This window comes from Lepisosteus platostomus, chromosome 11 (genome assembly GCF_059453375.1).
Source record: "Lepisosteus platostomus isolate fLepPlt1 chromosome 11, fLepPlt1.hap1, whole genome shotgun sequence".
Classification (NCBI taxonomy): Eukaryota; Metazoa; Chordata; class Actinopteri; order Semionotiformes; family Lepisosteidae; genus Lepisosteus; species Lepisosteus platostomus.
The window spans coordinates 37,540,256-37,665,141 of record NC_142621.1 but is presented as its reverse complement, the minus strand read 5'-3'; the positions used below and the strand labels follow the sequence as shown (position 1 = coordinate 37,665,141).

The following is a 124,886-nucleotide window of genomic DNA, read 5'->3' as shown; positions in this document are numbered from 1 at the left end:
CCTGGTGTTTGTAGCAAAGTGATCTGAGGCTCTCATAAGACAACATGACTGTAAAACCTCTAGCAGAGGACAGACTTTGATCCATTGGCCCCTGGTTTATAGGGTCAGTATGTGCAATTCTACTTTACATCAAAATGCAGAAATGTAGAGTTTTGTAAAAAGAACAATTCACCAGCAGGCTGTTCAAGGGTTCATTTAGCTAGACTGCAAACCATAAGGTGTTTCATCACCTGATAATACAAAGATTCAAACATCACTTGATAATACAAGGATTCAAACATCACTCGATAATACAAGGATTTAAACATCACCCATGACCCAGAAGAAGCTTATTAGCAAAAAATATATTTTATTTTCTTCTACAAAAAAGTCCAAGCATTTCTGAACAAGTTCTGCTCTTGGAGCCCATTTTGTTTCTAGCACTGCTCAGCAAAGAGTTTTCAAACTCCCTGCATAAAGAGGAAATATGTGTGTCTAATGAACATCTGGACAAACACACAGATTAGAAAAAGATCACAGATAAGCATGTACTGTATAAAGGTTTGGGGATAAATAAAAATAGACATAGACTGATAGGTCTTCTTAACAACAGAGTGTTTAGCTAAAGTAAAGTAAAGCAGAGTATCTCATACATAGCTACATAACCTCATGCTCAGTAATGAAAAGAATGCCTCTGGTTCTTCTAGGTTCAAGTGGAGTATCTTGTCTCCTCCAGACAGTGTTAAGGGCACTTCCTACTGATTTTCTGATTTGTGTCTTTCAATAGAAGACGAGCCATCTTGCAAACTGCAGCACAATTGCAGTAAAGAACAAAGACATCTGATTACATGCTTAGTGCACCCTCCTATGACTGATTAAATCAAGTTAAACCTACCGCCAACTACCTGTAAATCCCACTACCCATACCAGATGGCAGCTTTCAGTTATACTGGAGTCAGAAGGCATTGGGTAACAGAAAATGGTCATTTGTGGGGTGGATAAAGTTGTGAAAATCCTAGGCCTGGAGCTACATAGGAAAAAATATGGATTTGGTCTACAAAGTGGAGCTGTAAATAATCAACTGCTGAGGCCAGTCCTAGAACTTGTACATTGATGTGTAAATGTTGGCTGTCTAATGAGAAGACCATTACTATTTTAATTAAATGCACTTTTGCATTTAATTAGAACCAGCAAATTAAGACCTGAGAGCAAAAAGCACGTTTTCAAATGTCCCTTCCTCCTTCGCCATTTTTTAATTAAGTGCTTCTGCATTACATATTCATCCAGGTGCAAATTCCATAGTTGCTTACACCCTTCTCAGAAAACTCACAATTACCAATCAGTGCAGCTTTGCATATGAGCATCACACCATATGGGTGTGACCATATGATTCAAATGGATACTTGAATACTGAGATAGGACAGGATTTTAAAATTACTTATTCAATTGAAATTAACTTTTATATTAAGCTTTATACCTCTTAAATGAGCCCTATTGCTTAATTACCAGCAGATAATTAATGATAAAAAACATTCCTAAAGTATATTTTATGTTTCACTATTTTTCGCAGTTAAAAGGTTATTTACTATAAATACATTTTATAAAAAAAGCAAATGTATAATGCCTCTCAAAAACAGATCTCTAACTTTGCAGATCTGCTCACTCTGTCCTATCCATGGCACAAAAAAGTCAACAATCAGTTACAATTTTGCTGCAATAATTCAGCACCGATTTTCATTTCATTGAATGTGTAAAGGTTAATTTTTAACTTGAATTAAACTTTTAAGTTTAATTTTTTTTTCAGTTTAAAGAAAATTTAAAATCCTATCCTTTTTCAAAACGTCCTGACGAATCAAGTCATACACTCATCCTAGCAAAGGTGGACACATATAACAAGTATAACTAGGACTGAAAGTTACAGCTCTTTTAATTCTAGATCTTGAAGTGTTTACATAGGGCTTAAATGTCCCTATTTTATCTCCCTGTAAAGACCTGTCTACAAAATGACATTCACATACAGGCACATTCACAATCCAGACAGGCAAATCTGCCATACAAAGTAAGCATAAAAACATGTAAGGAGATGTAAATATGCAGATCTGTCTTGAGAGCTACAATCTAGAGGTCAAGTTCAGCTCTGGGCTGCACTGTCAGGAAACGTGCCAGAAGAGAACCTCTGAAACAGTACTGAATGAAATGATTCAAGCATAATGGTTTTAAGTGGAGCTGGTAACAATATCAATTTTCTAAGAGATCCTTCTAAAACTAATTATTCTTAGCCACACAGGAGAGAAGCCTGCTGTCTGCCTCACTCTGTAAAGGCCACAACTCAGACTGGAATGCAGTCTTGTTGCTCTGAGACCTCAGAGATGTTTGTTAGAAATCTGCCACACCTTCAGAAGTCTGGATGGACTACAGTCAGTCTTCACTTCAGCACCCCTGTTGCTGCAGCTGTTGGATGGGCTCCCTAAACTCCTTTCAGTGCTTCACTGTTGCAATGTCACACAAATATATGAATGAATATATGCTATCTGTCTTCTTGAAGCAGGTGGGTTTGAATGTGCCGTTATGGTGTACGTTTGCTGGAATACAGGAATATGCCTGTGCTTTGAACAAGATTCATTCACCCACGCCTTTTCCAGAATAAATGTTCAATTAAAGGGTTCAATTATCCTAACCACTTCAGGCAGAACAAAACTCAGGCAGCCACAAGAATCTGAACAAGAACTATAGATTCCAGTATTGAGGATGGAGGAAGAAAAAAAAGTAATTCTAAAAAACAGTAAAAGTAATCAAATCAATGAGAAATGTCCCTATGGACAAAAGGATGAACACCAACTGATCTCCATAAGTGTGAACTTCAATAAATTCAAACCTTTAAGTTACCAGAAAAAAAATATTTACAAAGTTTTTAACAAGTTCATCTAGAAATCTTGTTCTCATGCTCAGATCTTTTCACAAAATATGAAACATAACAAAATGCAACAATGCATTACACAGAAAAATGATTGACCGAATGGATCCAGATTACTACCAGTTCAATACTGTGGATATGTTAAGATTGAATGATTTTGAGATAAAGCACAATTCTTCTCATGCAATCTCCTTTCAATGAATCTGGTGATATTATGTGTCTGCTTTTAGACCCATTAAAAATTCTGAAAAAAGAATACAAAGACGAAAATGTTTGTTGGTTCTGCAGTGAGAAAGGGAATGCTGGCCGCTGCTTGTGACAGGATGTGCCACTCCACAGCTGGAATCTGCGCCGGTCGGAGTATGACAGGACAGTCACGCTCCGGCCCGGCATGGAGCCGGCCGTCGCAGGAGCAGTCAGGACTGCAGGCTCAGAGTTCGGGGAGGGGCACACACCGGGCATTCCTGAGTGCAGGAGCAAGCCTCACACAATGCCCCATGCTGGCACGGCAATGTCACCCGTCCCCCCTCCTGGCACCGCAGACATTTCATCTTCTGTTGCTGGAATACAGCCTGCAAGGCAAATATAAATACACACTAGGACAGAGGCACCACAATAACCCAGTGTTGTAATCCCAGCTCGGTGCTGTACTGAATAGCGCATGCAGTGTCCTAAAAAAGGTTGGTTCATGATCCATTTATGTTCTAGTACAACAGAACTGAATGAGCTGCTGAATAACATGACACAGCTCATGAACTGTCCAATGATGCCAGCTAGTGTATACTATACAACATGACCACAGCAAAATGTACAGAACATGGCAATGCAGTAATCAGGCTGACATTACCTGCTCCACTCGTTCCAAAGCGCTGAGCAGCTGTGCCTGCAGGCTGTAGAGCGCGGCCAGGGGCAGGCTGTTGAGTCCCGAGTAGCCATGCAGCGCCAGGGGCTCTTGCCCACCTGCTATCCGCCCCAGTTCCTCCTCCAGCTGCTGGGACTGCCGCTCGGCAGCCTCCCTCTGCTCCTGCGCCAGGACCCCCTCCTGTCCCAGTCGAAGGGCTGCTTCCCGAGCCTCCCCCACCTCGCTCTTCCACATCTCACACGCCTGAAGCAGAGGGACAGAGGGACAGAGGGACAGAGGGAAAGAGGGACAGAGGGACAGAGGGACAGAGGGACAGAGGGAGGCAGATGTTGGAACAGGCAGAAAGGCCAGGAGGAAGGGCGTGGCAGAAAAACGTTTGGGGAAAAGTGGAAGGAGTGGAATAATGGAGGCAATTTAAGAAAATTCTCATTTATCTATTATCTAAAAGCATGTGCAATACTTTTGCCCGTTGCAAAGAAACAGGGTAGATGGTGAACACACCAACAGCTGAAACAGAAATGTCATTCTTGCAGCTTCTTTTAAGAAGACTTATTGGAGCTCTTCAGCAATGCAGAAGTATGTAACCCTGCACTAGCAAGACTGTAAAAACATTAGTGAGTCACATCAGGAGGTTACGCCACATCAGAAGCATGTGTGTCTGAAAGTTGACTTCCCTTCTGAAGGACAGAAGAAGGCAAAAAGAAACTGAACTGCAAGATGATTGAAAATAATGCAGCACTCGGGGAGATACCCTTTGATTCAAGTGAAGCAGCATGCCCACACTTCCACACTGGAAAGTCGGTGCCTACCTGGGTGGCCTGCCTCCATGATTCCTGCCACTGTTTGAGGGCACCATGGGCCTCGTCCAGCTCATGCCGCAGGCGGGCCAGCTCTCCCCCTCCCGAAAGCAAGGCTGGGGGGGTGCCAGGCGAGCCCTGCCCTGGTGGGAAGTGCTCCCAGATACTGCTGCTCATCCCATTCAGCCCTGCAGGGAGAGCGACATCCTGAGTGGGTTGCTGCTTCACTGCGAGTGTGGGGATGACAACAACCAGAGCAGGCCCCTCTCACTCACACAAGCAATGGACCTCTAGGCCAGTCAACAAAATAATCCTAACTGAACTGTCCAGGAGACACAACAATGTTAGTAGTTCCCTTAATCAGTTTCTCTGAAAGATTTATTCTCATGTTTATGATGATAAAAAAATGGATTCCATCAGATTAAACTATACACCCTGTTTTTATGCTGTACACCGTGCCTGCATAAAAATATTTCTAAAATGTTAAAGATGTGAACCACATTTCTTCAAAAAGCATGGTCTGAAGACACGGAAACTAAGAAGCATTTGGACCCGCAAAAAAGAAGACTGTTGTTGCACACTGTTACATACTGGGTGCATGGGCTACCCAGATATTTAGTTGAAGCTGATATCACTTGTTTTTCAAGAAATGTCTGATTGAGGGCCTCAGGTCAATGGATCAGGCAGTTTATCTATAGCCTGTGTGGATATTTTTACAACCAAAGTTCAGGAAATCAAAAAACACCTCTTGGCACCTCAAAACGGTCCATGGATTATCCAGACACTGAATTAATTTAACTTTTTTAAGACCCTTATAATGAATTAATATGGACCTAATATGGAAAATGAGCACAATGGAGCAGTTAAATTTATAAAATCACTGAAAACATAGAGAACACAGAACTTGCACAACAGCAGGGAGTATTAACATCAGTCCTATCCACAAGAGAGAAAATTATCATGAACGCAAATCCTGATCCTACTGGGCCAAGTTAGCACACCTAAGTGAATCCTGTTGTTATCAATTGGTCTCAGTTATCCATCCATTTTTAATACCCACTTAGACCAATACACTTTGTGGTGAGCTGGAGCCCAGATTGACAGGCAACAGCCACAGGACCAACCCTGGACAGGGCGTCAGGCCATCACAGACCAAACACACGTGCAAATGCAGACAGAGAATAATTTAGAAATCAGTGGATTAAAAGGAAACCCACACGGCCATGTGGAGTACATGGAACTGCAAATAAAAACCCAGGACTCATGAGCTGTGAATGGGTCAGTGCTAACAACCATGTCACCATGCCTCCCAGGACTCAGTTTGGCATGTTTTTTTAGAAAAAATTAGACACAAATGCTCCTGACACATGTGAAAACAATATCAGATGCATGCTTAGGAATTGGAACCAATACCATTTGTTAAATTTGTAATGTCTCATTATATAAATGCATTTTTACTGTCACTCTGTATGTACTTTATTGCCCCAAAGTCCACAATTTTAATACATGTTTGCTTAGCACACGCTCTTATTCATTTTACACTTTTAAATGGCAAAAGTTTAAAAAATCTTATTATTTTGTATAATAATATTATTTTGTCAATAAACTATTTCATAACAGTTCAGAATTAGCCTGAAGTTGTTGTCTTCTAGGGAAGTGTGTAAGCATCCTGTTTTCCCCGACTACCCTTTAATGATGGCAGGAATTCACCACAGTGGGGTGCAGGCCAATCGATCCAATCACACCTCTGCATCTGAACAGAACACTTACCCAGAGAGCTGTGTGACGCTCCCAGGAAGGTGCTCTCTGATTGGCCTGGCTGTGGGAGGTGGGAAGACAGGAAGTGGGAAGAAAGCGCTCCGATTGGTGGTGATGGAGAGGTGGAGTGGAAAGAGGCAGAGCTGCTGAGGGAGCCCGGTATGTTGACCGGCGCTGAGCTCTGCAGCAGGCTGCCTCCTGCAGGACAGAAATGGCAGAATGTGTTACTCAGGAATCGGAAAAGATAGAAAAAAGGCTGCAGCGATTATACTGAATATAGTTTACAACAATGTCTACAGTAGATTATCTGTTCCTTGTCCTAGTTCCCCTACACTCTTTTAATAACTGATACAGTTAACAGCTTTAGAAATCTTCATAAAAATTGATTTTGCATGGCTTTCTTTATACAAATATTTTGAAATTGGGTCTAATAAAAAACATTTGGAAAGAAAAACTGATTCACAAACTGATAAGCGCCTATTAGGAGGCCGGCCACAGAGCGAAGATGAATATTACAAATTCCCCAGGATGCAACCTTACCGAGCATGATGCCTGCGCTTGGCACTGCAGTACCGCTGTCCAGGCTCTTCTCCAGTGCTGCCATGCCAAAGTCATTCAGGTCCAGGTCATCCAGAGCTGACTCTGCAACAGGAAGAGGACATACCTTACACCCTTAGGAAAGCACTGCTTTTTAGACATCAGCAGTTTTCCAAATTTTTACTGCCAAGTGTTCTGTGAATTTATGGTCAATTTTCCTAATGAAGTTACGAGGGTTTGCTTGATAAGGAAGCTTTCCTTGGCTCTGACGCACATAGCTTTTAATGAAATGTTGAAATCTATTGCCACCTCAATTGATGTATCCTACAAAAGAAGCAGCTTCATGGGAGAGCAAGAAACATTGGGAGAATAAAACATACAGTAGAACACATGGGGAATTTTACAAAATCCTCTTAACAGTTCAGAGCATCATCATAAAATAAGGACTACATTTCAGTTATTTTACAAAGCGTGACATAAAAAAACAACATCTGGACACTACAGTTATAAAGTAAACTACAGCTAGTTAGCAAACTGAACAAGCAATACAATATTTGAGTGTAGCAGGCAGGTCTATTAAGGTACTGTAATAGCAGCCGAATTACAGTAGAGGCCGCCAAAAGGCCTCTTACAGTTGTAGTTCGGCACACAGTGCGATCATTTTTAAATTACTGAAGGGTTAATGTCCACATTTTGGCAAGGATATAATTAATTGTGCATTGTGTGAATTGCGTTCTATAAAGGGCTAGCACAGTATTAATTCTGGCTGGGTTGTGATGGCTGGCTTAATAAGCAATCAAGGCACACTGATAGAGCTAATGCATATAGAAAGAAAGGGATTCTATGGAGTCTTTCAAATACGATTACTCTGCAATAAAGTCTCCTGCACCTCACCTGTCTACCATTGTGAGCTTTTGGGTGAACAGGACCACCCAAGTCGGCACTCCTCTATTTGTGTAGTTCAGTCACAATCCACTAATTGAGGAGTGAATCTTTCACATGGTAAGCATGAAACGGCTTTCTTTTTGTTCAGTTGGTGAATAAAGTTAGACCAGTCTGCAACAGCTTAGCAAAGTAGTATGATGCAGGAACTTCTAAAGGAAAAAGTTTTGTTTCGCTCATCTTAGTTTAGTTTTAATCTTTTAAAGTAATGCCTGCCTAGCTGTATATAGGAGTTAAATCAATAAGTGGATCTGAGAATGAAATGAAAGCTTGAAGCAGCGTGACAAACCTCACTGTAACACCTGAAATATGGCGATGATGAAGGGAAAATTGGGGGAGTGGAAACAGCAAAACCCAAACCAGACACCCCACACCCTGCCTCTCCTCCTGCTCTCTGCCCCCAGGACAAGCTTGCTGTAGTCAGGTTCATGCCCACCCTATCAAACATGCTCCTCCCATGAGAACGTGCTGCTCACCCACGACCGACTCCACAGTATCGCTGGTGGGGTAGAAGGGCAAGGCATTGGCGTTCATGCCTGAGGAGATGCCTGGGGGAGCGGGGCTGGGCGGGGTGGTGGCCAGACTGGACGTCATGCTGGAGGAGATACTAGAAGTGAGGGGGCTGCCCACAGGGAGGAGCCCCATGAAGTCCTGGGTAGGGAGAGAGACAACACACATTACTACAGTATGCTCTTTCTCATACTTGACATTGAACCATGTTGTGTTCAAACACAACTGTCCACTTCAACTACAGTGGAAAGGCAGGGCTGTGCTGTGCTTAAAGAAAAAGGAAGAGGCTTTGATCTGAAACACTGATCCCACATTCTACTGCCGTCTTCTAGCATGGAATATGGTTAGGCCAATTTGTTGGAAACCAATTTAATAACCAGTGAAAAACAACAAATGACATTTTCCTGTGTCAAATAGTGTAAGAGTACATCTCTGGTTTGGAGCCAGTTTGTCCAAACCTCGTAAAGGGTGCTCTTAGTGCTCAGTTCTTGAAGAGCAAGTTAAAACTGGCCAACCCAAGTTGCTTCTGTTGCACTGACAGGGGCGCCTTGTGAGACAATTATTAAATCACTCTCCTCATTTCCCTGTCTTATAGGTGATGGGTTCAGAGTTGTCTAGGAAAATGATCTTGAATGTTCAGCTTTAAACTGCCTTGAGGATCTGTAAGATCTCTACAGCTTTTACAGTGCTCCTGTTCATGTGTACTTGACCCACTCACCACAACTACTGTAAATTAGCTGAAGACTAAGAACACTGAATGATGGGAATGAATCCACACCAGGATGCACTAGACAGCAACAATTTAATCTACCGACTTGGTATATTACAGTACTTAGAACAGCTAACTAGGAAACAGCATCATTCTGCCTTTGAAACTGTTTCACTCAAGACAAATGCATGAATTTAGCTGTAGGTGAAGGCGAACACCAGGAAAAGAGAGAGAGGGTGATCAGTACCTGTTTGCCTTGTGCCTGTATTGACTCCCTGCTGCGCTGTTCCAGCAAATGAGGTTTCTGCTTTGCCTGCAGGGAAACACATGAGACACTGCCAGAGCAACCCGGATGACTGAGGACATTTCAAAAACTAAGGAAAGGCATATAACTACCTGTGTAGCTTTGATACTTTTCTAGTTTGGAATTCTTATCGAATGCTCTTTAAATCTTCTATAGTAGACTCTGCTTACAACAATACTGCAGTGCTAAAATATAAAGAGCTAGAATTGCAAGGCTCTTCAGCTTTGCACAGTAAATCCTAGGTGTTTTTTACACTTAGTAATTTAGTAATAAATATACTAAGAGGCATTAAACAAATTCAACAAATGAGTACTAGAAGTAATAACACTGGTTATTAATGCCACTTAGTATACAAAATCCCTTTCACTTCTTCCTTGAGGTAGTCAATTACTAAACTCATGTTTCTGCATGCTGCCAGTTTATCTTGGAGCAACAGTTCACTGGAATGCCATAAATAAATAAGCATAAATAGTATAATAAATAAGTTTGGGGATTGCAAGCATTTTTTACACATCAGTCTTTTCTGACCTGGTCTTCGCGCTCGAACCCTGGTGCTCTGCCATATCCGCTGCCCATCCAGCAGGACAGAGGGGCCTCCAGGCTACTAGACTCCGGGTACAGCACTCTTCCCAGCATACTGTGCTCTGAGGCAGAAAGTACAGAGGAGCTCATGGTGCCACAGCTACTGGATAGGACCTGAAAGAAAAAATCCAACAGGCTTTCATCTCCACGGGCCCTACAGCACACGTTTCACATTTTTCAAGATGCCTCTCATTCAATCAAAGCAGTCTCAAATCAGATCTGAAACACCTATCTCTATATTACATTCAGTGGACAAAAGGAAACAGTATCTGCAGAAAACAAGGACATCCCTTTTCCTAAAGAAGCACAAGTACTGAGTCTGAAGTGTGAAAGTGGACTAGTAGCTTTTTACATGTTAAGTATTTATAATTATATCAAATGTCTTCCAAAGGCTGTGTGGAACTAGATTCAGACTATATTCACACAATGAACAGCCTGCGAATGTGTTCTCCTCAGGACACTGCCATCTTATCCCCAACAGCCAGTGTGAACACCACAATGACAAAGTGACAGCTCTTACAGCGTGGAGCTCTGTGCTGTGGGCGCTGCTGGGACTGCCCGGGCCTGACTCCTCCACTGCCCCAGTGGGGAAGAGGGGCACAGAGCCCGGCATGGAGCTGGGCGATGGGCAAGACAGCTGGGCCTCCTCGCTGCAGCTAGGCTCTGTGGGATACACCAGCACAGCAGTTCTCAACAGCAACAAAGTTATGCAACAGCAGCAGTTCTGACTGACAAATATCTTGGAAACATTATAATTAATGCAGAGTTTCTAAAAACATGGACAACAGAAAAAGAATATAAAATTAAATTTAGAGAACAGCTCAATCGAGGTTTTCAAAAGCCAGATCAAAAGCATGGAGTTCAGATGGAACGAACTGCAGAGGAAACAACGTCCCGAGTCCCGGGAATGTGGAGCCCAGCATTATGTTACGGGACTCGGGTCTGCATCCCAGCGACAAGCTGAAACCAGAGTGATGGTAGTTCATGGAGCTACAACTCTGCAAACTGTAACATGTGGCAGTGGGGGAAGAGGGCAGAGAACCACCTACGGTCAACATGGGCAAAGGCACAGAAGGGCCCACGAGGACAGCTGCCAGACTGCTGGATGTCGTTGCACTTAGTGGACTTGTAGATCTGTGGAGAGACAAGACTGTTATCCCCTCCTCGGCAAGGACACTGCTGCTGCAGCTGGGACGTCACAATCATCACCACTGCACTTGCCCTGTGTCAAAATACTTGATTGTCTGAATTCACTAAAACATTTAAAATTGCATTACAAAAATATACAAAAGAAAACATTCTCACAAATGGTGACCTGAGTGTTTTATCAACGTTGCCGGTAGTTTAATTATGTTACAAAGATGGAGTACCTGATCAGAATAAATACGTTATATTAATTTGTCATGCTGTTCCATTACGAAACAAAATTTTATGTTGCAAGAAGATACCAAACCCAATGGCACTTGCATGAAAATGTGAATCTGTCTTCAGTTAGTTTAATGGAACGACTTTGAAAAAAAAACAAGTTTCAATATCAATTCACGTCCCTGAGAGTTCTTGTGTTCCCATCTGCATGGAAAAACCAGGTTAGTCCGATGTGATGTGAAAAAGAGATCCATATTACTTGGTCATTAAATTCCCCATGACACTGTCTGCAAGAGCAGTGCCGTTAACCACAGTGTCTTGCCTAAATTCCCATGTGGGTTTGCGCAACCTGGTTTTCATGTAATTCCCCCTTGAAAAATCTCTCACTTCTCCACCTGATCGGCTGCATAATGGGGCTGGTGGGTACTGTACTTCAGTGGTAGATGAAGTGGTTCCACTCCGACATGTAAGGCATTTTGAGATCCTCTGGGATAAAAAGCACTACACAACCGCAAAAGGAATCTTTAGGGACAGACGAACAGATTGGACTAAAGAGAGGACTCCCAACTTAACACAAAGACGTGTAAGTACATATAACACACACATATGCGTGTATGTAAATGTTTTGCATTTTCTTCAGTGGTAGCCCCGATAAGTCACGCCTGACAAAGGCCCCAGCCACATGAATAAACAGGAAGTGGGAGGGAAACCACAGCTGCTGTGGGTGTCTCTGGGGCTGCCCTCCCTCCCGTGATGCCCCCTGTCCAGATGGCATGCCGTTACCTCGGGGTGGAACTGCTGCTCGGTGCGCGTGTGGCAGTACTGGCAGCCGTCGCCGCTCTCGCACTTGCTGGGGTCGCCCCACTCGTCACTGTGCTTCACAGAAGGGCAGGGCAAGGACCTGGGAGAAAACAAAGAGCTCTCTCAGCACTCTGAAACACACCACGACACCAGCACAATTACCACCGCAGGCACTCATGGCTTGATTTTTATCCTTCTTAGTCAGGGAAGCCAGTGGGTATAGCAGTCTATTCCAGAATAAACCCTTCTTATGTGCAGGCCTGGGGTCTGCCAGCTCAGTCTTACACAATCACAGTACTGCAGGTTTAACAAGAGAGATAGCAGGAAATTAATGAGTGAGTAAAGGCACGCTAAATACACTCTATTAGTCTACATGAGTTAACAAACACACTGCCATTCAGTCATTAGGAGCTCAGCAGGAGCTGGAGCTGGAGACACTGTGGCTGTCTGGTAGCCTGGCTGCAGATCTTGCGATACACAGGGCTAGAGAGTTCTGAAAGGACCCCCCTGTGCAGTACCTGTACTTGTGCTTGCGGGGACTGCGGCGGCGGTCCTTGCTGTTGTGGTAGTAGGGGCAGGCGTAACCTTGGCGACAGAGGCGGGGGGGCTTCTTGCACAGCTCCGTCTTGTAATGGGAGAGGACGTAGGTGTTCTCTGTGGAGAAAGACAACCTGTCTGCCCCTTTGTTATAACACTGCTTCGAAACTCTCTGCAGTTTAGATTTCTAATATGAGGCAATTATGGACACAAAGATAGTTCTTATCTAGTAGCTTTGACAGTAAGAAGTGATCAGAAATATAACCTAGACGGTCATGACGGACTATAATGGTTTTTATGCCTGAACTTAGGTGCCAGGCACAGCTCTTCTGGGCTCCTCAACTTTTCCAGTTGGCAGCAGTCTTACCCTGCCACCGAGGCTCCTCGCTCAGGATCTTCTCGATGAGGGCGTAACTGGTAGCGATGCCAGGCTGTCCCTCCCCGCCCCCTTCAGAGGTGCCCTGCCCGTTCTGCACTGCCTCCATAGCTTGCAGCTCTCTGAGGGAACAACAAGAGAACGAGTAGCAGCATGGGAAAGAGCAGAGACAGAAGGTCGTTCAGCCCTATTCATCTGTTCCAGAACCTCACATGGCCTTTTCTGGGAGGCTACTAAGGGTATAAGTTCCAGCAATATGCCTCAACACACTGTCTAAAGTACTGTGTTCACTTTTCAGTCCCTAAATGGACCTGCACTCTGAACACAAGAGTCCCTGCAGTCTAGGTGATTGTGGACACGATGGCTAACCAAGATTTTGACAGCTTGTGCTCACTAAAGCCCAGTAAGTCCATAAAGATAGCAGGTACTATTCCTAGGTGCATCCAGCTGCCAATTAAATTCAAGTGTTCTGAAGGGAGCACGCATAATAAAAAAGAGCCAGCACAACCTGGAAAAGCTGGAGAGGTTCTGCGTAAAAGAGATGCCAAGAGATAAGCCCTTCTGTGCTTTAGCTATTTAATTTTGTATAACTTTCAGTCTAAATGTCTTCACGTACAGCACTGATACTATAATTTAAAGAAACTCTGGTCCACGAGGACTGCAAGGTATGTTTTTTTTTTTAAAGATTTGCAATCTAAATGATCTCTACATCATTTAAGTTTAATGGATCAAAAATCTTTCTACAAGAAATTATTGACATCATGGTTACCTATGAAACCAGTTGGACTGGCGGTCTCCAGATCTGAGGCTGAAAACCTCCGATTTACAATCCTAATTTAGTTTCTGTGTTTTTATGTTATAATCCTATTTGGGGCAGTTAAGAGATGCTGAAACTTGACATGGACAAAAGTTTTATACTGGTGTGCACACACAAGGCTTTTTGTCTATGGCTATAGGGGGGTGCTGAATGTGTGAAAGAGTAAGGGTCCAGTGTGACACTGAATCTGGCAGTGAAGTTTCAGAGCTGCACGCAGTGCTGGATCTGCTGTACGCTGTACCTGATATCATAGACAGGAGTGCGCAGGTCCTGCGGCCCGTGAGCGAAGGCACAGTGGGGGCCGTTCTTGCTGCAGTGACCCTTGGCGTCGGTCTCGTGGATGCAGGTGCCAGTCTTGTAGTAGCGCAGGTGGTAGCGCCTCTCCGTGTCGCCCGCTGTGCGGTGCAGGAAGGGGCAACTAAGACCCAAGGGAGAGCAGGAACATAAATCCTGTTTATTGTTTTAAATACATGACTTTCTATATTCAGTTCATAAAAAAAAAACATTTTTCCAAACATGCAATCTTCTGCAGCTATATAAACAACCAATTTAGCAAGGGGGAATGTTTCTACGCAGCACAAGTTTCAGAGAACAGTGCTGACTTGTGGCATTTCTGAGCCAAGCGTGAGGGTCACTTAAGTCTTTCCTCTTTGGGATTTACACCAATCATCATCTGGGATGATAACAACTGATGATTCTTAACTTAAGAACAGAAATACTGCATGGATGAACCCGCTCCTAAGTCCCCTCCCACTGAAACACCAAGACTAGAGGCAAATTTGCTGCATCCAGATTCTAAAAAAATGTGTCTCCAGGGGCTAAGCAGCTTGAAACTGATTGCGCTGCACTGATCACTTAAGACACGTTTAACGGCTCCTCCTGACGGGAGCACTAAAGACAAAACTCACAGGCGTGCTACTCAACTCGACATGAGGACCTCATGCACGAGAGAACGTGAGAATCTGAGCCCACAGCCGCACGGAGACTTACTCGTCCCCCTCGGGGCAGGTCCCCGAGCTCTCCTCGTACTTGGTGCAGTAGATGTCGGGGCTGTAGCTGAAGGTGCCGTCGCGGCGGCGCACCGGCCGGCGCCGGCGCTGGTTGACAAAGTGCCAGTTGAAGCAGGTGAAGGGCCGGTGCTGAGAGCACTTGTGCTGCACAAACAGGGGGCACTGCTCTGTCCGAAACTCCTTCAGGTACCTGAGAGAGAGGGACAGAGGGGTGGACAGAGTGGGACAGGCAGAGAAGGGGAGAAATAGCAAGGAGGGCAAAGATGGGAGGAGGGAAACGGCAACAGCAATGTGCCCGTGAAATCAGGATCTAGAAGTTCAGTGGTGCACACACAAAACTTGTTTGGACAAATTCAAGCTGGATTATTGCAATGCAGTTATCCAGTACAGTGAAGTGGGGGAGCCAGAGTCTATCCTGGCAAGCAACGGGCACAAGGCAGGATACACCCTGGACAGGATGCCAGTCCATCACAGGACAGACACTCACATCAGGGCCAATTTTACCTGAAGGCAGTTAAACTACCAGTATGTCTAGTGTATCCAAATGTGCTTAAAATGTTGATGCATGTTCAGAATTCAGATTCTTGAGTTTTTAAGGCCTATAATATTTGAACATCTATTAGCATCTATTTTGTGTTTTTTGCATTGGCTCCCTATGGATTTCAGAATATGATTCCTAAATGTTGCTGCTCCCCTTTAAGGGTATGAATACTGTAGTCTGGCTACTGACTGCATTGGTGAACTGCTCTATTTTATGATCCAGCTTTTAAATCTTGAATTTACTGTAATGTTATGTGTTTATATCTCTTTTAAATGTTGAATTGCCCTGCACTTTAAAATGATGTTCCAAGAAAGACTTTATATATAATAATGTTTTTTTATTGTTGTTATCATTATACTGTGTTTATTTAACTATATAATTCGGCAGGACAATTTTACAAAATATCAGCATTTCCATCGATACTGGAAACTAACTAAAGACAATCTTTTTTGGAAAGGACGATATTTTTTTTAAAAGAGCTGTAGAAATGGCATCAATACATATTTAGCATGGAGACACAAAAACATAATCACACCTGATAATATAGACGATTACAGTAATCAAGTATTAACAAAGACGCTAGCAATAGTAGCTCAAAATCAAATCAAGCCACAAACACGGCTCTGCATTTGAGCCCTTTTGAAATTAATGCCACTGTGTTAGACCAGACCACGTACAAAAACGCGTACAAACTTCTCTCCAGTGGCACAGTAAGTGAGGCATAGGTCTTCTTTTTTTGAAAAGAAAATGCCACGATGGATACAAACGTCGAGCCGAAACTGATACCTTCGCTCAAAAGGCCTGCTTCGGTAAGGTGCCACCTTAAGCAAAATCACCTCTCTGGGTTCAGGTCAGGCTGTGAAACCCGGATGCACCCTGGTAGCCCGGGGCTCTCGCGACTGATATGGGCAAGCGGGAAGAGGGAGGGGGCGCGCGCGCACCTGTACCCAGGTGTGAGCGTGCCGCAGGAACTGGTCACCCGGCTGTAACAAACTAATACTAACACCTGAAGAAGGCCCCACGGCCGAAACGTTGTGTTTTTTTCTTTTTTTCAGCATGGAATAAACCTATTACTTGTTCCTTAATACTAACTAATACGATGGAAGCCATCTCCACAAGTTAAAGAAAATCAGAGACGTTAAATACGGAGCATGATGAAAGTGCTTTGATTGCTTTACCCGGAGATTGGGGTACAAGAGAATGAAACTAAATTCCTATATATACCCTTAAGTGTGAACATCATTTCTTCTGAAATATTTAACATTTCCTCTCGTATAAGGCACGTCGAGAGAAAACAAAACAAACTTCAAATAATGGGCACCAAAAAACTAACTATAAGTGATTACGGGTGTACAGGTGTACAGAACTATGTTGTATCTTTGGGCTTGAAAAAAAAGCAGCATTTTACATAAAGACTCAGTATTATTATGCTATATATTATAGGTAATTCACGGTAAACGTTTTATTGTAATAAGCATACGCTTGTTTTAAATCAATACATTTCTGCAACTGCTCCCACTAAAGAATACCGATTAAAAACAGAATAGCACCGAAACAAATCGGCAAATATGTTAGCGGTGTTGACTAGGTATAAGCACAACCTTCAGCTAAAAAAGACCTAGACGGGCACAAAGATTACAACAATGTCGAATTCAAGGAAGACGACTTGATGAGATTCGTTTTAAGATCGTTTCCCCGCCCATTCCCGAACCACACCGGCTGGAACTGGTACCTCCGGGAACTCAGAACAAATCGGTTCTAGTCGGGTTCGGTCCGGACCGGTTCGAACCGGATAGAACCGCCCGCGCGAGCCCTCCCACCCCGCGCCACGTCAGGTGCGAGAGGCCTGCGCGTGTCCGTGCACGTGAGGGTGTGTTACGTACGTGTAGTGCTGCGGTTTCTCGGGTTGTGCGTGCAGCACGCTGGCGGGAGACGCCGAGCCTGCGGCTGCAGAGGAGGCGGAGGTCGTGGGTGCGGCGGATCCAGCTGCGGCGATAGCCCCCGAGGAGGAGCTCGCTGGCGCGGGGCCTTTCGACATATTCCCTTCTCTCTCAGCGCCACTCTTCCTTTATTATTGTTGTCTACACGTCGAGGTCCGCATTCTTACTCGAAGTGCGCTTGCGCCTGGCACGGGGAACGGGAAACAGACCGGGGGGCTACCGCTGGGGACCTTGGGAGATGTAGTGTCCGGGTCCAAGCGTTCGCTCGTATGGACTACAGGAAGAATATTTGTTAATAACTGAAATCAATCGATAAAAAAAACGAAGGCTGCTTTAATTTAGTGCGCGACTATTGCATTTTACAACTGTATATGTTTGGTAATATCTAAATCAGGCTTTATTTTACTGTATTTATACAGCGGGAATGTCTGAGAAGGAAAACGTAATGTTTTTTAAGCTGTTTTAGCTGTTTGTTACTCCTGTACACGTATTGAAAACATCTTCCCCTCACCTCACGATGTTGAGACATACACAGCCAAACTAAACCCACCTTATTTTAGCAGTCAGCAGACAGTCGCTCCCCCCAAGTTAACGTTTTAACATCTGTAAAGTAATTCTCAAGACCTCTATTAGTTCTATACTGGAGTAAAATACGGAAGGAGACCCCAGGTGCAGCTTTAACACTGACAGGATTGTCTTGCGATGAGGGTAATGTGTGTACCGGGCAAAACTAAAGCACAGCAGGCGCAAACAACCCATCCGCTGCTCCACAGTTCGTTTTGTTATACGAGTTTTGTGCTTTTAATGTAAAATGCATTTGCATAACTTTCGTTGTGTTTTTTAAATATTTAAATGCATTTAAAAATAGAAAACATGTCATTTGTAAAGCTTTTGTCTTTTAACGTGACATATAAAGCTATTTTCGTTTAATAATGAATGGCGGTCAGTCTGGTGCTGTGTAAGCTTTAGTCTGGAAGCCATGTTTATTGTTCACGTTTTAGAAACATTGTGGTTTTGTTCTCAAAACCAGAAGTCTGGTTTCTTTTAGGAGAATCTTTCCAATTTACCACGCACAGTGTATTAACTTCACGTGTAACGATATAAAGCAGCAAATATTAAAGCTGCATCGCTCAGGAACAGGGGCACTATGTTTAGAGGACAAAACATTAAAACTGGCCATTTTGTTTCAGTCGTTTTGAATAGGTAAAAAACTAGTTGTGCCATAAGTGAAACCATCTTGGTGAGCATGTTAAAAACTGCATCCCAAAATTACAAATCTAAGATGCTGGAATTCGTATTGATAAGTGTGGAGCAGTCTATTTTTTACAGATGGAACGAAATTAACTAAAATGTTTATGTTTAGCTTAGCCACATGGGAGAGGAATAAAATTAACCAAATGACAACTGTGAGGCTCCAGCAGCGAACGTTCTTATTGGTCACAGTTCCTCATTCAGGAAGCCAATGGGACATTAGCGTGAACAACCAATCAGGTGTCATCATTTCATCCAATCTGCTTGTGAGTCTCCACACCTTCATCCAATCGGCGTAAGACTAATGCGAATAAAAAAACTTTTGATACGACGTCATTGGAGCTATAAATGGCAAAAGTGAAGGAGGGGGGTAGGATAGTGTTGTGAACCGTGGGGTGGGAGGTTTCGGTGGAGCTTTTGGAGTAATTCCCCAGCACAGACGACGCGGATCGTACAGCGAAAAGGTACAGTTTTTCAGTATTTTTTTAAAAGCTATTTTGATATCGATATGTTGCTGTCGAGAAGGTCGTTGTTCCCCGTAGTTAATATTGGGGTGATATTATCTCCATTACCTGGCTGTACCCCGGTCCCTCGATCTCTTTCGGCCTCCACAAGGTGGTAAGGAGCGAGGCTTTGACCAACGGTCTTTGGCCTCATAACGCAGGAGGAGGGACGGTGGTCTATGCCCGGAGCCTGAAGTGTATCGCCGCTTGCTGGCTCAAGGTCTGCACGATAACGAGGAGTTACCGTGGGGGAGAGATCGATGTTTTAAGCGAGTCGGTTAGGGAGACTTGCAGGAAGAAAACTCTTCAGGCGAGGATGGGGAGAGACAAAAGACCGCAGTACGATTATGTAAGCGGGCGGTCTCGGCAGCTAGGCCTGGCGGGGATGTGGGCTGTTCGAGCGCGTTGCCTCCCAGCGGTCACGACCGCCTGCCGGGGCCGCAGCCCGCTCCGCCGTGGGGGGGGGGGGGACGACTTCACGTTTTACAGCTGTTGCGATTCGAGCTCATGTTGCCCTCGTTTGAAAGAATCCATTTTAGAATAGCCAGTTCCGCGCCGAGCTCTCCCTGGGGAGACGGGGGAGCTAACCGTCTTTGTATGCCGAGTTCCCCCCCGGTTCGGTGGCTTTGAAAACTGCTGCTCGTTTTTGTTTTTTAAATCGTCAAACCGGGGATGCCTGCATGGGTCGCGGGAGACTCTGTTGTGACCTGTTGTAACGTTCGCGTTTCCAGGTGAGTGAAGATGGCCCGTACTAAGCAGACCGCCCGTAAATCCACCGGAGGGAAGGCGCCGAGGAAACAGTTGGCCACCAAGGCCGCTAGGAAGAGTGCGCCCTCTACTGGCGGAGTGAAGAAACCCCATCGTTACAGGTAAAACTTCCACACACCCCTGTTCAGTATTATTAAAGTGGTTATACGGGTTTTTTTTACTTTACCTCAGGTTTTGTGAACTGAGGTTTGTTTGAAATGGGAGGTAAATATCTGTTATGCTGCCTGTCAGCCATATCGAGATTAGTGGTTGCGCTCTGTTTGTTATATTTCATCTTTTAAAAACACCACTACTGCTAAGTCAGTAATTGCCAGCCCCGAAGGAATTGCTAAACACTTTTTAAAGGGAACCAAAAATTTGCCCTCCAGGACAGTCCCTCTGAATGTAATTCAGGCAGATGCTGAAACTACCAGGCATGTGGGTTGGCTTTGTGCCTGACTGAGGAAGAGTTAATTCTAGGATTTGATTTTTGACTTGGACTGACTGCCATTTCTGTGGAAGCCCAGCTTCTGTGCCAATTTTTTCCCCCCTTTCTGCCCAGGCCAGGAACCGTGGCTCTGAGAGAGATCCGCCGTTACCAGAAATCCACTGAGCTGCTGATCCGCAAACTGCCTTTCCAGCGTCTGGTGAGAGAAATTGCTCAGGACTTCAAGACTGACCTGCGCTTCCAAAGTGCTGCCATTGGTGCCCTGCAGGTAGGGTTTGTGACTAGATTTGGTAGTGATGGGGGGGGGGGCTTCAGAAGTTTAGGGTGCATTGTTGCCATCTTTTAAAGGCCAGTTTATCGATACTGACAACAGTTGCCAGTTATTTTATTGAGGAGCAGGTTTAAGATGCTGGTGTATTCACATTTTAACTAGTAGCAAGGAGACCTCTGCTTGTCAATAAGTGTGCTTTGAGATATTGTTAACCCTGCCCTTGGGTAGTCCTCTTTTAAAAGGTTCCCCTTGTTGTAGCTGTTAATTGGCATTAACTTCTTGTTTTTTGCAGGAGGCCAGTGAGGCATACCTGGTGGGTCTGTTTGAGGATACCAACCTGTGTGCCATCCATGCCAAGAGGGTCACCATCATGCCCAAAGACATCCAGCTGGCCCGCAGGATAAGGGGCGAGAGGGCTTAGAGAAGAGCCTCATGCCTAGCCTCTGAAACATGTATCATACCTTATTTACCACTTTTTGTGGACACTTATTTTATCCTTCCAGTTTTTAAGGTGTAATTTAAGATTTTTACTAATTGTCAAGTCATTCCACAAATCTAACTCAGGATGAGAGCGTACAGCCTGTGGCTCTGGCACTAGTGGGGATATCTTGGAGTGGGGAGTATGCTGCATTCTCGCCTAAGACCAGTGAGATGACTTTCCACATCTGCCTTCTGGGCAGATTGGTTCCTGTGATGTTTAGGTCAGTGTGGCAGCATATCCTGCTCACTTAAAGAGAATATGGCAGCTACAGTTGGTTACATAAGTTCCAACATGTAACACTAATTGGCATGTAAATGTTTCAGTTGACTGGGTATTTGTATTACAGAACCATGCTATTATTTTTGTAGTTCAGTTATTTTCCTATGAAACTGCTTTGATTGTGAAGCAGAGGGCTTGGTTTTTCTTTTGGGTTTTCCTTGTAAGCTGTAGTATTGCAGTTATCCTGGCTCAGGAGTGCCACTGTGTTAACTGCTCAAGAACCAGCAGTTCTAGCCCCACAACTCATGAGCCCACTTGTGCCCTGAGCTCTATTGGGTTCTTGGTGTTCTGATCTTGGTAACAGGCTGGAAGTCTTCATATGCAATACAGACAGCATTGATGTCATGGAGGGGCTCCCAGATCTGGGGATTGACCCCCAGCTGTTTTTTTTTGTTGCAGCTGAGCTGTTGGATCATGTCGAGCCTACAGCAAAATTGGCAGAATTTGTATTTTTGGTATTAAAGAAGTTTTGGCTGTTGCCTTTTTTTCATCTGTTGAGTTTGATATGCAACTCCAAAGTTATGTTGATTTTAAAACATTGCAAAGTTTCCAATGTGGCAACTTCCTCTATCTTAAGAGCTTGGTAGGAATTGAGTACTGCTGGTGTGTGGTGGGTGCTGTCGGCACATGCTGGATCTTCTAATCCCCGATGGCTGAGCTCCTTTCACTTGCAATAATCCCACTCTGACCAGTTAGTTCCTCCCTGTACAGAATGGGAGGCTGGTTACTTGTGTCACTGAGATGGTTATTGTGTGCAAGCAGGCACCTTGAATAGTCCAGCCTGCTTTTTGTATTCTTTTTTTTTTATGTAAACCTTGGCAGCTACAGTTTAACACTATTTATGATGTTCTGTTGTCACATTGTAGTAGTCTTTGTATTAAATGACTTTGCGAATTTTGGTGTCTTTCTGCTTTTTCTTGGAGTAACACCTAACTAGTTTGTAAGGCAAACATGGTGTTTGAAGTCAAACTGTGGTTTCACAATTGCAGTTGATGTTGCTGGCATTTGGACCATTTTCTGGGAATTGCTCTGGTCTTGTTTCCTTGTACCAATATGGCTTCCCTTGCCATCTTTGCCTTGCAGCCATTTCTCTGGTATACATGGTTTGCAGTATAGTAGTATTAATATTATAAACTTCAGGTGGGTAGCTGCGTCAGCATGCGTAGGCTGCAAAGGAACAAGTAATAAGTTTATTCCATGCTGGGGAAAAAACAAAGAGAACACAACGTTTCGGCCGTGGAGCCTTCTTCGGGTGTCCACCTTCTTCTCACCTGAAGAAGGCTCCACGGCTGAAACGTTGTGTTCTTTCTTCTTTTTTTTTTTTTTTTTAGCATGGAATAAACCTATTACTTGTTCCTTAATATTATAAAGCACTGTTATGGTTATCTGAAATATTCTAGAGAACTTTTTTTTTAACTACTTCATCCAGTTCATGGTCACAGGGAGCTGGAACTTCACCCAGAAGGGTGAGTAAGACCTAGACATGGTGCCAGCCCATTACAGGGCATACACTGAGAGATGGCGGGTCAGTTTTCCACACAAGCCAGTTCTACTGGTCTGTTTTGGAATGCGGGAGGAAGCTGATGCACTTGGATGAGACAGGCAAATGTAGGAGCTCCACACACACAGTGCCTCTGCTCTAGAATTGAACTGTGGTTTCCAGTAGTGCAAGGGAGCAAAAGTGGCCACTTCACCACAGTTCAAAGGTCCAAGATGGGCTGAGTGGTCTCTGCTGGGATGTCCCTGTGTTTTAATCTTGACCTTAACTCTACATTTAAAGTAATGGCACAATATCAGGAAGAACAACAAAGCAGGTAATGTCTGCAAAACACAAATTCTAGAATCCTTTATGCCTAGGGTGAAATTTGTCCTTAAGATCATATTCTTTTTCCAAAACCAATCTCATTTTAAATTGCAACAAGCTTTGTTTATGCTGAACGCGCAGTAGCATATTCGATAAATGACATTTTCCTACCAAACAGGCTAAAACGCAGACGCTGGCCCATTATGACGTTTAGACGTGCAGGTATTGTGACGGCAGCCTGTAAAAGTGATCACGTGTGGACAATTTCATAGTATTGACAAGAATGTAACTAAGGATACTTCTGACAGACATGGAGGGGAAGTTCAACAGAAAATCAATTTCAACTACTGGGGTAAGTAATTTTACCTTACCCATCGTTTTCCATAACGGTCTAGAATTAATCAAATACGAGGTTGTAGCATTTTGGAACGATCCCTGCATAAGCGGAGCACAATTTGGAGATGTTCATTACCCTATAAGCGGGTTTTTGAAATGGGGAAGGGAACCGGAGTACCCAACACGTCCATTGGCAGAGAATGGAAACTCCACTCTGTCTCCCGGGAAAGAAACGAAACCAGGACCGAAGAGCAAGACGCCACTTAGTGACCTTATTGTGAATCAACATCCGTATTAGTGACCAATACAAGCTGTCAAAAGTTAATAGCACATACATTTGAACAAAAGATGTATTGTATCTGGTTTTAACCTCTGGTGCGATTGCTTCAAAGTCAAAAGCGCCGCTCAATCTGTTAACTTTTTGTTTTTAATGAACACGATTTGGTTTGCGACAGTGAACTACTCGGGACATTGTGAAGTAAACCATATTATTTTTTAAAACAACAGCCAACAGTCTAACAAATACAATTAAACCAACGCACAGCTTATTCTTAATTTCTTTGTATCTTAAGCAAAACATTTTTAGAAAACGCTTATTGCAACTGATAATTAAGAAAAATGACTGTTTCCCATAGCCTGTCAATGGCACTAAACTAGATATAAATGGGAGACGTTGCATTGGAGTTCAAGGTATCAAGAAGGTATCTAACTTTGTACCGTATATTACCCACAGATATACAAAATGAACATAAATAGGCTACAAACAAAACGTCTTTTAAAAAATCTAGCTTGGTAGTGAGTTGATAAGATCCTCATTCAAGAGCCCCCATTACCTGTAAAGCGCTTTGACTGGAGTGTCCAGAAAAGCGCTATATAAGTGTAAGCAATTATTATTATTATTATTATTATTATTATTATTATTATTATTATTATTATTACATTGAATGCACACCGTATATTGAATACAGATACCGTATATTACACACATACCACAAGTGTTGCAACAAGTAAAGATGTCTGGAGTTTTGCTTTGATCGCTTGTTTTTTGAAAATTGGAGGCGTAACTTCGATATTTGTCGGACTTCGATACGTGTTTCCAGACCTGCTGTGATTTGACTTTCCAGCTAAAGTGCAGGGCGAGCTGAGCTGTTAATAGATTTTATTTCCTTGTCCTGAGTCAGAAACTGGAAACGACAGAACAGTCAGAACATTGAAAATACACGATATACGACGGTCCGTACAAATACTGATTTCCCTTACGAATCTGTATTTGGACCGCATAAAACCTGTGACTACCCTCTTGTACGGAACAGTGAAATTATCTTCCAACAATACATTTTCAGAGTAAGAAAAAAGTTTTTGCAGCACACGGAAATTTAATACTGGCCTCTGCATTAATCACTTACTAAATTGCACAGTTCTGCATCATAACTGCTACTGGACTCTTAGCACTACATTACAGTTACAGCACTACAAAGGTTGAACCATAGAGGGTGGTTCAGTGGAAATAAATGAGTAAAACCTCTGTTAAAATGCAAAGTTTAAAGAGACCCTGTGACTTTACATTTACCGGTGCTTACAATTATTATAAAATGCGCATTTCGCAGACCTAAAACTAAAATCTTCTCTGAAAGAGTACACACTGTAGATGAAGTCAATGTGCCCCATCTGCCTCACTACAGTTCTCTGCCTCACTACTTATGCATTTGAACAGTTAGAAGTGAGTTTTCTTACTGTCCAGGCTAACACTGAACACTGGGGTAGAGACGTTAGTGTGAGAGAGGAAGGGATCAGGACTCTTACCCACCGAGAGAGGAAAAAGACACAGACCTGGGCAGAGGATGAGAAATTCCTTGCGGATATGGAGCAGCTATTGGAAGAGGTGAGAGGACTCTCTCTTCCTGGTGAGCACACTGCAGCCATTGTACTGTTACTATTGTGAAGACATGCCACACTATTTGCATTATTCTTACAAAAAGCCGCAGGGCTTCACCTACGACTTGACAGAAATCCTGGTAAATGTTCTATGTTGTGTCCGGTTACCCACAAGTTGTACCATTACAATGGAAACATCTTAGCAAGCCTTCTTACTCTGTGACCTGTTTACCATCCTGGCATGAAATCAAAATGGAATTCATGGAAATGTGATTGCTCGTGACAGTGATAGCCAGAACTCAAAATTCACAAACAAATACTCATGTTTTCTTTACCTCCTTGGCTGTAGAAAACATGGAAAAATCCCCACCCCAGCCAATTAGCCTTGTCCCCACACTAACCCAGTAATCAGTTTAATTAAGGCCATGAGAGCCCAAATAAGAACATAAGAATGGTTATGAGAGGAGGCCATGTGGCCCATCTAACTTCTTTGGTAGTTAGTAGATAATCTATTTCAAGGATCTCATGCAGCTGTCTCTTAAAAGAAACTAGGGTATCATCTTCACCAACATGGCTTGTCCCCACACTAACCCAGTAATCAGTTTAATTAAGGCCATGAGAGCCCAAATAAGAACATAAGAATGGTTATGAGAGGAGGCCATGTGGCCCATCTAACTTCTTTGGTAGTTAGTAGATAATCTATTTCAAGGATCTCATGCAGCTGTCTCTTAAAAGAAACTAGGGTATCATCTTCACCAACATGGCTGAGTAGCTTTTCCCATACTCCCCAACCCTTTGAGTAAAGAAATAGTCTTGGTATTAAATGCGTGATGATGAAACCCTATGGCTCTGTAGGGATCAGATCCACAGCCCTTTTCTGACTGACCCTACAAAGCAATGGCCAGTTCCACAGAGCTTACTCAACCAAAAGGACAGTTTTCTTTCCAAGTCTTAAAGAACTATAAACATTCAGGAGACCAAGCAAAGCTGCTTGTCTGTAGGACACCACTGCTGTATAAAGGCTTAGGCTGACAGCAGACATCACTGAAAAAATGCAAGATGCATCCATCCATTTTGTAACTGCTTCATCCAATACAGGCTTGCGTTTAGCCGGAGTGTATGAAATAATGGGCACAAGGCAGGGTACACCCTGAACGGACCAGTCCATCACAGAAACGCTGACCCTCATTCTCTAAATTCAGTTGCGCCTTCTAGTTAAATATGTCACATTTCTTCTTTACACTTTTCAGGTTATTGTACTCTAAGAATGAAAAAACTCCTGTTTTTAGAAAAAGTACTAAAGTACAAATGTCTCAGCATCCGGTATTAAGAAATGCTCCCCAGTGCCATGAAGAAAACAATATTGACAGTAGACAAATTTCTGACATTGGCATCAAAGCCAAGAACAAAGAAACATTATCATGGTCATAGCATTTGAGTGTTGATGTACCTGCGTTAATAATGCGAACATACATGGATAATTTGCTCATCCCCTACAAGTGCTGGATTTTGGATTCATCTTTTTTCTCAGGGATCAGAGTAGATTGAGGAAGTGTATTTTGTCACTGTCCAGGCAGACGCTTTAGTGAAAAGAGAGCAGAGGGCCGCAGATGCCAGAGATGGTATTGCCCTGCGCAGCAAAAGGACAGCAGCACAGAGAAAGAGAGAGAACGAGGAATTCCTCAAAGAGCTGGATCAGCTGCTGGATGAGGTGAACAGCAAAACATAAGGTTACAAATGGCCCCCATCTAGGGCCATCGGGCTTTTTGTAGCTGATTCTGGCCAATTCTTGTAGGAAACCACGGCAGCAGTTTCAACAACATAACTGTGTAAAAATGTGATTCCTGATCTCAGTCTTAAAAGTGTTTTCCTTTAGTTTCCAATGGTGTCCTCTGACTTATGTTTCACTGATGATTATGAAAGGGTCGATTGATCTGATTTTGTCAAAGCCTATGAGAATTTCCAATACTTGATTCTTCAAGTCTTCTACTGGTTTTCTCAGATCAAGATTTTTTTATCCAGTATCTGTAAGGCATTCCTGTTAAGCTAGGAAATATATTAGGTGACTCTTCTTTGGAGTAGAATTCCTTGTTATTTATAGAGGATGCAAAACATAAAAAAGAAGGGTACACACTCATAGCTTCGTTAGAATTTAGTAAATCCTGTCAATGTTTAATGCACAAAAATGCCTTCTGGAAGCATGGGAAATGACCATTCTAATTAGATGCTTTCCCAAAAGTAGAGAATTAAATGTCATTTGATTTTTGCCACAAATTTAAGCAAAGCCTAGAGGTCTTGATGCTTTATTAACTGCTGACAGTTTATCAAGTGCTGCCAGAAAATATGCAGATCATACAAGTATTGGACCTCTGTTGAGGCAAGCGTTTATGTCCTGAACTAAAGTTTTTTTGTAATGAAACATTAGCAGAGCTGTTTGATTTTATAATGTAGTTGAGGTTCACATTTCAACTGTTTCAATCAACATACATTGGAGAGCACCTTATTAACCCTGTGTGTTTTTGTTCCTTTTTGAAATATTTAGTTGACTAACAATACTAATTATGTATTGGCGCCTTTAAACTAAGTCCCTTCAAAGGTTTGGATTTGATATTTTGTGGTCTAAATTAGTTTTGACATAATTAATGTGACTCACTTAGCTGAGAGAATGGCAGTCAAGCCGTGAAGATACAGTAAGCATTCCTAACCCCCCTCATTAATTTGAGGATTGAGCTAGGGAGATGCTAAAAAGGTGTAGATGGGGAAGTAAGGGGAATGCAAAAGAGATACGCAAAGGGAGACCTGGGTGTGACTTATATATGTAGGCAAGCTGACATGTGACATGTGCAAGATTAGGATTTAACCTTCCTCCCAAACATTGGTTATGAATTTAATTAAGGTACAGCACTGGTGTCGCAGAATGATGTAAAACCTCAGACGTACATGTTGCTCATGGTTAAAAAAGTGCCCCTTTATTCTTTCATCTGATTTAAATACTACATTAAACAACTGCTGTTTTTTCATTTACTATAAGCATGTACTGTCTGTATACAATCCCATTAATAATGATTAAGTGCAGGCACAGATCATTATTCTGATTTCCTGTGGTGACAGGACTTTGAGTTGTTATGTGTCAAGGATTAGATTTTGAAAATGGATTGAAATTATAGGAATGTATTTGTGTGTTTTCTCTATGCAGCTTGATGAAGACCCCTGGGATGAAGGTGGCAGCCCAAGCAAGGATGGAAGTAGGGCTGCTCCTCAGATGAAGGAAACCGCAATGACAGATGACACAGATGACACAAATGACACAGACCAAGACCTTGAGAAGCTAATGGACGAAATTGAGAGGACTTATGGCCAACCTGCCCCGCTGTCCGAACCTGACAGCAATGACCATGAGAACAGAAAGCAAGAATATCCGAGCAACTGCTCTAGACCCGAAAGCAAGGGCAACAGCACTGAGGCTGACCACATAGGAGAGGATGACACTGAAGGACTGGTCAGTGTTGAAGCTTAGCAGGAACTTCAATCCAAAGCTCAAGACCGAGAACAGAAATGGACATCTTTGAATTCTACAGCAAGGACGATCAACTTTCACAAACAATTCTCTCAATGCATACAGAAAGGGGAAAGGGAGCTTTCTCTGTATAGATAAGCATCCGAGCAGCCATTCAATACTGTGTGTGTTTGTGGAACACTTACTTTGCACAATAAGCAATTAAAATTTGGCGAAATTACTTTTCACAGTAGTTCTTTCATGATTAGTGATGTACAGGACCTTCAGGGTTCAGGTTGATCTCTAACACCCCATCTGCAGTCTAGTGCTCTGCAGTTGCTCATTTTCACTGCTGCTCGTTACTGTAATGGCTCAGGTGTATAACACAGTACAGCCATTCTAGACCCACGGGGAAAAGTTTTTCTGCTGGATCAGCATTATAACAACAACACTTTTTCATAAAGTTAATGGAGACACAACTCCTTTAGTGACAGAATCAGGTCCCTTGAAGTGCAGTAATTGGTGAAGCAAAGATGAGCGGTATCTGAAACCTTATATTGTCTGTGGATTAATTTATAAGAATCTGTTTCTAAGACCGGTGTCTCTCAAACTAGGTGCAAAGTTGTGAACTTTGTGAAAGTATGGCCGCCATGTTGTCGCAAATCATAGGTTTCACCACAGGCAAAAGTGAGAATTTGCACAAATTGTGAAATAAAAGTGGCCCTTCCTGCTCACTAGTCACTGTAAGCAGATGAAAAACAGTCTCCTCAGAAAATGAATCCTTTTTTGTCTTTTTGAATTTGCATACATTTTTTAAAGAATGTCTCACTGTCGAGCATTTGATTGTTCAGAACACAGTGGTAGCACACAAAACAGAGGATCAGCAGCAAGTCAAATGGTTTGCTTTCCAAGGGATATTAAACTAGGCAAGAGATGGGTAATAAACACTGATGTTGGTCCAGCTGACAAATTTCTGGTTGAGATTCAATAAGTACGATCAAATAAGTACAGGTTGTGCACAGACATTTCACCCCAGAAATGTTCCAACATGATCTGCATGCAGAGCTAACAACTAATTAGTATTTGTCTCCAAAACCATCTCAAAGTAAATATAATAAATTCAATTCAATTGTACTTAGTCAAATCAGCTGTTCAGGCAACGACATGGACTATGGTAAGTCCTCCAATAATATAAGCCCTGTTCAAAATTTTCTTTAAGGTATGATTTACCACAAAATAACCACCAATGTAAATGAGTGAATAGTGAATGCAAAACTTGAAAATGGATATATGAGTGTGTTTTTGTTAGTTGGCTTTTTTCCAATACTTTGATAATATCTGAAAAAACATGATGCCTTGTCTGTGTTAGTTTCATGAACATTTTAAAAATTAATATAGTAGCAAAGTTTGCTTGGTCTAAAGCATGTTTACAATGTAATGGTGCTGCTTTCGCATCACTGGTAGTTTTGTTCTGAATGACAAACAATGATGGCAATATGGCACTATGTATATATTGAAACTGTCTTTTTTTGTGATGTAAATTGAAAGTGGTACACATTCTAGTGTCCTTGGTGGATTCATTGTGGTTTGAAATGAACTCATCATTGCCGATTCATTATAAACCTGAAATGTTAAAACTGTGTTGCAGTTCACTCTAAGATGCAGAGTCAATGAACTTCAGCCAAAGAAGAATAGAGTCTGGTGTAACACAACAATGCCTCTGTATCGAGGACAGAACTCAAGTCCAATGAGAACACAGTCTGGAGTAACACTACAGTGATCCTGTATTTAAGAAGGAAATCGAGTGTGATGAGAATACAGCCTGGAGCAATACTGTGGTAAACTGTTTTTAAGAGAGAATTCCACCCCTAGCCAGAGTTCATGGGTATGCTAGACATTAAAATGGCTATTAATAGCAGACAAATCAATCCTTCAATCCTTTGAATAAAGAACATATACTGACTGGCATTAATAAGGGAAAATATTGTATTGGTTCCAATACTAATCTGTTGCTTTTTTATTGCCTCTCTGTATAGTTTAGTTTGTTCTATCTTTATTAATATGTTTGAGCTTTGCTGTTTTGGTACATGTACATTTCTATGGATGAATTAACATGTACGACTACATAATTTGAGTGCATTAAACCAATTTACTGGCTTGTTTTTGTTCCACAATTTTGTCAGCTGGAACTGCATTTTAATAAGAAACAGTTAAGACATGGCTCTGTTATAGTCCCTGGAGTTTTCTGTTTAAAAGTAACATCTTCCCTAAATGCACATGCTGTTATAAACAGAAGGACCTCTTGCACACAGTGTTACACCAACATGTTACAGAAACAGGTCAACAAAAAGGAGCTACATGGAAAATGGGCCAGATGCTTTTCTAATATTAATTACACAAACATCTTCTTATACTGTATACAGCTAGGACCTTTACTACTTTACTGGTTCTTAAGAAAATTATGGATTACTCTCCTATGAAAACGTGCTTCTATCCAATTTTGTTATATATATAACCACGCTCTGTGCAGCCTATTTGGAATCTCCTGTTAAATACCGCAATACCCATCCCAACTCAGTGTCATCATTTGTGTACATACTTAGGCAATGATGATCTCCAAATAAGTGTCAAGGTAAGCAATCATACTCCCACAAACCAAATATACTGCAAAAGGTAAACCATCAAAAGCAAGACCTAGCCAACATCTCAAAACAACACACCAGGTGAAGCAAATTATTCATTTAGGCTGAGAAAAGATACAACTGGAATTTAAAATGTCCCTTTTTTGCATCAACTTTAGTTTAAGTTTATATAGCTGGGGTTGCTGGAGTAATCTTGGTAAAGTACCTTGTTCAAGGGCACAGAAATGGTAACCCCACCTGGAATATGAATGCACAACACTTTAGGTTGAAGTCCAGACCCCAAACCACTACTCCATCCTCCCACCTGAAATTCAGCCAAGGCATGTCGGATATCACCCCTGCTTTTCTTGCTGTAATGAATTATTGAAAATAAAAAGGGGGGTTTTGAGACCAAATTTAGAAGAGATCAAGATACCTGTTTAATTTGTAGAAGCATTTATAACCAAACACTCAGTGACAGTATTTAGAAAATGCACCTTCTGCTGTGATGTAAAGTCCATATACAGCCACCACTCCCAAAATGAGATGGAACAATCCAAGGGCACCCAGGCTTTGTGTCGATCAGCTTCTCTGAGGCTGGTTGTACATTTGGTTAAAGAATTTCATGGTTTTCAGTGGATATTTCAAAACAAGAGGACAAATGAATATCTCATGTTGACTCACAGACAAGAGTTGCTGAAAGTTGCAATTTTACTGCATCTTGGCTAAAATGTCTCTGATGTTCTATACTCTGATGTTTTTAAGAACAGTACCCTGTGAAGATTAATAATAACCACCATTAATCAACACCTTAGACATTTATTTTTTAAATATAACTGACTGAGGGAAACAGTGAGGATTGTGGAAGCCTTTATCTCCTTGTGACTTTTGATGTCACTACAGTGACACGTTCTTTCCCGACAAAATCCACCTGGATAGGTTAATCTCAATCTACCACCTAAATATACATCAATCTTCTGGTAAAACCTACAGGAAAAAAACTGTAAGGGTAGATCTTGGTTCTCCACAGAATCTCATTTTCTTCAGGTGGTTCCAGCAGATCGATCCACAAAACATTATGAAAGAAGAAAGGCTAGTGATTAGACTTCACTGGCTTGTTAGCTCCTTGGTTCGCATCATATTTTTAAGATTTGGGCCACTGAACTTCATTGGGCCAACCACAGAAGCCCACAGTGAAGCCTCCTATTTCAAGTCTGCCTTCAGTCACTGGGGCTAGCGCACTGGTTCTAGGTTCAGGCTCCATTACTCAAACCTCAGCCCTGATATTTTTTCACACACACACAGATCAGGAAAGTTAATTAATCAGAGAGAACATTTGTTTTTAATTTTCCTGTCTCCATTTAGAGCTATCATGTAATAATTAATTCCCAGTTCCTACAAAACCCATAATTTTACCACAGGAACCAGTAGAGGTGAAGACAATGTTAACATTTTCCATAACACACATGGTCAGGCCATTTGGTTTCTTTTGCACAGGAAGCAAAAGACCAGAGAGAGACCAGGTTGGACTGGATTTGAGGACCCAGGGCCACTGTCATCTGGCCAATGTCATTGTCATGCCTGTCACCTGCACTGTAGTGTTCTGGACCAGCAGTGTGTTGTGATGGATTGCTCTCACACAAACCACTCTGTGTGCTTGAAACCTGCAGCTGAAAAAATAAAGAAATACAGAAAAATTTTTTAAAAGTCTGACAAAAGTGCAAAAATGCTACAGTGTCTTAGGAATGGTGATCAATAAATTCTGTGCTTACAAAAGGATGTATGTTCCAAACTCTTACAGAGGCAAAGACAAGAATCAAATGTTGCTCTCAGATGCAAATACTTAAATTCTTACGCACCAGGCGGAGTCAGAAGAGGCTAGATGCTTGTTTGTACTTTGTAGTAAGACTGTAATGAGTGATGATGGTAAATTTCGGGTTGCCAATAAGTGTGAGAGTTATCTGTGTAAAACTAAAATATTAAAATCATGCTGTGTGGTGAAGCTCAGTGATACATATTTAGTCAGTGGGGAAAACAAGTTAAATCATAGCGAAGCACTTTTTATACAGCATTTTACACAACCATAAACCTATACCGCACACAAACGGTACTCTGAATAACATTCAGATGATCAGATAAAAAGCACTTTTTATACAGCATTTTCTCCAACTATACTTACTCAAGACTGCAAACAGACTACATCCCACAATCTCTCTTTGCCTTGACAGCTTACAAAATGTTATCAGTGCATAGCCTGACCCTGTTGCCTACAGATTCTTTGTTTCTGCTACTTTCGCATTTTTAACACATATTGCTTTATAATACCACGAGCCACGCTTGTTATGGTTTACCATACTGTATCTTGTAGTTTGGTTTTTCAATGAACAAGTTTTACTATATTTTTATTATTTCTCTGAGGTTTCTTAATGCTCCACTGAATATAAGGCAAGGAAAGACATTGGGTTGAAGATACAAAGAAAAAATGCAATACCAACTTAGTTTTGTAAAAGCAATGTAAATCTGCAGTAAATGTAGTAAAACGTACAAAATAGTATGGCAGGCTTACAATGGTACACTGGTAGGAGGTTAGACTAGCACTCACCAATTCTATTTACAATCTCCTCGCACTCCTGGGCAGAGCTGGCCCGCATCACCACACAGCTGAAAGAGCAGGCCTCTGGGGTCTCTGGGCAATCTCTGCAACACAGCCAATCACAGAGCTGAGCTGCCACGGGCTGAAGCCAATTGCAACATGTGCCTGCACCTGCTTTCAACCAATCACAAATGTGTGCTACTACTGCAGCCTGCTGGCCACACTTCAGGACAACCACACAGACAGAAACAGCACTTGCATCACTGTGTGGGATTCCTTCAGATCCCCTTCTAAAGGGAGATTTGGAAAGTCAAATTCACAGTGAAGCACAGTGGAAAACTGAGGTACAATTCAGTAGTGTAGTATGTGAAATGTTCCAAATGCTTGTGTTCTAAGACCCTTTGTATCTCTGCCTGTCTGTAGACACTAATAAAGACTGATACAAATAAGAACGTATCCACGCTGCTTCAAAACAAAAGGAGTATTGGTTCCAGGAACGCACAATACACATTCCTGTAACAAAGCTGAATAGTGAAATAAAAAATGGCCAACAACTGAATTGCTAGCAGGAGGATTAAAGTTTACAATCGAAAGGTGAATTTGTGTATGTTACATATAGTTCCTCACACTTATACATTCTACATCAGGGATCCCCAATGATATGTGTCCAAGGTCACAAATCCTTGAGACACTCCAGGGGTCCCTAGATACCCAGGAAAATTGGTTACCCCAAGATTTAGTATGAATGGATGTTAGAAAGGCCAAATAAGAGAAAAGGCTGTTTGGCCACCCATCTCATCTGATTCTATTTCATTCTTATCTCATAACCAGTACTGAGTGACCTGGGAACACATCCCAAGAAGTATAATATTGCGATAGGGAAAGGAGTTTTGAGTAAACAGTCAACCTAACCCTGCATATCTCTGGGAGGGAGGAGGAAAATAGAGCAGATAGTGAAAAGCCACACAAACACAAGGAGAACATTCAAATTCCACACGGACAAGTACTCCCCAGCCTGTAATGAAACCCAGTGGAGTTTATCTTCAAACCCTGAAAAATATTAGCAGGCACTTATTTCTCTCTGATGTCTTTCACACTGGAGTTTTTTCAGGGTAGAAAAGCTTCACATATCCTCATCTATCATATAGCCTTCCTACATAATAATGATGTCTTTGCTTAATTGAAAGAGTCAGTCTATTCTCTGATCCCAAGTGACAAATGCAGTACCTCATGGAAGCTTTTCATTCGTCTCATAGCTCAGCAAATCCTTAATTCAAAGGGTGAAAAAACGCTGTCATAATTCTTTCATCCAGACTACACAACACAATAATACAATGTGTAGTGTACAAAAGCCCTATACAGTAGCAACTTAAAAAAACACACAAGAAACACTAAGCTGTATCTGTAGAAAGTCCCTGTCTGTTCTGAAGTCCTTAATCGTGTCGTCCATAATTTTCAGACTTACCTCTACCAGAGAGTTCTGCTCTTGCCTTCAGCTGAAACTGTCTCGTTATAAACTGTGATGAATAATTATAGTACTGTACATTCCTGTGATCTGCAGACATGGTTGTAAAGAAGTATTCATGTCATTATACCTTGTTCTGTAGTGCTTGTGACGGTATTTATTCGGTGTTTATAGTCTCATTCAAGAGGCATTTGTGTACCAAAGGACCTAAAACTGAGGAGCACCATTTTTTTCCCTGGCACATAACACTCTTCTTGCACTGTATAACAGTGTAAACAGGACTGCGATTTTCTTGGCAGCACATGTGCAATCCTGCTGGTTGAACAGCCGGACATTAAAGCACAGGAAGTGTTTTTTAAGACCAACAGAAGGAGCAGTGTCACTACTCACGACACGCAGAAGGCGAAGATGGTTTGGTCCGAGCGACTGTAGCGCCCCACGCAGGAGATCTCTGGGTAATGGTGCTGGAAGAGCTCCTGACAGACGTGGTGGAGGGGGTTTGGGGGGGGACAGAGAGAGGATGAAGACAGTTTGCTAAAGTAACTCACCAGGTTTTATACAGGCATAAGGATTTACTTATGTGTGTGACATTGTGACCACTGAGATGACCTTTTGTGCACCAGAACCCTGAAGAATTGTACCCCCATCTCTAATTCTAAATCAGGCCACACAGTTGAATGTATGTGTGCACATTGTACTGGTTTCTCTAAGACAAGAGGGATGTTCCAGTAAACACACCATGAGGGATATTATGTGTGCTCTAACAGCCAGCAGGTGTATTGTATTTTTAATAATTCAGCAATCCTTAAAGGTGAAATGGCTACAGAAAGGAAACCTTAACAAATAAACAGTTATCCTAACTTTGATTTCTGTGTGCTTTCATATCCTATATTCCTACTGCAAGCTATACAGTTTGAATATCAAGGGATTGAAATTGAATTTCTGGGGATTTAAAAAACTGTCTTGGAAAATATATTCAAGCATGTTACTATTGGGAGACGTCAATCCTACTTTGGCCAGCACTGGCATTGAGTGCCCAGGCCACTGGCACAATATTCTATATTGTGATTGGAAATAGGATAGGAAATTATGTGAACAAAGACTAAGGGATATAAAACATATGAGGTAATATTATAATAATAATAAACTTTATTTTATATAGTACCTTTAAAGGTGGCTTCTCAAAGTGCTTTAATAGTTAAGGTTTTTCTAAACATGCAAAAAAAATGGGGTAAATTTAGGTTAGGTTTTTTACCTAGATAAAGCTATAGATAAAATTTAACACATTTTAACACATCACAAACAGCCATAAAGCTATACTGCACACAAAAGCTATACTGCATCATCTGAATAAACTTTCAGATAATGGATAAAATAACAAAGAAATGTACCTGTTTCTGTACATTTTACTACATAGTGCAGAACAAATTAATGTTATCGAAGCATTTAGGTAGTGCAACTCATGCAGGGCCATGATCAATAGCCATCCAGTCAGATCCAAAGCTACCAAAACCAACATGACCAGGACATACAGAAGAGGCATTCTGGATAAAGAAGTGTCATTTTGATAAGCTGTAGAAAGACCATCCAATTGTACCCTGGAAATGGAATAGTACAAGGGTTTCCAGACTTGAAATATTTGATGACTTAAGTGTAGGCAAGTTTATTGAAGGATGCAGAGCATTGGGACTTATTTATAACGGCCTCTCCATAGAGCTCTTGCAAAAAAAGAGCATATGTTAGAAATGAATGGAAGCTATAGGGAGCCAATTTGTAAAATGAAGAATTGGCAGCAGGTAGCAGTGAGTTTGTTAGAGCTGGGGAGTGGGTGTGCTTGTTTGCTGACATAGATGGACATTCTGGCACTTTTTTAAATTTTGGACAGATCATATATTTATCCCCAATGTGGACATGAAACGTCTTATAGTAACTTCAAAATTAACTGCAAAACTGCAAAATATGTGGTAGAATTGTGATAGGGAAGTAAATTTAGTTTTCAATTTTTCAAAGAAAGGGAAAAGTCTGAGTCTACAATGACTGAGTGATAACCCCTTTTAACAGGCTACAAGAAACGCCAGGTATGGTAGGATACTATATCTAAAAGATGGTTTGGCACCGGCCAAATGTGTAAAAGGAACCCATACAGACTGCACTAAAATATTACTTGAGGATACCACTCCAAGAGTAGCAAAGTAAGTTAGACAACTGAGGGTTAAGTGAAACAGGCAATGGTCAGTGTACTTTTCAGCATTTTTTTCTGTTCCTTCTTCTAATCTTTGATTCTGTTTCCTACGCAAGACATTACAACAATACTGCTGTAGCTCTAAGAATGTCACACAAGACAGATTTTCTGAGCTGGGAAAGAACAATGATATGCAGAAATTACTTCTGTGCTGACCTGTGTCAGTAATATTTCTTCTGTCCTGTCTGTATCAGGAGATGGTGATTGTAGTTTGGTGTATGGTGACCAGCTGCAACGAGGAAAGCTCAGTGTGTCAGTGGACTGAAGATCAGAGAGATCACAGAGACACTCACCTGTTTGGAGGACTTCTCTATGCAGATGATGTGGGTCTCCTTCAAATCGAACAGCACGGTCTGAAAAAGGAAGGAGAGAAGACAATGACAGCTATGTCCCCCTAGGGGGCAGTGCTGGGCTATCCCAAACCCAGATCTATCCTCCTCTTCCATCACCATTCCTTCCCCCCCTAGAGGCTAGGATTCCAAAATAAATTGGGAAAATTAGCTGATGCTCTTGTGGGATTTCTTCTTTACTACCACTTTCTCACTCTCTGTTCCTGAAATTTTCCAGTGGAAACTGGGTTTAGATTTTACTTTCCATTACTTCTTACCAATTAACACCCAGAGACTCTTCTTTAATTGCGCATGAGAAAGAAAGGAAAAAAACCCACAAATGAGAACTGAAGTCCTCAGACACAGTGCCCGGTTAGCAGTGCTGTGGCCAGCTGAGGACTGAAGTGCACACCCTAAATGATGGTGCCAGGAAACACTCACACTGACAGGACGCTCCTCTGTCTTAGGGGGACAGGAGTTGTTCACCTTCCATCCCTGCTGCTCACTGTGCTGCTTTTCAAAATGCAGATGGCTCTTAAAGAGCAACAACACAAGATCTGTCTTTTCCCTGTCTTCTGATGCTTAAGGCACGCTAGGGTTTAGAGCAGGTATCTTCATAAAATACAATCACATGTCCTCCCCTATTTATCAATGGCATCTCTTGACAGCAGCATACATCAGTTTGCCATCCAGCCACACTATGTATCCACACACTGCCCCCTTTCTGCTAACCAAAATCTGATGCCCTTACCTTTCCTGGCAATTTCTGATCCAGGACCAGAGGGATTCCTTGCTGCAGAACTTCTTTCCCCCCAAACTGAAAAACAGAAGTCATGTCACACGGTCCCCATCTCACCACTCCTGTCTCCATTGTGCCTGCAAGCTAGTTAGATTTCAGATTTCAACTCTGTATCAAACCTACAGTGGCTCCAAAAAGCACCCCGTGTCAATAAACCAATCCTCATCTCTGAGCACCACCTCGAAACAAACTATCCTGACTATAAAGGAACAAGTAATAGGTTTATTCCATGCTGAAAAAAAGAAGAAAGAGAACACAACGTTTCGGCCGTGGAGCCTTCTTCAGGTGTGAGAGAGACAGGGCAGTAGGCAAAGGTAAAGTAGCGGGAGAACAAAGGTTGAGAGGGAGGAGGAGTGAGAGGCGGGAGCAGGGGACAGAAAGAGAGGCCAATCAAGAGGTGTGAAGTCAGAATGGGTGCAGAGAGGTGTGAAATGAAACTTCCAATGAATGGAGAAAATTTAAAAGAACAGTAATCTGTCGTTAAGGGAAGGGAGAATGTGTGATCCTAGCTGCAGAATAATTTTAGTTTCGGTGGTCTTTCTGATGTATGAGTTCGGAAAACCGTCTTTGAGAACACAGACGGAGAGATTAGAGTGGTCGTGGCCGTCAGAGGTGAAATGAGAAACAATGGGCTTGGAGAGATCTTTAATCTTCACAGCCCTGACGTGTTCTCTGAAGCGGTCTCCGAGTCTCCTTCCTGTTTCCCCAATGTAGATGGCTGGGCATTTACTGCAAGAGATACAGTAAATAAGGTTGCTGGAGGTACAAGATGCTGTCTGGGTGATCCGGAATTGTCCTGAGGGGCCTTGAATGAGTGTGGTGGTGGCTGTGTACTTGCAGGTGATACAGCGAGCTCTTTTGCAAGGGAAAGTGCCTGGTGTGGATGGTTGCTGAGGGCGGTCAAGGGAGCTGTGGACAAGGAGGTTACGCAGATTAGGTGGTCGGCGATATGAGATGATAGGGCGATCAGAAAAGAGGGCCCCAATGGAGGGATCATCCTGTAGGATGGAAAAGTTCTGGTTAATGGTCCTGGGGATAGGAAGTGTGTTAGGGTGGTAAGGAAGCACCAAAGGAATGCGGTTGTTACGGCGGGAGTTCCTGATCTGGTTGATGGTCCGGGGGGTGTTTTTGGCTCGGGCAAGGGCCCTGTCAATCACCCTGCTGGGGTATCCTCTGTTGATAAAAAATGAGTACATTTCGAGGGCTTGGTTTTCGAAGTCGATGTCGTCACTGCATAATCGTCGTAACCTAAGGAACTGTGAAAAAGGAAGAGAGTTTTTAGTGTGGTTGGGGTGAAATGAGCTGTACAGGAGGTAGCTGTGTGAATCCGTGGGTTTGTAATAAACTGAAGTGGACAGTCGGGGGTAGTTGATAGACAAGTGGATGTCTAGAAACGGAAGAGTGGTGGAAGAAATGTTAACCGTATATTTGAGGGACGGGTGGAAGTTGGTGAAATGGTGCAGGAAGAATTCAAGCTGATCGTTGGAGCATGTGGCGGCACCGACGCAGTCATCAATATATCGTACAGTCATCAATATATATATATATCGTACAGTCATCAATATATCAATCAATATATATATATCGTACAGTCATCAATATATCGTACAGTCAGTCATCCTGACTATATCTGCTGATTTCACTATCGACCTGTCTTGTATCCTATGAACAGCTAGCACTAACACAAGACCAGAGAACAACAAGAGCCTTCACTTGCAGTCTTTGTTTTACTGAATGTTTCTTATTATATTAAATCAAAATTCAATAACCCCTTCAAATAACAACAAATATTTGCTGTGATTTCTCAATGTTTAGTCCCATAATAACTTTATACTGTCTTGTATTTGGGCACAATTTTTTTAATGTACATCTGTGCACACCTCTTATTTTAATCAATAGCTAGGTAAACACCAACCATAATGTATTTTTCTTTATATACTGTACTATAATACAGTTGCATTATATTACTTTAAATCACCTCACTTATCTTGGATCTGCCAAGAGTTTCACAGTTAAAGGAGCCCACTCAGAGTACAAGTTGAGCCCTGTATGAGCCATTAGCTGACTGAGACCGAGATTCCCCACAAGAGCACAGCCAGGCTTGGATGGACTCAAGACAGCCTCAGGCTTCCCTGGCTTATCATATAACAGCGAGTCCTGAATCTTGAGCACCTGTGAACTTGCAGTGACATCAGTGAGTAATACACTACCCATCCAATCTGTGTGCACTCTCCTGGCACTCCAGAATTTGCAGTATGTCAACTGGTACAGTCAGTGGGCGTGTTGGAGAAGTGTAAGCATTGTTCTCGCTGCCCTTGTGTTAGTGCAGGGGCAGTTGTAATGAGTCACGAATGAATAACCATGGATCACAATAATCATGTCAAATGATGAACTACAGTACATAATTCTAAGCCACCCTCTATGTAAACCATACTACGACGCTTTGCTGAATCTCCTGGTTTATTAAAGATCCCACAATTATTTTCAGAAGGTCAGAGGGGCTAACCCAAGGCTAAATTCTACTCTGAGCTTGCACAATCTGCTCTTACTAAAGTTCCCTCTTAAATCAACCAGTGAAACAATTTCTCACTCCTCCTGATGTACTGTATAGTGGGGCTACTATTGCACAATGGCTAAGTAGTATCACCCAGGTGGGGCAGCACTTTAGTGGCAGATAATGTGTTTCCCTGGTTATAAGTAAAGTGTTATCATTTGGAATGAAAAAAATTGCTATATAAACACAATTGTTATTTATTTACACATGTGCAAAAATATGGTTTAATCCATTCTAAATAAATAAGGTGGTGATTCCCTTTAATACAGAGTGGTACTCAGAGGCTTAAAATGTTCTATTCCTATCACTTTTGCAGCTGTTTTTTGATTAAATGCTTTTTTTGATTGATTATAAAATAAACTACATAGATATTACCAAAAAAGGTAGTTACTCAAAACTCCATCAACAGATCCCCACTGACGCCAACCTTAACCTGGGGTCCTACTGCAGATGTAAAAAGCCAGTGGCACATAGCTACTTCAAAAAGAAAAAAGAAGGAAAAAAAACATAGTTACCACTCCTACATCTGCTTTTCCCAGGTACTTCACGATGTACACAATCCTGAGAATGGGGGAGAAAAATGAAAGCTGTGATTTTGTCCTTTATTCAGCTAATTTCTCCAAAACCTATCAACTGCTTTGATTAAAGTCTCCCTTTCAGCCAAGACAGTCCCTGAGCAGTCACTGAAAAACTCTTAATTTTTTTAAACCTGATCACATAACAAAGTCAAAAGAACACCCATTCCCTTACCGTCCATCCCGAAGGCACTGTGTTGCCCCCTCCTCCACTGAAGCTTGCGATTTGGGGTACAACTGGAATTTGGGGTTCTCCTGCTGCAGGGCCTTCAGCAGCTTGACCATGGGCCGGTACACTGTGCCATCGGAGTTGAGCCACCGGATCAGCTTAAGGGTTAGGGGCTTGCCTTTCAGCCTCTGTAACACAATGCCAGCCTACAGAGAGGGGGCACAACAGTCAGAGTGGTCCGGACACATGACCTGACTGAGGAAGGAGAAGTGTGCAAGTCTGTGGGGCTGCACATGTGGGCTAATGATTAGGACGGATAGACTGGGAGAAAAATGAAGGAAAGCAGAGTGTGCTGGTTTAGAGCTCAGGGACTGGAGTGTGGCTCTGTGGGTGATTGCTTAGAGCTGAAGGACTGAAAAGAGGCTCTGTGGGTTAGTAGTTAGAACTGAGGTCCTTGGAGAGACGTCCTGTGGGTTAGGAGAAAGAGAAGGGCAGGGTGAGACTGTGTTAAATATTTAAGGAATGGGAGAAAGAACATTCTAAGTGAAAGAAAAAAATGAAAAGAAACCTCTTGGTTAACACCACGCTAACTGCTGTTGCAACAATGGCAGTCTAGGAAGACTGAAGATGCTTAATTACTTATTATGTTTGAAAGATAATTTACTAAATACAGTGACATGAGATACCATACTGAATTAGCTCATTTAACATAAGTTTCCATGGAACCGCTCTTGAAGTGAGACCAGCGGTACGTGAAACACAAGGTGAGAGGCTTGCGTCAGAGGCTGCTTCTACCCTACCTGTCCATTACAGGCGTTCCGCAATGAAACCCCATTGATCTCATCAATGATGTCACCAGGCCGCACAAAATGATCCGCATGGGCCTGACTGCCCTCCACTAACTCCAGAACAAATACTCGCTTCCCCAGGTACCTGGACCACAAAGAGAGGGACAGGGACAGTACAATACTTATGTCAGCCTGCATCACACTGTGTGCTCAAGCCACCTCCATACAGTAAGACTGTCTTAATAAGAGGTTTCACATTTTAATTGTCACAGCTTAAAGAGCGGGTTCAGAATCAGGGCATTGCCCACCCCCAATGGGCTACGGATCACAGGTAACCAATTTCTTTAACAGGTTTCTTAAAGATCCATCTCTTTGATTCCCTCAGTGCTCAGCAAATTCTGTTGCAATGTCTTTGCTGCTCCTTAGGAAATTCTGAATAACTCAGAAACAAGTTCTCTATGGAAACGATTATGTTGACACCTTATCTTCATGCGAAAAGAACAATGCTCACATCTGCGCTACATAATAGAGCACACCAAGATGGGGAGTCAAGCAGCTGTGCCTGGTCTGTGCATACAGCCTTGGTGGGTTTGAGGATCCTACTCACATTGCTGCTTGTGCTACAGCTTATGTTGCTCTGCACTGTACAGCAGGTATACACCCATCTCAGTCAACCAACTAACTGTATATTGTAACAAAAGGCTAACTTTTTTGAAGGGATTTCATTTTAGAGTTGTTAAAAGCATGCTTGAAAAATAGGAAAGGAAGTTAATGCAATAAAAGGGCTAACATTTTGCAATAAGAAACTAGCCTATAGACTACAAGGTATATGTCTTTCCATAAGAATATTTTCTGCTAATGAGACCAATTGTTATGCAAGAACTCAGTTCTTGTTGAGAAGAACCATTCTGGAGCTTAAGGCACAATCACATCCTGTATAACAATCTGTCACACTCCCATAACATGTGTAGGTACAGTAAGTACCGTATACACCATGAGTGACAGAGCCGCTGCATCTGGAACCACTGGATTGCTGTTGCATACATGCTGTTGCATACAGGAAGTATTACTCCATACTAAACCCCAATCAGTGCTACACATCCACCCTCCCCAGATCTCTGTCCCATAAAAAGGCAATTGAGAAGGTACTCATTTAGAGAAGAAAGTTATGCACAAAAAGACTTCGCCCCCTGTGGAGAGAGTCCAGATGATTAGATCAGCCAAACTGTTAACTCCAATGAGAGACGGCAGTTCTCCTTGTTCCATTCCTCAAGCCTGGATACCATCTTGCCTATGGGATGGTCACCCATTAGTCTGCTTTCATAATGAATGTGTTTTTTTAAGGAGAAAACCAACCCAATAAGAATCAGTTTAGGAACAAGTAATAAGTTTATTCCATGCTGAAAAAAAGAAGAAAGAAAACACACAACGTTTCAGCCGTGGAGCCTTCTTCAGGTGTGAGCAACTAGAGCAACTAGCCACTAGAATCAGTTGAGCATGGTCACTTGTATTTGTACTTGCTACAAAAACCTATGTGTGGCTATGTGAACCACAGCCCAGAACACTTCCACATTAGAACATTAACGTTTTCAATGGACATAGTTTAAATGTAAGCTCCAGGACTTTTCTCTCCTTTAGTCCTTTATTGCTGGTTTTGTCATTCTTTCAGTTTATTTCAGGAGGGAGTCATGACATTGGCTCTGGCACACAGCTATACATGCTGTCTATCTCCCTAATAGGTTTAAAGCCTTAAATGTCACCTGTATACACCCTGTTTGTGTCCCATTAATGCCCCCTGGCAGAATCTTATTTGCTATCCAAAGTGGAGCAAGAAAGACAGGAATCAAAATTTGACTGTACTGCTTTGAGCCCCATGTGTGTCCCAGGCAAATCCCTAGGGCAGGACAGCGTTTGACTAGCTCTCTTCCTTCTTGGGTGCATCACAGAGCAAGAAAAATGCATGTTCAGCAAACTCTTGTTTGCAATTGCCTCGACATAGTACTAACAGTCAGTGCAAAACACCAAGCACAGAACAGCACAGCAAAAGCTAAGCCTTTCCTCATCGCTTCGAGTTGCCTGATTTTCCAGCTGTATGTCCACACCTTTAATATTACTATCTGCATCAGTAATCTCTCACATTCCTGGGACTCTTCATATTCCTTACTGATCAAAGAGGTGCTGATCAGCAAACAACTTTGGGTTTAACGACCTTGCAGCTGACTAAGAAGCCGACTCTGGGGGAGACATTTTGATCACTACCTAAAGTGCTAACACTAGGGCAAAGATGTTAACATCCTGAAGCTGGAGGTTAGGACACAATTGTTATTTGTGCTCCAATGTGATTTTGGGATCAGAGAAAGGGGTTGAAACAGCTAATGAGGTGGCTCATGGCTGTTGCAGGACAAGTGACTTAAGCTTTAACTCCAGAGAGCAAAGACTCACCTCAAAACCATCCCCAGCTCTCTACAGGGCACAGTCTCATACGTTTCATACACCTGCAAGGCAAAGAGACCGCAGCTCACTCTTTCGACCGCTCGCTCACACCTAACAGCATCTGTTAACAGCAACCCTACACCCCATTTTAAACAGCATTATGGAAAAGGAACAGAATGTTCTGTTTCTTGGACTCTCACTTTTCTCACTGGTCAGCAGAAGGAAGAAACAGGGCAGGTTCACTGGACAGAAATGGGCCAAGATCACTGGGCAGATACCCTGGGGCAGGTTTACTGAGCATGTTCACCATGTTCTCCTCATCAACATAGCACCACACTTTGTTTCAAAATATACCAGCTATTTAGTCACCAAGTCAAGCCAAGGACAATATAGATTCGATGCCAACATACATATTGTCTCTTATCTGCTCTTCACAAATGATATACTGTGTTTCACGGTATTTGATATGACACAGGTTAGAAGATTGGATCCATTCTTATTTACTTAAACTAGGAGAAGGAAATTCTTATACATTAGTAATTCCTTCACATTTTGTTGGACATGTAACATTGCAAAAGGAAATGACATTTTTGTAAGATATAAAACAATCAGAAATGATTAATGCCATGTAAATAGCAGAACCCAGTGATTTACAAAGCCGTTCCCTTTTATTTATTCAAGACCCCAAGCAGTGTCTGCAGAGCTTTGTGCAGAAATCTTTGTTCTTAATTCAACTTACCGGCAACATCCAGCTTTCATCTAGGAAACTGGAATTCTGTAATCACAAGAGGATACATCACTTCACACACATTAAAAACAAAAAAGGAAGATCACAGTTTCAGTAATCAACACTTACAAAGCCATGTGTGTTTTGTGAATAAAGATGCTAGTAAGAAATTCAGTCCAAGTATTTTTGAATGGTTTTAAATAGATTTTAGATTGTTGTTTTGGTCTCAGAGCAACGATGACACATTTACACATATATCTGCTGCATCCTGGACAGTGAAGAAACTTGAATCCCAGTGTGTCTAATCTCTCAGGGGCTCCTACATTTTTCAAGCCAGGAATGATCTGAAATCTTGTCTAGAAGAATTCTGATCTTGCCTACGAAGTGCATCGCTAAAATGTGTTGGTGTCAGGCATACTGCACAGGTTGGGACCTCTGAGTTTCAGTGATATGTAATGCTCTGATCAAAAAAGCGTTCTTTCCCATTTCCATTGGGTGTTGCCTGTTGACACATTTTTATCATATAACTGACATCCCGTCCTGTTTTCCCTCCTTTCCTCCTGTCCCCGTTTCGGACCTCTCCATCTCTTTTCCTCTTGAATCAATCACTCTGCCCCTTTCCTACTCTGCCAAAACCCCCTGTATCATACTACAGGTATTCCCTGTCATCCACCTGTCACTTCTTCTCAAGCAATAGTCGAAGAATTACATTTTTCCCTACCAGCCATTCCACCGTGTCTAATCCATGCCCCGGGAGTCTTCCACCTAGACTACTAGAACCAGAACTAGCTCACTTTGCCTTTTCTCTTCCTCAGTTTTCGGCTGCCACTCTATTACTGCAGCCCCTCCCCTGGCTCCCTGCTTTAACCGCACTGCTCCTGTCCATCTCCTGTCTCTTATCTCACCCTATGGGTCCTCTCGCTGCTCCTCTCTAACTAGATTTTCTGTATCCCTCTATTTCTCTGTTCACCCACAGCCAGAGCCCATGCTTTCTTTCCTCACTGCCCTCAGTGACAGGATGGCTTTCGGAATCAAATCAGAACAAGACATCTCCTGTGTCCTATCTGCTCTCACCACATTCTTCAATAACCTTCACTGGAAACATGGAACCCCAACAACCCCAACACCATGGGGTTGTCAGGATTTCTGAAAGGGGTGAGTTGTTTGACCCCTGTGCGAAGCCATGAGGAAGGGAGTTCGAGCAAAAGTAAATCCAAGATTCCAAATCCATGTCATTAGGCAAGAGCGAAGTCAAAAGTAGGAAAACCAGGTCGGGTAGTCAAAGGAGTCAGGACGAGAATAGCAGCGCGCACAAGAGAAAGCTGTGGAAGACTTCTCAATAGTGAGTATAGGTAAGCCGGTGAAGAGTGTTTAAATATTGAAGAGAGAGAGCCGAGGTTGGATAATTAGTTCCTGGATGAGCGTGTGTGGAATTTAGTACACGTGGGAATGCCAGGGCGCTTATGGGAGAATGTACGAGTCGTGACAGGGGTGCCTATTGCTTCGTACTCACACTGCCTGTATGTGCTGGTTGTTTAGTTCTAAGCATAACATTTTTTAGGATTGCATGGCATCAGGCATTTCACTCCAAACATTATTGTGGTTGCCCTGTGATTTAATTGTGACTATTCATTTTATTTTCCTTGCATGTCACTATATTTCACTTTGAGGTAAAACTTAATATACATTATATGTTGCCCTGGATAAGGGCATCTTGCTAAGCCAATAATCTTTCATTATATATGGACACAATCAAAATACTTTTGGGGCAAAAGCAAAATTCCCTCCACACTCACCTGGATGTTTAAAGAGAATTCCATCTCAGACAGGACCAGCAGCAGAGACAAGAAGGGCTCTGAGAAGACAGGTTGTAAGGTCAGACAGCCTCCCAGATTCACACAACATCCAGCTGAGAAGCTGGGGTCAGAATAATCAGGATTGGGAAGTTCTAGCTGAAATTCCTGTACTACGCAAGAGAAGGCTCCAATATGGTTAACCAGCAGATTCAGACACTAGGGTCAATGGAAAACCCTTGGAAAGTACAAACAGATTTGAAAGGTGTTTAAAAATTGCAGGACTGTAGAAGAGAAGAAGAAAAACTTACCCATAAACTCCTCATTCCTCAGGATGGATACCGCAGGATCATACCACTGTACCAAGAAGGCGAGCAAAACATCAGTCTTTGAGTAAAAACTTGTTTTAATCACGAATCACTAAACACCCAGTACAAATGGTAACTTAACTAAACAGTAAATGAGCCTTCACATTTCTTAAGAGCGTGGTTTAAAATTAAACAGATTTCTGAATTTCTGGGAGAGCTCAGCTTCACCACGGCAGGCCAAAGTCTCTTCTTTGAATCACGCCATGTTGAAGATCACTTTAATTTGACCAGTCAGGCAAATACAAAAGCTGGGGTTTTAATTTAACAGCTGGAAATGCCTGCAGACTCCCTGACACCAAGGTATTTCTGCTACAGCTGGAGAGAGGTCTGGCAAGTAACCTTGAAAGGTAAAATAGCAACAGAAGATGTTGAAGTCCAGCAATTGCAAACCCATGTCCTGGTTGTTGAAGGACCATTTTAGTGAGGGAACCAATTGAAAGCCTACATCAGGGACTGCACTACTAATTTGCAATTTCAAAGTAAGGTGAAGCTTTGATTTAATGCAAGTCAAGCGTAGGAAGACATCTCAAGGACACAAATCAAAAAAAGGGAACTTGGAATTTGACTGGCACTGTGCTATGCTCTAGAAAATTCTGTTAAAAATCTCCAAGGGAAGGAGAACACTTTGAGAGGCAAAGTAATATAATATATCTGTGAAGCTATGGTCCTGATTCAACCCCCTACTTGAAGATGCAAATCTTCTTAAAGATTCATTGAGTATGAAGGAATACAGAACTAAACAAGACCCCCGACATGGAGATTTATATGTTTGTTAACAGTCTATCCTCACACAAACTGTAGTTCTCACCTCTAAGAGCTTTGGAGTGTGTAGGAGATGCTGAACCACGTTTCCAAGAATCCTTCTGTTTAAGGCCAGACGCAGAAAATACCGACCCCTACCCTGGGAGGTTATGACCTTTCTGCAGGTGACCGTCTTCTCTATGGCCATGGAGAGTTGGCTCAGTCTAGAAACAACAGAGAGAGAGTGTGGATCTGTGGTTCTCACCACACATGCATCTCACATTCATGACTTTCTCAGGTGCTTGCTGTCGTGTTGTTGCTTGTTTGCCACTCAGGCTTGAAGTGAGAGGGAGGAAAAGAAGGATATCGGGGGAAATTAACAAAAAACTAAGACCAAAGACTCAGCATTAAGCACATCCAATGCGACAGCCTGAAGTTTAGAGCTGTGAGGAAGGAGAAAGGCAAACCTGGACCTGACAACCTGTCTCTCTTAACCAACTTAAATATTCTTCCTTTTTTACCAATTAACCATTGAAATACTTTAAACACCGGGGTGTTGTCTTTCTCTGACTCTCTTGAAAAGGTAGGTCTTAGAGATCTTCTGATATTCCAAATGCCCTAGTCTCCCTCTGATGTTTCCTGATGTTTTACAGTGGCTGTTAGCTAAAAAAGTGGCCTTATGTACAGTAGCTCAATAATATTTTAGGGCACTAAAACTTTAAACTTGTACATTACTCCATCTGGGCCTTCAAGTCTGAGGAGTTAATCCTGCTCTACACTCAGGCACTTCTTTAGCAGTTTAAGTAACTATTTGTTCTCTCACTGCTCTTCACAGAGAAAGTGATCTTCGTCTTTTTTATTTGAAATACACTAAGAAAGATTAGAAAAGAATTGGGTGGGGGGCACACCTTCTGTGTTATCTTATGCTGTAAATTCCAACAGGTAGCAGTGCTAGAGGAAGGTGGACTGTGTGCAGTTGGTCTTATTAGAACAGGGTTTACCTGCCACATGAATCTTGCTGGGGCAGTTGCTCCAACCAGTGCCAGTAGTCTTTCCTGATTAGGCCCAGCACTGTCTCTGAGGACACACCGGAAACAGCACATCACCAACAGAGCACTGGCTCTCTTAACAAACAGGGTTTCCTCTCATTTGTAACAAATATCATGTTCTTAACATAAGTCAATGAGACTTTCTTCTAGGGTGTCAGTCAGTCCATTTTATCAGTTAGGGTGTCCTTCACTATCAACCAGTAGCAGACAGTGTCAGTCTAACAGTGTTGGTCAGTCACAGTGTCAGTTAGTCATCCAGTGTCCGTCAACCAGTGTCAGTCAGTCAACAAGTGTCAGTCAGATATACTGTAGTGTCAGTCAGTTATAGTGTCAGTCAGGTATAGTGTCAGTCAGAGCCAATCAGCCAGCTAGCAGTCTTTAAGTTCATCAGCTTATCATTCCATCATGTATCCCACGAGTCAGGAGGTCAGATGGCCATACTCACGTTGCAGGCCCTTGCGCAGGATGATCTCGAGCAGCTGGCAGCAGGAAGACAGGTGGGGGCTCTCGTCTGTCACAGCTCCTCCCTCTGACTGCAGGTTCAGGATGCACACTACCAGCAACACGCACAACACACACTAAACTCACTTAACATGCTGAAAATGAATGTCAGGAATTGGTTGAAGAAGCATTATGTACATCTACAACCAGAATTCAGCCTACTCCATCGCATTCTCTGAAACACACGCAGACATATAGTACGTTCCTGTGGATTTTTACCACAGCCTGACACTAGTCTTTGACTAAATAGTCACTAACACACTGACAATACCAGACCTTTTCTTAATTCATTTCTTAATTTCTTCAGAAAAAAAAACATTTTAGAGTTTAGTTTGCAGGTTACCATTATTATTGAAACGTTTAAGATTTCCTTAGTAAAGTCTAGAATCAAAGCAATTACGGAGCAGTTTCTCTCTCTGGTTTTTCCTGTCATTCTTCCACTAGAGTTGCTAGTTAGCTAATTATTTGTTTGCAAAATCTAAATCTATACGGACGTTTTTTCTAAACTGCCTTGAAGTTAGACTTTACGTGCACATTTTTGACAGCAGTCAATAGTGTCAAGCTTGACAGTAGCTCTCAAGAGAGAAGATGTTTCATATTTATCAACCCTTTACAATGCAACCTAGAGCAATATATTTCAAGGCATTGATCCATCCATCCTCCCAATTTATAACCATTATATCCAATTCAGGGTCGCAAGGGGGTTGGAGTCTATTCTGTCCAGCAATGGGATACACCCTGGATGGGATGCCAGTCCATTTCAGAGCACAAACAAACCCAAACACAAATACACATATCCTCACAGAAGGCAATTAACGTACTGGCATGTCTTAAGACTGTGGAAGGAAACCAATAATACCTGTGGAACAGAAATTGACTCAAGCCCCGGCACTGTGAAGCAACAATGCTAACCATTGCACAACTGTCTCACCGATTCCTTATGATTTCAACTTTTTCTTGGGTCGACATTTGCTTGTAACCAAACAAGCTTAACCCTCTCCAGGTCTCGATGATTTAACAAGGTCTGGAAAAACCTGTTGGACTCATATAGAAACACATCTGGCAAGAACGTACCATTCATGTGTTTTCCCCTCACATAAAAGCTTATTATCTAAGCACTGCATGCTTAAGTAGTTGCAAGATTTTACTGTGATGCCCTTGAGGGAGGCTAAATGTCTTTTGGTGTCACAACTGCCGAGCTGTGCTGCAATTTTGTTGGATTAATCATCTTTTAGTAATGTGCATTTGTTCTGCAACAGAAAGAGGAGGGCTTTGAGGTAAAAATATATAGATTTTGATCTCTATTTTTTTATTAGACCACCAACACTTGATCTTTCAAGACCAAAGACTTGGTTAGTCATATTTCAGAAATGAATGTCAGAAATTGGATAATGTACATCCACAACCAGAATGGAGAAAGGATTCCCACTAAACAAAATTATTTTCAATTTCAGGTTTTACCAACAGCAGGCTCTGGCACAAATACCAGATTTTTCAGTCTGTAAAATACCTCGGTCTGGAGCAGGGGTTATTGATTACCCAAACATACAGTGAAGGAAAAATTCCATATTTTTTCACCCATCTTTTGTCATCATTTCCTTTACAAGGCTGAAAGAAAAAGCAACCTTTTCACATGGCAGTGTTGTTATGAAAAATGACTGGACAACAGGGGTACTGAATTGAGAGGGAAATAGAGTTTATGGTGGCACACTAGTTAGCTTTGCTGCCTTGCAGAGCTGGAGCCTTGGGTTCAATTCCTGGGGTGCTAAAAGCATGGAGTTTGCATGTTCTCCATGTTCATGTGGGTTTCCTTCAGGTGCTCTGGTTTCCTCCCACTGTCCAAAGACATACTGGAAGGTTAATTGGCTTCTAGTCAAATTGATCCTGGTGAGTTTGTCTGTGTCTGTGTATGCCCTCTGATGTACTGGTGTACCATCCAGGGTGTAACCCATCTTGCGCCAGTTGCTTGCCAGGATAGAGTCCTGCTCCCTTCAAACCTATACTGGATAAAGTGGTTAAAAATGGACAGATAGAGATGTTTGACCCCAATGTCGTGTTACATGTGAAGGTGTGCTTTTCTCCAATGTCAATTACTACTTGACATTAACTTGAATTAGATTTATTTAAAATGCCAAGCACAATGTCATAGACTGCAATATATACTGTACAAACCCAGCTCTCAAGAGAGATGACAGGAACTCAAGACAAACAGTACATTAGTACAGCACTTGATACTAAACCATTTAGTAAATGCATAATGTATTTACACCCATACCTTATTTACATGACTACTGAGCTTTGGAATTTGATAGTTAAATAGAAAATTATTGCATCACATTACACCTGCATCTCATATGCCTCATTGCCTTATGCTACTCAGGACAAACAAGTTGCCCTTTCTTTGAAAACTGAAAAGCACGGTGAAAACTATCACCCACACCAGATCTCCACTTATTGTGAAGCTATACTCCTCAAATACATAATCAAAAGAATGGCATTGCAACATTACAGTCATACTGTAGTAATAGTAACCATTTACTGTAGTACTGGCAATATTGGTGAAATGATCATGTTCAAGAAGCAATTTGGATTCGAACAGACAAGAAAGCTGTTATGTAATGTTCAGCTCAAAAACACCGTTTAGAGAAAGAGTGGAACTAGAGAAGATTTTCTTTGGTATTGTTACCAAGCCAGCCTTATTCTGCTTCCCGTATGCCTTAAAGCCTTAAAGAAAAAAAAAGTTTTAAGAATACCGACCAGCAGGAGGAAAAAGTTCTCAACAGCAAAGCGGCTACAACAGAGACACTCCATCAGTCTAATATTTGTTTCACGCCTCTCTGCATCGACACCTGGGTTCCCAGTTTGACAAACGATGCGTCATCAGGGGGTAATCAATAAGACGAGCAGAAGAAATGCTTTAAATCTTTGAACGCAGCCACTGTAGAATTGGCACCAAAGCGGTAATTACCAACATTGTAGGCATTTCAAAACGCACATCTGCGTATATTATCTCAAACACATTCGCTTGAAAATTAGTGCAATAAATGCTAGTACTTCACGGTGTTTCAGCAATAATTAATGATACTGTACCCAAGAGGTTATTACAGTACTTCATATTCTTCAGCTACAGCTGAGAGCTTGAAAATCACTAAGATAAAGAGTGTTCCGAATGTTTCGATGATATAATTGAATTGAATTTTATTATGTTCTCTATTTCTAAAGGTACTTTTTATAATGCCAGTTAAAATGCGTGCTAAACTCGCATATTAAAAATGCGGGTATTGAGCTGGGAACTGTAGGAACGCAACAGGTCCGAGAGCCGATCAGCGATACCTGGGCGGAGGGGCTGTGGTGTTCAGAGTGAATCACCAGGCGAACTGCTGCACACAAATGAGTTCCTTTTCCCCAATGTTATAAAGTCACATTGAATCAGTTAAGTTTTTTCTTCCACGCCACGTAATTGCAGGTGTATATATATATATGAAAGACTGTTTTCCCGCAACACACCACATCTGTCTATCCGTACCAGTGTTTCTTTCAACTCAACCCCCTTGAGCTACTGCTTTTACGTCTCTCTATAAACGCGCATCCTTCACACTCATCTAATACTAGTTCAACTGCAATCACGTACAATGATCCCGCATGGTGAAAAGAAAAATAAATCGAATTCTGTATTTAAGAAGTACGGAGTTACACTACCCGGACAATCGGACCCTGGAGTATGACGTCTCTCCCACCGTTCTCCGACGTCCACTGAATTCCCCACCTTTGAGAGTGCCGAGCAGGGGGTCCTTCGGCGACATCTCTACCGGTGTGCAAGGTCTCTTTCCAGATGCGCTCCAACACACAGACCGTCACTCTTGCCAACTATCCGGCGCACTTCCGCAAACTCCGTTTACATACCGGGACACACCATCTCTGTCGCACACCAGGGAGAGAGATGAACAATCCGACATGAGCGGAGAGAGCCGAGGAAACACCTTTCAAATCGAGATTGTTCCAGCAGCATCATCTCTGCTCGCTTAATATATATATATTTAAAAATTGAATCAATCGCGTTCATATTCATCCATCGCGAAAAGGTGACAATGATTGACGGACTGACTGCTTCGGAAAAGTAGACGCAGTTACAATCTCAATTTTGTGTGCTAGGAAAGGCCCCCTTGTGGCAGCGGATACGAAATAACTTGAAATCTTACCATTCTCACATGCACTGAAACGTTTAGCCCTTGATGATTGAAAAGAAAATATATAAAATTATTATTCTCTATCCACCGCTAATTCTGACATTTGAGTAAGAATTCTAGGGTGATCATAACGTTTAGCTTCCATAAAAGATGAAATACTTAATTTTAAGATGTTTTTTATAGAATATGGCAAGTCATTTTTAAGAATCCAATGTGTAGGTTAAAATGGAATGTGATTATCCAATGTTTTAGATAGATGAATGGAATAAAATGTTTTCCGCAGAGTTTTAATCTTTCCCGGTTCCACAACAGGTACGTAGGTGCTCATGTATCTGTGTCACATCACCAGTATCTACTTGAGTCATTTAAGCTACTTACAATCTTTTAGGAGTAAATATATATTCTAAGTGGTAGCTTACAATATCTGTGGTTTTGTGTAATATCTGTCAAAAATCAACACCTAAAGAACTTGAGAAGAATAATTAAATGGTTCATATGAAAATAATCGGTTTGCCTAATTGAATAACTCCCGGGCTAACTCCCCATTCCGCCACTTCGCATAGGGTCTTTTTCCTCTCTCCTGCCATTCCACGGTTCGTCCCTTCTGACATCCGTGACAATCTGAACCACACCACCTCTTTACAGTCTTGTGTCCCCTACCACCACATTGAGAACTGCTTTAGTAATTGTGGTACAGGGGGAGGAGCGCCACCTACCGGCTCACATCACCACTTCTAGCGGCACCACAACCTGCAGAAATATGATGTGGAAATGATCGCTGCTCTAACTCACATCTTGTCTCTAAGGTCAGCGAGAACAGCACCAGCCATCTCATTAGGAAAGTTACTCAACACAGATTTACTTCTGACAATTTCTCAGGTATATTTATTGAAGCAGTGAATAAGAATTTCATAGTTTAAAGACTTTAAATTACGGGTATTTACTGAGTGCTTATTATTAATTACATCAAATTTCCATATTTAATTAAATGAAAATGAGAATGAAAAAAAAACTAGTTCGTGTGTTGTGGTCTGTGAATAGTTTGGAAATTGAATGGTCCACACCAGGGGCGTAGCCTGTAAACAAATTACAAGTTTTGGAATGCATGAATAACATAATATTGACGGATAGATGCGCGTGTGCATTTTACAGATAACCATTCAGATCACCTCTAAGTGCCCTGCAGAATTTTTAAGTGAACGACGTTTACAGAGCTAAAATACATCCAAAGTATGTATTTGACGCTTTTATGACCAGACCATTCTTGCAATTAAAGGTACGATGAATTGCTTAGCACTGTAATGCGACTATAACAGTTCAGTGTTAATTCTTCTGGGAAGTCATGAATTTCCAAATTCGGTGTCTTTATATAGAATATATAAAATAATACTAATTACGTGGGTTTCATACAAGTTTAACAGCATCATGAAAGATCAAACAAGATCTTCAAACTTAATATTTTAATACCTTCGCAGTTTTTATTCTCATGGCGCCTCACTCGATTTTACCCTAGGGGCGATGCATTTACTCCAGCCTCTAAAACCCATACGTGCGTGCACGTTCTTCTGGTATGTTATGCTCAAGTCCGCGTAATATTTAAAGGCAAGGTAAAAGCTCCGTGAAGTTAGCACCCCTAAGGACAGCACAAACGATTAAACCCACCTCATTCGTAAGTGCTACGTTTGTGCTGTTGAAATTAGCGTTTGTGCTGCTTTCGTTTCCGGGGTATAGCGCCTTGTTTTTTCGGGGTCGTGAAGTCACTCAGCCCCCCTACAATGTCATAGGAAAACCAAACCGTTTTTTCCAGTGAACGCGTGACTCTGCAGTGACCCCGTCTGCCGAGTTCAAGCGATCTGTTACAGTTTAGCTTGTACCCTTAACATTTTAAAGACAATATCAAAAACATATGAGCCTCTTTACATGTGAATAATACTAAGACATGACGCATGCCAACAAGTTAACCATCTATGCAATAAACCTGTGGTTGTAATGTATGTAAATGTAATGTATCCTGTCAGGGTATTTCATAACGCGATATACGGGCTTCATGTCACAACATAGGCATGACCGGTTTTGTCATATCGCGATATATGGACTCCATGACACGACATGGGGTTTGGGAGTTTTGGCTGGTCATGTCATATCGCGATATATGACCTTTTATGTCGCGACATGGTGCGGGGGCATTTTTGCCGGGGTATGTCATATCGCGATATACGGGCTTCATGTCGCGACATGGGCGTGGCCGGTTTTGTCATATCGCGATATATGGACTCCAGGTCTCGACATGGGTCGAGGGCGGTTTTGCCGGGGTATGTCATATCGCGATATACGGGCTTCATGTCGCGACATGGGCGCGGGGCGTTTTTTCCGGGTATGTCATATCGTGATATATAAGACTTAGTGTCGCAATGGGTATCGCGACGTGATCGTGATGCGCTCACTCCAATCGTGACATGCTATCGGAGTCGTGAACGCGCTGTGGATGCCATGACATTCTTTGTCTGCTATTCAGTTTTGACCTCAGTGCGACTTCTCTTAGATTGATTAGTAATTGGAAACGAATGGATGTGTTACTGTATATCCAGTGTTCTCATACAGCACACACGATTAACCGGGGCTGCAGTATTTGGACCAATAAGAACATCTATCACATAGTAGTTCAGGTGGGTAGCTATCACATATGTATCTACATGTTCTCAGAACTTCCGCTGTGCGCTTTACCCAATCAGAGTATCGATTCTCACTCTTCACCCAATCGCGGCCCGAGCTGTTCGGGGGTTTAGCCAATCACAGGTCTGAGAGCTGTTCAAGCTAGCAGCGCCAGGTGGATCTGCTTGTTTACTGTCAATGAGAATCTATTTTTTAAATGCTTTATTTTTAACTACATCGGCTTATTTTTTAATGTCTTTTTTGATTCACAATGTCCGTTACTCTTCTAAATAAATACATTTTTATTTGGAATATAACTGTCTCCGTTGCTTTCTGTAATGAATACATGGTATTTGAACAATTTTAATCGTATATTTAAGGTAGGGGAAACACCTCCTGCTTTGTACTTAAAACATGAATAGAAATGTAAAGTCTATGATCATTATATTATTATGCTCGGGCTTTCAATTTTGTTTTTTATGTTAAATTACATCGATCTTTAAACTAATACCTAAAAACGTGAATATGGGCTCTCGTGTTGTACCAGCGGTAATTTGGAAACTGGTGTCTCTTCATCAATGAAAGGAGTACACAAGCAATACATTTTCGAGAACATGGTTAAGAATTAAAAGAAAACACCTAACCCAATGAACTAACATAGTAACTCCTCCCTAAATGTAAGTGATTATTCGCGTAAAGGCTGCAAAATCTGGGGTCAGCTGCTCAAAAGACCACAACTGAAAGGGGGGGCAACTTCACGGAGCTCAAGATAAACCCTGCATGGTATTTTAAATACAATATTTCGGACGTATTTTGAATCTTGTGTTTTGCAATAAAATATTTACTTCAGAATAAATCGTAAAACTACTGAACAATCTAAAAGCATGCATACGAAATACTTAGAACTGTTACTGTACAAGCAACAAGTGAAAATGAGCTTTTCTTTAGCTAAAGACAAATTCCTCACATGAGAGATCTTTGCAAACTAGCTGTCATTTGAACGGGAATTTGTCATATTATTGCCATATTCAATTCTGGTCTAGAAGGACAAAAACTCACAACAGAGAATTCCTGGCTACGCCCCTGGTCCATACACTCGAAAAGGATGACTTTAGAGATCTCTTACGAACCCGACCCAAAGGCTACTTAGTTTCCAAAATAAACCAACAATGTGGCAAAGCTGCAGTCATATTCTATACCATAGAGACTTATTTTTTACTGAAAGGTAATTAATTTCAATGTACTGGCCTCAAACGTAAAACAATGCTTTATAATATAAGTTCATTTAGGAAAACATAATTAAAGCTACGAAATATCCGCTTAGGTACTGACAACCATTGCCTTTCGCCGGTAGAGATATACTCTACAAAGATGGCCGCACGCCTCGACCATTTTCGCCCGTGCACGAAATTACACGAAGCTCGGCAGGTTTTCCGGCAGAGCTGCTTTGTAAACAAGGTCAGAGAGAGGAATTCTGCAGAAAGATACACACAGCGCTTGACATCGGTTGAAGGCATCTCACCAGGCTTTTTGAAACACCTGTGGACTGCAAAGTACAGGTCCAAACAGCAGTTGCTGAAGTAAGTTAAACACGGCAATTTGTCGTGCGTAAACTTGCTCCATTTTCCTTAATATAGGTATGTTCTGTGTTTTGCATGCAGTATTGGTACAGTAATTACAAGTCATTATGATGACATTTAAAATGCAGTAATTCATTTTCAGCCTTGCCCAACAAGATCAGTCGGTGACTGTAAAATATTTTGTCACCTCATATAACCACTTCACCATAGCGAGAGCAGAGCTGCCGCACATATGATAACGATTAATTTTGATTGACTTACGGATTAGAAGTCCGTTCCCGCGGTAGCATATTGTAATGATTTCAAACCGAAGTCCAAAGCTGGGTTCGAATGAGTTGAGTTTATATAGTCGTGTTAGATTCAAGGTGCGTCACAAAAAAGGTATTTATATTTTCCTGTTTTTACAGGAGACAAGCATGCTTGCTTTTGTCAGTCTAGACATTTTGGTGAGGGGTGCTATGTCGCCAAATAATACGATCTGAATTAGGAAACAGGCTGATGTATCGCTTTGCTGATTTTCTTTTGGACGCTTGCCTTCGTGCTGATATTGCTGGAAAAACGCATTCCTTCAGGTTTGTATTAACCTGGGTCTTGTCATTTTAGAAATCTGCATTATTAAAAGGAATGCGTGAACACGGTTTATCTTTGACCTAAATATAATTGTTTTATTACCCCCGGCACAATGAATAATTTTCTAATCCTTAGTACTGTGAATGTATTATGTTGACATTAACAACAGTCCTGCGCTTTATGATTTTACAGTTAAAACTGTGACACTACCGCCTTTCCCGACACATACCCACACAATTGAGCGGGTGGAGTAGGTGAAGCTTTTTTTTGCTAAAGAGAAATCGAATCATAATTCTCCATTGCACTTAATTTCGTTTCGCATGCGGGAGATTGAGTTCAGCGCACTGTTTAAAAAACAGCAGTATTGGAAGAGTGAGGGGTTATTGATTATTCTAGAGGAAGAGGTCATATTTGAACTTGACATTATAAGCTAACGCAGACTGTGCCAAAGTGTGATTGCGGACAAACGTTGAAAGACTGGCAGTTAAAGGTTGTTATTATTTTGAAATGTAACGAATGTAATGATGTTCTGTTTCAAAATAGTGCAAATAATTTAACCCATTATTTGATGAAAGAGACTCTTTCCCAAGAGCAGGGTGTTCTCACTGTTTGGACTTTTCTGACTGGAATAGTCAGTTATTTTCTCAGCTGAAGTCCTTTACTTATTCGTTACTTTTAAAGGCACCATTGCTGCAAAGTACAATATTAGAAAAACCATTTGGGAACCTTGAAAGAAATATTAAAAATCCTGCAGTTAATTAACAATTTGGACTAATTAAGATAGTGATATCCCACTTGGGTTAGGACTCTGATGACAATACAGCAATGTTCAGAGAATTGGTATTTAACACTTTTGCATCTTAGTGCATCACACGTTTGTGTTTGTGTGATTACCCAACATGGCAGTAGTGTAGGGTGTGTTGGTGGTGCAGTGGTTAGCATTGCTAACTGCAGTGCTGGGGCCCTGGGTTGGTGTTTTGTATGTTCTCCCCATGTTTACTTGGGTTTTCTCTAAGTGCTCAGGTTTCTTCCCACAGTCCAAAGACATACAGCAGAGTGGCACAGTGAGAGCTGGGCCTGTAACCCAGAGGTCAAGGAACTATCTTCTCCAAAGACATACTGGTTGGTTAATTGGCTTCTGGGAAATTTGGCCCTGGAGTGAGTCTGTGAATGTTTGTGCCTGCACTGTACTGTATGTGCCCTGTGATGGGCTGAAGTTTATCCTGCCTTCCGCCCGTTACTTGCTGGGATATGATCCAGGTCTCCCATGAACTTGAATTGGATGAAGTGGTTAGAAAATGGTGGAGGAGTGGTTGGGATTGTGGACTTCAGAGTGGAAAGTCGTGGCTTCCTGTCCCTGGTGGGACACTGCTGTACTCTTGTCTGAGGCACTTTGCTCAAGTTGTTCCGGTAAAGTCCCTGCTGTACAAGAGGCTGTCCAGGTTGACACTGTAAGTGAGAATGTGTTCTCAAGTGACTTAAATAACAAACGCAGTGTTCTTCTACATACCACCTTGCACCAGCACATCAATAATAGTTGCTTTAAAAACCCGATTTGGGGGTTGTGCCTATTTGAAATGGGGAATATTGAGCATTGCTTGCAAATCCTTTCTTGGGCTGGAGTTGGTTTCCTGAACAGGTGGAGTTTTTAAATTGGTGGTGGAAATTCTGGAAATTTTCATCTGTTGAAGATAGGCTGGGAACTAATAGGATATCTGAAGTATGCCGAGTGATTTGTTCAATTAAAAGAACTCCAGTCCTCTAAGGATATTCAGATATGTCTTCCAAGTGATCTGTAAATTACTTAACAAATGAGCCATTCGGGTGATCACAACCAAATAGTTCCAGGTTTTTAGAAATTTGTGATTTAATGGCAACCTATAATATCTGCTAGATTTTCATTCTTCTGAGCTTAGGTTGTCTGCTATGGATGGTTAAATCCGGAAAAAAAAATATTTACCTTTGTATGTGAACAGTAGAAACCTGGTAATTTTTAGCAGACCGGCTTTTATTAAATGGTTCTGGCTAAGATTGTGAATTGATTCTGGAAGGCGACTCAACACTTTGATTAAAACTGAGCTCTGATCAACAGGATTGTAGAGAGAACTGAAAATGTTATAAATATTCATTTTTCACTGTAAATCTTATTTGCTTTGTGGAAAATCTGGGAATCTATTGTTTTCACAGTTAAAAAACCCCAACTTGAATTGCCATGAAATTAGCCAGCAGCAGTGAATTGACAAGCGTATAGTTGGAAAATTGCTGGCTGTTACTTGCTAGGAATTACTGAAGGCAAGTATTGTTAAGAGTAGCTACCCAGGATTAACCTTACGACGTTTCCTTTGTTGAACTGAACGTGTTTCAGTTCTGAAAAGATCTTATCCTGCAGAGCTTTACTTTAAGGCTAATTAAATGGTTTTGTTACTTGGTGCATGTTAAGTGGCTTAAGTGTTAGTCCAGGCCAAGGGAGATTTCTGTAACACTGTACATACAGTTTGCACTCATAATGAAAATAGTTGTGACTTGTTGAGAATTTGTGTGCTTCCTACCCAGGATGGGAATTCTAATCTCCTAGTCTCATGCTTTCCAGTTGAATACCTTAAGAGGTATTTCCCTGTCAGTAGATTTTGTAGAGGTGGTCTTTCCACACAGCACCATTTGCAATCCCCAAGGGGTCTCTACTGCTTAGACAAATAGGAGAGCTATCTATGAGCTTCACAAACTGCTGCAATTCCAGCCTTGCAGGAATCCTCTACAGTATATTGGGTTGGCGGTGATTAGCCTGTGTTCCAAACTAGTCCAAGCTTGTCCCTCATAGTTACAATTGTGTCCATTTTCCTTATGTTAGAGATGTTTTCAAGTAGGAGTACCCATAAGGAATATATGGAGTAAAGGAATTTAAATATAAGGGAAGAATTGAGGATGCTCGTGGTATTGCAGTGCATTGCATCTGTGGCCTTGTAACTACCTCACCTTTCGCAAATAAGGGATATGTGTGGTTGTCACAAGGTCACAGATGCAACTTTTCTACATTATCTATACACTTGGTGTCCGAGCCCACAAAAGTCCACAACAGCCCACAGTAAAAGACTGCATCAGGAATGAAACAAATCACATCTTGTGCACCAATCCAAATTATTCTGATCACTCAAATCTCAGCAATGAGTACATCCATTTGACTCATCTGGTTGTGGTGACTAATTGATCCAAGGGTCTCATCTGGCTATTTATTGAAAGCTGCCATATTTCAAGATTTGACATCTGTCGGCCATACTGAATGTACCAGAACGCCATGAGTGTCATGACACTGGCGTGGGCTGCCTACTCATCAGAACGACAGAAAGGATCCCACCTCTACTTGATGGAAGTTGCTCACGCTGATGGTGGAGTCCAAGATTTGCAGCTTTTGTCCACACCACCTGTAAGGAAGTTGCTTCCTTGCACAAGTCCGAGGTCATGACCTTTGTTAATCACGCTGCTATTTGACCTGTGCAGTGTGTGGTTTCAGAATACTTAGGGTAAACAGAGGAACCTAACTACTAAATTCAGCACATGTTAAATATGGACATATTTTCCCTTAATTTCTTTTCTGTACGCAGTATGTTTGAGTTATTTGCATGACAGCAACAATTAAGGGAAAAACAAAGGAAATTTTCCATAAGGGCTTGTATGTAACAGGCCAAAGGTGCTTATCCAGACTTTGGTGTCTGGTTAGTTGTCCAGCCTTGAGACATAATCAGAATGTCAAGGTGATCACCCATATTTTTATTTGTTTTGCTTTGGAAAATGAGAGAGGTAAAAGATGTTGACAAAGAATTCGTATTTACTTTTTTTGCTTCCATAAGCAAGCAGTGATGCATTGAATGGTTTGATCACTGAACGGCCAGAGTCAGTCCAAGTTTCAAGGTCAGGACTCCTACGATATGAAGTCAGACCAAAGGGAAAAAGTCTTTTTAGCCTTGGTGACCAGAGGGCAGAGGGAAACACAACTAAAGGCATGAGGTTTTGAAATTTAAACTGAATGGGTAGCTTTGATACCAACACGTAGAGTGTAAGGATATAAAAGGAGATAGTGCATGAGTATAGAAAATGAATTTTTGTATGGAATAACATTACCAATACCCATTGTGTATGCTGTTAAATTGTCATCTTTCAGAGTGAAGGGTCACTCTTAGCATGTGGAGGAATGGCAGTGAGTTCTGGTGGACTTGGGGGTGTATCCTTATCATCCAATTACCCCCTCATTCATCTTTCCATGATGTGCGGGAGAGATTCTGCCTGTCCCAGGAGCTCTGTGCTGGGTGTGCTGAGTCAACTCAGTGGTGTGGAACATTAGGATGACACTGTTAAAAAAATTATGGCCTGCTGCTGTGTCAGATCCCTCGGTGCCCGTGTGTTTTCAAGAGAGTCAATTTCTCTCTAGCTTGGCTGTGGAGAAGCAAGCTGTTTGCTTTCTGGCCAAGGGGACTGAGCTGTATCAGAACATAAGAACCTGTCAGTGTTGCCAGGGCTGGTTGAATCTCTGCCACTGTGACTCAGACATCTGCATGAAACAAGACTGAGTTGTTCAGGAGTCATGCCATGCTACTATCACACAAAATGCATTATGAAATGAACAGTTTCCAAGCACATCAAAGGGGCTTGGCTGTAACTTAAAACCCAGATTTCTAAGTGGATAGATGAAGCATCCACTTATTATATTGCTATTGCTATTACCTGTTACCTAAAATCACCCCTAAATACTGTAGAATGATGGAATAATCACATAATAAAAATAGGAAATTTGAAAAATAACCCAGATTTGGGATTTATAAGAAGATTTTGGGGAGCCCTGGGTGTCTTTACAGACTGTTCATGTCCTCAATCCATGAAATTGCTGTAGACAAACAAGGACTTCAGCTGTGTGTCTGTCATGAAGGTTCCTTTGAAAATGTATGTCCATATCTTCATCTAGTGAGTTCTTTTCACTGTGAAATACATCACATTTGATATGAAGTCATTAAAAAATCATGTTTTCTATCCACTATTTGTACTGGTATGCACAGCCACTATGCTGTCAGTGTAATCATGACATTATCAAAACAGAGGGCAGAGATAACAAGATCAAAACACTTTCCCATGAACATAAACGGTTAGCTAGGGACCACAGTTTTTGGCAGAGGTTTGATACAAACTCAGGGTAAGCTATCTCAAACAGTCTTGTTTAGGTCATTGCATATTTAAGCCAGTGTTGGGGGGGCGATTTTGTTAAAGAACAACAACATTAAAAGTCTAAATAAAATGTATAAATAGATGGTATAAAGTGTGATCTAAATGGGGAATAGCTAAGGTTACGGATATTACACGCAATTATTAGTCTTTTCGTCGATACCATAATTTTGCAAGCATGGATTTGTAATAAGAATTGTACAGAAATGGATCAGTTTTCTCAAAGTGCTTCTACAGAACACTTTGGTTTAGAATGTAATCAAAATCTAAACACTGCATCAAGTTTTCCAGTGTCAGAATAACCCATGATACAGTACATGCAGCGGGGAGTTTGCTGCATGCCTGTGGAGAAGGCTCTAGGTGCCTGTTCAGCACTCGACGCCAGTGCCCTGAATTCTGTAAGGTTTGTAAAGAGAGGTTTTGCTGAGTGGTGTGTTTTCTCCTCTCTATCTCCAGGAAGCTCACGAGCCCGCAAAGATGATGAAAGAGTGCCTGCAGTTCTTCATCGAGCCCGCCAAGAACCTCAAGACCCGCTTCAAGGTATGTGATGCTGGAGTTTTGCATTGAAGTTTTCACTTCATGGCATTTCTTAAAACATCCCATTCCTAATTGTGCCCACTTCCGCTCTGCTGTGTATAAATATCTCACCTTCTGAGCCCCCCCCGCCCCCCAAACTTTCTCACATGCCTGTCCTCCACCCCATCTTCATCCTTGTGGTGGCATCCTTGGTCATTCTTCATGAAAGTGAGAGGGGAGCCTGGTCCAACTTGTCCCAGCCAGGCAACATATACCAAATGAACATCCAATACATGGCCGAGTGGTCTAAGGCACTGGATTTAGGCTTCAGTCTCTTCGGGGATGTGGGTTCGAATCCCACTGCTGCCAAATATTTTTAGTGGCTTCAGTGCATGATTCCCCTTTGGGGTGGTGCGGTGGCTCTGTTGCTAAGGATCTGCGCCTGTGGCTGGAAGGTTACCAGTTCGTATCCCGCGGCTGGCAGAGGAATCCTACTCTGTTGGGCCCCTGAGCAAAGCCCTTAACCCCAACTGCTCCAAGGGCTCCGTACTGCTCTTCATTCAGTGAAATACATGCAATACAGCACATGGGAAAACTCAGTAGGCATAGAAAGCTACAGATTCATTTCTAATATTTGAATTGGGGGAGAAAATAAATGCAGCAAGTGGTTTTACTGATGTTTTTCAATCAGCAATGATTAACATCACAGTAGTTTACTTTCAGTGGGTGGCATGGTACCCCCAGTGCTGGTGCCTTGGGTTCAAGTCTAGGGGTGCTATCTGCATGCAGTTAGTATGTTCTCATGGTTTCAGATTTTTGGGTTCGTCTGAAAAAATTAGCTTCTGGGAAATTTGGTCCTGGTATGCTTATGTGTGCGTGCTTATGTCTGTGTGAACCCTGAAGTGAACTCTTTGCTTTCCAGGATGGGAACCGGCTTTGCCACAACCCTGAATTGGATAAAGCTGTTTGTTATTTTAGAATGTTTGTCCTATTCATCATGGGTCTTTTAAGTGTCTGTATTTAGTATGTGACAATGTACCAAGATTTTATTGCAGAAATGAGCTGTTGTTACATTGCATGCATTTGCACAAAACGAACTGCTCATTGTTTAGACAGCCTCGCTCCAGGACACAAGCAGAGGTACGTACAGTATCTGGCTTGAGCAGTTGATGATGTTAATTAGGCACTCAATGAAGTGAAGCACAAACTCACTTAAGTTAATTGAAGAAGCATAGTAGCAAACCTTTTTGCACCATGGTCTACTGTCTGGGTGAGCCCATTTTGTGGATACAGGTAAGAAAATATTTCTGTTTACGGTATACACAGTACAAGTGTCTACTGTACATTACATGATTCAGCTCATCGGTTATACAGGATTGGTGAAGTTAAAAGTGCAGCTGGGTTTGGAATGTATAAAAAAAACCCATCCTTACAAGAATCTGGGGGTTCTTTATTTCTAGGGGTGTGGGATTATGTTGTTCAGATTATTTTTTATTTCTTACACAGTATTTTGAAAAATGTAGAATTAGTAAAAATGTGTTTGCTAAGAGAGAAGTAAATTTTGGATGGAGAAATCCAGGCCAGTAGTCCTTCAGGAGTAAATGAGGTGCTAAGTTAGGTTCTCCTGGACTGTAGGAGGCAAGAGAGACCCGATATCCAAAGGCACCGTCTTTTCCAGACTCTTCTTCTGGTTTGGGCACTGAGGTGTGGAACGTGTGGCCCATTTTGAACACGAGAAAACAGAACTCCTTTTCTTCTCCCCCACTTTTTCTCAGGATTCTCGAAAGAAAACGAGGCATGAGAAGAAGGAGCCGCTGGTGGAATGCCAGCTCTTCGTCATGGAGCTGGCCAGGGAGCTGAACCGAGTGTGCCAGGTAAACCCAGGGCAGCGCCAGCCGTTTTGCCACACACACACACACACACACACACACACACACACACACACACACACACACACACACACACACACACACACAGTACTCAGCAACTGCAGCCAGGCTCTTTCGCACCCTGATTCCCATGCAGGGTTGCAGTGAGGCAGAGCTCCTGTCCACAGGCCAGCACTCTTTCAAGGCCTCTTTAAGCTGGAGATGAATTAAAGTTTGCTTTCAGCTTTGCCCTGATTTCTTGCTGCACTTGTCAGGAATCAATAGCAGTGGCCTGCACACATTTTTCTAATGTACACTTGGCCATGCCAGCAATTCCACAGCAGTTCAGCTTGGGAGTGTTTTCACTTGATCTTTGTTGATCCCGCAGAAAACAGTAAGGAGAAATATAACAGTGAAAACACCAATAGCAGCTTCTCTCAGAAACAGTGCAGTTTCGTACAGGGCCACACAAGGGAATTTGTTTATTGTCACTATTGCGTTAGTACAAAACCTTCCTGTGGCCTAAGCTAAAGTGTGTTCAATTAAATAAATTATTGGCTCCCTCACATAATTAGGAGCTGAGGTGGAACAAAGAAAAAACATATGATGTTGTTCTTCAAGTCCAGAAATGTGCATTCTCCCTTGCCTTTAGGTTATTCATAGGTACATTGATTTATATGTAATCTAGGGCTAGAGCAGTTTTCTTCAATTCCAGTCCCCTGGAGTCACAGTAGTCTGTTAGCTTTTATTCTATCTTAGATCTTAATTAGATTATGTAACTACTTATTTATGTAATTGAACCAGTCTGTTTTCTCAGTTCAGCTTGGTGGGCTACTTCAGGAGAGCAGGTGCTGAGACAGGAAAGGGGCCAGAGAAAAGCCTGCTTTACGTACTGTTGGTCCTTGTCTTTGTGCATCCACTATGCAGGGCTCAGACGTGCTGAAGCACATCTGGATGAGCGAGGACATCTGGACCCCCACAGAGTGCCAGAAATTCATCCTGGACTGGGCTGCCGTACTGGAGAACAAGGTACTGTGGGACAATCGGACTGGGTAGAGGCTGATTAGGTGGGATATTGTATATTCTGTGATGTCATTCCTTTGGCCAATGTCTTTGACCAGAGAGACTTAAATTTAATATTACAAGCTACATAACTCGAGATGGGAATAACTGAAAGTTCCATAACAGTCCAATTAACAGAATAAACAAGCAGTGAATTGTAGTCTCTCAGTATTTTCAGGATGTGGGCTCCCCTGGTCTGTGCTTTTCAGACAGGAGTGTGGCATACACTCCTTCTGGAAGAACAGTAAAAACTGTGTTAGGGGCTGTGATATATTGCTACCTAAATCGTGAATGGGGTATCAGTAAAAAGTAGCAAGTCCAGTGTCTTGTTGAATCAGACAGTGATTTCAGATGGGTAAGAGGGGCCAACTGCATCTTACAGGAAGCATCTTGCATGAGAATATGTATTTAATTTGGAATGAAATGAGATTTCTTCCTGTGTTTAACAAAATAACAGTGATCTTGACGGGTTCAACGAGTAAAGGTGCTCTCTGTCAGCAGCCATGCAGGCAGAATTCTATGGACCAGACATCTTGTGTTTAAGCCTGGGTCATGTCGCTGGTCAGCTGTGGCCAGAATTCCCCTATTAGAGTGCTGCTAGGGATTAAGCAGACAGCCTTTCAGCTTTCTAGGTAAAACACAGACTTCTGTCCCATGTCACGTGCTTGCAGCCTTGCACTGATGTCAGAGAGAGACGTGCTGCTCCTCCAATCAGTGTTGCCTGTCCTTCCAGGCACTGACCAGTCTGTAGTATATGGAAGGAGTTGGCAGGTGGGCATATCTATAGAGTTTGACCCCATGCCTACTCATGTCATTCTCTCTAGAGTGGGTACGGGAGAGCTAAACTGGATTGGTAGATTTATAAAGGAATGGAGAAAAGTCAAGATGTTAAAAGTTACTAAGGAAAGAGGTGATTACAGTCTGGTTTCTGAAACACCTCCAGCAGGTACTTGGTGACAGTGTAGAGAAGCTGAGAGGGGAGTCAGTGCTGATTTGTCTCTGCGCCTGTGGAGTTGCAGCAGAGGCCAATGCAGACAGATGGCTGGCCGGAGGAGGGCGACCCCCAGCGTCAGATGTGGGAGCAGCAGGAGTGCAAGATGGAGGCGGCCAAGAGAGTCATCCTAGACTGGATGAGAGAGCTGAAGGCAAAGCCTGAGGTAGATCCCATGTTTCCGGCAACTTTTTCTTATCTTCAGCATCCCTATAAACCTCACTATCTGTGATTTTTTTTTTCCTCCCACAAATCACTGTTCTAGGAAAATAATTAAGCAAACAAAGTCTGTTAGTTTCTCTTAATAAAAATAAAATTTGCCGGATCTGAAGATGAAAAATGTAATCCTTTCAGAACGATAGTTGAAAATGTCTGTTTAGCCTTCCGTCCAAGCTGGAGGTTAAGAGGATTCTGGCAGCTGAGGGAAGCAGCTGTAGATTCAAGAAAATAATTCACAGAGTGTATTTTAAGAAATTTGTCTCATATATGAGAACAAAACTCAACTTCAAACCACCAACCTCACCGTTCATCCACAATAATATACAGAAAGTTAATCCAATTATACTTTACATCTCCCCAGCGCCAGCTGTTCTGTCTTCATGACCAGAATCTTATGTTATTATAGCCGAGGAGGTTAGTGCTAAAGGGCACCACTATTCGATCCTGCATACTTCCCAGTCAACTACTAGATAAAATTAAGTTGTCAGCAGTACCCTGGGAAGTCGTAGGATATTTTATGCTACACGAACGGCATTGAGAGATAGGAATGCGCCTATTCATATTTATGGCAGTAGTGTCATGGCTTGTATCTACAGGATGTGAGTGTCTGCTACCAAATATTTATGGCAAATGTAGTGCGTCTATTTTTGATTTCTTCTGAAATTTGTATTTTGACATGGATTGAAATAAAAAACATCTCTGTTTCTATCTGAAGCAGGGTGTACATGTCATTTACTAACAGTTGCTGAGGTTTGCTTTCAGCAGCCGTATGTGAATCTGATTAAACCTTCTTATCCCTGGCTGTTCTGTCTATGAAATGCATTGTGAAAGCCTTTGATTAAGGGTGATTGCCTGACCCACTTTCTCTGTTCTCTCTCCCTGTTGTGCAGTTTGTGTGGGAGTCTGGTATTGGAAGGGGGTGACTCACTCTCTTTCTCTTGGCACTTCACTGTTTAAAGTGACTGTCTTTATTTCTCTCAGTGGTGACAACGTGAGATGTGATCAGGGCTGAGATTTTCTCTTATACATTGTGCCTGGAGACTTTGAGATTTTGACTGCTCTGGTTTTTCTTTGCAGTACAGCGTGGGATGTGATTATAGCTAGCTCTCTCTCTGTTATCCTGCAGTGTGGTGTGTTTGTGATAGTCTGTGTAAAACTAACAGTCCTTGTGTGTCTCCCTGTCACTCTGTACCTCAGTGTGTCTGGATTGAGCCAGCTGTCTCCCTGTCTCTCCCTGCAGCGGAGCATGTGGCCAGGTGAGCCAGTGCTCCTGATTTTGGAAGACCTGGAGACTCAATGGAAACGTGGTCGCTTGCCCAGCCTGTTGTCGGCTATGGAGCTCCTGCTGTGGGCTGTGATGGGAGAGGGCATGGACAAGGTGGGATATATCCCTGGTGACTGTACCCCAAACTCATTGACAGTGAATCTGGGATTTGCGTGCAAGGGTCACTGAAATAAACTTAAGATAGTTTCTTATAAATGTTAAAAGAAGAACTTCAGGTCAAGGGATGTGACTTCAAGCTCTGTTAAAGCTGATCCACCATGTTAAGAGTGTTGATTTCTCACCCTACTAGTTTCCAGGTAGAAAGCTCCTGAGGACCTCCTGGATGGTCTTTGAGGATCCATGGGGTTCTCTGTACCCCTGATCTAAATCAAGGATGTTAATCAGTAACCAGTGGTTCTTGAGTCAGGTGTAGGCAGCTCTGACCCCTCCTGTCCTTAGCAGAACTATGAGCCACTCAGGACTATCACTGCTTCCAGCATCTTCTCCTACCCCTGGTCAAGTCCAAGTCATTTTTTGCACTTAAAGCTTCCTGTCATCCTCCTGACATATAAATCTGCTTGTATCATGTTTAATTAGTAGTATACGTCTTCTGATGTAATACTTAAAGACAAATGATAAGATCCACAATCTACATATAACAGGTGGGTAGCTGTGTCAGCATGCGCAGGTTGCAAAGGAACAAGTAATAGGTTTATTCCATGCTGAAAAGAGAAGAAAGAAAACACAAAACCTTTCAGCTGTGGAGCCTTCTTTGGATGTGAGGGTACTACTACATATAACAGTTCTAGAGTGTAACTCATACATATTCTGCTTATTTTGTAATGTATAAAAGAAGCATAAATCACACTCTGCATTGTATTGTAGGGATCAATTCCCCAGCTGTGGCTTTCTAAGAAGCAGAGATCACAAAAAATTGGTAAGTGACTAAACATCTGTGCACTGCTGATTGGTTACAAATGAGTGGAGATCGCTCTAGTTATTGCTGATGGATCAGGGATGAATGGATGTCAAAACCAAGTCTTTGATGACCAGGGAATAGGCTTTAGCAATATGTTCCAGACATCTACCATCATAATGTAAAGCAGTATAAGACCAGAAGTGTGTCTTACTGTATGTGAACAGTAGGCCATTTGAGATTCTGATGCCTGCTGTATGACACAGAGTTAATAGACCTAAGACAACACTTGTTACAGAATGATGCAGATAAGAGTAGCAGTATGGTGCTACTGCCTTGACGTTTTGCAGTTTTCCTGGGGTCTAATATTTATACTTAAATGGTTGATGCAGTATTTATATCCCTGACAAGGAAGAATTTTTGATAGTAGACCTTATTTGACAGGGCTTGGTATTAAAATGCTTTTTAATTTGTTCTCTGCAGAAGTGACTGACGCTAGATCATGTGTTCCTTCCATTCCTTTGCACTATTTCAACAGAGCTGCTAACAGCACTTTGCTGCTATACTGACCCTGTGAATGTCAGGGGAATTTCTGGAAAGGGGGTTCATGGCAAAATTCTGAAATGGGGATGGACTGTTACAGAGATAAAAAAAAATGTCCCAAAACCAGTTATACTACAGGTGCAATAATTCTGAAAAAGAGGTTTCAATAACCTTAACATTATTTTCCCCTGTGGCTGTATTAGTCTTCATGACAGTCATAAACACTGGCTTGTAATCTCCCTAATGACTGTCAAGACAGATCTGTTTAATCTCTGTTCTTTAAAATCTGAGCCCATTCATAGCTGTAAACTGACAATCCAGATCATTATCGAATTCATTTCTTGCTGGGATGCAAAACTGCTTATTTATCAAACTGCTTGTGCAATATAATTTGAGATATTCTAGTGCAAAGGTTCAGCAGTGTACTTCATCCTGCAGTAATACACTCTTTTCATGGTCAGAATTGTTTGTAAAGTTTAAGGGTGATGCAGTAGAATTCCAGCAGTCTTATTTTGTCTTATGTGCCGGCACAGATAAATGTCTGAGAAAAGACAAAAATGGAACATGAAAATTAGGAAAGGAATCAAAAGGAACTCATTTAAAATGAAGTAACTGTATGCATCTTGTCTCTTATAGATGCTGCAAGATACATTCCTCACTCAGGTATGTGGTTAACCAGTCAAAACCGACCATCCAAATTTCAGGAGGTGGTGTTGCCTAGCGCCAGACAATATCATGTTTACTAAACAAGTATTTAATTCAGACTTTGTCTTCTCTTGCAGTGTGGAACTGGATCTGTGATGCTTCAGGTACATATTTAATATCTAAATGAGTTTATTCTTAATACCCTAGGCAAGTTTATTTTAATTACCTAATACTGATGTGTCTTTAAAATTTTCAAAAGGCATAACATGGTTTACATAGATTTTCACTTAATAATTAAAGCTTAGGCTTCGTCATGTCAATTTATTGTTGTCCAAATGTCTCTGAGCACATCAGTTGCTTAATACTGCTTTTATGTTTTATACTTTGTGTTATGTTCTCCCCCCTCTTTGTATGGGTTTCCTGTGGGTTCTCTGGTTTCCTCCCACAGTCCAAAGACAAACTCGTAGTTTAATTGGCTTCTGGGAAAACTGTCCCTGTGTGCATGTCTCTCTTTATGTCTGCGTGTCTACCCTGCAATGGACTGGCGCCCATCCAGTGTGTATCTTGCCTTGTGCCCCTTGCTTGCTGGGATAGGCTCCAGCTACCCCTCAACAATGAACTGAATAAAGAGGTTAGAAAATGGACAGATGGAAGTCTTTAGTGTGCATCACTGTTGGTTTGGTACTGACATGAGCTCCCTTGATCCACCCCAGTTGAGGTGACTCTGGATCCTGATACCGCAAACCCAGACCTTGTCCTGTCGCAGGATGACAAGAGGATGAGGTGTGGCTTTGAGCGGAAGGACCTGCCCAACTACCACCAGCGCTTCGATGGCTGGTGGTGTGCCGTGGGGATGGAGGGCTTCACCTCCGGGAGGCACTACTGGGAGGTAGAGGTGGGAGAGAGCGACTGGAGGCTGGGGGTGGCCAAGGAGTCGGCCCTGAGGAAGGGCTTCAAGTCCCTCAACACTGACACGGGCTACCTCACTCTCCGCCTGGAGAGGGGCAGCGAGCTAAAAGCCCTCACGGTGCCCTTCACCCCTCTCCCTCCAAGCCTTATCCCCCGCAAGGTGGGCATGTATCTCGACTACAAGGAGGGTCAGCTTTCCTTCTACAATGTGGAGACCAGGTCTCACATCTACACCTACAGTGAGCCGTTCACAGAGAAACTCTACCCTCTCTTTGGCACTGTGGAGGTGGTAAAGGACCTGGTGATCAGGTCTGCGGGCATAAAAGAACACTGCTTCTGCCCTGGCCAGTGTCTGTGGGGCTGAGCTGTAACACCTGTTACAGATAAGAATTGAAAAAGAAAATGCATCTGTTGAGAGTAGACTGATAATCGACCACTGTAAAACCAGTATGCTTTCAGCTAACTGCCTGTACTGTTGCTGCTACTGAATGATTCTTCATTCCCGCAAGCTAGAATGTGCTATTAGCTTGTGCTGTGTATTATCTTATAATGAAATAAAATATTGTCATGTTGTTGCTGACTTGTACAATCCGGAACTTGCAATAATGATGCACATTATGTGATTAATAAATATAAGAAATTAAAGCTGTGTCCCTTTTTTCCTGTGTTTTTTTAAGATTAGTTCTCCAACCAGAATTTAACAGGAAAGTAAGTACCCTTATATCGTAAAAGTTAATGATTTTTTTTAAGGTGTTCGAAAGCTAATTTAAAGAATATTATATTCAAGGTTTGTTTTTTTAAGATTAGTTCTCCAACCAGAATTTAACAGGAAAGTAAGTGCTCTTATATCGTAAAATTTAATGATTTTTTTAAGGTGTTCGAAAGCTAATTTAAAGAATATTATATTCAAGGTTTGTTAGCTGTTAATGTTTTAGATCTGTTTGGAACTTATTATAGTTAAACAACAGAGATCAAGTACAGTTGTGAGAAAATGTTTGTGAACCCTTAGGAATTGGATTTCTGCATGAATGGCTCCTAAAATGTGATCTGATCTTCATCTAAGTCATAACAATAAATAAAGACATTCTTATTTAACAAACATCACACACAACATTTTACATTGCCATATTTTGAACAAATGGTTTAAACAATCAAGGTCATTGAAGAAAAGGTATGTGAACCCTTATATTTAAAGGTATGTGGAACCTCCTTTATTGGCAATAACCTCAACCAAACGCTTTCTGTAGCTGCTGATCAGACCTGCGCAGTGGTTAGGAGGTATTTTGGCCCATTCCTCTATACAAAACTTTCAGTTCGTGTACTGTATATTTTTGGGATGTCTTGCTTGAATGGCCTGCTTCAGATCACGCCACAGCATTTCAATGGGATTGAGGTCAGGCCTCTTGATTAAGACTCCATTCTTAATACAGAATTTCTTCTGTTTCAGCCACTCTGTGGTTGATTTCCTCCTGTGTTTGAATCATTGACATGTTGCCTGACCCAACTTCTTTTGAGTTTTAGATCACAGACAGACACCGTGACATTCTGCTGTAGAATTTCATGCTTCACAGTTGGGATGAGGTTTTGGTGTTGGTATGCTGTGTTTTTTCCCGAAACATAACACTATGTACATATACCAAAAAGTTAAACTTTTGTCTTATCTGTCAACAGAATATTGTTCCAGTAGTGCTGTGGAACATCCAGGTGGTCTTTAGGAAACTTGATATGGGCAGCAATGTTTTTTTTGGAGAGCAGTAGTTTCCTCCGTGCAAACCTCCAATGAACACCACACTTGTTCAGTGCTTTTCTTATGGTAGACTCATGAACACAGATGTTATCAAGTGCAAGAGGTGCCTGCAGATCTTTAGCCATCACCCTAGGGTTCTTTGACACCTGTTTGAGGATTGTACGGCATGCCCTTGCACTGAACTTTGTAGGACGCCCACTCCTAGGGAGAGTGGCAACGGTGCTGAATTTCTTCCATTTGTAAACTGCCTGACTGTGGACTGATGGAGGCCCAAGTCTTTAGAAATCCTTTTGTAACCCTTTCCAGTCTTATGAGCTTCAACAACTCTTCTTTTGACGTCCTCGGAAATCTTTTGATCGGGCCATATTGTACTTCAACAGAATTCTGTTGTGAAGAGCAGGTAACCAAACCTGTGAGATTTTTTTATACAGCAGGGCAGGTCAAACCCACACCTGAATTGATTGGAACACCTGACTCCAATTACCCTTGTTTCAAGATATCATTATCCTAGAGGTTCACATACTTTTTCCATCAATGACCTTGATTGTTTAAACCATTTGTTCAATAAAGATACGACAATGTAAAATGTGTGTTTGTTAAATAAGACTGTCTTTATTTATTATTATGATTTAGATTAAGCTTAGATTACTTTTTAGGAACCATTCATGCAGAAAACCAGATAATCCAGGAGACCCTGTAAGAAATTGATTAAGAAGTCCTAAGAATAGTACATTAAAAATGTAAACAAGAGACATCAGGATTTTAATCAGATCTCTGACACTGGGCTGTTGGTAGACTAAACAGGTTTTTATAGATTTTGAGAAATGTTGTCTCCCATAGACTTTCTATAATCAGACACCCACTTAATATTACTAAATATGTCACAGACGCCACTCTCAGGGGGTGTTGTGAGCAGTGGGCAGAGGAAACCTTGCCCTTCTGCCTAACCAACCAAACCCAAAAGGCACTCAGCCAGCTGTGCACCATTCTGACTGACCACATCTGTCCACAAGGTTCAGCCCAATTACCTTTACTGGTTGAGTCACTGGGAAGCCTCCTTACCTTTGTTTTCAATTGCCCTCTGTCTCATGATCAGGTAAACTCATATATTTCACGTAGAAAATAATTTGTCCTTCAACTCTGATGTGTATATATAATCATTTTTATTAAGTGCAGTACATAAGATATACTTAATGAAAACCAAAGCCAGTGTGTATCGAACTAAGGTAATAGGGTAGAATATATAAATCTTATTGTAAAAAAAAAATAGTTTTGGCACCTATAAAATGTTGGTACGGTTATAAATATTTGTCTAAATGGAAATTTAAATGAGGAGCCTGAATCCTTCCCTTGAAAACCAGAAGCTGGACTTTGCCTTATATTTGCAATGAAAGTGGTCTTCTTATTCTAAAGTTATGAATCTATACCACTGATGTCTCCACACTGTCATGCATCACTACCAAATTTTAGTGAGGTACCAAAAACCAATGTTACAAAAGCAACGAAAAAGTATACAATCTTATGTCTGAAACATGTTTGACAAAGTTATTGTTTTCAAGTACCATGCAAGCTGAATGTTACATTAGAGTCCAGGTCTTTATAAATGGCACATTTATATATTGATTGTTAATATTGGACACAACGCAACTGACAGACTACAGAATCGGAACAGCGTATAAAAGGTGTTAGTACAAAATGATGGTAAAAAATAAGTTAAATCCTACTCTATTAAGAACACAGTCCAAGCACCCAAAGATATATAAAAATAAGAAATCGGCCAAAGCAAACGTATATTACAAAAAAAGATTTTTGGCCTCCGCATTTGGCTGTACATTGGTATAGAAGCATTTGACCTTATATACAAAGGGAAACAAATGCAGGAATAATTTTATTTTGTCATTATTTTCAATTCTGGTTTTTGAAAGGCACTTTTTGAATTCTGTTTGGAAATATAAAAGTAACTCTGAAAAAAACCTGGAAGCCTAAAATAAAATCAGACTTATATAATACCACATCCTAGGAAGGATTCCCCTTTTAATAAAAAGGTTTATTCAAAGTTACAGACATTTGATGCATTGGATGTCTAAAAAAAGACATTGCTAAAAATTGTTTTGTTTGGATTATTCTTATTCTAACATCTCAGGATTAACTGTAATAAAAGATCTCTTGATCGTTATAATAACTGATCTTAGGCCTTTGCACTACAATCTTGTAATTATTAGCCCTATCAATCCTTTTATAAACAATACTGTTAAATTATTTTATGTATACAGTACAACTCTTAACTTTCATGATGTAAAATTCTCAATTTGAGAATTTGGCCTTCACGCAAAAAACCTTTGGAATGTTTGGCCATACACATGATATTTCCTAACTGTTGTCTTTTGATCGGGGTTGATGGTGAATGTTTCATTCAAGGGTATCTCAAAAGAGGATTAAGTGCTGTGCTGTACTTTTGCTTTTAATACTAAGTGCTTTAGCGTGTCTATCAAGATCAGCAATGTTTAGATATATGTGAGTTCAACATACTGGTGCTGCAATTGGCAGTGAACTGTAGCCAGGGAAGCTTGCATGTCAGAGCAAACAATTGAAAGTAGGCATTTTGTGACCAATTAGTAGAAGCCCCCAACCTGTGAGTTCATTGGCACAAAGCCTGACCGGATTCACAGGCCCACTTCCACCAAACATGAGCTCACGCTACACTCGTATGCAGCTACACTTAAAAAAACTTGGAACTTTTTCTCCGCTTCCCATGCAGGTCCAGTGCAATTCAGATAAACTGTGGCTAGACACGAGGTTGCAGATTTATTTTGGTGTAGCTCTTCCAGGCCACTGTCAAAACCATTACCTTCCTAGTTTAAAAGGAGGGGAGGAAAAAAAAGTTGGGGGACACAAATCTCCCATTGCTGAGCCGTGTCCAGAGCCATGGTAATAGCATGTAACAGATTAGGAGAATAGCTTTAAGAAGGCCGCATTACTGTAATGTCTTTAGGGCAGAGTGAATCTGTGGTTCCTCAGCTGTTTGTCCAATCTGGCTTCAAGCCTCATAGAAGTTCTCCACTCTCTTGGTCATGCTTGTCCCAGAGACCATGCTCCTGCTCACCATCTCTTTGGTCATCTGTCTGGTCACTGTGCCACTGGTCTCCATGCGCTGCGTGGTCATCATCATGCCGTCTGGACAGAAAACACAGCGGTTCATTAATTTACTGAACATCTCCGAAAATAATGCTTAAGAATTCCTGATCCACGAGGTTCCAAAGTATTAAGGTTGACATGTATAATTGTGTCAAAGTCATTTTGGTGTCAGGGCACAAAAAACTAATATAAGCGATATCTTACAGCTTGGACTTACTAGTTATGCAGGGCTTCTTACTGACAGCTTGTTATTTACACAATGGGTACAGAAATATTGGGGGAAACAAGGACTAATTACATTATTATTAATATTTCATTACTGACACTTCACAGCTGAATAAATATTCTTGACAATTTTGTACGTGTCTTTGTTAAAGGATATACAATTGTCTAATATACCCTATAAAGAGGATAACCAGGATTAGCACCTTGGCTCCAAGATAATCAAGACATTGGCATATATTCATCTAAAAGACAAGCCCAATCCCCATTATTTATTTTTTACAATTCAGGAGAACCAGCCCTATACTGTGTGGTGTGTGGACCACACTGACCACTATTCCATACTATTCCATTACCAAGACCCCAAGATCTGCCTCGGAGCACTACTGGGATTTGAGAGGTGCGCACCTGAGAAGTAGGGGTCATTGAGCATTGTGTGGGTGGTCCTGGTGGTGACTTCCCCAGGCATGTTGAAGACATCTCTCCTCATTACCTGCTGGCTGTTGAACTGAGAGAAGTTACCTGGGAGGTAGAGGGAGAGGCAGGTCAGGCACAGCACTGCAGGGCAGACTTTAATAACCACCATTTGGCAGACAATCAACCATCTATTTTGCTACAGAGATCCACTAGCTTCTCAGCTTCCTGCAGATTTCTTTCTTTAGATATACGATTACCCTTGTACCCATGTACCAAATAATAAATTTGGAAAGTACCATCAAAGCACCGTAAAATCCCAATATATCATTGAGAGCTAGGCTATAAAAAGCTGCAAAATATTCTGTAAATTTACAATAATAAATCCTTCACTAGGGTAAGGGTCAACCTTATTCAGTGTTTCTAGGCCTTAATGGTTGTCATCCTTTACACTGTGCCATTAACGGTGCTGTAAATGAATGGCTTGGTACCAATGTAAGTTAATAAACTACCAATGTTAGTTAAATACAATACCAATGTAAGTTAATAAAATACTACCAGACTGCTACATCAGCAAAGATTGGAAAGAAAAAGAATACAGTCTGTGCACAAAGAATAAAAGAAAATGTGAGAGATATGATCACTTTATTAGCCATATACAATTTCTTGCATTAGGAATTTGTCTTTTCACATACCCCAGCTTGCTCTCCATGAGACACACAGACAGGTAGAGAGAAGCCTGGGGTCAGAGTGCTGGGTCAGCCATTGTATAGCACCCCTGGAGCAGTTGGGGTTAAGGGCCTTGCTCAGGGGCCCAGCTGCAGGATTTGAACTGGCAACCTTCCAGCCACAGGCACATATCCTTAGCCATAGAGCCACCACTCCACCCCTAGGCTGTCAACTAGATTTTAATCACATCACTGGATATACCCTGAACTCAATGAATTCTGGAGTCGTTGATATTCCCAGATACTGTTCAAAACCAGAAGAGGCCTGTAGCAATGAATGACCCATCAATGCAAAATTCTGGAACCTATGAGGACTGTGTCCTGGGATGCCTGCCAGGAGCCAAGCCATGTAAAAGTATTAATGTGTTTTTTAAAGGCTCTTTTCAACAAAACCATTTGGGCTGAAAACATCTGAAAGAGATCAATCTTGAAAAAGAGAACTCGCCAATCTAATTCTGGGTATCTACTATATAGGGGGGTCTTCTAAAAGACATTGTACCTCCATCCTGCGATTCGATGGTGATGATGCCCTCTCTTTCTGGACCAAAGCCCTGCGTTGTCCTGGCCTGCACTTTGAACTTGTAGGGCACGTTCTCACTGAGGTTGGGCACCGTCAGACTGGTCTCAGCAGTGTCACCGTTCACCTGGAAAGTCCGAACGTCTCCTGGCAGAGAGGAGGAAAACAACATTTGTTAATAAACACTAAACAGCACAACCTAGAAACAGTCAAGTAGATCAAAGGGAAATAAGAGTGCTTTAGACATTAATAGAAAAAAACTTTCTTGATATGCAGCTGAGTAAATATTATCATACAAGCCTGATGACCCACAGTGGGCAAATTCATTGTTTTGTGTTGTGGAGAGATACAGTCTCTACAAATCCTTGGCAAAACGAAACTCACCCCCTCCATGCAGTTGTTCGCAGGTCACCATGTAGCCAAGGATGCTTCCATTGGGCTTGCGTGGCTTCTCCCAGCTCAGCTGCAGAGACTCGGGGCTGAGTGCTGTGAAAACCAGGGGGCCTGGGGCACTTGGGGTGCTCAACGTGAAGGGGGAGCCTGGGAAATACAGACAGCATGGGTTAACAAAAGTGTGTGTTTGGGCCTCTGAGTCCAAAAGAGACAGAGAAGAAATTAAACTGGGTTATAGGCTGCATTTACAGCCATGGTGAAACATGGAAATGAGTCTCCAAAATATTAGAGAATGGCATGTGAGTAATCCATCCTGTCCAACGCAGGGGGGACATTGCATGTCTTCACATGTCCCATGATAACAGGGAAACAGCATCATACCAGGTCTTTTTACCAGGGTTTATGTACAGTACAATAAGTGACTTCAGAGGTGGAATAACTGCATGTGCCTCTAGTGCCAGTTCTGAGAAGCATCAAGTGTCTCATCAAGCATCAGTGGCTGTTAGCACCAACCAAAAGGACAGATGGCATATGTCACATCTTGTGAGAAACCCATTGAGCAGTTTATCAATGAACATCCAGAAAAATGAATGGGGACATGTTGTTGCGGCAATCGGCACCGGAGATGGACAAGATTTTAGGGGTATTCTCTAATATTTTAATAAGGCAGTGAAGAAAACTTTAACAAGAGACTGGGGGAACTGGTGCTAGAAAGATCATATACAATTTTTGAAGACCACAGTGTCTTCGGTCTTGGGTCTCAGTTGAGGTCTTAATTCATCAACAGAACTGCTAGCAAGACGTGATTTGAAGAGACCTATACCACCTGCCACTACCAGGTGTTGAGGACTAGGGTTGGCCAATCTCAGCCTAAGGGCCTCTAAAGTCTAGGGTCACTGGACATGTGACTATGAATGCAGTAATTCCCTTGGGCAGAACTAGAAGGTTTCCACAGGGTTTGTGTCTGGTCATTACCTGGTACAGGACTTAATGGACTCTTGGGGTCGACCGCAGACTCAATGGTGATGACGCCCTCCCTCTCGGGTCCCCAGCCCTCCTCACTATGGGCCTTCACTTTGAAGATGTATGAGTGGTTGGGCAGCAGGTCTTTCACCACCACTGAGTTCTCTGCCGGGTTAGGCACGTCGATCCTCTTCACGTCCCCTGGAGCATAGACATAGACACAGTGAGGCCCAGCACCAGCTACAGCACTGCTTCAGCCACAGTGCATGGAGACAGCAGTCAGGTTGGAGAACAAGTTACTGATACCTGGAGCACTGAAGAAATGGCATAATGGATCCTGCACTAATTCACTATATGAAATTTGCACTGAATTTGCTTTTCATTTGATTTTCCCATTTCTATATTATGCTGTTTAAAAAATTATCTTTGTTAATTTTAATTAAAGAATTTATAATTTTATCATACAATAGTTTCACTACACTTTTCTATTAAATGATACACTTCTTTTATTATGATTGCAGCATCTTTCACTTCACTCTTCTATGAAATACATCCAGGAATGCATACTGAAGTACTATTAAGGTATTTACCTTGTGACTGAATAGTTCTTAGTCTGCCTTCACTGTAACACTACAAAATAAGCCACAAACAATGCATCTCCTGGATCACATGGATATGTTTTTTTGTTTGGATAGCGTCTTCTCATTTCTGTGAGTTTCTGTGATCTTACTCTTCGTGATGCATCGGTCTGTGGAGGATGATGGCTAGGTGTCTCTGTCAGTGACTTGCATATCTGAAAACACTGTCATCTGAAAGCTCTGAGGGGTGTGTCTGTAAGTAGTTGGAGAGTGAGTGTACAAGCAAGTGGCAGGAGCTGATGTGCCACTTCAAGGTGAAAATATGTGCACTTGTCTTACTTGTGTACTAGTGGGCCAGCACAATATTACTTATTTCTCATTGCTATGTTCGTTGTTATGGGTCACAGTAAGTGCTGAATTGCTGTTGTGAACACTAGTGTGCTGTCGTTCCAAGAGAGCCTTGTAAGTGTATGACACTTGATTAGTAAATCTGTATCGTATAACGGTACTCTGCCACATTATTTTAAAGTGCAGTAATTCTGGGTGTACTCTACCTGTACTGTATGTACTGAGGAGGAGACATCCTACACTTACCTCCATTAAGCAGCTGGTACAGCACGCAGTAGCCCAACACTTCCTTTTCGCAATGCGGCTCCTGCCAGCTCACCTTCAGGGCAGTGGGGCCCAGAGCTGAGAACACCAGGCGTGTGGGCGTGTCAGGAACACCAGGGGGCAGCCTAGAGTCTGTGCGGAGATAGAGTGGAGAGAGTCACATGCATTGTCCCCAGACTGACGGCCTTTATTTGAAATCATCCTCAAATGGACAAACACAACACACAACATGAATCACAGTGTTCTTCAATACAGTATGTAGCACAGTGTTTCCCTAATTATCACCATTTTGATCCAAAGAGGCCCTGATCACTTATTTCTAAACCCTATCCACTTTAGATTGCAAGGCACATTATCAAGGCCAGGATAAGTAAAACCCTGAATGGAGGTGAAGCATATGGAAAACTGGAGTACCACAGTCCTTAAAGTTCTCTGGGTATCTTCACACTAAAGATATCCTCTGTTATATTAATAAAGCCATTATGTTAAACTAATTAAGAGCTTTGGTGCAAAACAAATTTACACACACTGTGGTTCTTCAGAACTAGTCCAGGATAACAAATCTGAAAACAAAATGTATAAATAGGATTGCCAAAACCAACAAAGCTCTCCTTGCCTAGATTTCTCTTTAAGCGTACGTTTGTGTTGAAAAGCACTGGACAGTGACAGTGACTCACCTTGCAGCACCATGTCCAGATTCTGCAGGACATCATTGACATCTTCAGACTGGGTCCGACCTCTCATGCTGTGAGAGATGTTGTAGTTCACCACCTTCTTGCTGTACCCAGAAATGCCTGCACAGGAAAGGTCAAAATGTCAGATATTAAAGAGCTAACATCCAAGGGGTACCCCTCAGCCAGAAAAGCCACCATAACCCCACAGCTTGGTCAGCAGGTTCCACAGACCAGGACATCCCATGCATTTAGGAAAAGAAAAGCATGCTTGCTACAGGGTCAGAGTGGACCCTAAGCGGCCATTTCACACAGTAGAGAGAGAATACAGCAGATCTTCAACCAATAGACACCTGCTATCTTACACACAAAATTACAATACAAGAACCATTTCTCTGAAACATTGTTTAGTTATGTCTCAGTTAATTGGAAGACAATAACTTAAAGGCAATATTGTGAAAGTCTTCTTTCAGGAACAGAACGTTGGCAACAAATTTCTGTTGGCTCAGTTTGTGAAATCTTTTTGTTTTAACCTCAGTGACGTCCAGAGACTGGCTCTGCAGAGTAAAGAAAGCCTGCATGCAATCTTCCCCTTTGGGCCATTAATGGACTGGTACCTAGACTGTCTGAGAATCCGCCAGGCTCATCCACCATGACAATAGAGTCTCGCACACCATCGTTGTCATAGTAACCCTTCATCTCGGAGCGCTTCCTGAGGACCACCTCCTCTGTGCGGACCCCTCCATGGACCATCCCGTCATGTCTGCGCGTGAGCGAACCCCCTAAGAATTATGGGTAAGACGGTGAGACATGAGAGAGTGGTGGTGCCAAGCCAACTACAGTAGCATTGCACAGTGCACAGTCAAGCTTGACTGACTGCCCTGTGCAGGCTTTAAGAACAGTAGCAGACTAACGACCAGCAGAACTGTTATGGGTAAAGCCAGCAAGCAGTAGAAACACACAGCAGCTTATCAGGTGAGGTGCACACTCCTCCAAGGAGACTTCTGCAATTTCACGAGGAATGACAAACACCCAAGATGAAAGCATCCTGGAGCGAAATTGTGGCTTAACCCGCTTGGCTGAGGACTGGCCTCTCGGCCCGAGGACAAGGAGACCAGGACCCCCATGCAGGGTGACCAAGGGCTAGCTGCAGAGGTGGAGATGGGGTGGAGGTGGGATGCAAGAGATGTGCAAGAGAGAGAGATAGGGATCTCGTAGGTATTTATAGCGACTGGGAGAGGAATGGATTGTCAGGAGTGATTGCTAATTACTGACAGCTGAGTCTGACTGTGCTTGGTTGTTGTCATCCCTCCCGAACTGTTGTTATAAACTCCATTTATATAGATTCTAAGTCAAACCAAATAAAATCACATGTAATAAGTTAAGAAGTTGCTAATGAGTTTCTCAACCACTAAAGGTGTTCATTCGGGGCACAGGCTGAGCACTATGGCCTGGACTGAGCCTGGGTCATGTCAGTAGCCACACTTTGACTGAGATTTCCCAAATGGCACCATATTATTATTTGAGTGCTGTTGGGCCCAGGGTTGGACTCTCTAGGCCATTTGGCAAACAGTGACTCTACCTCCTAAGATACTGAAAAAAAATCGGAACCTCTTTGCTTATAGCTTAAATGTATGTAGTTTGTCTGATACTATATGGATACTATATGTGTCCATGGAGAAGACTTTCTTATATCTCATAAACATGGAGATTCAGTTCCTACAACACTGCCATACAGTACGAGTGAGTACAGTTAGCAGTCACAGACTTTCTCCTAAGTTTATGATTTGGGTTATCAGATGCTTTCCCTGTTATTAATGATTGGTATTTAAAAACAAAATGGAGGAAAAAGGCAGGGAATGTCATTTTAGGATTAATAGGTTAACCTCTTCCTGTTTTTAAGCAGCACTGGACAGCTTTTCTTAAGCTCACCTAAGGATCAGGTCAAACTTGCTGTCATAAACACTGATAGACACTAGACAAGCTTATGTCATTGCAAAACCCACTGGAAAAGCAGCACGTGCCAAGAAACACGTTACAACACAGTTATGAGCAAAGCACAGTATACATTCGTGATTCATGTTTATGACCCCAGTCTGAGGGTGACTGCACATACTCTTTTTGAGCAAGAGCTTCATTTAAAGTTTTTTCTTTACGTGAATTAATGCTGCATGCTAGTGTATTGTGGTTTATGCACCTATAATTCTCTCATTGCAAAGCAGGTCAAAACTGGTCACTGCAGGGATTTGTGGCTTTTTTAGACAGCATGACGATGACCAACACCCACCGGTAGGGTGTACACCACAGAGTGGGTACCAATTAACATGCCTGAAGTGTCAATTACAGATGGGTGCAAATGTATTACAAACCCACAAAATATGTCATTTATTGATATAATAACTATTCATTATCACCAAAAAATTAATACCTTTTTACTCATCCTTCTAATATAGCACTAATTCAAAGCCAAAAACAGCTGTGCCCAAAATTACTTTAAATGGTGATATTTAGTATGGCTACCTAAGGCACCTACAGTAAATATTGATTTGAGTATTTTTGTTGGACTTTCTTGATTTTTTTCTTGTCGTAATTAGACAAAATAAATAAGTTAAAGGTCAAATGGATTTTACAATTTGTATCTTTGCTTCATGTTCCTTTGCTTTCTTATATGAAATGAAACACAGAGGCAGTGGAGTGCTCAATACATTTGCACACTACTGCTAACAAAATAAGACAAACCAGTGGTACTGCTAAATTATAAGAAATTGTTCTAAAAAATGCTGCAGAGTTGTCTGTTAGGCACTATTGCTATGAAGTGCCGCAGTACTCCAGCCATACAGTCTAGGGCAGAGATGTCCAATCCTGGTCCTCTATTAAGCAGCAGCACCTGATGTGCTGTGAGACAATATTCAAGTTGTCCTGTTAAGTCAGATTATCTCATTAAGAGCTGTGTTGGAATAAAAAGCCTCAGACACCCTGGTCTAGGGACTAATTTTACTTCATCCTGTTATTACTTATTAGAAATGAGGACAAAGACTTGATGCCTCCTTCATTGTTTCAATGCAACACACTTTTAACTGGTTTTAACAGACCATTGGACTTGTGAATCTGCATGCACTGCATATAAAAGCTCTTCTCAGATCCCACGGGGTTTCATTGAAATGAATGAAATCAGTGTAGCCTTACTGTTTTTTTTTAAATTAAGGTTAGATCTATCCTTACACCTATGGAGAAAACAAAAGGTCAAAGTCATGGAGGTTTTGATTGTTGAAAGACTAGCATTATCCTGGAATTAGGGCTGCAATTCACTGGCTAATCAAGAGAGAAGTCTCCTCCCCTGAACACAGGCCTCAATCCTCCTGTGAAGTAAAAAAGACAGAACATGAAACAAAAGAGCCCTGGAGGCATGCGCACCTTGACCGGGCAGGTAGGTGGTTGTGGTCTCCATGGTCATAGTGCCGCCCGGACTGCGGAAACTGGGGCTCAGGGAGCTCTGATTGTAGCTGGTGGTGCTGATGTTGCGTGTCAGAGAGCCCGCTCCTCCAGGATAGAGGAAGCTCTGATCCCACTTCCCATTGACAAACTCTGCAGAAATCAAATAAAATACATGATCCTCTGTCTGATCAGAGGAGAACAGCCGTCGCATGACAGGCCAAAGGGAGCCCTCTTGCAGAGCACCACTACACCTGCGCTAAGCCTCACAGCTTGGGGTTGCAGGGTCTGGTGTGCTGCAGTCAGGGATTAAGCAGTAGAACCACCTTCATTCCTCTCTGGGCATTGCTGCACGGGCACACAACAGGGATGTAGGCACAGAACTGGCACGTACTGTATGCGGCTAGATCATCAACTGGATCGTCAGTTGATGTCAGAAGAGCGTCCTACAGTGGCAGGCACGAGCAGAGGGGAAGATCCCGGAAGGGCAGAGTGCAGGATCACAATGGACCTACAGTGGACCAGAGCTCTGCAAGGCTTCAGACAACAGGCCTGGTGGGGGCGAAGGTGGGCATGCGTCTAGCGTGCAGGTCTTCACCTTGCAGTGGGAGCGGGGTCCTGGCCCGGCAGGGGCGCGGAAGCTCGTCACCGGTGCTGCCCTCTGTGCCAGAGCTGTACCGCTGGGGGATGACATCAGCTGGCAGCCTCCAGGACACCTTGCGCAGGTCCAAGTCCTCGCCAACCAGCTGGACAAACTTCCACCGCGAGCCTTTCGGGACAATGCAAGCACTGCGATTGGTCGCTGAGCTCAAGAACTGGGGAAGCGGACTCCAGACTGGCAGGGGCAGTGGTTGGGGAAGGCAATGGAAGCACCTCCCTTCATCCAAAGAGGAGAATACCCTGCTCACGAGGTGGGGGGAGGGAGGGGGCTGGCCTGGTGCGACGTGATGCCCGTATTGTGCCCACAACAAGCAGTTTGCCAAGCTTTGCTGACTGTATGCTGAAAAGAGAAGCTTTTTGGGAAAGGGGGATTTTGGTATTCCAGATCCCAGAACTCTCGTAAATGCAAAGAGGGAGCGGAAAGCCCAGCCGACCCTCTCTCCTGCTCTCCTGAACTGTCAGCACCTTAATCATCCAGATCCCTGTAGATCAGGTGCAAGCTGAAGATTAGAGATAAAGGCAAAACGTGGGAGATTCCGGCAGACAGACAGGAAGTGTACCGTACTTACAGACAGGCCCAGGAAGGTGGACAATGAAAAAACACTTTGCAACCAATGTACAGGAAATCAAATGCAGCATCACAGTTTCACCACTACTTCGCTGGATTGTACGGTTGTGCATGAATGCTCATTGAGTTTACGGGTCCTTTCGCTTTCTGTGCCAATTCTGTGCCCGGTCATCTCACCATTGTTGCAGAGCCCTAAAGCAGCATGCCCACCTGACTCCCCTTGCTATTGCATCAGGTACTCCACTCTCAGACCTTTGACTTCACACCCATGCTGTGGTCTTTGGGACCCATTTTGTGATCCCCTTAATGATCATCTTAGCGATGCCCAGTAGAAAGAGGTTACCAGTCTCAATAACATGGAAAGGAAATGTCCACCGTGACAGACTGATCATACTGCCATTGTGGGACGAGACTAAAAGAAAAAGATATGTGTCCATCAATACCTATAAATAGAAGTGCATTTTCATTCTGCGGAGCAGTTGAGCACCAAAGCAAAACATTTGTTAAAAAACAGTTTCTAGCACAAACCAGAGAGAAGCTTTATATATCCCAGGGAAAAAAACACTCTCATATGGCGGTTCAGTGCCGCAAAAGCTTTTTCACGTTGGTGGAACCAGTTCTTAATGTAGCTCTTTTAATAAGGATAACTGCCTACATAAATGGACATTAACCTCTGCTACAGTAATAAAATATTGCAAACCCAGTGTAACCTGTTTTAGGCATCTCCACACTGATCAATACCAATTATGATGCAAGGAAGCTAGTATTACACAATATTACTCATGGATATTTTTTTACATTGAGGACTCTCTAACTGCCTCTAGGGATCTAAATCACTAAATGATCAAGTTTACTTCAATCATCATTTTTAAAATTAAAAAGCTCTGCTGTTCATGAAGAATCCATAACCCCTCTCACTCAATCAAAACTGCATTCATAAACATCCTGGCAGCAAATTCAGATTCACCGTCAAGAGTCTCACATGTCTATTATAAAGCTCAGAGGTCTCTGCAATTCATGAAAAAGCAGGGTAAAAAAATTCAAGGCATATTGGTAATAATCATCTGGCTTTTATGTTGTTTACTCTAGGCTCTATCTTCTGATTTTAGATGAGTAAGTCCAATGTAACAATTGGGGAGGCACTGTGGTGCAATGAATAGCAGTGCTACCTTGCAGCAATGTGGCCCTGGGTTCAATTCCAGATCTGGGATGTTAACAGTGTGGAGTTTGTATGTTCTCCCTGTGTTCTCATAAGGTCCCTCTCACTGTTCAAAAACATGCTGGTAGGTTAACTGGCCCTGGTGTGTGTGTCTGCTGTCCATCCAATGCGTACATTTTGCTTACTTCCCTGTCACCCTGATGTGGAAGATGTGGCTAACAAAAAGGGTGGATGGATTTAATAATCAGCCCCCTTCACCATGATTATGAATGAAATGATCTTGAAGACCAGGGCAGTTTCTTAAAAAACAAGCGATAACACTCTCAAGCCATGAGAAACAGGCTGGTTAGCTGAAAAAAGGTACAGTATGGAGTAAAAACCATAAGAACTGTTTACAGAAATGTTTTTAATGCTTCCAGCCTGTTTTCCAGATCATCTTCAGACTGAATGCCTTTCCCCATCACTCACCAGCGTACAGCACCCCGCCCAACCCGGCCGAGAGGAAATCTGAGGGACCCACCTTCGTCGGACACGCTGGGGCGCTTGCTGCCCCCGGGAGAGCGCATGACATCAGAGCTGTACATCAGATAGCTGTCATAACCTTCACCCGCTTCAGCGTCGACAATTGGGATGTCTGGGATGATTGGGACTGAGAGACGGAGAGAGAGGATAAGCAACAGTTTGATCAAACAACTAAGGCTGATAACCCTAAAAAACAGGGCTTCCTCAGAAAAAATGTCACTCAGTCATCATTAGTGCTTGTGTTTTTCAAGCCATTTTTATCTTTGGCATCTGCCTTTTTTTTGTTCATTTATTCATTTTAATAACAGGTGGGCCGAGGTATAGAATACTACTGTTTAATGACAACACAAGAAAACAACAAAGCCCATCCTCCTGACAGTGACCAAAAAAAAGTAGTTTTCTGTACAGCAAAAAATTCTAACTATGTTCCTTTGACAATAGATATGTGTGGTTTCACCAGAAATTAAGAGGATTTAACACTTTTTGTTCTATACAGACATATAGAAAAAAACAGAATTTAAAGTTAACAAACACAAAATCCCATTGTTGCTTCAGACTCACTGGACAGGGGTCTGGGGGGCTGCGTGGCCAGGTTAATGGTGGCCTCCCTGGTGGGGCCCCAGCCAGCCTTGTTGCGGGCCTTGACAGTGTAGCAGTAGGTCTGGCACTTCTGCAGGTTCTCAATAAGTAACATGCGCTTCTTGGGGCTGTCGATCTTCACCTTCTTTGTGGGGCCCATGGGCTCTGCAAGACAAGGCAACGAGTCACTCCGCAGTGCTTACTGTATAGGAGTCACTCCACAGTGCGAAGGTACAGGAGTCACTCTGCAGTACTGATAAACAGTGAAATTCACTCTGCAGTGCGCAGGAACAGGAGTCACCCGACAGTGCAGACATACAGGAGTTACTTTGCAGTGATGACACTGTAAAAATCACTCCACAGTTGTTCAAGAGTTACTCCACAGTTCTCAGGTGTCACACCAGACTGCTCATGTACTGTACATTAGACACTCTGCAATGCTCACAAACAGGCAACCGTGTATGTTTTTAGATATTATTGGATATTAGAATTCAATTTCACAGAATTTTTATTTTGAATTGTATAATATATCAACTGAAGCTTTGATCTTAAACTAGTCTCCTTACTACGCCACAATGTGTTTTGTTATATAAAATCCCTACTACACAGTGTTGTTTGTATATTAAATGGACCAATACCACGATTGAGATATCGAATAAGAGCAGGAAAGAAACAAAGATGAAAAGAAGAAATGTTTCTGGGCAACATTCTGCAAGATCTCCAAACACTTTTGTATGCTGTTCTCCTAAACAGCTGAATGATTCCACCACACTGGTGCCTGTGTGAGTGAGCTGGCCTAAGTGACTATGTCTTACTGGTGTCCTCATTGATGGGCGTGTAGGAGACCTCATAGGCAGTGATGTCACCATTGGTCTCAGCAGGCTCTGCCCAGCTGAGCTGGGTGACAGTCGGGTTGATGACATTGAAGGCCAGGCGACCTGGCTCACTCGGCACTGTGGGAAGAGAACAGAGAACAGAAACAGCTGTCAGTCAAATGAGAGACAGAAACTAAGACCTGTAGATCACGCTTTTGTGATCCCTTCCAATAATAAAAGGGATAAACACAACATGCATGTATACTTAAGAGGGAATGAAAGGCTATTTGTTGGCTGTGTTTCTGCATTGCAATAAACTAAGGGTCAGTGGGGAGCAACCTCATTCAAATATTTTTTCAGGGAGTGGTTTAACATTTAGCCACAGGGTCATGATTCCATCCTTATGCTCACCGTCCTCCAGTGTCTGGCACTGCACCACATCAGAGTAACGCCCCTCGCCCAGAGCGTTGTAGCCGCACACTCGCATCTCATAGTCGCAGTAGGGGTACAGGCCGGTCAGATCTGCCTGCGGGCTCTTGCAATCAATGACCTGGGCATCAGACTCTGGGTCACCCTGGATCCAGTACTTCACCTGGACAGCACACACGGACACAGTGGCACCATTACAACAACAGCCAAACTTTGCCAAAGCATTGACAACAGGAAAAACTAATAGGGCGGATCAATCCATCCAGAGAGTGAGATTACTTCCATGAAGACAGCTTGCAATCCTGAGCATCTCACCTTGTAGCCGCTGGGTTTGCCAGGAGGAGGGGTCCAGTTCAGATGGATACTCTTGGCACTAGTGGCCTTGGCAGTAACTTTGGTGGGGGCACCAAGGCGTCCTCCTGGAGACTGGAGATTCTGAGAGAAAAACTGAACCTCATTGGGCCTACCATCACCTAGAGAAACAAACAGGTCTGCATGAAAAAGAACTGACCGCAAACTCTCAGCAATTAACATACACTCACAGAACATATTCTATCACTTCCTGGATGTCTTTTTAAAACAATTAACCTGGTAAACGCAGTTATGTTCCCTCATTTCCACTTTCATTTGTGTGGTTTAAGACTAGTATCAACAGAAACACAAGGTAACACACTGCACTACACTCCGTTGGGCTCGGATTTAAAAGCTATAGCAATGTGAAATTCCAGACACTTGGTCCTGTTGGCTGAAAATCACCACTACAATGGTATTTTGTAAATTAGACCTAATTCTGAGGTGGGACTGAAACAGCTCCTGTTGACAAAGTCATGCCCCCCAATTAAAAATCCCAGTTGCTCAGAAATCCATAGACTCCAGGACTGCAGGGAATCCAATATTGAAATTGACATGTTCAATAAGCTTTACTCCAGTTTAGTTGATAAAGCATATACTGTATAGAAGATGGGTCATTCAGAGATGCCCTTTAACTGGCTGTTCACTCTGTTTTGGCTGTTTGTTTCAGTCTTTACTGATGATCACTGCCCGGTACTTCTTAATCACTTCTTAAGGTGAGCTAATAAGAAAATGGAGCTGGTCAACAGTTTGGCCTTACTCGGCTCCACGACGGACACAAGAGTGGTCTTCCTCTCCCCGATGACCGCATTGGCGCTGGGGTCAAACAGCTCTAGCTGGAAGATCTCGGGTTTAATGGGCCCGGGGTGCATACACGGGTCAATCACAATGTTCTTCTCTGTTTCTCCAGGGCTAAACTTTAAGGGGCTGGACATTTCAAAGCGTGAAGCCTTGCGGGTCCGCCAGTACACCGTGGCAGGGCCCTCTTGGTTGTGGGTTCGAATCACAGGGATAGTGTAGAGTTGGTCAGCTGTCGTGAAGCCCTGGGTGCTCTTCTTGAACATCATCACACTGGGCTCTGCAAAGGGGAAACACATTTTCAGGGCTGACCGTACCAGCCTGGGCTTCTGTGAGTTGAAAGTCAGTTTTTCGACTCAAATGGAAAAGGAATCTGGTCGCAGATCAAGATGTGGTTGAGTGATGAGTGATTCAAGGGAGGGCTTTGATTTTAGCTGTCTTTGATGAGGACTCTCCAAGAGAGGCGTAGTTTCCAAGGCAGAGTGTCTTCAGCCTGCTGTGCAATGATTGCCAGTTGCAGAGATTGCCAGGTGCAGTGCCAGACTGCCAGGAGCTTGCCAGCTTGCAATGTGTTATCTGCGAGAGCTGCGTCAGTCCTCCATCAGATGCCTTAGCTCTGGTGTTTGTTTCCGGGTTTTGCAGTGTGTGAGGAAGCCAGTGGTCAGACAGCACATGTCTCAGAGTAACAGGTCTGTAGCAGCGAGTAGAATCTAGTCAACAATTTGGGCTCCCATATTAGGTAGATATAAAATTAAAAGCAATCAGTGGTTCAAATATTTTAGAATAGACTTCAATACTAAATAAACCTTTATTATTTTTCTTCAGTGTGTTTTTATGAGCTACCTTGTATACACATAATGAAAACATATTACACTAAATAAGTATTTTCTTCCAGTTTTGGGACATCCATAAACACGTAAAGAGCAAGTTCAAACGCCTTCAACTGAAGGTTTACGATTGAGAGAACTTTGAAAATATGTACCTGATTTAACTTTGAAAAAGGTTTTTGTGCAAAAACCTAATTTTAGATTTTGTGCAGTGTGATTAAAATATCACTCTCAATTTGATAGCAGTAACTCAGCAGATAGCAGTAAGAGTTAGAAAAAGCAGATGACAACTGAATGACAATGATTACTCTCCAGCCTTTTTGGGTCTTGACCAGCTAATAAACTCTTCCCTCATTCTTTATCATGGGCTACAGACTGGAACTGCCTAGTGCAGTTTGCAGTCTTATACTGTATATTAGACTACATATTACGCTCAATAAGTATTTTAACATTATTACACTAATGAGTACTAGCAGTCTTATGATGTGTCTGGAATGTTCCCAATGTGCACTATCACTCTAAAATACAAGTGGGCTCAGGTAGTCAGGTGTACAGCAAGCCCTACCGGGATCATCGGAGATGGTGACAGTGGTACGTGGGTAGCGGCCCAGTTTGGCGCCCTGCCGGGGGTTGCTGAGGTCCATGACAAACTGCTTGATCTGCTTCTCGCCCAGGAGGGAGTCGGCCTCTGTCAGCTCCAGCAGCTTCACTGGCACAGTCTTTTGAGTCTCTCCAGGCCGGTAGGTCAGCTCGCCTTCCGTGAATACATAATCCTGGAATAACAGGTCACAGGAAGACCTTTAACACTTCACATCAGGCTGGTGTTTCCGACAGAAACATTTTACGGTTAGGCTTTGGACTATTCCCACTTCTGGGTCCATTTCCGAAGAACACAAGAGCATGAAGAGCTGCACACAAAAGAAATCATCAGCTGTTTAGTTATTGCTCCATTGAGATACCTAATTGACCATATTTGCAAACTAATTCAACACATCTGTTGAAGTGGTTGCTGAGACATACTATCCATACAGAGCTAAAACGAATACATCCCAAATGCTGTATGCAATCAGGGCTCCAAATGAATAGTTTCTACTGTACAAAGAGCTATAGATGAAAAATGTATTTAGGAGGAGAGAATTCTGATGTCATCTCAAGTGCGTTAGGGGGTGTCACTCATTCTTGGCTCTCTGGTGTAGTGGGAGGTCCTCAATCATGTTAGCAACATGAGTGAATGCTGCCAGATGGTATTCTTACATACTATTTTAACGGCAATGACAACAGTTACCGTGTTGCCAGTAGCAATGATGACAGAAAAAGTCTCTAAAACATGTTATTTCATCACAGCTGTGATCAAAATCTAATTTAATTTCAATGTGTGATTTACTGTTTTTAAATTCTTTCTTAATATCTATTTGTAAAGATTCAAACTTTTCTAAACTATGCTCCTATAAGTGGTTTCTTTTCCCCCCGTGGGGTAGCAATAGCAATGAGAACGTCACCCGAGATGGGCAAGAGATGCTAACTGAGCTCACAAGGCCCCTCACCCGCTGGTCCTTGGCGGTGAGGTCCCGGGTGCGGTAGGTGACCTGGGTGTGCCCGTCCTCAATGATCTCACGGCTCACAGGGATGTTGGCCACCTTGTCCTGACGACTGTAGGTGTAGGATGGCTGCAGGAAGGTGAAGATGCTCTTGGCTGCAGGGGAGACACGACAGCTGTGTTTGAACTTGTACCACCGCAGCACAGCTGGACTGAGAAATGACTCGCGTCGCCATTGCAACACTTTGGATGGCACAAAATCACTGATGTGTCTGCCACTTGGCTCAGGTCTTGACTGAAAACCCAAACCGTGTTCGATATCCGCCCATCAATTCTTAATCATTACGGCTATGCAAAGTTGTTCATGATTTTAAGAATGCAGTAACAGGAATTGTCCTTAACCTTTGTTTTTCTCTCATGTCAGGTTTTGTGCCCAGCTGTGGCTTCTTAGAGAGTGGGAGTCATTTAAGAAGACTTAAAATTAAGTCACACCATGATGCAGATCACAAACCATACCGATTATTGTAGGACAGAATGAAAGATGGTGGAAAGGTTGAGGGACAAGTGCAAAGAAAGAAAGTGAAACTTGGCAAAGCAAAGTAAGCTGAAAAGGGAGAGAGGAAAATAAAAAAAACAAAGAATGAAAGAAAAGAGAGAATCTGGGAAATGATGAAGAAAACTACATGACTGGAAAGTACAACACAGAAATATGCTAGGTACCCTGTTCCTTGATGATGGTGATGTTGACAAATCGGCGTCCAATCTCAGCAATTCCCAATGGCACCTCTAGCGCCTCCACCCTCAGCTGTTTCTTGTCATCGTCCTCATCCTTGACAAAGAGCGGCACGCGCACATCCACTGACTCCACCCCTTCCTGCAGCTCCACCAATCCTGTTGCGTCTGAGAATGGACACGCCCACAGAGTCATCACAAACAGCAGGCCTTAAGATTAAGAGGACTAAACTCATACACTTTATGTCAATTCATGATTTTATATACTATTTAAATTGAACAGCAACACAAAATGAAAAAACCATAAACCATTCAAAACCTAGCCCATGGCTCACAGCAACAACTTCTTTCACTTGTCTTTTTCATCACTGTCAAGTACCCAAAGAGATTCACAAGAACAGTGGGACTGACAACTGTGTGCATCCTCTCTCTCACCTCTGTCTGAAGCCACGGTGTAGTAATTGGGCACCACCTTCAAGTCGCTGAACCTGCCAGACTGCACCTGTCTCTCCGTGAGCCTGACGATTTCAGGCTGGGCAGACCGTGGTGCAGAGAGCACTGTATCCACAACAGTGTGGTCCTGCCTGGGTCAGACACAAGGCACATGACATAGTGATCGACCTCATGCTGAATTGCACACTTTTACAAACTCCTACTGTGCTGAAATTGTTTAAATTGTAGAAAGTGAAGATTATTTCTTTTTAAGTTAAAAAAACATAATAGAGGGTCTTTAATGATTTTGCTTGGGACCACTGAAACATTATATATTCAAATTGTAGAACTTCTAATGTGTTTTATTGGATTTTTCAACTATTTGATTAATTATATGTAGTAATTATGGAGCTGGTTTTAATATGTCTAATGACAATGACAGCTCTCTGTTACAATTACATACAAAATATCTAACGATCAGTCAGATCTGTATAAATCTAAAACAGCATTTAGAAGGTCGCTAATGGTACACTACCTCATCCACAACAAGTGGAAATATGTAAAATGGATAGTAGAAAAAATGGTTACCTTTTACCAGCATTTGGTTGAAGTCTGAAACATAAAACACAGAGAAAACATTAGTCCATAAAAGCCTTGTCTTGGTCAAAATGGTTGACTGGTATTTCAAAGAACTGAAAGTAATTAAAAATAATAGCTTTCATAGTGTCCTCTTCCAGGTAGATGTACCTTTGAAAGTTAGATGGGATTCTGAATAACTCTGTGATGAAAGATTAAAGTGCATGAAGTTCTTTTGTTCACCGTATATTAAGACTACACCATCAAAACAGCGTTATGTTTATAGCACAGTACAGGCCCCTTCTCCCTGAAGTAGTGGAAATGGCACCGGAAGGGATAATGATTGAACCAGACTTTAACGTAATGCTAGATCAGGTGTTTTCCTCAGGATGCCATGCAAAAGAAGATGATCGTTGGTGCTTGCGGCAGAGGCGCATCACTGAAGACAACAGCAGACTGGTTACTGTGTCAACTCGGATAACCTCAAAGTGTTGCATGCATCATTTTCAAAAATAAGAAAAACACCCCTTGGTAGCAAAACCTCTTCCATCATGACTGGCATCCTGCAGCCTTTCATGTCCCAGGTGTCAAAGAAATAGGCAAATCAAACTTCTTTTTGTCTTTTATGACTCTTATTGTAATGAAAGTGGTATTGCAACCAGCAAGACAATGGAACATATCTGATGCTATGTCCCATTCAGCCTAAACTGTTTAAATTATGGTTTATGCAGATGTAATGAGTACAGCTCTCTTTTCCCTTGCCAGTATTTAATTCCAGCTGCTTGTGCGCTCTGAGCCAACACAGCCCCCATCCCTTGTAATATTTATGCATTTTCTAAACCTACTATAATCATGTTTAGAATAGGATGAACACATACTGTACACGAACACTAATTTCTAATGCATGAGTTTGATGTCTATTTCAACCAGTTCCCCAGTCTCATAGAACAGAGGAACATGATCTGCTGAAGAGAATTTCACATGAATTTCTCATAAACCAATGTGTTGAGGTTTCCCATGTTGAGAACTTCCACTCGATGTAACTGCATGCACTATCTGCTGTACCTGAATTTTGTCTTTTGGACCCTCTGTACTCCAGGAATCTGCTTGTAGACATCATTAAGCTGTGAATGAACCGAAGTAAGATGTCAGAGGGCGGAACATCCATAGCCAGCCTCTACAAGTTCCAATAGAATTATTGGCGATTTCTGCAAACGATGGCATGGGAATCCGTCATATTTCTGATCCCCTCCCCTCTTCTCTCGTCACGATCCCAATGCCGCAGGATGATTCCCTCCAATCGCCTTTACCAAAAACATCACGTCTGCAACAGGCCAGTCTTATGTGTGTCTGAATCCAAATATCAGCATCCTAGTTAAGATGTAAATATAAAATCCAGATGGGATCCCCAAATATTAGTTTGAACTGCCAAATTGTTCCATTTTGAATAAGTGCTATTTCAAATATAGATGTTTGTGTATTGTAAGTCCACCTTTTTACAAGGGTAAATCTGGATGTAGGTCTACAACCAAAATGCATAAACTCGACATTTTTTTACAAACTGTGAAATTACAAAGCTATGCTCTTCCTTTCATGGCCTATATTCTCCTTTTCTGTCTGTGTAGCAAATGTTTCTTTTGAGTGGGAGAGGTTGGCATCCACTAAATACTCATGGACGAGTCTCACAAACCACACCCTCTGTGTCTGGGCAGTTTAACAGCATGTTAGAAACTCGAGCATCAGTGTGTGACTCCAGGATGACTTTTTTAATTGCCATTTATTTTAACAGAACGACACAGTGTTGGATTGGCTTGATTGTTAAACAAAATGTATCTATGAATTAGCTATCCATTCACTTTCTAATCACTATCTCCTGCTGAAGGCTGTGGTGGTAACAGGCCGAGCAGGGCAGACTAGACGTCCCTTTCCCTAGCAACAATCTCCAGATCCTCCTGGGAGACTCCCAGGCCCTTCCAGACCAGCTGAGAGATACAGTCCCTCCAGCATGTCCCTGGCTCTTCGAGGTGGGTCGTGCCCTGTACACCCCCAGCAGGAGGCGCCCAAGGGGCATCCTTACCAGGGGCACAACTGGCTCTTCTCTATCCAGAGGAGCAGTGACTCTACTCCGGGTGATGGGCATGAGCGGGATGGAGCCGGACGGACTAGACCTTGGCCAAGTATCAGCCATATTTATGAAAAAATGTCCAACAGTGCCAGATTTACTTATATCAGGGGTGCTACTCACATTCTCCTCCACCTCCCTACGCAACAGGTCCGTGTCTCTGGCGTCAGGCCTAGACAGGCTGTCTGTGAAGAGACGAGTCAGGCGCAGGGACAGAGGATACTGGACTGGAGAGATAAAGTAGGAGGAAGAGTGGTCAATACAGATGCAGGCTGATTAGACACTGTACCACATTAACACTGCCCTGAGCTGGCCAGAGAGTGAGGGACAGAGAAAGAGAGAGAGAGAGACAAGACTGCTGAAGAAGGACAGAGTGCCAGTTCCAGGATTACTTTGTTTCCACTCTGCTTTATTTTGTGCCACTTATTCTGTGTAATATTTGAATTGCTAATAAACTGCTGCACAAATTAATGGAACCTCCAAAAACATTTAGTGACCCCCTGGTGCTCGACCTATTTGTGCTTGTTTGTTCGATTTATTGTCATTGATGAGTCAGTATACCCCCACTGAGCCATATGGGACCACAGTCGCTGTAGGCACACAGACACTCCAGGCTGTGCAGCAGGTGAGGTGCTGAAAGAGCCGGCTCAGACTCACTGGTCTCTTTGGAGTTGAGGGTCTGTGTGAGCGCAGTGGCACTGCGGTGCACATTATCCATGATTTTCCAGCGCACCACATCAGTGCTCTTGGGGGGTCCAGTCCGCACCAGTGGGGTGTCCAGGTGGTCAGAGGTCAGGAGACTCTGTCGCAACATGTATTGGTCTTCTTTGAAGCCCACCATGCGTCCTTGATCAGAAGCAGAAGTTAAACAGTGTAATTTGCACAACGTGCAAAGATCTTTACTGGGGAAAGAAACTCACCACAATTAAGGAACATTATCCCAGTTTAATGGATAGGCATATTACATATACTGTAAACAAATCACAAATGCATCTTTAAAAAAATTAACACCTCTTAGACACTTTCCAAACAATTCACAGTGGTCAACATTGCTGCCTCGCAGCTCTGAGGCTCTGGGTTCTGGACCTGGGGCACTCTATGCGAGGAGTTTGTATGCTCCCCCTGTGTTCATGTGGGTTTCCACCAGGTACTCCAGTTACTTCCCACAGTTCCAAACATACTACAGAAGGTATGTTAACATACTAGGTAGGTTAATTGAATTCTGGGAAAGTTGACCCTGGTGTGTGTGTGTGCATCCATGTTCGTGTCTGTCTGTAATGGACTGGCTTCCCATACGCCTGTTGTTTGCCAAAATAGACTCTCGAATCCTGAATTGGGATTTTCCATAGTGTAGCACATTTCAGCAGAACAGACTCATAGACACATCAAATAGACTCACCTCGCCCACAGCATGGAAGCATAGCCAGGCATGCCTGAGAGAAAAAGAGACAAATTAGTACGAGACTAGAGGTCTTCCCATTTTTTTCAACATGAAATACATTTAATCACACTGGTAGAACTATCAGCTTAGTATATGCAGATCAGTGTGTGAAAACAAAGAAGAAACACTGTATTTGATCTGAATTAATTGATACAATTTCATGTGTATTTTAAATAATTAGTGTAATTAGCCTTAAAGAGACAAAAAACGCAAAATGTCTGAAACAATTTCTTCATTCCTTTTTGCAATTTTTAGGACTCCACTTGGCTCAGTGCTACAGCCCTGTTAGTGTGAGAAGAGGTGTGTCCGGCTACTGGCTTCCTCTCACACTGCAAGCACCAGAGCTAAGGCATCTATCTGATGGAGGACTGATGCACCTCTCAGATGTAACACATACTGTACAATCATTGCACAGCAAGCTGAAGACACTCAAAGGGGAAGGGAGGTACCCGCTCGGTGACCATTCTTTACCTTGCAGCAGGCACAGTACTTCCAGCAGCAGAGGAGCAGCAGACCCAGGAGCAGCATGAGGAACATGATGAGGGGGATGAGCCAGAGGAAGCCTCCAGGGGGACACTCTGCGCACAACAACAAGAACGAGATCCGTCAACTGGGGACATCATCAGGACAGCGTCCCAATCACCCACCCCTGTCTCAGGCCTCCCTAAAACCATCTGAAACAGGCTGGAGCTACAGCACATGGAGAGGAAGTTGGGTCTTCCCCAGAGGGGGCTGTCCTCGTTTCAGAAATCTGAAGCATTATGAAGTTTTATTTCCAAAATCCAAAGAAGTATTCCCTACAATCTGGCAGTTTAAATGATATCCAAGCAGCAACCCTGTAGACAACCTCCCCAGCCACAAGACTGTTGGATTCTTCAGGGTAAACATTGTGTCAGCACCTATAAATCCACCTGGAATATCTACCCTGGTAGATATCGTAAACAGGAGAAAAAATGTGTGCTGAATGCTTCAGTTTACCCGTTTTGTGTTGTATTGCAAAGGTCTTAATAACATTTTGGTGACACTCTCTTGGCCTCACAATTAATCTCCAATTAAAAAAGCTGACACTAGCATCCTTCTCATCTCGGAGGTGAAACATTACTCCACCATTTAATTCAATTTTGGTGTGACACAATAATGCATTTTATTTTCCATTGATTTCTGGTGTTTTTTTCAAAATAAGATCATACTGAATTTCTCTTTTCCTTTATTGAATAAATTTATTTTCTAACATCAATATGATTTTGATCATTTTGAGGAATTGAGTTTGGAGCTCCAAAGTTTTGAACAGTCCTTCATGGCTGCTGTTGTGCTCTCTGCGAGGGGCAGGATCCTCACCTTTTTTCTTCAGCACCTGGACATCGCTGAGGTTTTTTGAGTTGGGGAGATAGTCCACAGTGTATTCATAGGTACAGTCATCATCCTCATCCCGGAAACTGCAGGTCTCAATCACTTCCTCTTCTGTAAACACAGCACAGTCAGGCCTGCTCTCTCCCTCCCAGCCCCACCATGAGAACACAGCATAGTCCTCTACACTCCAGACTCGGGTTCTGGGCCACAGTAAATGACCTACAGCTGAACCATGGACCCCTGATGGCTTGCAAAATATTGAATAATCTAGGCCCAGGTGTTATTTTCAGTTTCACTGTGACACATACCGTATTTGTTAAACTAGCCTTTTCAGAGCATGGGTGTGAGACTGTCTGACCATCAGCCCTATGGTTCTCCTCAGATATCCCTAATCCTTTCCATTGAAAGAACTGAGTTTTTAAATCCAAATGACAAACATTTGACTGTTATCGCTTTTAACCACCCAGTAATTCAACACAAAGGTACACAGACACCTTGAAACCCAGTGTGCAAAAAAACCTAATGCTTGCTATGGTTCTGCTATGAAATCACAACTCATCCTCAACAGGACCAGAGAGACGGGTGCAGAGGCCTTACTTTTCTTCAGCTCGTCCACTATGGTGATCTTGTAGGGACAGCCTTCGCACTTCTTTCCCTTCAGCTCGCCGGTTTTCCAGGCCTGGCACTGGACGCAGCTCCGCTTGTTCTCACACAGCCCCAGGCGTGCCTGCGGACAGCGGCACACCCCTCAGGTTTCTCACTAACATCACGCAGCATGCCTTGATCCAGTTCAAACTATGGAACTAGGAGTATGGGTTTACCCAAAGGGTGGCGGGAGTGGGGAACAGGTTACCCAGCACTCTGGCTTCTTTCAGGAAATGGCTGCATGAGATACTTGTATCTCTAGTAACTACTAACTACTGAAAGTGCTAGAAGGGCAGATTGGCCCACTGTCATTTGAAACCCTTCTTATGTTCTTATAATATGGTATTTCAATAAATCTGATGTATACCACATCTGAAATGTCTCTTTTGATTCTGTTCTTCACAGAGCTGTACCTACACAGTACAAATATATATAGCTTTCTATTGTTTACACATTTCAACTTTGTGGTAGTTTTTGTTTGTGTTATGGAAAAATAGCTTAATATACATCTTCCAAGTCCCGTACAACAAAGCCCTGTGATGGAAGAAGCTCCTTTGTTAGAGCAGTAAGTGAAATGGTCATCTTGCTCAGAATTCCAAAATTCTGAGAGAATAAGGCATGTTTTGCTGATTTTTTGCACAGATAAAAATGATGACCTGTCTGTTATGCCCACTACTCGTGCAAGGCCTGCCTGAGTCACGCCAACCAAGACCAACCAAGATAAGTGTCAAAATATGGTTTAACTGCTTCTGGCTATGTGGTGAACAGGACAGGCGCGATAGACCCCATCATTTCTTCACTTTGCAAGTAATTTTCAAACACTTACCTGAAAGTTGGCCTCACATGTAGCACCAGGGAATGTCTCTGGATCGTCACATATGCAGCGGCCACACTGACACGTTCCTCTGCCATTACAGATCCCCTGGTACAGAGAGAGGTGAGAGTGCAAGACATGCGATCACTCCCTGCCCTGGATATCTGGGCAGAGCCCAAAGACCTTTTGGACAGAGCCTTTGTAGAAGTATAATAGTGGGACAAAAAAGGGTGAATTCATCAGCCCACTGTCGAACCACTTCTTTCAATTCAGGGCTGCAGGGGAGCCAGAGCATATTTTGGCAAGCAATGATCGATCCACGTCCCTAACCTCACCTGCGGTCATACACTTTTGGTAGGAACCAAAACAATGAGATAGTGGGTACAAGTGGCAAAACTGAGGTTTCACTGCATGGTAGCTGGCTTACTCTTTGTGACAGAGTTAGGAGCTTAGTATTCCGGGGGGACCTTGGAGTAGAGCAACTGTTCCTCCAGATCAAGAGGAGACAGTTTGAAATTCATTGGGGATCTGGTGAGGATCTCCCATGGGCACCTCCCGCTGGAGGTGTACTGGGTACGGGCCAGCAGGAAGAGAACCTGGTGCAGACCCAAGACAGGCTGGAGGGATTATATCTCTCTTTTGCCCAGGAGCTCCTGAGAATCCCTCAGGAGGAGCTGAAGACTGTAGCTGGACAAAGGGAAGTCCGGTCTGCTCTGCTCAGTCTGTTACCACCGTGACCCTCACCAGGAGTAAACGATGATAAAACGGGGTGGGGACTAGTAATATAACGGTTATGTAACTGAAGGGAAAGCACACCAGAATGCAGTGCTCATATATTCCCAAGTTACTGATTTTGTTCAATATCATTCACTCTTAGTCAAACATAAGCAGCCACTTATTATAAAGTGTTGGGCCTATTTATGCAAAACTCAGTAAACAAACAGTTCTGAGGCGTGACAAGAACGATATTGTAATGATTCTGCATGCTGCAGTAACGCAGTGGGACAGAGCTCTTACTCCTTTGCTGTCAATGCAGGTTTCATTGCTCTTGGGACACTCGCAGGCCGAGCCTTCCCAGCCCTCATCACAGGCACACTGACCCATGAAACAGCGTCCAAGGCCTGCAGGAAAAAGGAGGGAAAATGAGCCTTGCGCTGCCGAAAAGCACAGCCCACAAGATAGCATCAGCATTCAGGATCCTGAGCACAGGAAAATGAGTGATAACTGAAAACCCAAAACAAAAAAGTGCTTAATCAAAAATAAACAAAGACTGCACTCTGACATCTGAAATCTACATAATTAGACATGTAAGTGTCCTGACATCACTCTGTTGATATAATCTAGATATATTTTAACATTTATAGAATAAACCTTATGGAAAGACTTCCTTGCTAAGGCATCAATATTTTCTGTATTTGTTGTGTTGACCAGAACTATATACGATAAAGAAATTCCATGTGTATGAAGCCAATAATTTTTAAGAGTTAACCCAGCAGTAAAAAAACGTTTTTGTTTCCTTCTTTGACAGTGGAAGCAAATCTGTGATTTGAGTTTTGAAAAAAAAAAGCTTGTTTTTTCAGGTTTACAAAAACAAAAGTATCCCCAGGCTAGAAGGGGTATAAGGGAGAAGGCAGTAACTTCACTGAGGTAGCAATTTTGCACTACTGCCCATCTCGCAGCCTGGCACACGCACCGTTGCAGAGGAACCCTCCAAACCGTGGGCACTGGGAGCTGTCAAACTCGCAGAAGTTGCCCTCGTAGGTCTCCAGGGGGTTTTTCTCAGAGTTGAAGCATATGCAGACACCGCACACACATGTCCCACGGTCAGAACACGTCCTGTTGGTCTTGGGATTGATGCAGCTGCTGGCGTCTGAGGTGCTGCTCTCAGAGCAGTTACAGTACGGGCCCTTCCTGTCGGGGACATGCCAGACAAGCGGCCAATCAGGACACGGCAGAGAACGAGCAGCGTGGGATTGCAAAAGCACAACGTAATGTGAGCTCTTACCAGCCCGGGTTACATGTGCACACTCCACACACCAGATCCCCATTCCTGTTGCACCGCACTGCTTTTTTTATAGGAGTCTGGAAAGAGGAAACGACGCCAGTGTTAAATTTCACAGCAGATGTTTTATCACCCTGCTCTGTTGTGTCACCATCCCCAACCCCAGCCTCATACCAAAATCCTCTGTTTACAGTGTCCCCGTCCCCATTACCTCTTCACAGTTGCATTTCTTGCACACGATGCCTGCATTGATGTTGAGAGCAGTGTTGAAGGTGGTGGGTTTGACACGCAGGCTGCCCTCCCTCTCTTGCTGGGAAAGCTGACACACGTGGGTACCCTCCACCTCCTGCTGTGCCCTCACACGGACCTTGAAGATGCCCTGTGGATAACACATAGCAGAAATGCCCACTGAAAAGCTGAACTTCAGCAGTCCTGCTGGAGGGAGTGATCCAGGCAGATCTCACTTGCAGCTTGACTCAATATTAGCAGGACCATTAACACCGAGAGATACTTGTTTACTCTTTGTTATTGCATATTGGGTGACCTCAGTTAAATGTTATGCATGGTGTCCCCAGAACCATTGTATGATCTTTCCAACCTACCTCTTCCCCGGGTGTGATCCTGAAGGTGCCAGTTTCTGTGATTTGAGCCTTCTGGGACAGGATTTCTGTGCTCAAGGCTCTAGGCACATCTTCTGCTCGGATGCTGATCTTGGAACGGATATTCTAGGGAGCAGCACAGAGGTGTAACAAAGTTATTGCACAAGAATTGTAAGCAAGGCAGGCAAGCAAGAATGTCACTGCACTTTGAAAACATCTGTCATGGGCAGCAATCCATGGCATGGTAAATCCAAAACTTTTCATCTTATGTACTAGAGAAATGGTTCAGCTGTGTGTGCAAATGCCGTACACAGCATCTGTCAGCAAAAGACTGAATCATTACCTGAAAGGCATTCCGTAACAGATCAAGGATATTACTGGAATCCTCCTTGAGCTCCCCAATTTCTGACACAGGAAAGTAGCGATGTAACTTCTGTGTAAGGCAAACAACAAAGACAGCAATCGACATGTTAAAGAGGCCAGTCCAGTCTAGGAGGGTGAAAAGTCATGAACAACTGTGCTAGTGTCTGAGCTAAAAGCCATCACCTGAGAGATTAACTAATGTACAGGTGTGTCCAGACATGTGCCCGTTTAGGGTACTGTGTGTACAAAGCTTTTTGACACGGCAGCAGCCCATATGCACAAACATGACCCATGTGAGTGCACAAACACATACTCAGCTGCAGAGCTCAAAAGACCATTAAAACTAGCAAGCAGGGGAGGAGAGATTAATCCTGAGGTGTCTGGAGTTCTACTTGCACAGTGCACAGTCTGCAAAGTCAGGGTGTAGCGACATGGCCATCTCCTGACTGTTGTCTATGCACATTTATTCTGAATAAGATAAGAATCATGAACTGCCCAATCCACTCCTCTTTTATAGGAGTGTTGGCTCTTATGCAAGGGTCTAGATCTCACAGACCATCTAGTAGCTAGGGAGTGGAATTCCTAGGAGCATCCCTATAGGTCCTGACTCTGTTCTAATGTGGATCACACACATGGTCCCACTTACATCATAATAGGAGTATGAGTAGTTGGTGACAGCGAAGATGGGGATGATGTTGTGCTTTCCCAGCAGGCGCACCAGCGTGGGCACAGAAGGGTAGTCCTGCAGGGTGTCGTGGGTGTAGGAGCCAAAGCGATCAAGGTGGCAGGCCTCATCATTCCGCGGAAGGATGCCAGCCAAGACATTGCCACCATCCGCCTCGTAGTGGAAGGCTGACTCAGTGGAGAAGACCAGCAAGTGGGTACTGTTGTCACGCCAGCCAATCTGGTTCTGAGGGGTTAGAGGGGTATAGTTTACTAGAAGCTACCTAATCTTGCAAAGCAGTGCTATGTAAGCAGAGGAAGGGGTTATGACTGACGTGTCTGTCTCAGCTTACATCAGTATCTCTCATCTCTCCATCTGTGGACCAAGTATCAATCCAGCTTTTATATCTATCGACCTGTAATTAAGACTTGCATTGCAGCTAAAGCACAAAGTCTGGAATCTGAGAATTCTCCTTTGGGCACCTCCTGTTTGCAAAACAAATGTCTTTTGTTTTCCTAATAACATGGAAAATGTTCAAAGCTCATGGTTCTATGAGAGGTAAGATATCATCATTACTGGGCTTTCTGAGTTTTTCCCATTATTGCATTCTTGATGCTGTTAATAAGCGTCTATCATTTTAAGTTTCTTGTTAAATGCTGTTTCCAAGAAGAACAGCTTCTGAAGAGCTGCACATGGGACACTAATAAGTGGGCAGGCAGCCAGGCAGACATGAAATAAACAGAGAATTAAATCTCAGCTCGATTTAAGAGGTCAAACAGATTAACCTCACTTTTCCCAGCTCTTCCTTTGAAACCTGTCTGTGAACTGAGAATTGAAGTGCTCTGATAATATCTGATCATCTAATCATTGGAAGATTGTTTTCAGACAAAAAAGTAAGACCCAAATCATTATAAGCAAATGAGGTCTGAGAGGCCCTATAATTTCACCACAATTATTAAAACCAAATTATCACTCGGTATAAAGCCTTTTCCATTTCTAGCCCTTAAGCAGTTTGGAAGGGGCTCACTCTCACTATAATGATAGGATTGCCCAGCCTGGTGAGTGTACCTTGCAGACAGCAGTTTGCAGAATGGCATCAAAGCCACCCTCTGGAGCATCCAGATTGCCAGAGATGCGCTCCTTCTGCAGCTCTTTCCTGAACGTTTCGGAAGAACCCGTCAGGCGAATGACATTCTTGAAAGAGAAGGGAGGGTCGCTGTTCGGCCAAGGCTCCTTCAGTCTGGAGAGCACAGGCAGACATTTGCATCAAATAATGTGTGATACAATTTTGCCCATTGCAAATAATGTGAAAACTGCAAAATCTCAACATCCCAAAACTGAAACAATCTAACGTTTCTGATCAAAACTTGTGTCTGAAAATCATGTGATAATTCCTTTGTGATGGCTGTCATTGGTTTTGAATTCATCTCAAAATCTTTCGATTAATTGCTGGCATTCAAATGTGAACCATACAGTATGTCCTCATTGCAAACTGTACAGAGTTGTACTTACTTTTGGGGTCTCATGTCAGTCTGGGGCTCTGTGACTTTGTCTACAAACTTCCCAAAGCCAATGGTAAAGTCTTCAGACAAGTTCCTCACCACGTTAGCTGAGAAAGAAAATGTCCGCCATTAGGTAACCATTAAAAATGTTAAGGACGCAGTGAAGCAAGACTACCAGGATTTTAAAGCTCATTCTCATACGTAATGAGGACAGTCAAAATTACAGTATACATACAAATCACAAACCCCTTTCACAAACTATTACTTTGCCATGGAAAAGAACAGGTATGAAATGTTATCATCTTTAATTAAAGCATTTTCCTATCCAATGTTATAATTTTTTTATTGTTGGTGACACCAACAATGGAGCTGATGGCATTACAGCTGCTGTTGATCAAATGAAAGCCATAAATGAGATGTATTGCTATACGGATTGTTGTTACACTCCAGAGAATTCCTGGGGCTCTCTGGGCCTTCCCTGACAGTCTCACTCACCCAGGCTGTCTCCCATTTTCTTCAGGTTGTCCAGATCATCCGACATGGAGTTGGAGAAGTCCATGAGGATGTAGAGGTCCAGGGGGGCCTGCAGGGGCTCGAAGACGTGCAGCTCCACCTCCTGCTCCTCGCCAGGTTGCAGCCGCATTGACATGAGCTGGGGGGCCACCTGGGACTGCTTCAGGCTGGTCTGGATCTTCATGTTCTGCCAGGAGACAGGCAGGGCCAGAGCCCAGGCTCCTTAGCTAGAACTCTGACAAATCTAAGAGCTATGGCTTAATCCCATTCACATTCGGACTCCACAAGAACTCCACAGGATACAGTTCAATGACTTGAATAATGTTGACTACAGCTGAAACCAAGGTCAAATGGAATTTGAATAAAACCTCAGTATATAAAAAGACAGAAAATGGGCAACAGCTGTAGGCAAGCACACATATATCCTTTTGTCTGGAGAGCAATCAATCTGGTAATATGATATTGAAGGCTATGAAGTGAAGTGTGAATGATGTAGACATCTTGTGTTAGATGCACAGACTGAATGACAGAAAGAGTATGCACTTACTCTCTGGACGGATATCTCACTCTCAGCTCTCATAATCATCTGGCATCTTGCTGCATCCAGGTTATTGTAAAGATCACATCTTGGCTGTTTAAATTCCTAGACACACAGAAGGACAGTCAGTAACAAGCAAGTGCACAAGCATGCACTAGCCTATTGGTTCCAGTACTGAATTACCTGTAGGTACTCTAGACCCACTCAAGACAGGCCAAAAAAAGTCTCAAGTGAGTAATCATTACAATCAAATCAAATTACATTAAACCATTAACATCAAATCATTGAAGGGCCTTTGGTAACTATGAAGCAAGGCTACGGAATGCCCTTTTGAAAAGAATCTGCACAATTGACAAGATGGTTTATGTTTAATTTGTTTTTGTTTTAATCTCTTGCCTTTGCTTTTATGCTCATTTGCACAAAAGCTTTAAGATATATTTAAAATCAAAGGTCCTTTCAATATTGTGTGGACTGTGAGAATTTCTGTCCTTTTTAGATGGCAATTTGAAAACAACAAATGTTAATGAACCCTTCCCTAGTACGAGTCTGAGCACAGGGTGAGGATGAGCTTGCTTCACACTGCCTGCAGGCCCACAGGGCAAAAATAGCATTAAGGTATCAGGTATAGGACCTTTTGAAGCTCCTGTTCACAACGCCATGGACTCGCTGGGGTCACTGTTGAGGTGTGAGTCACAGAATCATGTGAGTTGCACGTGAAGGAAAAATAGCAGAAGGAAGGAAAGTTTGGAAGTATCAACCCTGCCTTTTGGGAATTCTTGGAGAAAAAAGTGGTGCGTGCGCATGTATCCCAGGCCTGACACACAGACACAGCTGAGCTTTCAAGCACTGAGCGATCAGACTGAAAAAGATCAACTCCCGCTATGATGAGTTGGCCAGAGCTCTGATGGATTCAGGTGTTAGAAAATTGTGGCAATTATTGAGCTGCTTAGGCAAGCTGTATTCCAAATGCAAACACAAACATTTCTATAGCACTTAAAAACTGTTCAAGCTGCAGTGATAGAGACAGTTGAAATGAGAAGGCTGCAAGAGCACAGAGACAGAAGGTCCTACCTCGTCAGCACAGTAAGAGCAGTCCTTCCCAGACTGGATACACTGAGTGCAGGTGGTGGCCCGAGCTGCCAGGCAGTGATTGACTGAAGAGACAAGATCCAGGACAGTCAGAGGTCAGAAACACTGAAACCTGAGTCTGAGGGCCCCTGCTGGTATTATAAGCATTGCAGAAAAGGAGTAGATTTTGAAATATAGAATATCTTCTTTTCCTTGGGAATCCTTTGTGAAAGTTTCTCTTGGTAAATTTAATATAGGATTTTAGAACTACTAACTGGTTTTGATGTACTACAGCAAACATGCCTTAGAAAAGTTTACCACATTCCCAGAGCCCAGTGCAGAACAATGCATGTTAAAATCATTGCAAAACTGGCAAAACCACATAAAAATATGAAATATATGATATCAGGTGCAGATATCACAGAGTTCTTGTACCAGAACAGATTTTGTGTGTACCAAAAGCTGCAGAAACATTAAGAAACACATCGTGCAAGTTTATTGAAGGGGTATAATGCTGTGTCTTACCTCTGCTGGCGTGAGTGGTGGTCCAGAGCAGTGCGAGGAGGACCATCCCCACAGAGAGATGCAGAACCCATCTCTCCATCTCCCTCCTGAAAATAAGAACAGACACTCAGAAAGGTTTGCCAGTTTCGCCCCCTGATGCCAGAGCACAGCAAGTGTCACAACATACAGGAGCTCCCAAGCTCCCTCTTTGAGTCTTTTAAATATAGCTTTGTAAAGAATTATTCTACCTTCTCATTCTAACATAGTATACAGTATACTGCTTTTTAAAATTGTGTGACCTTTTTAAAGTCCACCACCAGTCTACAATTTTCCTGATTCAGCCTCTGGTGGATGGGTACGTGCAGATCAGGGAGGTGGCTAATTTCCTCTGAAAGGAGAACAGGAGCCTGCAGGAATGGTCACTTGAAACTGTTGGGGAGAAAAGCTAAGCTCCTGCCAGACATCGGGGACTCCTAACTTTCATTCTTTCCCACTTATCACTTACTGAATTTGACTACTTATCTAATTAACTAGAAACAAGTGCATAAGCACTGAAAACAAAAGAGGCAGTTTCTGCTGACAGTAAGAGCCAGGGAATCAAAGCCTGATCAGCTTTGAAACATGAAGTAAAAATGCCAGCTGCTCATCCACAGAACCCTTTTCCATGCTGAGAGCTCAAAATGTTCCCCACCAAAATTTCCTTTGAATGCAGACCAGCAAAAAGGAAATTTTAGCTAAACTCTCTTTTGAAATATAAACAATTGCTTTAAGCCTAATGTCCATTGATGCAGATTGTTAAAATGCACACTGAATATTTGGAACTCTAAATAGAGCATTAGACATTAATATTTCAGTAAAGTTAAGTTTACGCAATAAAATACCAAGATCAGGGAGTCATTTAAATATATCAGCTCTGTATTATTTAGTCACGTAAACACCAGCGCAGATATAGGCCACCAGAATGTTCACAATGCTCATGTTCCTCCAGAGCTGTGTATGATTTTTAAAAAGGACATGTTTTCTTTCAAAATGGGTAGATTTTATTACATAACATCAAGCACACTTCAAGCGAGTCAGGTCATGAACGGCTGCGTGTAGTTCAAAATATAAAATGGGTCTATAATAGAGTGACATACACAGTGCCTGTACAGTCTTGTGGCCTAGCGAAAAGAAATACAATGAATGAATCTGCCCCTATAAATGCCACTCTCACCTACACTAAGAATGCCCTGGGGTAGCTGGTGCTCTCACTTTGTTTTGGCTACATTAAGATCAGGTGTTCTTACTTTCTTTCCCCTTGATACTCTGATATTCAGACTCATTTCTGCCCCATCCTGCTGGAATGTTTTTGTATAATGGTGCTGTTCTGCCAGGGCCTTCAAGCACTGGCAGACGGAGCATCAGGGCGAGAGTATAGCATGTTAACCTCTCCAATCACTGATGTCAAATGACTAAAAAAGGTTTTCTTTAACAAACCCAGCTCCTGTGCCCATGTTTCAGAATTAAAGTCTATGTTGTTAATGAATAACAAAGTCTGTGCCATGCATGATTTACAAACGTCTGTAAAACCACTTCTTCATGATAGTTGTTATTCTGGCACTCTAAAGGATTTTAGAATACTTCCAAACTGGAAATGTGGAGAGAGAAATATATTGTTATACAGTCACCCATATTCACTTGGCTGCCCTTTCACCAGTGATCAAAGTTTGTTTCTTTTAATTTGTTGCAGATAACCACAGATAACTCAGTAAAACGATTTTCTCATGGGGAAATAGCAAGCGAATACCTTGCCTCTTCCATTGTCTTACCAAATGAAGAATCGCGGATTGCATTGCATTACATAAACACCTTGCTATTCGTCTGTAAACTACAATGAAATCTAAGCCACCTGTGCTGTTGGAGCGGGTTGCTTTCATCTCTCCAGTTGAAAGAAAAAACGCGCAGTCATCAGACAGGAGGGGCGTAGCAATAATGGTAATTTCACACATCAGTTCTGGAGCTCTTTTTCACTCATTTTGATAAGAATACAGGCTTCAGAAAACAAACACTGACCCTTCAGTCTATAATCTCACTATTATGGGGGGTTAGGTAAAAAATACTTTTTAACATGGAGATGCAGCGTGACCTATTAAACTGCAGTGTCATAAAAGGTATGCCTTTTTTCTTTGCATTTATTACTTGCGTCTGCTTTCCATCACAAGTTTATTGCTCAAAGCACCTGAAGCAAAGGCACCATTTTTTTGGAGGTCAGGTGTCAATTATAACAGGTCTAAAATGAAGCAAGGAAGTGCCCACAGGCCTGAGCAATCCGGCTGGAATGTCTTTGGAGGGCGAGAGTGACCTGGCATGCATCAATACTGAAATCAAATTCCCAGGCAGAAAAACAAGCTGTTCGCTCGTATTTCATTTCAGAAAATCCACAGGCTACCCGGCATCCGAGAACCAGGCTGCCCAGCCCTGAATGGCAACTGGGTAACACGGTGAAGTGCCAATAAAATGTTTATCTAGTCTGGAGGTGGGTGAGTCCTCAATGACAGATTTAAGACAACTGCACTTGTTAGTGCAATCATACAGTAGGCAGAAGCTCTTGGATTAGCTGTTCAAAAAGTTTAAAGTGTTAATGGCGTGAAAACAGCCGACATTGAAAAAAATGTCTTTAAAAAATTGACTATATACAGTCATTTACAACACACAGGGAAAAGAGAGAGAATTAAATGTTCAGGTACACTACTACTATTATTGTTGCAAAGAAACACAATGTTTCAGCTGGTGTGACACCTAAAGAAGGCAGTTGAGGTGTTGTTTTCGTTCTTTCTGTTTTTCGGCGTGGAATTAACCTTTACTTGTTCCTTTGCAGCCAGTGCATGCTGACACAGCTCCCCACTGTAACATCTACTATTAGTAGCAGTTATTATCACACTAACATAATTAGTATGTTTCCTATTAGAAGTCGTAGAAGAGCTCGTTGTTGTATTATAGAAACCCTGTTGCCATGACTCTTACCAGGAGCAAGTGACTTTCTGATAATGGATGATTATCATTCAGCACCACCTCAGCAGGAACTCTTTCGTACTGCCATTCGTTACTGAAACAAAGGTACTCTTGAAGCACGAGACCCTTCCCTTGGCAGAGTATCACAGAGTTTCAGATAAAGAAAGTATGCCAGAATGAGAGAAACAGAACCCTAAAAAATCTGAATGAGGTAGAGGAAGCACACAATTTGGAGGTTAGCATGTAAAGCACTGTTGGTTGTATGAACTTGTAGGTTAATTACATTTTGAGAAATATAACTGCTGTGTGCCTTGCAGCCAACAGATACTTTTCCAAGTCTTTCATTTGCTATGCACATTTGCTTTTATTTCCTAAGACACAGAGTACGCACATTTAGTGGCCGAGATTTTTCAACTTTTACTTTTTAAGGTGGTAAAGAGATCCTTTCTTTTTAGTACTTCGGAAACTCAACATTTGTAACACAAATGTGGTGCCCAGGGCGGGAAGACAAATTCGAGTTCAGAAAACAGAAACATTAGAAAGGACTGCTGCAGGTTTGGACAGGAAATTAAATTTGCAATATAGGAAAACACCATGTTTTCTCACAGACAAGTGGACAGCAAATCCCTCATAAACCCAAGTCTTTATTTTAAAAGTTATATAAAGAGATCAGTCCAGACAAAATGTCTCTATTCCCAAAAAAAGACATTATATATACACATTTGTAACAACCCAAATTGGAAGAATTTGGTCAGTTAGCACGTCCCTTGTGTGTGGAGCATTAACCCCATGAAGACAGGCAATGAGCTGGTTTACACGGTGGTCCACACCCTACAGTAACTAAGAGACCTCCTTCAAGTTGGGCACACTGTGTGGAAACACAAAACACTCATATTTGTCTCTGTACCTTGATGTATAAACCTCAGCCAAGGACATTTCTGATCTCTGACTCTGGACTCCCTTTTATTCATGTTCATTACATCTTTATCTTTATCTTTGTAACACCGAGATGATACACAACTTCAACACTGACTCAGGATGCGGGGGTACAGATTCTACCAGTAGGGCATGACCAACAGTAAAAAGGAAATCTACCTCTGAATTGTACCAGCTTCATTCAATTTTTTTAGGGTGCTTTTGCACTTGGTACTCAGCACTAATCAAAACTTGTTACCCATAAATATAAACAATTCATTTTTGAAACCACTTTTATCTATCAATTACCGGGAAGTTCACACCCACTCCCATTTTAATCATAGGCTGCTTTAACTTGATTAAAGCAAGTATCACCCATCCCTGATCATATTGCACATAGTGCTACCCCTGGCAATGTCTCATTGCTGATTATTACTCTTTGCTACTTCATTACTTCGTTACAATTTTGTCAGCAATGAAAGCACATTGTTGACTCACACCTGGGTGGGATTTACACCTGGAAATTTCGAGGACCCTGTGTAAGGAGGAGATGCCTGGAAATAACTTGCTGATGAATTTCCTGTATTTCCTTGCGTCGTGTAGAAAGCTGGTTTGTCTGTAAGGGCCCATGCTTAGGAATAATCTTGCCAACAGCACCCACAGATAACGAAAGAGGAAGAGCCACAGATTGATTTTGTTTCCATTATTAAGGATTGACTTTGTAAGTGTAAACATCTTATTCTACACTTTTAAAATGAAACATGGCTTAAAGCACCATTTCTGTGTAATCATTATTTTTCACAATTAAGTGGTGGGTGAAGTTACTACTGTATATATAAAGATTTTTTTCTTATTATTGTTATTCAGCATGTCAGTTAGAGAAGAAGCTTTTTTTCAAATGTTCTTTTGCTGAAATAATAAGTTGCACAGAAGAGCAACTCACAACCTCAGCAGAAACAACACCAGGTTATCACAAAGCACGTACACAGGTTCGGCAAAGCAATGATGAAATGTGTGAATGCAAAACTGTGGCAGATGTGAATGACTGTTTTTCTGCATTGATAACAAGGGCACCTCTCTGAGGTGTCTAAGTTATTGTTCTGGTGCCGAAACCAATAAAACTGAGCTGCATTCTACACTTGCGGCTGCTTGTCACACTCAACTGTGGCTGGGAAATGATAAACAACACTGTCAGCAGACTCTTACAGGGAACCTGTTCATTACCGAAACTTTTTACGCAAACAGTCATTACTGGTGGAAACCCAAAACTCTCTAATCAAAGTCTGTGTGACTAGAAATTAGACACGAGTGCAAGAGTTCAAGAGTGGTCAACTCTAACACAGCAGTGGAATTTATATAATAGCCTCCCCTTTCAAATAGAAGTCAAGGAAAAGAGAAAATGTACCGCATGTATCCAATAAAAATAATTTAATAAATTCAATCAATTTTGTTTTTCAAAATTTCGCAGCAAACAAAAGGATACAAAAACTGGAAGAGAAAAAAAATGATCGTCCTCCTAAACTTTTCAAAGCTTTGCAAAATATCAGACAAACCATTACAGGTGTATTTACTGCTGGGCTGCAGCACTGACAGCACTGTGAATCACAGTAAAATCCCCTGCAGCAGTCATTACTATGCTGGGGTCTGGAGAGCCCATTGTGTCCTCAGATATGCTAGCCAATCCAAAACTCTCACTCAGTGATCAGGTTTGTTCTTAGCTACAGGAATATTTAGACTGTTCATAGCAGGTCAGGTTGAGTAAAACACATTAAATAATGTAATTCCATCCATTTTCTTACTGTTAATCCTATACATCCTATCATGTACATGAGTACTCTTTCCCTCATCTATAGTATTGGATACAGTGTTGAGCTGCATCTGTCTTAATCTCAAAGAACACTTAGGTCAAAACTAAGGGAAACTGATGCTTATTTATGCATTTCCCAACAGTACCACTTTTAATGTTTTTAATAAACTATGGGCACCCAAAGTAATAAAAATGGCTTCAAAAAAGGGGTCCCCCATGTAGTAGTGTTTGGAACCCCCTGTTCTACAGTGCTTTACAAATGATCACAAAACAAGGAATAACAGCCTATTCAATGTCTGGCTGAAGAAGGAAGTTTGGAATTGAGAACATATATGATTTAATTCAGTACTATTACTGTGTCATTGGGCCGTTCTTCTACAGTTAACAGGGCCCTTGCTGTTTTCCTTACTGTTCTATACTGTGCATCACATAAGCAGTTACTCCCTTTCTCTCTTCCAGCAGTCAGCCTGCTTTTTTTATCAAGAGAGAAAAGGGGGGAAAGCAGCACACAATGAAAGGAAACCCAGAGTTCAGTGCCACACTAAGCTAAACACCAGCTCCACCTTGAAATGGTACATAAACAGCCATCACACACAAAAAAAAACACCTTGGGTCTGGTTTCAAAGACTGCGGTGACTCATTTTAAATAATGTTCTGCTGGGAGACCCCAGGGAACTGAATCATGTGGCGGCACTGGGATGTGACTTTCAAGTGAGCAGACAGAATTCCCCTGTGAGCAGAGCAATCCTGAGGTGGGCAGGGTCGCAGCCCTGTCTCTTCTGTGATGATTAACACTGATATTGTGTCAGGCTGGGTGGTAATGCAGCGCTGTGGTCTGGCAATGACCGTGGTGGGAATGTGACAGATCAGACTCCCGCTCGGCTGCTCTTCGTGGACCCTGCCTGATGAGTGTCTCCACCCCTGTGTATTTACTGCTGTGTTATTCTTATTTCAGTGTAGTTCCTATTGAGCTTCGCGTACTGTAGTGATCTTTTTTATTCTGCAATGTGTACAATGCAGCTGATTTTTTTTATTACTGAATGCCCAAACTGAATTTATATTCTTTTAATTGTGCAAATAAAATATTAAAAAACCTTTATTGTGGCACTCAAAAGCTGCCTTTGAAGAAGGCGTTAGTCAAATAGTAAAAAGATATTGCTGGATTATTATAGTTTTTAGTATTTTTTATTTATTTAATGCTTGTTGTAAGATAGGCAGACCACAGATGAAATTAAAAACTTACAGAAAACGCATCTTCCTACACTGATGTGGGTGCACTTCTTTTATACTGTATGTTGAGTGGCACACCAGGAAAACTCAACCAGCTGCAGTTTGTCATGTTTGTTTTCTCATCAAACAAGGCCAAATCATTGTGGTTAACACCAGAAATATTTAAGCTATGTACATGCACAAATAACTGAAATGTCATGTGCTTGCTATTTGACCGCTCACAAAACTGTTCTTCCATCCAACGATCAATTTTTTAACTGCTTCTTCCAATTCAAGGTCGTGGGGGAGCCACTCACACACTCACACTAGGGTCAATTTTCCCTGGAGCCAATTTACCTACAGTACCAGTATGTTTTAGGACTGCGAGGGGAAACCAGAGCCCCCAGAGGAAACCCACAAGAACACAGGGACAAAATACAAACTCCACACAGATAGCACCCCTGGACCAGAATTGAACAAAGCTGTTCTTAATTTCGTTAAAACAAACTTTCTGTTAAATCAAGCTTGAATCTGAGCATTGATATGTCAGAAAAAAGTATTAACCTCCATTTTAGAAGTTTCAATATATTATTTACACGAGCACTGTGCTATTGTTATCCAAGAGGAACCCTCGACGTAATCTGAGCTTTTTTTTTGTTTTACATTGACAATTATAAGATGGCCGTTCTTGGAATTGCTAATTGCTGGTAAACCAACTGTCCACAGGGGAAGTGAAGACACTGTGCTTCTCTGCCCTTCACAACGTCTGCCTTCTGAGCCAGTGGCACAGCAAAGCCAAGAATACTCTGGGCAGCTGAAAGCTATCCGTCCTGCGCTTGACCAATTCTATCTCAGTCTTCTAATAACATGGCCCATATTCCATCACAGGGTGTCTGGACTATAGGCCCACCCTGTTGTCAGAAAGGGAACCTCAACTGGTTGATTAAAACTCATGAAGAATAAGACTAGGGTCATTTTATCACTGTCCACATCTACCTCATTTACCTCCTTTACCTCTCGCGGTTCACCTTTCTACCTTTCTAGCGTTGTGTAATGAACGCTGGATCTACTGCGCAGTTGGCCTACTCCCTTTCACTGAGTTATAAAATCACAGGTTGCAAACTTACTAAATGAGACAGCCAAGATGCTTTTACAAACACAGAGTTGATTTGACTAATTTGGTTGTTGCCGTCTTAAAGACAAAATGTGAACACTGAACTTGGTTATATGCCCATATTGCCATTTCGAAAGTTGATATCCTATTTTTCTTCAATACTGTTCTACGAACAGTACATCTACAGCCGAACTCTGAAATAAAGCGATAGGCAGAATGGGAGACAACTGTGGACTCCAGATTACCTGATCACAGTGAACCTTCAAAAGAAAAGCATCTGAGTTTTGCTATGCAAAACCTAGAAAAGGTCATCAAAAATTAAACATCCTAGGTCAAGGAGATCCCAAATTTGGAGAATCTATTTTCCGTTTCTAATCTGCTCTCTGTATGATTTAGCCACAAGCAGAAATCTAACTGAACACAACTGCCAACTTCATACTAGAGCCTCACAGCACAATTCCTGCTCCAGATCAATTTACAAACCTTTGATTCCTGAGACAGCCAGTGTGTAAATGAGTTTCCCCATTTTCTAAGGGAAAGCCTTCATTAACCTATAATAAAGTTTTTCAGTCTTGCATATACAGTAAGCTGTAAGCATTCATTAGCCCTGATACTGCTGCAAAGCTCTTTAGTGAAACATGCTTAAGGAAATATTAGTTATTTGTTTCAAAAACTGAAAATGTACCTCTACATATCAAGCAAAAGATGTGTGTTTACCTGCTCTTTTGAAACCATATATCAACAGGAATGATACATCCCCAATTTGTGTAAGCATGTTTGTCTCTAATTTCAGCTTTTTGTTCTTCCAATCCCAGTAAAGTGTATATACAGTTTAATATATTTTCACACTTTTTAGCCTCAGATAATATCAATTACTCATACTTGGAAAAGCACTACAAATACTGCATGTAAAATACTGCCAAAAATATGTATAACAGTCTGTTCCTATTAATCACACTAATTGCAAATTACTAAGCAATATGCTTAAGAGAAGTTACATTCAAGCATCTAATACTCCTTTTCACATACATGAATAAAGCAATTATGTTATTAAACAGTCAGTCACCAAAGTCAAAAGCATCAGCCAAAAGCAAGTATTATTCCCAAATGTCTTCAGAACTGAATTGTTAGCATGCTTATGATCACACCGTCAGTGTTTGGAGATGCTATGCTCTGTGCTTCCCATAATAAGCTGCCTCCTTGGACATTAAATTCCACCACATAGCAAGGGAGCTTGAGGGCGGAAAAGAGTTAATGCTTTCTGTCCTAAACTGTTCTCGCGCACACACCTAACTATCAACAGCAGGGTGGGGGAGAAGTGGAAGAAAAATAGCAGAGGACAGCTTGTCAAAGCCGAACACTTAATCAGGTGAACAATGCAGGCTTTGTTGGGGATACAGCTTAGAATTTTGGGCCATTAGAACACTCCAAAGATAGCAATGCCATAATCTACCTCTGCAGGGCACAGCGAAGGGTGGTGTGCTCACTCACATGGCTTGGCACAGACACAAGAAAAAAGCCGAAGAGTGTGACTGTGGTTACAGATTAAATAACTCACAAACCTCTTAGTGTCCTGCTTCCCGATCCTTGTCCCAAAGTCCAGTACACAGGGGAAGAGAAGTGATAAAGGAAAGAATCTCCTCCGAAGTTGTTCCCTTGCTATCCGGAGCACAGTTTATCCACCTGCTCTCAAGTGTCAAAACTTCCCAGTTCTTCTCCTGAGGCAAACTTGTCGGATTTTTTCCTTTTTGTGTCCTTTTTTTTCCCTTTTCTAAGCAGCCCCTCACATCAAATACTGATTTTTTGCCTTCTCGCAGAGCTGCGTGAGTGAGAAAGACAGAGAGAGAGGGAGAGGGCCTGGACAGCAGAGTGTGGCGATTTGATCCTTCCCTTGGCCTGAACTCGCAGCCTGCTTTTACCTGCAGCCCCCAAGTAGTCGCCGGTGCCTCTCTCTCTCTCTCTTCTGCGTAAAAAAAAAGGATAAAAAGTGGGCGTCCACATTCCTCCCAGAGAGGCACACCTGCATGGGCTTGACCGGAGCAGGCAGTGGCCCTGCCCCCCACACCCAAAAGGAGTGGCAGAACAAACCGTGCCCGCGAGGTAAACTAACACACATGCACTTGCTCACACCCGGCCAAAGACACACACAGCCGCTGAGGCATAAAACTTGCATGCGGAGCATACTCATTCCAGGAGAACAGGGCACAGCCGTGCAAATCAGTAATCCTTTCTTCCCTGTTGCGCACTTCTGCTGTAGTGAGCCAAAGCTCTTCTAGATTTAATACCTTTGAGGGTGACGGGGCTTATTTAATTGTTCAGGGTTGTTTTTGAAACCCCAAATGGATTTAAAAGGTCTAAAGAAAAACTGTACTGTTGTTGTGCAGATTCAATGGATAATGATTCTTCTCTGACAGCAAATGGCATTGTTTATTGATACACATAATGTGAAATCACATTTTTTCACTACTGATTCATTTTGGTACTGTACTTTACAGAGAAAACAATGTACTGTCCCACTGTGGCTGCATGTGTATTGTTATGACAGTTTTCAATATTTTAAAAACATGCAGCTGTAACGGTCTCAAGAAGCAGAGACATCAGACTGCCTGTCGAGCACTTCTGACATTCTTATTCATCTGTGAAACAGAAATGACAAGAACAATCTCAGGGCTCTCCTGAGATTCAAACATGCTGCTGACTTAGGCATGATGGTGAGCACTGCTGCCCCATAGCTTCAATGTCCAGGGTTAGAGCCTGGTCTCTTTGTGTGGAGTTTGCATGTTCTCCCTGTGCTCACAGTGTTTTTGCCAAGTGTTCCAATTCCCTCCCACCTCCCTAGACATGCTGGCTAGCTTCAATTTGGTATACAGTATGTAAATTGTCCCTTTTTTTGGACCCTGGTGTCCGTCCAGGGGTGGAGCTCTTGTGTGCTCTAAGGTTTGTTTTGTGACCTATGCTTCTATGATAGGCTCTGGCTAGCTGCCACCCTCACCAGACTGAGAAGTTTTCTGATAATGCATGGATGGAGCTGTCCTCTTGGAAAGTCACTACCGTGCTGGCTAGCAGTATGATGCACTACAGTGTTTCCAGACGTGTGTCTATTTCTGTGATAGTGATGGCTTAACTCTCTGCCTCAGGAGTTGGTTTCATTTCTGGAGCAACACAAAGACGCCACACAAACTAGGTGGACAGAAATTGAAAAGGCCAGACCATCGTGCGTAAGAAAGGTCATGTTTAAAGCCATGCTTTGTCATTGCCGTTAGGGCCTTAGAGTCGGACCTAGAATCCCTATTTCTATTCATGGCACACAATGGCTTTCTGTAATGGAAACCGTTACCTTCCAAGTGTGACCGAACTGCAGGATAGATTCTAGTGCTTTACAGCATGGAACACAAACAACATGGAGGAATCTGGAAAGGGGGGCTTTTATCAAAAACACTGGGAAGGGAAAGGATTTCTTTTTCCAAGACAAATAAAAGCTAGAGCCCTGCCCCCCTCCCCCGAGGCAGTGAAGTACCAATCCTTCCCTGAATAAAGCCCTTTCCAGGGACTCCTCTGTGAGGCACATGTTCTATTTACCAAAACAGGGCCTTTGTCTTATCACACTTCCCTGCAGACTCAAGTGACTCTCACATTTCAGGCTGTGTTCTAATGCATTGCCTTGTCCTCTTCCAGGGCTACCTGGGAGAACATACAAACCCCATGCAATTAGCACCCCAGGTAGGAAGCTGAACACATTGTAAGGTACAGTAACAATGCTAACCATTGAGCCACCACGCTTTCCACAAATGTTAGATAAAATATTAAATTCAAGCGCTTTACTATTTATTTGTTTTAAGGTAGCTCGTTATCTCCCCCCCTTAATATCCTACCGGATTTCATGTGCACAACTCTATTTATCTCAATCTGCACACCACACACAGTTATTGAGTGCTTGTCGAAAAGCCTCTCCGGAAAAGTTCCCCTGACTGCGCGCGGAATACACTTCTACACTGTAGACACGTACGGATTCAGCCATTGCCATTCAGCCCAAGCAAGCGAAGTTTCTCTGCAAGTGGCTTCTTGACAAATCACTTTCCGTGCTTCGGTATTTCAGCTTTTCACACTCGTTTTCTCCGTTTTAATGTGATTGCTTGACTTTATAATGTAAACCTACCAAAAGCATTAAAATTGCGCGAAGCACACCCTACCCAGTCCCAGAGCGTATCATTCAAATCAAATCAGATCAGAATCTCCTAACAATTAGCGGAGGGTGGTATTGCACAATATTGCAAGAATTATGTTGCAGTTTACGTAGGAAGAAAATAATGACGTCAAGACTTTCAATGCCACAGTAGTAAACAATTCAAATAATAGAGACTACTGAGCATTAAACAAACGTTGGGGGATTTTAGAATAGAAGACCAACATTAAGAGAACTACAGCACTATCTACATGGTTTGCTTTGTGACGGTGCTGTATTTTATTACACACTCCCTTGTGTCCTACACACTTTAAAAGGACAAATAATTGTAAATAATAATTATGGAACGAATATTTCATTTTTTTCCTGTGTAACTGCAAATATTGTTGCTATTAATCGTAATAAGCCAAGTATCGGCAGCAGCAGCAGCAGCAACAAACCAACAAAATAATAATATAATAATAATGTCTACAAATAATACACAAATGGCACAAAACCAATTCAGTTCAATTCAGCAGCGTTGCAAACGCATGATGTTTTTGCAATATGGAACTGTATCGTTAAATTATTGGTGTAAATACCGTTAGAAGAAAAACGCAAACAGGCGGCAATGCTGTGAGATTTTTCAAAACCACTTGTTTCACTCCAGTGCGTTAGAGAACAACAGCTCGAATAGTGCGCCTGGCGCTGACATTGGATTCGGCTGCAGCAGCCTCCCCGGTATTCGAAAAAAGAAAAAGAAAACAGAAAAATATAGTTTCTTCTTCATTTTTAACAAGAAAAACAATAAGCGAGCATGCAATTCGTCTTTCGCTCCTGTGCGGTTAAGTTCTGACACCGTTCTCCAGAACAGTGCGCGCATCACATAACGCAGTGCTAGCATTTTTAAAAGCTCATGAAATTCTCAAGACATGATTAAAAAAAACGTACTTCTAATCAAAGATAATGACAAATGTTGTCGAGATTACAGCTTCGCATATTTAAAGATTCACTTACTTCACGGCTTGCACAGGAGGATGTCCTGTTTTTCACAAACCCCGATGCTAACCGTCCAGTTAAAGTGTTTGGGGGACTGGAAACGCATTCTTTCCGCGGGGAAGATGGATCTACATTGTGTCAGCGTGAATTATGGCCCTGTCTTCGGGGAAGGTCAAAACCGGTTTGAAGTTTGCAGCCTCTCTCTGCCTGCGCTCTCCCTGAATCCCTCACTCTCTCTCTCCGGCCTCTGCGCTGGGCAACCGAAGTACAATTTCCATGACAATCGGACACGTTCTTAGATCACTGAACTCATTCAATGGCCTTCGTGGAGCTTTGTTTCTGCACTGGAGTTCAACTCCAAAAAAACTGCAAGTGCAATAGGCGCCCTGCACAGCGGCATTTTGGAGAGAGGCGGGAGTACAGAACAGAAAAGGCAAGAAACGGAGAAGAAAAGGTGTTATCTGAAGCTCTGAGATGAAGAATGGATAGTTGGATGAATGCAAGTTGGAAGAATTACT

The 124,886-nt window shown here is 42.3% G+C and overlaps 6 protein-coding genes across 13 annotated transcripts; 3 read left to right on the top strand and 3 right to left on the bottom strand.

The window, feature by feature from the left end:
* Nucleotides 1-329: 329 nt before the first annotated feature.
* Nucleotides 330-17,473, bottom strand: unk (unk zinc finger). Its single transcript, XM_088599533.1, has 16 exons — nt 17,225-17,473; nt 14,781-14,990; nt 14,032-14,208; nt 12,965-13,095; nt 12,579-12,714; nt 12,043-12,160; nt 10,944-11,028; nt 10,415-10,557; nt 9,841-10,008; nt 9,256-9,321; nt 8,266-8,440; nt 6,851-6,952; nt 6,323-6,508; nt 4,565-4,740; nt 3,741-3,998; nt 330-3,465 (listed from the first exon to the last, which is right to left on the bottom strand). Exons 1-16 carry the CDS (start codon nt 17,377-17,379, stop codon nt 3,310-3,312), a joined length of 2,442 nt encoding a protein of 813 aa, XP_088455659.1. The 5' UTR covers nt 17,380-17,473; the 3' UTR covers nt 330-3,309.
* A 1,367-nt stretch (nt 17,474-18,840) lies between these two features.
* LOC148652602 (histone H3.3A) lies at nt 18,841-22,155 on the top strand. Its single transcript, XM_088599529.1, has 4 exons — nt 18,841-18,996; nt 19,767-19,904; nt 20,345-20,498; nt 20,794-22,155. Exons 2-4 carry the CDS (start codon nt 19,777-19,779, stop codon nt 20,920-20,922), a joined length of 411 nt encoding a protein of 136 aa, XP_088455655.1. The 5' UTR covers nt 18,841-18,996; nt 19,767-19,776; the 3' UTR covers nt 20,923-22,155.
* Nucleotides 22,156-23,311: 1,156 nt separating this feature from the next.
* LOC148652601 (uncharacterized) lies at nt 23,312-29,013 on the top strand. Of its 2 annotated transcripts, none has more exons than XM_088599528.1 (4): nt 23,312-23,417; nt 25,143-25,283; nt 26,850-26,987; nt 28,473-29,013. In XM_088599528.1, exons 1-4 carry the CDS (start codon nt 23,376-23,378, stop codon nt 28,791-28,793), a joined length of 642 nt encoding a protein of 213 aa, XP_088455654.1. In that variant the 5' UTR covers nt 23,312-23,375; the 3' UTR covers nt 28,794-29,013. The 2 variants fall into 2 exon arrangements, with proteins under 2 accessions (XP_088455654.1, XP_088455653.1); XM_088599527.1 differs by having other exon boundaries at nt 23,314-23,417; nt 25,116-25,283.
* Nucleotides 29,014-32,192: 3,179 nt separating this feature from the next.
* On the bottom strand, nt 32,193-59,522 carry LOC148652600 (uncharacterized). Of its 3 annotated transcripts, XM_088599522.1 has the most exons (17): nt 59,200-59,522; nt 54,286-54,437; nt 50,464-50,571; nt 49,971-50,046; nt 49,037-49,193; nt 48,172-48,217; nt 47,864-47,922; nt 46,080-46,115; nt 45,350-45,402; nt 42,920-43,052; nt 42,126-42,325; nt 41,891-41,936; nt 38,774-38,839; nt 37,987-38,046; nt 35,842-35,927; nt 33,996-34,090; nt 32,193-33,063 (listed from the first exon to the last, which is right to left on the bottom strand). In XM_088599522.1, exons 2-17 carry the CDS (start codon nt 54,320-54,322, stop codon nt 33,029-33,031), a joined length of 1,293 nt encoding a protein of 430 aa, XP_088455648.1. In that variant the 5' UTR covers nt 54,323-54,437; nt 59,200-59,522; the 3' UTR covers nt 32,193-33,028. The 3 variants fall into 3 exon arrangements, with proteins under 3 accessions (XP_088455648.1, XP_088455649.1, XP_088455647.1); XM_088599523.1 differs by lacking the exon at nt 59,200-59,522 and having other exon boundaries at nt 54,219-54,683; XM_088599521.1 differs by lacking the exon at nt 59,200-59,522 and having other exon boundaries at nt 54,286-54,683.
* Nucleotides 58,772-74,298, top strand: LOC148652599 (butyrophilin subfamily 1 member A1). Of its 2 annotated transcripts, none has more exons than XM_088599525.1 (10): nt 58,772-58,938; nt 65,173-65,256; nt 67,008-67,106; nt 68,028-68,129; nt 69,176-69,319; nt 70,613-70,750; nt 71,522-71,573; nt 72,732-72,758; nt 72,878-72,904; nt 73,454-74,298. In XM_088599525.1, the coding sequence occupies exons 2-10, from the start codon at nt 65,194-65,196 to the stop codon at nt 74,011-74,013; spliced, it is 1,212 nt and encodes a 403-aa protein (XP_088455651.1). In that variant the 5' UTR covers nt 58,772-58,938; nt 65,173-65,193; the 3' UTR covers nt 74,014-74,298. The 2 variants fall into 2 exon arrangements, with proteins under 2 accessions (XP_088455651.1, XP_088455652.1); XM_088599526.1 differs by having other exon boundaries at nt 58,775-58,938; nt 69,182-69,319.
* Nucleotides 74,299-76,542: 2,244 nt separating this feature from the next.
* itgb4 (integrin, beta 4) lies at nt 76,543-124,609 on the bottom strand. 4 transcript variants are annotated; one of them, XM_088599517.1, is made up of 44 exons: nt 124,387-124,609; nt 120,770-121,170; nt 111,193-111,278; nt 110,671-110,753; nt 109,609-109,704; nt 109,044-109,248; nt 108,559-108,655; nt 108,115-108,286; nt 107,029-107,292; nt 106,363-106,452; nt 106,023-106,145; nt 105,632-105,799; nt 105,424-105,500; nt 105,112-105,329; nt 104,436-104,539; nt 103,431-103,526; nt 102,557-102,686; nt 101,948-102,070; nt 101,081-101,187; nt 100,568-100,601; nt 99,826-100,014; nt 99,292-99,395; nt 98,112-98,170; nt 97,059-97,082; nt 96,474-96,622; nt 96,027-96,206; nt 95,314-95,462; nt 94,335-94,542; nt 92,905-93,222; nt 92,109-92,266; nt 91,776-91,956; nt 91,365-91,502; nt 90,532-90,714; nt 89,969-90,097; nt 87,660-87,830; nt 87,044-87,214; nt 84,247-84,411; nt 83,636-83,752; nt 82,941-83,090; nt 81,781-81,969; nt 80,797-80,952; nt 80,395-80,559; nt 79,162-79,275; nt 76,543-78,570 (listed from the first exon to the last, which is right to left on the bottom strand). In XM_088599517.1, the coding sequence occupies exons 3-44, from the start codon at nt 111,269-111,271 to the stop codon at nt 78,434-78,436; spliced, it is 5,970 nt and encodes a 1,989-aa protein (XP_088455643.1). In that variant the 5' UTR covers nt 111,272-111,278; nt 120,770-121,170; nt 124,387-124,609; the 3' UTR covers nt 76,543-78,433. The 4 variants fall into 4 exon arrangements, with proteins under 4 accessions (XP_088455643.1, XP_088455644.1, XP_088455645.1 ...); XM_088599518.1 differs by lacking the exon at nt 120,770-121,170; XM_088599519.1 differs by lacking the exon at nt 87,660-87,830 and having other exon boundaries at nt 124,387-124,605.
* Between the last annotated feature and the right edge of the window lie 277 nt (nt 124,610-124,886).

Bases quoted from the DNA above. Each gene is read 5' to 3' on its own strand.
- unk (XM_088599533.1), bottom strand. From the start codon at position 17,379: ATGTCGAAAGGCCCCGCGCCAGCGAGCTCCTCCTCGGGGGCTATCGCC. The intron at 12,715-12,964 runs GTAAGACTGCTG...CTTTCTCCACAG, and splicing joins CGAGGAGCCTCGGTGGCAGG to AGAACACCTACGTCCTCTCC. The intron at 8,441-9,255 runs GTACTGATCACC...CTCCCTACCCAG, and splicing joins TACAGGCACAAGGCAAACAG to GACTTCATGGGGCTCCTCCC.
- LOC148652602 (XM_088599529.1), top strand. From the start codon at position 19,777: ATGGCCCGTACTAAGCAGACCGCCCGTAAATCCACCGGAGGGAAGGCG. The intron at 19,905-20,344 runs GTAAAACTTCCA...CTTTCTGCCCAG, and splicing joins AAGAAACCCCATCGTTACAG to GCCAGGAACCGTGGCTCTGA. The intron at 20,499-20,793 runs GTAGGGTTTGTG...TGTTTTTTGCAG, and splicing joins CTGCCATTGGTGCCCTGCAG to GAGGCCAGTGAGGCATACCT.
- LOC148652601 (XM_088599527.1), top strand. From the start codon at position 23,376: ATGGAGGGGAAGTTCAACAGAAAATCAATTTCAACTACTGGG. The intron at 23,418-25,115 runs GTAAGTAATTTT...GCATTTGAACAG, and splicing joins AATCAATTTCAACTACTGGG to TTAGAAGTGAGTTTTCTTAC. The intron at 25,284-26,849 runs GTGAGAGGACTC...GTCACTGTCCAG, and splicing joins TGGAGCAGCTATTGGAAGAG to GCAGACGCTTTAGTGAAAAG.
- LOC148652600 (XM_088599522.1), bottom strand. From the start codon at position 54,322: ATGTCGCCGAAGGACCCCCTGCTCGGCACTCTCAAAG. The intron at 50,047-50,463 runs GTGAGTATGGCC...GTGTGTCCTCAG, and splicing joins CCTGCGCAAGGGCCTGCAAC to AGACAGTGCTGGGCCTAATC. The intron at 42,326-42,919 runs GTAGGGTAGAAG...CCCTCTCTGTAG, and splicing joins GGAACGCCTGTAATGGACAG to GCTGGCATTGTGTTACAGAG.
- LOC148652599 (XM_088599525.1), top strand. From the start codon at position 65,194: ATGATGAAAGAGTGCCTGCAGTTCTTCATCGAGCCCGCCAAGAACCTC. The intron at 65,257-67,007 runs GTATGTGATGCT...ACTTTTTCTCAG, and splicing joins ACCTCAAGACCCGCTTCAAG to GATTCTCGAAAGAAAACGAG. The intron at 71,574-72,731 runs GTAAGTGACTAA...TGTCTCTTATAG, and splicing joins GCAGAGATCACAAAAAATTG to ATGCTGCAAGATACATTCCT.
- itgb4 (XM_088599517.1), bottom strand. From the start codon at position 111,271: ATGGAGAGATGGGTTCTGCATCTCTCTGTGGGGATGGTCCTCCTCGCA. The intron at 106,453-107,028 runs GTAAGTGGGACC...TGCCTTACACAG, and splicing joins ACTCATACTCCTATTATGAT to AAGTTACATCGCTACTTTCC. The intron at 106,146-106,362 runs GTAATGATTCAG...GCTGCTCCCTAG, and splicing joins TGTTACGGAATGCCTTTCAG to AATATCCGTTCCAAGATCAG.